The sequence below is a fragment of the Salvelinus alpinus genome, chromosome 11 (assembly GCF_045679555.1).
Source record: "Salvelinus alpinus chromosome 11, SLU_Salpinus.1, whole genome shotgun sequence".
NCBI lineage: Eukaryota > Metazoa > Chordata > Actinopteri > Salmoniformes > Salmonidae > Salvelinus > Salvelinus alpinus.
In genome coordinates, this window is record NC_092096.1 from 56,646,588 (window position 1) to 56,770,753 (window position 124,166).

Sequence of the window (124,166 nt, forward strand, 5' to 3'; positions counted from 1 at the left end):
GAAAGGGTAACATTTAATGTCTGCAGTATTAAAGGTCCCCAAGAACACAGTGGCCTCAGGTGACCAGCACTCTGACAGAGCTCCAGAGTTCCTCTGTGGAGATGGGAGAACCTTCCAGAAGGACAACCATCTGTGTAGCACTCAACCAATCAAGCCTTTAAAAGGCACATGACAGCCCGCTTGGAGTTTGCCAAAAGGCACCTAAAGACTCTCAGACCATGAGAAACAAGATTCTCTGGTCTGATGAAACCAAGATTGAACTCTTTGCCCTGAGTGCCAAGCTTTACATCTGGAGGAAACCTTGCACCATGACCAGCACCGTGAAGCTTGGTGGTGGCAGCATCATACTGTGGGGATGTTTTTCAGCGGCAGGGACTGGAAGACGAGTCAGGATCGAGGGAAAAATGAACGGCGCAAAGTATAGACAGATCCTTGATGAAAACCTGCTCCAGAGCGCTCAGGACCTCAGACTGGGGCAAAGGTTCACCTTCCAACAGGACAATGACCCTAAGCACACAGCCAAGACAATACAGGAGCGGCTTCAGGACAAGTCTCCGAATGTCCTTGAGTGGCCCAGCCAGAGCCCGGACTTGAACCTGATCGAACATCTCTGGAAAGACCTGAAAATAGCTGTGGAGCAACACTCCCCATCCTGAAAGATCTTGAGAGGATCTGCAGAGAATGGGAGACACTCAACAAATACAGGTCTGCCAAGCTTGTAGGGTCATACCCAAGAAGACTCGAGGCTGTAATCGCTGCCAAAGGTGCTTCAACAAAGTACTGAGTAAAGGGTCTGATTACTTATGTAAATGTGATATTTCAGTTTAATTAAAAAAATTCTAAAAACCTGTTTTTGCTTTGTCATTATGGTGTATTGTGTGTAGATTGTTGAGGGAAAATAACGATTTAATACATTTTAGAATAAGGCTGTAATGTAACAAGGGGAATGAGTACTTTCTGAATGCACTGTATATAGCATAACCATGCAGTAAATAATACGCACGTACAAATGACGTGGTGTAGCCTATAAATGGCATATTTATTAGAATAATAATTCAATTCATTAGGACACTGTCTTTCCTCCCTTCCTCACTTGACTCTGCCATGCAGCTGCTGCTCCTGTCATTGTCACGGTCACCAGATTCAGTGTCGGGGACGTTGTTGTTAGTCTCAATCTTCTCGTGCTGCTCAACTTTACTAAATAAATGTGTTAAGGCCAAGTCTTTTTATCCTTTTCTTCCCTTTCCCTCTGCTTTTCAGCCCCAGATTAATACCTACATTCCATTTTAGCCAGAGTTCTGATTTTTTGCTAGCCAGCCAGCTAGATCTGAAGCTAATCCCCACCAATTTTGTTCAATGAAATGAAAAACGTTCTTGAGGGCCCCTCTCATTGGCTGCCATATCTACTATGAATTAAACCAAGCTTGTATTAGGGGACAGAAATTCGTACCTGCAGTTACAAGGCAAATAGCTTAACCATGCTAGTAAATAATATGCACAGACCAATGACCTGGTGAAGCCTACACATGGGATATTATCATGTAGTAGTATTGTCCATGTGTGTTAAAATCAATTGCTCTCTGCTTTTGTTTCTCTATTGAAGATCCTCCCAATGCAGAGATCTCGGGGTTTAATCAGAACTGGTATGCTGGTCTGGAGGGAGCTGCCCTCAGCTGTGTCAGTGGAGGAAACCCCAAACCACAGAGTTTCACCTGGACCAGGTAACACATGCCCTCCCTGCCTGTTGGCCTCTGTCTGACAGACTCAACTGACTCACGCTCTGTCTGTCTGGCATAATCTGTTTTTGTTTGATTTACTGGTAATTCTATTAGTCAGTTTTAATGGTGTTACTAAGCCAAACGGGGGGAGGTCAGGAGTTGTTTCTAGTTTTGCTATGAGTTCCACTTGCCAGGTTATCATTGTCAATAATAATTTGGTTGAGTTACATGGTTAAACAAAGGTTAGATACATGGTAATAGCGTTTTGGTTCAGGGACAGTTTAAATGGAACATCGGTATCAGATCTATTGTCATACACGGTGATGATTGCTGTGCTGAAGCAATCCAATAAAGGCGGAGCTGACTGAAGTTCTTGTGGTTTCTCTCCTGACTAATTTTTCTGGTAACCTTTGGAAGACATACCCGCATGGTGGATTAAACCATTATTGGGGTGTGGTAGAGGGTGGAGGTGGAACAAACCATCTACTGGAAACTACTAAAGAAAAATGTCTCATTAATAAAAAGGTGACAGTTAGGCCTACGTCTGCTAGTGCGGAAGATGTATAGTACCAGTCGAAATTTTGGACACACCTCCTCATTCAAGGGTTTTTCTTTATTTGTATTATTTTCTACATTGTAGAATAATAGTCAAGGCATCAAAACGCAGTCCAAACTTTTGACTGGTACTGTATGTGTGTTTTACTGGATCATGGCCCACTGGGCACACACTGGTTGAATCAACGTTGTTTCCACGTCATTTCAATGAAACTAGTGGGGTGAGACATGTGTCACCAAGTCTTAAGCTGTTAGTCACATGAACACACCTGCAAGGCGTGTTTGTGTGTTAGTAACACACACACAGCGCACACACACACTTACACACACACACAGACAGCACGCTCACACACCCACACTGATTCCCTCTCTCACCCTTATATACTTAAGACTTAGATCTCTTGTTACACTCCATCGCTCCTTACTTACGTGCACTCCTCCTTAGAACACACACAATGCCCGCACGCTCCTGATTTAATGATGAGTAAGAACGTTAAAGACGGACAAAGATCATACCCCCAAAACACGCTAACCTCTCACCATTACCAATAACAGGGGAGGCCAGCATTTTTGTGTGTAACTACATTGTCCAGCAGACCAATGAAAACTAAGGCACGTACAGAGCTAGCGGGAAATGCTTTACAGTTCTCTGCCCCTTCCGATTGGAACACGCTTCAAAAGGTCCTGGAAATACAGGAGCTCGTAACTTTTAAATGAGTTTAAAGCTAGGTTAAACACTATGATGGACAATGAAGTGGGGGGCTGTCAATGTTTTCACCCCTAGTTGCACCACACTTTCCCAAACCATGTGTAAAATGTTTTTTAACTGTAGTGCTTTGTGTTTTATGTTGTAAATGTGTCTGCAACTTTGTGTGCTGCTATTTTGTCCAGATCTCCCCCCAACCCCTCTTTTTACGCTGCTGCCACTCTCTGTTTATCATGTATGCATAGTCACTTTAACTATACATTCATGTACATACTACCTCAATTGGGCCGACCAACTAGTGCTCCCGCACATTGGCTAACCGGGCTATCTGCATTGTGTCCCACCCACCACCCACCAACCCCTCTTTTACGCTACTCTCTGTTCATCATATATGCATAGTCACTTTAACCATTTCCACATGTACATACTACCTCAATCAGCCTGACTAACCGGTGTCTGTATGTAGCCTCGCTACTTCTATAGCCTCGCTACTGTATATAGCCTGTTTTTTTTACTGTTGTTTTATTTCTTTACTTACCCATTGTTCACCTAATACCTTTTTTGCACTATTGGTTAGAGCCTGTAAGTAAGCATTTCACTGTAAGGTCTGCACCTGTTGTATTCAGCGCACGTGACAAATAAACTTTGATTTGATTTAATCTCAATGAGACTAACCTGATAAATTAAAGGTAAAATAATTTAAATTGGGCACAACATGATCCGAAACACAACCAAAACAAACTGAAAATGCATCCAACAAGACACAAGCTTGATATATTCATTGCGTGCTAGGAATATGGGACCAAATAATACGACTTTTGGCTACTTTAATAGACTATAAGTGAATTTGTCCAAAGTACTCAGTCCACCTTCAAATGGGGGGACTAGATACATAAAGTGCTTTCATTTCTTAACGGTAAAACAGATATGTATGAAAATACTCTCAAATAAAAAGTGACATTCTGTACTGTCACCTCCTATGAAACATTTGATATCAAATCCAAAATCCTGGAGTATAGAGCCAAATTAAACGTTTTAGCTTCACTGTCCAAATAAATATGTAGGGTAGTATACTTTCACTCCCCCTTAAAACGCACACGACGCCCACCCGCACGCACACATGCAGCGGGTAAACCAGTTTGCCTCTTTGTACTCCTCAATGCAAAGCAGCAGGAGAAGTAACAACCGTGCTGTCATATTGTCGTGTTGCAGCTTGTGCGGAATGCAAACAGAGGACGCAGTTTCACACGAGGGAGGAAGGGGGGCGGGTGAGAGAGGTGAGAGAGGGAAGAGAAAGGAATGAGTGTGGGTCGAAAGACAAGGAATGGGGGAAGTGGGAGGTATCGAGCCAAAGTGGGCATGGGACGGGGGAGGAAGGATAGACTGTGGATTTGTTTAGAACATTATCAGGCAGTGTGATCTGTGTCTATGTAAAATGTTTACGGTTCCTGTTTCTGTTTTCTCCTGCACATTGGGGCTCATAAATGGTCTGTTCAAAAGGCCCAAAAACAGGACTCAAAAGTATATAGTAGCCTATTGTTCAGATATAAGACATTTGAAATGGGAGTTCTGGGCCCGTATTCACACTGCCTCAGAGTAGGAGTGCTGATCTAGGATCAGGTCCCCCCTCTTATTTATGATTTAAAAACCCAAACTGATCCTAGATCAGAACTCCTACTCTGTGATGCTTTGTGAATACGGGTCCTGGTTTGTTGTGGCCTGCTTCATGTCATTGTGGTGCTCATTTGACCTTTACGGTTAGTGTTGTTTGGTGATCAGTAGTCAATTGTATTTTGGGATGTGTTGCTGTGATGTTCGGGTTAGTGTTGTTGTTTTGAATGTGGTGTTTTTTACAACACTGTTGGGTGTGTTGAAAGGGTGCGTTCAGGTTCAGTGAGTGGTGTTGGGCGTTAATAGAGTCATGAAATTCAGCCTATTATTGTAGGATATACTGTATTCTTCTGTTAAACCCTATGTTAAGTGCTATAGTATTTCTGTTATGCGCAGGAAGGGTGGAGACTTACCAGAGGGCGTGACGGCAGGGAATGGATCCCTGCTGTTCAATAGGCCCCTCGGCCTGACAGACGCTGGTATCTACCAATGTGTGGCCTATAACGTTGTGGGGACCGGGAAAGCAGAGGTGGAGATCACTGTGACAGGTAGGTTGTGTTGTCACTCTGAGTCATATAAAACAAATCTTTTTTTTTTTTTCTTACAGTAGTCCAGTCGGGTGTTGTATGTTTTTTTGTTGTTGCTGTAGTCCTCCATGTTTCTTTCCTAAAAGAATAACTCTATTATATTAATGGTGCCAGTTAAGCATTTGGATTACATGTTCACTCCTGTATTCAATATGATGTGTATGTTGATTATGTTTGTGAATATGACATCACTTCCTGTTGTCCCTTTCCCACAGAGTTCCTTCAGAAGCCGGTGTTTTTCAACAGTCTCCTGATGATCATAATTGGAGGGGTGGCTGGAGGACTGCTACTCATCATGGTCATCATAGTAATCTCAGTGACCCGTCACCACAAACGCAAAAACAAGAAACTGGAGAGAGAATTGACTGTGAAGAAGTATGTTTTCAAACCTCACAGTAACTCCCTTGAAATTGTTCTAGAATCTAAATGACAAATGTTACGCTGAAAACAGTAAATGCTTTTTGAATTAAGAATATTTTAACAACGCTTTTCTCTCTCTTTCTCTCATTCTCTCTCTCTCTCAGGGAGGAGATCAGTACTCTCTCCAGGCAGGCCTCTTTCAGGAGAGTCAACTCAGTCAGTACGGATGCTAGAGGACAGGTATATAATATTACCATGTCTTACAATCTGTGGTCTCTTCTCAACAGTCTCGGCATGCAGTCATTTTGTAAATAAATACTTGCAATTCCATGAGCATTATCTATTTGCCTCGAGCTAATATGGTCATCTCCCTCTCTCTGTTTCCCTCCCTCTCTCTCTGTTTCCCTCCCTCTCTCATCCCTTGTTCTTTCAGATGGAGGAGAATATCCCTCTCAGAGTGGAGGGGACACTGCGGACCAGTCTGTCCTCTCTAGGGGTCAGTCTTAATTTCACTCTTTCTCTGCATGTGGGGAGCCTTTAGATTTAACCTTCATATTCATGGCTGCTAAGTTCTGAGTGGCATGCGCATCTTATTTTAGTGTTTAATTAACATTTATGTAGTTAAATTAAATGTAGGAGCTTATTTTCTTGAAATAACATTTATATTTGAAAAGAAAAGTAGTGCATCTCACATACCCTATATGAATTATACTTCATACTAATTAAATGTTACGTTATTAAGACTTCATGCTTTCTTCTGTTCTGGAACTCCTGCTTCAGAAGCCATTTTAAATCCGACTTTTCAGTGCAAAATGTGTGATGTGTTTAAAGCTCTCTTTTTCTCTCTCCATCTCTCTTTCCTTCACACCCAGGAGCTAGGGCGCATCAGGGACAGTCGCTCTACTCTGGTAGGGGGAGGTGGACTAGACTACCTGGGTCGACCTGTTCTGAACAACTCTTCACGACGAGGGAGGGAGAACAGAGCCATGGACAGAGAGGAGGAGAACAGACTTAGGGTGGAGTCATACGTACGGAATAGCACTATGTCTTTGGTAAGTGTGTGTGAGGCATGAGGAATCAAGAATTGCATACTCACTTTCTTGTAAATTGCTATGAAAATTAGAACCTTTTAAACGCATAGGTTTAGTATAGGTTGCTAGGTCGACCCAGATACTCAAATTAGCCCTAGTTATTTATTTCCTCTCTCTAACCACATGGTTACCCCTTGTCTCTGTTTGACTCACAGGGAACCCGTCTCCATCTGCCAATCCAACCCTCTCCCTTTCCAATGGAACATTCCACCATGCTGCTGAGGTCCCTGAACGGCAGCGTCATCATCCCAACAGAGGGGGGTTTACATGCACGGAACTCCCCTCTCAGCTACCCTCCTGTCACAGACGACGAAGAGGAGGAGGGTGAAAGTGTGGAGGGAGAGCGGGGGACAAGCTCCAGGATGAGTCGGTTAGATCAGGGGAGGTCAGAGGACCAGGACAACAGTTCTCAGATCTCAGACGTGGAACGTGGACACAACCATCACTTCCAGCAGAACAACGGAACGCTGAGACCCAAACCCCGGCCCAACGGCATCCCATCCCCACACGCCTCCCTCATCCATAAGGCCCAGATTGTATAGACGGGTCCGAGCAAGGGCAGGTGACGCACTATACGACAAGGATTGGTCGTGACTTTGGGATAGGTGCTCGCCGGTGTGGTGGCATACCCCGGTGGCAGTCAGTTTACCTCCTTTTCACTTCTAGAACATCCCTTGCCTTCGCCTCGAGCTCTCAGACATTTTTGATCAACAGGTAAAGGTTCTTATTGGTGAACAGATAACGCTTCTGATTGGTGTAGAGATACAAATAAGTAACACATACGTTTCACAGGAGAGGAGCTGGACAAATTAAAAGCTTATGAATGTCAGGTTGGACATAGACCGAAATAGTCATAATATTTTACTGTATATAATATCACAGCAATAACGATCACTCCAGGAAGCGTCAAGAGGACTTTTACATGATTTTGTACCCTAAAAAGACTTATTTTGTATTTTTTTATTTTTTTTACTAAGACTTGATGACAGGACACTGTAACCGAGAAACGAGATTTGAATATCATCAAATGCAGTGACTCCTATCTGAACTCAGCGAAGAGGCATTCAGCAGAAGCACCAATAGCGCTTGCCCGTTCGAAAGAATCCATATGTGTTGGTGAACTTTCACCCTCCTTTCCTCTGGATGAGGGGATACAACACATACTGTTCTGTTCACCCTAAAATGGAGTCCATCTTTCTAACTTTAAGTGTGGCAGGGATTTATCTAGATATACTCCTCCTTGCCATGAACTTGGGTGTGCACAAACAACAACACTTTGAACTTGCTATAGTCTTTGATGCCAAAAGCCAAAGAGACTGCATTTTAGCTGTGGAAAAAGTACCCAATTGTCATACTTGAGTAAAGTAAAGATTACTCTAGTGAAATTCACCCAGTAAAATACTATTTGAGTAAAAGTACTTGGTTTTAAATATACTTAAGTACATTTTAGCAATTCCATTTATTTTTGATACTTAAGTATCAAAAGTAAAAGTATTACTAATTTCAAATTTCTTATATTAAGCAAACCTGACACGATTTGCTTGTTTTTTTAAAATGTACGGATAGACAGGGGCACACTCCAACACTCAGACATAATTTACAAACAAATATTTTTTTTTAGTTAGTTTGCCAGATCAAAGGCAGTAGGGATAACCAGGGATGTTCCCTTGATAAGTGTGTGAATTGGACCATTTTCCTGTCTTGCAAAGTGTTCAAAATGTGACGAGTACTTTTGGGTGTCAGGGAAATTGTATGGAGTAAAAAGTACATTATTGTCTTAGGGAATGTAGTGAAGTAAAAGTAGTCAAATATAAATAGTAAACTACAGATACCCCAAAACGACTTAAGTAGTACTTTAAAGTATTTTTACTTAAGTAGTTTACACCACTGCATTTTAGACAAGAGGTTAAAACAGCTTTGATATGTATGAAATGTTTTACACAACAGTGTCTATGTGAAAGTCTACTAAAACTGAGGACGTAAAAGTATTGTTCTATTTTCTTACACCAGACATTTAGACAATATAACTGTTATATGCCTATGTTTGTATACATACAGTTAAAAGAGCCTTTGCTTTGTAGGCCAATATGAAGTATTATTATGTCTGATTCTACTGTGTTATAATTCATTGAGTGCATCTGAAATGGCACCCTATCCCCTACATAGTTAATTACTTTTGACCAGAGCCCCTGGTCAAAATAAGTGCACCATATAGGGCATAGGATGCCATTTCAGCCGCAGACATGCTGTAGACCTACATGTCTATAAGTGGGTTTCTTTCACGCCGTATTCCAGTAAATGGCTTATTGTAGTTCCCTGGTTTGTACGTAATTGTACTCGATGTATGGGGTTCATGTGTGGAACTTTGTTGTTTTAATGCATATGTACTTCTTTAGGAGAGTAGCAATATTTTTCTGTTTTCTATATACATTTTTCCATTGTATAACACACTAACACTAGGATCTTTGAGTGAATGTAATACCTACATAGAATGTAAGAGGTTGGAAGTATATACCCCTCCCCCTGGTGTGCACTAGTGGATAGTGCAAGAGAGGAAGAAAGGTCAGGGATCTTGCTGAAGGGTCTGCAGACTGAGTTATTCCTGGCGAGGTCACGTGGTCATGTGAAAACCCCTGGACCTAACCACGTGCTACATTAGCCACAACTGGGGCCTGTTCAGAAGGATGTTGATATAGAACGTTCAGATTCAGAAATGTATCATGTCGAATAGACATGATTGGTAGAATAAGGAATCGTGTCAGCTCTATTCATTCTATTTCTATCTGCAACAACTGTTTCACGTCACTAAATCCACCCCTGCATATCTTCTAAACATGGAGATGTGTTAATTCAGGGTATGTCTGCTCAATATATTATTGTGAAATTTCTTGAGGGTTTGAGTCGTGACTGGGTGATAGGCCCTATTATTATTGGTTTGGAGTGACTATCATTAAAAGCCTTATATCTGACATTTATCAAAATAATTTCTAAACTTGTGTGGTACACTGCCCTACCAAGCAAAAAGACAGTAACTGCTCATTTGGTCGAAAATTAGTTGTAATTTTTGCTACATTAAATACATGCTTAATCATGTGGACAAGTATCCTGCCTCTATTGTAATGTGTTTTGGAGAAAATGGGGGTCATGTTAGCAGTAACTGCTTAAAGTTACTGTGAAACCAAGCCAAATAAAAGCAATTTTTTCTGCTTGGTAGGGCATTAGTTACTGTTCTCTATCATATAGAAACGTTTAATGGTTGTATGTCGATTAAAAAGTAAACATGCATGATTGTATGACAAGAACATAACTTTATTCACAATTCCAAAATAACAATGAATGTCAAAGCATTGTCAGAATGAAAGTTACAAGTTGTGCCTCTAACCTGCGTCCTCCCAGGGGCTTCGTTCAGGAAGGGTTATTAGATTCCCTTCAATATTAAAAAGAGAGAAAACTATTTAAGTCAAACAAACCAATGCCGCAGCCTCCTCTCAACAACCCTGAACCATACAGCTTCTGAAATGTATGATATCCTTATATTTTTGCCACATTTCCCACAGACGTGGAGTTCGGTGGAGGAGTGACATTTTGCTACATGGGGTTTTAAGGTAGGACGCGAGAGGAAAGGTTTTACCGCAGTAATCACAGGCGAACGACTTTTCTCCGGTGTGCAAGGCACAGCTGAGAAAGTGAATTATGCACATTATTACAAAACCAGGATATTGTCATTGTGAAACAAAACATGGACTTTTAACGATTCGTGTTTATAGAAACCCTTGCCACATAGGTATAAGGGGGTTCTTCGGTGTGTGCGCGTTCACATTTGAAGCCTTTCCCACAGTAGCTGCACGCTAACGGCTTGCTGGTCAGGTGCGAGGCTTGATGCATCTTAAGGAACCTTGAATGAAGGTCATTGGGCATTTGCCGCAAGCATACGGCTTGGATTCCGTGTTACATCTTATGGTCGCTAAGCGTATACTTGGTTTTGAAACACATTTGTAATAAATATCATTTATTATAACACAAGCATATTTGCTATTACATTGTTATAACTAACTTCTTTCCAAACAGGGTTTCTCACAAACTCATAAGCAGATACGGAGACCCACACACACCCAGAGACAGATGGCTGACACAGGCCTTTTCATAAAGACTGATAAGAAAAGGGGTGCCTGGTACTGCATATCACAGAAACTGAGACACACACATACCCAAGGACAGAGGGCTGACGTAAACCTTTCATAAACACAGATAAGACAGGAACATCTACGCACACACAAAAACTCCTCTTCAGTCTGAACATTTTACAGAGACACACAGAAATGTCAAAATAGGAACATCTACGCACACACCTAATCTCCTGTTTTAGCTGAACATTTCTGAAGACAAAGAACTCTACTCAGAGCCAATGGGACAGTGATACTAGCCTGAAGGAGACCTCGCCCAACTCATCAGAACCAACCAGAGGACCAGAACTTCCAGACTCAACCTACTTTCTGTACTGTATAAAATGTATATGCACTCTGTTATCTGGGCTTCTTTCGGATAGTTCCATTTGAGCTTGATGAAAGGGTCCGTGCACGCTATTTCAGATATCTTTACCTCTGAATAAATTGCTTTTATTTAAACCTCATCCACCCTGTCCAGAGTCTCTACTTCGTCTCAGTTCTCCAGTAAACTTGTGATATCAACACATCCGACACTGAAATGCTCTCTCTTCTGAATTAACACTTGCGTGAATCTCTTATGATTTTATCTTTGAACGTGGTCTCCTTGCCATTTGTAGCCTTGTCAGCCTCACCACGGAGTTGGCGCGTCAACCTGAAAACATATATAATTTGTAAATTGATCTCCAACATACAGTCACAGAGCAGCACCCCTGGAACAGGTTAGAGAGTTAATTGCCTTGCTCAACGGTAGTAACTGTCAGTCCTGTGATTCAAGGATCATAATAGTAAAGGCTTATGCCCACTGATAACGTTATCCTCTGGACTGTATAATTCATGCAAACCTCAAATATAACAAAGCTCAAAATGCTGTGCCAACTCTGGTGAATACGGTCATTCCTCCTCTTCCACTGTCTTTTCAGGTATTTCCTTACTACTACCTAGACTACCTAGAAACAGGTACACACATTTTTCATTCCACAACAACCTGTTTTTAAAGCCGTTTAACCATCAATAGCAAACGAATTAGCACGTTACCAGTTTGTATTTGTAGAAGTAAAGCTAGCCACTTTTCCCTCCAAATTGTATTCTGTCTTTCCTGCATCAGTGTCTGTGCTGTGTTGTGTTGTGTGGAAAAGACTGAGACCGCCATACATTTGTCAATTTCATCCTCCAACATTATTAATTCATCCATATTAGGGGCAAATTCTTTATGGAAAGGATAGGGCTTCCACATCTTGTATTTGGTAGTTATTGACCAGCAGCTAATGTTAGTACTTCCTGGTCACGCAATTTAATTTTGTTTTAAATAAAAGTCCACGTAATAGTAGAAAACTGTCAGAAAACCTGTATTTATTTATGATTATTGAAAAATAAACGAACAATTATTCATATTTTTGGTTGATATTTAAGTGATATTTAAGTGATATTATTACATTTGGGTTTAAAAAAAAATTATGGTCAAATGAAACATTTCTGTATACAGCACATACCAATATACTGTACAGGGAAAACAATCGATTGTGTGTCTATAAAACCATGGTCCAGACTATTCACCGGAGTCCCTAGACTACAAAATAGATAATAGATGAGTTTGAACAAAAAGCTAGGTCATGGCAGTTGAAAGCCAGCATCTGGGACCTTGAGGCCTGGATTTTAATCCTTTGTTTCACAGCTGACAATCACATAATTTTTGCCCAATCAGGTGACGGCTCTCCATTGACACACTTTACTGATGTCTTCTTATTTTTGACATCACGTCCACTTTTCAGTATTTTCTTTTTCCCTCTTTTTCCCCTGTCGTTGGGATCTAATTTCTTCGGCCTGCAGACTCCCTTTACTTAGGCGCAATGTTCTCGGGGACTCGGGTAACCTCATATCGCTGATGTCAATCCTGTGCAACCGCAGTATGGGTTGACAGTGCAGACAGGAAGCTGTTAAGCGGCTGGCTTTCAGCCCACTGCGGGTGTAAGGGCAGAGAACAGTCTCTTCTTTCCTTCTCTGCTTTATTGACTCTCTGTCGACTGTCTTGCGTTGAACGGTCATCTCGGTGGCTTCCTCTATAGTCTCGATCTTGACCTCCACAGAAGCCGAACCCGCTGGTTGCTTTAAAGGCCAGACCTTTGAGTGCCAACTCATCCCTGTTCTTTTTTTTTCGAGGGAGTTGGACTCGATCACAGGTGGCATTTCTGACTCGTCATCCGATGTGACAGGGATTTGATATCCCTGCATGGTGGTACCTGACTGTCTCTCTGAGCTAGCTTGGCAGGAGGCACTTTCTTCCACCACCAAAGAAGGAAAAGACAATGAAGAGAGGATGTAGTTGCCAGCAGCGGCCCTTTGAGCTAGATAAAGAGAGTGCATCATAAGTAATCAGGATAAACTATCGAGATCAATCAAATATTTTCCCCCCAGCTTTAATACCTGTAAATCTTGACCCCCATTATGAAAGGCATAATTCCATTTCAATATATTTTCACAATTTTGTTGAAGCCTGAACTAGCTCACCTAATTCGCAAAGTCAAGGACTTGATGATTAGTTGACAAGTTGCTCTGGAATAGATCAAATACATGGAAAAGCTGGGGGTCCCCGAGGAGAGGTTAGAAAACCCCTAAATTAGTGTATCCCACCACCTACCATTGATGTCAAAATGGTGTCCATTGTTATGGTGACGCAGTAGTGCCTGTAATGGCTCAGGGTGAGTTACAGACTCACACACTCCTCTAAGAGACCATGTGAGAGGCTGAGCCACGACACAGTATAAGAACACGAAGAAAGTCACAGTGGTGGGGTTTCAATGTTCTGCCTGGAAAGAGAGGCACAGTGTGCCGAGTCCTAACTTGAGATCTGCAAGCATAGTAGGCTACCACAAAATGATGTAAAGTACCTGTTCAAGGTTTGAAGTGGGAATAAGCTTATCCAGGTTAGACACGAACTCGTGCACAAGAATCTGCAGTGAAGAGTCATACCTGGGGCCGAACTCCTCTGGAAAAACTATCTGAGAGACAAAACAAGCAGGTGCTTCTGAAGAAAGTTATTGGATTTTTTATTTACACTTCAAAGAAATGGGTTCCTTTGTATTGAATGGCTCACTGGCACCAGGTGGGATTCGGGAGCAGTGAACTCAATCGTTTCTGTTTTTAACCCCAGCATATTTTGACACTAACCTGGAAGAAAATATCCATGTCCTCTGGTTCCTCTAGCAGGTTTTGAATTAGCTTCATGAAGCTTGCCTCTGATGCCTCCACCTTTTGGATCTGAAAACTACAGCAAAGCACTGCCTCTGAATAAAACTACTCTGTATAGTATTTAACAGACTTGATCTTATACATCGTTGATCCGTCTATAAAGCAATAAAAAAATAGCAACTGATAGTAAACTGTAAGAATGTGTGGCCATGTGGGAATAAAACCCACAACTCTGGAGCAGGTTACACGCTAGCCTTTGATCATGACTCTCAGTTCCATTATATTACACATAAGTCATTGGACGAAAGCGTCTTCTGTAGGGGTGAGTTCTGTTAAGATCTGCGACTCTCAGTCTGAACATGCATCGCTTGCAGTACGGTTTGAAAGATAAGGCCCATATGTTTCGAAAGCCATATCGCAAGCAATGATTATTGACGTTTCTAAACGTTAAAACACAGCGTCAGGATTGTAGTTCACGGGGCAGTCGTGGGCAAAGAAGGTGGCTGAGAACTGTAGGGAGAAGGCAGAATTTTGCCAATCGCTTGAGAGCTAGTTACAAGAATGACGCTTCAACCACCGCAGTCATCGGAAAAGTGGTTCCTTCGCTGAATAGCCCTCACCTCCTCCTCCTGACTGGAGTTAAAGCTACTTAACCTGGCCAGGTTATGGCTGAATGGTATCAGGGTCATCAGAGCCACACAACTCCAGAACCATGTAAGAATGCTGTTCATTGACTACAGCTCAGCATTCAACACCATAGTACCCTCCAAGCTCAACATCAAGCTAGAGGCCTGTGCAATTGGGTCCTGGACTTTCTGACGGGCCACCCCAGGTGGTGAAAGTAGGAAACAACATCTCCACCTCGCTGACCCTCAACACTGGGGCCCCACAAGGGTGCGTGCTCAGCCCCCTCCTGTACTCCCTGTTCACCCATGCCATGCATGCCTCCAACTTAATCATCAAGTTTGCAGATGACACAACAGTAGTGGGCTTGATTAACAACAACGACGAGACAGCCTACAGGGAGGTGGTGAGGGCACTCGGAGTGTTGCGTCAGGAAAACAACCTCTCACTCAATGTCAACAAAACAAAGGAGATGATTGTGGACTTCAGGAAACAGCAGAGGGAGCACCCCCCTGTCCACATTGAAGGGACAGCAGTGGAGAAAGTGTAAAGTTTTAAGTTCCTCGGCGTACACATCAACGAAAAACTGAAATGGTCCACCCACACAGACATCTCACAAGTCCTCAACTGGCAGCTTCATTAAATAGTACCCGCAAAACACCAGTCTCAACGTCAACAGTGAAGAGGCGACTCCGGGATAATGGCCTTCTAGGCAGCGTTCCTCTGTCCAGTGTCTGTGTTCTTTTGGTCATCTTAATCTTTTGTTTTTATTGGCCAGTCAGTTTTCTTTGCAGCTCTGCCTAGAAGGCCAGCATCCCGGAGTCGCCTCTTCACTGTTGAAGTTGAGACTGGTGTTTTGCGGGTACTATTTAATGAAGCTGCCAGTTGAGTACTTGTGAGGTGTCTGTTTCTCAAACTAGACACTAATGTACTTGTCCTCTTGCTCAGTTGTGCACTGGGGCCCCCCCCTCTTTCTATTCTGGTTAGGGACAGTTTGCACTGCTCTGTGAAGGGCACATACAGTCAATCAAAATATTTACCCTGCTCCTCCAAAAGCATTTGCACTTTGTGCCTTCATAAACCTTAGCTAGCTAACGTTAGTTAGTTAGCTCAAAAATAGTGGACCACTTATTTTTGTTCCAGGAACACTTAAGTCATGGAATTTCAAAAATGTTCACAGTAAAAGTCCCTCACGTAATAGTAGAAGTGTCAATAACCTGTCTTAATTCATGATATGATAAATAATTGTCTAAACATGAACAATGATTCATATATTTTCATATGATGGTTACATTTGCATTAAAACCTGGGTTTTAAAACATGTTCTGTATACAGCACAAACAAATATTGCGCTGTACAGGAAAAACGATTGATTTTCTTGAGTGGAAAATACTCAGTAGGGTCTCTATTAACCAAATATAGTTTGTTTGGGATGGGGACTGTCTCGTACAGTCTGTTGCTGGCTTTTAACGCCACGATATCATGAAGCTATTGACAAATCGAAGATCACTATGGCTTCCAGCCCATCCTGGATTGGCTGTTGATACCTAGCACTACCTAGCCTGCTTGCTAGCACCCACATGAGTGGCAATCCGAATTATCGTGTTGTGGAAATCCCATCTGAGGTCACATGGTCATGTGAAAACTCCTGGCCCTTACCATGAGCTACAGTAGCCACAACTGGGGCCTGTTCAGAAGGATGATGTTACAGAATGTTCAGATTCAGAAATGTATCATGTAGATTAGTTGTCAGAATAAAGAATCGTGTCAGCTCTATTCATTCTATTTCTATCTGAAACTTTCAGAATGTTTCACATCACTAAATCCATTCCTGCATGACTTTCAAACATGGAGATGTGTTAATTCAGAGGGAGTCTGTCTGAGCAATGCATGATTGTGAAATAAACTTCTTGACGGGTTTGAGTAGCGGTTGAGTAGTGACTGGGTAATGGGCCCTATTATTCTTGGTATGGAGTGACTATCATTATAGCCTTATATTTTACATGGTCAAAGTATGATTTTATCAAAATCATTTCCAAACGTATGTTGATTCTGTTCTATCATATAGCCACGTTTAACAGTTGTATTCTGATTAAAAAGTAAAAAGTAAACATGCATGGTTTTAGTGTAACAAGAACATATTACAACTTTATTCACAATTCCAAAATAACAATGAACGTCAAAGCATTGTCAGAATGAAAGCTACAGATTGTGCCTCTAACCTGCGTCCTCCCAGGGGAAGGGTTATTAGATTCCCTCCAATATTAGAAAGAGAAATTGTTTTAAGTCAAACAAACCAATGCCGCAGCCTCCTCTCAACAACCCTGAACCATATGGCTTCTGAAATGTATGATATCCTTATATTTTTTGCCACATTTCCCACAGACATGGAGTTCAGTCACAGAGTGAAATTTTGCTACATGGGTTTTAAGGTAGGACGCCAGAGCAAAGGTTTTACCGCAGTAATCACAGGCGAACGGCTTCTCTCCGGTGTGCAAGGCTACATGGACTTTTAACGATTCGTGTTTATAGAAACCCTTGCCACATTCGTCACAGGTATAAGGGGGTTCTTCGGTGTGTGTGCGTTCGTGTCTCTTGCGCTCACGTTCACCTTTGAAGCCTTTCCCACAGTAGCTGCACGCTAACGGCTTGCTGGTCAGGTGCGAGGCTTGATGCATCTTAAGGTACCTTGACCGAATGAAGGTCATTGGGCATTTGCCGCAAGCATACGGCTTGGAGTCCGTGTGAGTCTTCTTATGGTCACTAAGCGTATACTTGGTTTTGAAACACATCCGACACTGAGAGCACTGGAATGCTCTCTCTTCTGAATGAACACTTGCGTGAATTTTCAAATTTTCTTTTTTTCCGAAGCACTTCCCACATGTTGGACATTGGAACGGCTTCTCTCCCCTATGGACTGATGCTTGGTGCTGTTTGAGTTCGGAAGGAGACTTGAAACCTTTTCCACACAATTCACAACGGTGAGCTCCTCCTCCGCTGTGAGTTAGCTGGTGATTCTTGAGGTATTTCAACTTTACGAAGGTTTTTGGACATTTGTCACAAGCATATGAGTTTGAATTTGAATTGTGCAACATTGTATGTTCCTTGAGGCCATTTTTACTTTTAAAACACTTCTGACACACGAGGCATCGGAACGGTTTCTCTGTTGAATGAACGCTTGCATGTTTGTCCAAATAACTCTTTGTTGCAAAGCACTTTCCACATGATGGGCATTCAAGCGGCTTCTCTCTCCTGTGGACCACTAATTGGTGATTTCTGAGCTTCCAAGCAGTCGGGAAACATTTCCCACATAATTCACAACAGTAAGGTCTCTCTCCTGTGTGAGTCCGTTGATGCTGTTTAAAATTACATAATTTCTTAAAAACCTTACCGCAGTCCGGACAGAGGTATTCTTTCCTGGTGTTGGTAGTCTTATTTAGTTTCCTGTTTGGCCTTGGCTTTCTGTTGTGTAGAGATTCGTCACTCGAGGTTTGTCCGGCATTAGCATTCTCCTCCTCCCATTGGTCATCATCTGCGTTCTCCTTACTTCCGTCTGATTGTGCCACCATGGGTGCTTCTGTTCTCTTCTTTTCCCTCCTGGGTATAGTGGATAGCACAGAATTCCCACTGAGACTTTGTGCATCTGTACTTAGGGCCTGAATGTCTGTAGGCCTGCTTTCTGCCTCTCTGTCTGTAGGCCTACTTGCTGCTTGTTTGGCTGTATTTGGCCCCTGTCTGTTAGAATTAGTGAGTGAGGAAGGTAATTTTGCCAGAGATATAAAGCATTGTTTAATCTCTATGGTTTTAACTCTGATCGTGGTCTCCTTGCAATTTGTAGTCTTGTCAGCCTCATCAATGGGAGTTGGCACGTCAACCTGGGAGAAAAAAAAATGGATTGGATCTCCAACATACACACACACACAGTCAGCAAGTGCCTTGCTCAATGGTACAATGGCAGTACATGTCTGTCCAGGTATTCAAGGATAATAACAGTAAAGGGCTCATGACCACTGATAACGTCAGCCCCCTGGACTGCATAATTCATGCAAATGATGGGGGTCACCTTGGGGTCATGATAGGGGCTGCACCAAATGATTGATGTATTAGAATAATTGATTATGCTGATGTTGTATTAATAGAAGGAAAAGGGCTATAAGACCATATAGGGGTCTTATAGGGTCCTGGACCACAGATTAGCAATATATGCATTATAAGATTATTTTCTAGTCTCTGCCTCTTATAAGAAACGTTATGAGCAGATGTGTGAGCCATTGCGGTCAAAACAGGGTGTCTGTGAGAAAGCGCCTCAAGGCTAAAAGAGATACATAGACACAGACCCCTGCAGGGGAGTAAATAGATAAGAGACAAGTCAGACATACCACTGTAAGCCACAAAGGAGTGGAAAATTACTGCTGAGCCCTTAGAAAACACTGGACTATTGTTTTCTCCTGCAAGTTTGTATGACTGTATATGCAGGGTCTTGGTCTCATGAGTAGAAGGTGTTGACGTAGGCAGTTACATCCCTAGGGGTTGACTGCAAGCATATTAAAGCAACTTTGACCTGTTTTATTTTGCAGAATTTACTCTGAAACATACGTGCTGTGTTTCCGTTGTCAACTTCTGTCTGCAATTGCATTAATAAAGGTTTGATTGATTTACTTAAAGAAGATATTGTCTGATTGCTGATTTCACCAATAAGCCAAAGATTGACAAGGAACAAGGAACCTACCCCAACACAAACATGTTAAATATAACATACCTCCAAATCCTCTGCAAACTCCGGTGAATATGGTAATCCCGTCCATTCCTCCTCTTCCACTGTCTGTGGGGTTCTTCCCACTGTCTTTTCAGGTATCTCCTTACCGTCAGTCATCTCCAATAGCTTAATTTTCAGAGATTTAACCTCACTTTGACTCTGGCATATCTTTGAACACAGAGCTGCAGTACCTTTGGAGATCAAGTGGTTGATTTTGATAATAGTCTTTGTCACGTACTGTTTCATCACACATTTCAACTGGACCTAGAACAAGAGAACATATATAGATATATTTTTCATTCCACAACAACCTGTTTTCAAGCTGTTTAACTATGGATAGAAAACTAATTAGCTCATACGTTAAAGGGATAATCCACCCCCAGAAATGAAACTCCTGTCAATTTGAGGATAGTAGTATATTTTCTATGAGTGAGTAAAATAACAATTTCCCCCATTAATTTTACTTCTAAGTGGTCCGTTCTCACCACTGGAGATAAAAGATAACAATCACATTTTATAACTCTTAAATAATAACCTGCACTCCACATCGCCAAACCAGCCAATAGATGGTAAGGGTATATACCTGTCTAGAACACACCCATCTATTTATATCGTCATGACAAAGTACTGTATATATATTTTTCTTAGGGTGTGTTCCTAAATTCAATCTGGAGTGCGCTCCGGGCGTTCGTAACTTTACTCGCCCTAGCAGAGCTGGTTAGGCTATTTTCATGTTATCCAGATAATTGGTGACTGTAACTGTACAGCTAGCAACAATTTAATTACGCTTTTCTGCCGAGGTTTACTAACACCGGCCATATTCAAGCGGTGTCGATCGTTCGTAAATTCATCAGTTATTCTGCACTCTGTCACACTCAGATGAGTGCTCTGAAATCAGAGTAGAAAGCCAGAGCGAACGGACCATTTGATGTGTTCTATCTAAACAGTGTACCACATTAGTAACTACCATCATGCAATGCGCCCTTTGTGTCTGTGGGAAAAGGGCCGTTGGTGCCATAGTAACGTCTGTACTGTAAGTATTTTGCACTGTCTGCCTCAGAGATGAACTGCAAATTGAACATGGTCTGATTGTAGACGCCTAAATTGACAGTGCAGTGTGTTTAGACGATTTTACCGCTAGCTAGCTACTTCACATGCTGGTAATTGTGTTTGGCTACCCAACTAGCCAGCCAGCCCAGAGAGAGCATTGCATTGTGGGTTTTGCAGTCGACTTGGCTGCAACAGATTTCCACAACGATTTGCACGTTGTTACCAACCTCGTTATAACGAAATTAAACATTTGTGAACAACAAATATTGTATTAGTGTCATTTAACACTGCAAATCATAGGAAGTAGTGATTTTGGATGGATTATGAAACATTTTATTTGTAAAGTTAGCCACTTACTTTTACCTCCAACTTGGACTCCCCTGTCTTTCCTGCATCGACAATGCCTGTGCTGTGTTGTGTAGAAAAGACTGAGACTGACATACATTTGTCAATTTCATCCTCAAACGACATCATTAATTCATCCATAATAGATACCAACTCATTATGGAAAGGATCTGGCTGCCACATCTTGTATTTGTTAGTTAATTATCAACAGCGATTGTTACATTTTTAACAAAGTACAACAACATACATAGACCGTATGACGATACACCTTCTTCTTCGGTGGGGTTTAACGGCGGTTAGCATCCAATAATGGTGCATTACCCCCACCAACTGGACTGAAGTATAAATCCATTGTCCACTGAGTGCACAAAACATTAGGAACACCTGCTCTCCCATGACAGACTGACCAGGTGAATCCAGAAAGAAAGTTATGACCCCCTTATTGATGTCACTTGTTAAATCCACTTGAATCAGTGTAGATGAAGGGGAGAAGACAGGTTAAATAAGGATTTTTAAGCCTTGAGACATGGATCGGGTATGTGTGCTATTCAGAGGGTGAATGGGCAAGACAAAATATTTAAGTGTCTTTGAACACGGTATGGTAGTATGTGCCAGGCGCACCGGTTTGAGTCTATCAAGAACTGCAAAGCTGCTGGGTTTTTCACAAACAGTTTCCCATGTGCATCAAGAATGGTCCACCACCCAAAACTCATCCAGCCAACTTGACACAACTGTGGGAAGCATTGGAGTCAACATGAGTCAGCATCGCTGTGAAACACTTTTGACACCTTGTAGAGTCCATGCCCACTGACGAATTGAGGCTGTTCTGAGGGCAAAAGGGGGTACAACTCAATATTAGGAAGGGGCTCTTAATGTTTTGTACACTCAGTGTACTTTGTGATACGAAAAGAGAAAAATTTCCCGGCCAACTAACCGGTAGTCACTAGTTACCACAGCCACAAAGTCATAAACCCTGCCTATTTCTACAATTATCTTCTTAAAATGTGATTTGAAACCTAACCTTAATCGCACTGCTAACATTATTAAGACCAAAAGGCTAATGTTTCTTTATACATTTTTACGATATAGCCAATTTTGACTTTGTGGCTCTGGTAACTAGTGGGAACACAACCTACCCAATCACTCTTTAAAAACCCACCACCCCATTCCACTATTTTGACCCCATCTTATCCTACACCAGGACAACGGCCTGGCAGGACAGGAAACTACCATTCAACACACCCTGTAACTCTTCTGCAGTAAATTCTCATATTACTAAGTACTTCTCTGCAGCTGCCACCACAACACCTATTTTCTGTGACTTACATTCCATTCCGGTGGTACAGGTGATAACCATGGCAATGAACACTAAAAATCTAACCTTACTGAAGCACATTTAATTTGTAGGCCTATCACTCTGTACTGGAAAAAGTATACTACTCACTGTGAGCCTGTTAGGGTCCCTCACCCTTGAACCATCTTCATCTACTTTCTTCACTGGCTCAGCATAGAACACCTTCTGTACAACTCTGACCCTAGCAACCTCAACCTGCCTCTCTCGCACCAGACACTTCTGATCCTCAGCAACAAGATAGTGGTTGTCATGGCGCCGTACGGTAGCCTAGGCAGAGAGCTCTATAACTATTCGACCTATTTTTTCCATAATTTTTAAGTGTTTTTTTGTAGCTTTTGTTTAAGGTATTTTTTTGGGGGGGGGGGGGGTTGGTTGCTCTAGGGTTTGATCACTATATCCTGTGGACTCAGTTGCAGGATCATGATGAAAAGTCTATATTTTGGCTTGATAGCTAGGATGTTTGGAGTCTAATAATGTGGCTTTCTGTTTCATCTGTTTGGAAGTATTACACCAAGGACTGCACGCTGTGTAGCAGAGGAAGTACAAGGACTGTTCAGGGAACGCTCCAATGGAGTGACTGACCATTCAGGGAAGCATGTGTGGTGGGCTGTTGAAGAGCTCCGGGCCTGTTTTTTATACTGTCTTTGTTTCTCCTTGTCTGTCTCATCGATGACCTCTCCCACTGAACCTACACTGCCTTTCCAACCCAAATTGTCCTCAACTTCATCCCAAGCCGACTGAGACTTTCAATCTTCATCATTTACATTTTGGGTTTGTTGTTTTACTTTTTATGCACTTTGAGACAGGTAAAAAAAAATGTATTCATTATTATTAGATCTGTAAATCCAAGTATGCCTAGTACGCTAGGTCTACTGTTTAGGCCAGGCATACTATGTTATGTTTGTTCATCTTTTGAGCCATTTATTTATTAAGAGGACCACAATGGTGTCATTCTCGATGATTTTAAATGCATTATCCACATGTGTGTTTGTATAGTGTTTTACATGATCATATACAGTGGGGAGAACAAGTATTTGATACACTGCCGATTTTGCAGGTTTTCCTACTTACAAAGCATGTAGAGGTCTGTAATTTTTTTATCATAGGTACACTTCAACTGTGAGAGACGGAATCTAAAACAAAAATCCAGAAAATCACATTGTATGATTTTTAAGTAATTAATTAGCATTTTTTTCCCCCCATAGTGATCACTGAACGGACCTGAGGTAACTAATTTCCGGGTTTTAAGGACTACAATATTGACATATAGTAAGGAACTACAAGCTGGCGAGCTCTATTGCTGTGCATTATATAGAAAGGCGCATTACTGCTACCTGCTGTATTGGATGTCAAAACTCCGTCCCTCCATTAGCCTCATGCGCCCTCTAGTGTTCCGTCTTGTAGTGTGCATGATCTCTGAAAATGCCATCGAAATAGCGAAGGAAATAGTTTTTCGGTGTAAAAATGTTTTCTTCATAGCACAATTTTGGTGCAATTATTGCCATAACATAATTTAATATCTTAATGCACAGCAATTAATAAGGTCCCATTCGGTGAGCAAGGCATCTACTCCTCATAACAACTTGGATTTGCAATATCCAGCTGACTCGCGCTCTGCAAAAATGTATTTATCTATATTTTAATGTCTATGTATTATTAGTGAATAGTATAATTGAAGCATAATGCATGCTTTATATAGTGTGCTGCTAAATGAACCATGTAGTTATATGAGCTTTTAATGCTTGGTTTCAAAGAGTTGAGGAATATGGCAGATGTATGCATATAAAACACTGCTCATTCTTGTAAATCTGTGATAAATGTTCTATTGATTGATTCTGCTTGGACAGAAAGCGGACCACACTGCCATAAAGCAATTTTGCTTACTTGACCTTCTGCCGTTAATCTTAAAAAATGTGGGCGCGTATTTCGATTTGGATTTAAAGCCAGAGCTTTCATATTGTCGCAAACCCATGTGTCGCGAAGCACGCCGCCCCAGTGAAGATGGCGGCTGAGCTGCACCCGCGTAGCGGAAAACTGATCGGACTGTCGAATTCGAACAGAACCGCTCAGCGGAACCAACCAGTCCAAGAATTTAACCACGGGTTGGTTCTAAGCAGAGAGCCACTGAGGGACCGGGATGTATTCACCGTCCGTATTGACAAGAAGGTAAACAGAGCTGTCACTTTCAGCTCGGTGGGGGAGAGAGATGGGAATGCGAGGAGAGAGTGCATCCCGTGCCAGTGGGACGGAGTCTCTCTGTTGTCCGCAGTGGTGCTCGTGCCTTATTCAGTCCTCTTTGGGCGTGCGCAGTTTGACAATCAAGCAGTACAGTGTTGATAGGTTTACTAGCGATCGTTTTAGCCATATCCTGTCCAAAATGTACTGCAACACATTTGCATTGGCACATTGACAACAACAATTGTTCAACACAATTAGCTAGCCAGCCCAGCTAGCTCTGTGTGGTCCAGTCCATATACAATGTATACTTTTTTTTTTACGAAGGCAAAGTCAACTAGCGACCTCCTCGCTACCAATTACAAGGCTAACTTTACAGTAACGTTAGCTAAGCTATAGCTAATGTTAACCATACTAGCGAGCTTTTCGTGTGTGGATCGAACCAGTAAGTGCCTCGCTCTGTCAAAACACGGTAACGTTAGCTTTCAACGGCTAACTAACTAGCTATTGCTAGCCAAATGAATGACCTATTATTACCACGACCAACATTTAGCTTGATAGATTCACTACTGTATAGCAACGTTAGCTCGTTTAGTTAGCCATGAGTTTGCTTGTTTGAAATGTAAGGTAGCGAGCTACTGTAGCTAGGTAACGTTAGCTATATCTCTAAGTTAGTTAACTAGCAACAGTCACTTGGTAGACCGCACACAGGCAGCAGCATTTTTCAGTTGTTGACGTCTAGCTAGTCACAGAGGTCGACCTACAGCTAGACGACAGAAGCCAACTGGTTGAGTCAAGTTAACCTGTCTGTCAGGTAGGCCATATGTCAATAATGTGGTCTTGACCAAAGATATAGAACCCCATATGGTCTGGTCTTGATAAGCAAAATAAAGGCAAAGCAGATATCAGTTGTGTCCTAATTGGTGTATGGTCAACTCAAGACCAACGTTGACCCTGTGTCAGTGGTTAGGGGGAAACCTCACCCTACTCTGAATAGGCTGTAGTTTATCTGGATTATTGGACCTCTTTGTGATACACATTGGCTGTGTTTACACAGGCAGCCTAATTCTGATCTTTTTTCTCAAATTTATGTTTTGACCAATCAGATTAGATCTTTTGCCAATAATTTGGCAAAAACTCAATTGTGCTGCCTGTGTAAACATAGCCATTGGGCTTGTTCAAAGTTGACTGACTGACTGATCTACAAATCACCTTGCATCATAAATAACTACTTATTATTATTTGTAGATCAATCAGTCACCATTTACCCACAATGTATAATGATTTGATGCTCTCCAACGCGGCCAATGTTTTGAACCCTAATTTATCTTTTGAACTGCATGTAGTCCTAGGCTAACCGTTAGTTACTGTTTCTGTTAAAAGGTCTGCCTGCCTATGCAACATTTAGACTTCTTATCTCTATGCCGACCGCAGCACCTCGTTTGCCTGTTATCTAATTATAACGCAGATAGCCATGATTATCGGTCTGCCGGCCCGTTGGTGACCCTCACACCTGTGGGTTTTTGGCAGAGGGCACTAGTACTGTCTCCTCCAATGCCATTTTAGCCCAACTGGGGTAGCACACAGCTCAGTGAACATGTATAGAGGGTGTATTGTTCAACCACTTGTAATGCCACTCTAGAAATCACTAGCTTGTCACATGAATAACAAACTCACACAACAAGCTTTCACATGAAGAGCATAGCTAACTAGATGGATAACATTAACAACAGATAGGCCTATATCCCTCCCGGCAGTGAGTGACCCAATATGTTTTCTCACTGGCGATAGTTTCATGGCCAGTATCACCCTCATGTATCAAAGCTATAATGGACCACTATCCGTAATTGCATGACAGAAATCAATATCTGTGCTGTACAGTCAGTGCAACAAACTTGGCATTGTTGCTACAGTAAGGCTATTTATAGACATTGATATAGGTTGTGTCTTGTCCTGCAATCGGACAACAGGCAAATGCACCAAAACCAAGCTGCTAGATTGATATACGACAGCTTGTTCGGTGTGGAATATGATGGTGTTTGTTGGTAATAGTGACAGTAGCATATTAAGCGGGATGGTCGTTTGGTAAGCACTAGTGTAGTATGTGCCTGCCTCTCCCCCTGGCTGCTAGTCTTTGTAGTGTGTGTGTGTGTGTGTCAGAGAGAGATAAGGAGGTGCAGCAGCTTGTATTCACAGATGTGTTTGTGTATGCATTCGTTTGCAGATTTGTGTGTATGTGTGCTGGGGAGAGAGAGCGAGAGATGGATGCAGCTTTTTAGTGTGTGAGAGAGGGTCTACATCAGATTTAGAATGGGCTTGCAAGGATGAATACCGCAATAACAGATGTGATTTTCAGTATCACCAAATGTGTAGGCCAAAGTCACCACATTTTGTGACACTGAAAATTACAACATCTGGCGTTACGGCATTCAGCTGAGACGTGTGCGCCTAAGTTGAAAAAAATACATTTAGGAGCAGCGGTGCTCCTAAATTAAGATTCCAGGTCCCATAGCAAAATATTTAGGCACATATGTGAGTACAATGTTTGCACTGTAGAGCCCTGCTCTAAATTGAATTCCTCTGCCTCAATTTACAGTATATTATTTACTCTTGGTCCATCTTTAACCCAGCTCAACCTCTTGTACTCTCTGACCTGCCTTCTCCTGTCCTCGCTATCTGTAGGCCTACTATGATACATTTACTAACTTGTTTTCATTTGATGGACTTTACTCTGCTTTTTGGTCTTCAAGTCAAATGTGAGTTTGTTGTTCACAGAATTGTTCACTCAATTAGTATTTGGTAGCATTGCCTTTAAATTGTTTAACTTGGGTCAAACGTTTCGGGTAGCCTTCCACAAGCTTCCCACAATAAGTTGGGTGAATTTTGGCCCATTCCTCCTGACAGAGCTGGTGCATAATTTTCTGGAATTTTCCAAGCTGTTTAAAGGCACAGTCAACTTAGTGTATGTAAACAACTTCAGACCCACTGGAATTGTGATACAGTGTAATAATCTGTAAACAATTATTGGAAAAGTTTTAATGACTCCAACCTAAGTGTATGTAAACTTCCGACTTCAACTGTACATGCATACATACATACATACATACAGTTGAAGTCGGAAGTTTACATACACTTAGGTTGGAGTCATTAACTCGTTTTTCAACCACTCCACAAATTTCTTGTTAACAAACTATAGTTTTGGCAAGTCGGTTAATACATCTACTTTATGCATGACACAAGTAATTTACAGACAGATTATTTCAGTTATAATTCACTATCACAATTCCAGTAAGTCAGAAGTTTACATACACTAAGTTGACTGTGCCTTTAAACAGCTTAGAAAATTCCAGAAAATGATGTCATGGCTTTAGAAGCTGATAGGCTAATTGACATCATTTGAGTCAATTGGAGGTGTACCTGTGGATGTATTTCAAGGCCTACCTTCAAACTCAGTGCCTCTTTGCTTGACATCATGGGAAAATCAAAAGAAATCAGACAAGACCTCAGAAAAACAATTGTAGACCTCCATAAGTCTGGTTCATCCTTGGGCGCAATTTCGAAATGCCTGAAGGTACCACATTCATCTGTAAAAACAATAGTACGCAAGTATAAACACCATGGGACCACGCAGCCGTCATACCGCTCAGGAGGGAGACTCCTGTCTCCTAGAGATGAACGTACTTTGGTGCGAAAAGTGCAAATCAATCCCAGAACAGCAGCAAAAGACCTTGTTAAGATGCTGGAGGAAACAGGTACAATAGTATCTATATCCACAGTAAAACGAGTCCTATATCGACAACCTGAAAGGCCGCTCAGCAAGGAAGAAGCCATTGCTCCAAAACCGCCATAAAAAAGCCATACTACGGTTTGCAGCTGCACATGGGGACAAAGATTGGACTTTTCGGAGAAATGCCTTCTGGTCTGATGAAACAAAAATAAAACTGTTTGGCCATAATGACCATCGTTATGTTTGGAGTAAAAAGGGGGAGGCTTGCAAGCCGAAGAACACCATCCCAACCGTGAAGCACGGGGGTGGCAGCATCATGTTGTGGGGGTGCTTTGCTGCAGGAGGTACTGGTGCACTTCACAAAACAGATGGCATCATGACAAGGAAAAGTATGTGGATATATTGAAGCAACATCTCAAGACATCAGTCAGGAAGTTAAAGCTTGGTTGCAAATGGGTCTTCCAAATGGACAATGACACCCAAGCATACTTCCAAAGTTGTGGGAAAATGGCTTAAGGACAGTAAAGTCAAGGTATTGGAGTGGCCATCACAAAGCCCTGACCTCAATTCAGGTGACTGCCTCATGTTCCAGGTGACTGCCTCATGAAGCTGGTTGAGAGAATGCCAAGAGTGTGCAAAGCTGTCATCAAGGCAAAAGGTGGCTACTTTGAAGAATCTCAAATATAAAATATATTTTGATTTGTTAAACAGCTTTGGTCACTACATAATTACATATGTGTTATTTCATAGTTTTGATGTCTTGACTATTATTCTACAATGTAGACAATAATAAAAAATAAAGAGAAACCCTTGAATGACTAGGTGTGTCAACTTTTGTATGGTACTGTATATATGCTAACAACAAAGGAATAAAGAAATAAGAATAGCAATATTTTATTTGGAATAACATTGGAAGGCTATACTTAAGCAATATGGCCCAAGGAGGTGTGGTATATGGCTAATATACCACGGTTAAGGGCAGTTCTTATGCACGGAGTTCCTGAAAACAGCCCTTAGCTGGGGTATATTTGCCATATCACAAACCCCCGAGGTGCCTTATTGCTATTATAAACTGTTTACCAACGTTAATAGAGCGTTAAAAATAACTTTTGTCATACCCGTTGTATACGGTCTGATATACTACGACTGTCAGCCAATCATCATTCAGGGCTTGTACCACCCAGTTTATAAAATGTATTGTACATTACTGACTAGATCTAAAAAGGGACATAAAATAAATAGATGAACTAGAAGCCTAAATAAATGTCACTTTCTTCTGCAGGTGAACTCATGGAGCGGCTCCGTAGAGATTGGGGTGACTGCTCTGGACCCGGCTTGTCTCGATTTCCCCAGCAGCGCTACGGGTCTGAAGGGAGGCTCCTGGATTGTCTCTGGCTGCTCAGTCCTACGCGACGGCCGCTCCGTCCTCGAGGAGTACGGCCGTGACCTGGACCAGCTGGCCGAGGGTGACCGCGTGGGCATACAGGTAAGTAGGCTAGTGGTTAAGAGAAGCGGGCACTGAATTGGTAACAGGAGGGGTACTGGTCACTGAGCCTTGCCGTTGTGTCCTTGAGGAAGGCACTCAATCTCTACAATTGCTCTCCATCCAGGGGGGCTGCTCTATGGCTGACCCTGTGCCTCTCAACTCTGTGTGTGTATTTGGGGAGGTTGAGATGTCTTTCTCTAAAAATTGAATATTGCTATTCTTATTTCTGTTCTCCTATTCAGCGGAGCGCCCGCGGCGAGCTCCACCTGTGGGTGAACGGGCATGACTGTGGTGCAGCTGCCAGCGGTCTCCCGACGCGCCTCTGGGCGGTGGTGGACCTCTACGGCAAGTGTACGCAAGTGACGGTGGTGAGCTGCGAGCCGCCCTCCTCGATGGAGAGAGATACGGAGAGGGAGACGGTGGAGGGGCATGAGGAGGTGGTGGTGTGCGGGGTCAGTGAGGGAGACACCGAGGATCTGACGTCAGTGGTGAATCTGGCAGCAGTGACAAATGGGACGACAGAGGAAGGTAGGAGTTGTTTTTGTTTGCAATGTTTATGTATTAAAAGATAGGGTTCGTTGTGTCATTGTGTGAAAGGTTGTAGAAGTGTAAATAAGGGAAAGACGGACTCCTGTCTCTCTCACTCTTGTTTCGTCTCTTTCCTCCTTTATCTCAGTGCCGGAGCTCCCTCCTACTCACAACCGACCTGACAAGTTCCCCAACAACATAGAGCCTGAAACGGGTACGGAAATAAAACTCCCCAAGGCTCTACCTGAATATCTATTACATTTGGTCAATGATGCAACATTATTGACTGTCTCTCTCCGGTCTCTCTCTCTCCATTTCTCTCTTTCCTGTCTTTTTCTTTCTTTCTCTAACTCTGTAGCTCTGACGGAGCACCAGCTCTTTGACGTGTTCAACAATGCCATCGTGTCCCTCTACCGCTCAGAGGACGAGGGCGGAGGAGGACGAGACCTGGGGGGAGGAACGGGGACAGACTCTGGGACAGGGGTTAGAGGGGACAGGGGGAGCAGCAGCGGAGGGGGAGCTGTCAACAGTAACAGTAGTAATAGTGACAGCGGGGCCGGAACCGGCAATACCGGAAGCACCAATAACAGCCCCGCGGGAGGGGCGGGACTTGGGGCGGTGACGAGCGGGATGATGACCAATGACGCGCTGCTGTTCCATGAGAAGTGCGGTACGCTGATCAAGCTGAGCAACAACAACAAGACGGCGGAGAGGCGGAGGCCGCTGGACGAGTTCAACAACGGCGTGGTCATGACCAACCGGCCGCTCCGACACAACGAGATGTTTGAGGTGCGGCCAATGACTGGCTCCAATACTGAGATGTGAATGCTTAGAATGACAAAGGGCGGGGTTTAGAGCAAAGAATAAAGAATACATGTGCTGTCATATTAATGATGAAACAGATGTATAGCTGACACCCGCTGTCATAACTGTTTACGACATGTTTATGACATCTGTTTCGGACGGCGGGGTGAAGTGTCACCATTTTGCTATTACATCACAATTTAAGGCTACTCCTCTTCATATGATAAAGCTGGAGGCTTCAGATTAGCCAATTAATATTCATGATGCTACTGCCACAGGCTGTGAATAGATAACTACATTTTCATTTGAATCTGCTGGATTGCAGCTTGATATGAATAATATATTGTAAATTGGAAAATTGGTGAATGTTTCTATATTCTGGAGGATACAGGGTGAGAGAATTCACTAGACGCCAAAAGGACCGAAGCTGGGAGGGACTGCCTGAACTTGTCCAATAACAAACGCTTACTTACGTTTTCTGTTGTCGCAAAACGTTTTGAGTGAATACTCCCCTGGTTTCTGTTGCCACAGATCCGTATAGATAAGCTGGTGGACAAGTGGTCGGGGTCGATTGAGATCGGCGTGACAACACACAACCCCAACAACTTGGACTACCCTGCCACAATGACAAATCTGCGCTCAGGTATGTAACACACACACAAAACGGCAAAATGCATTATTCTGTGTGCAGTTTTTTGTGGAATAGATCATGTTACAGTACGTATTATGTTCATGCCGCTTGTGTGTGTGTGTGTTTCTTGCCTTCCCAGGTACAATCATGATGAGTGGCTGTGGTATCCTGACTAACGGCAAGGGGACCCGTCGGGAGTACTGTGAATTCAGCCTAGACGAACTGCAGGTCAGTACAACACACACACACACACACACACACGCTAACAGACACACACAGCCTAATGCCATATGTGTCACTGTCTTCCAGGAAGGGGATCACATAGGCCTGATGCACAAGGCCAGCGGAGCTCTTCACTTCTACATCAATGGCATCGACCAAGGTGAGAGTGACACGCCAGGAGCATCCGTCAATGTAAAGAGGGATTGAATGGCTGTAGCGTGGCGTTGGAGGGATAGTCACTTAGAGCTCGTCCATTGGTATAGTAGTAACCTTGCGGCGACCTAAGGACAGACAAACCATGAAGCGAAAATGCATGAAATATTTTATTTCATAAAAATACACATTGTTGAAATTGTTATTATGTTTTACATACTCATTGTTATTTGATGTATTGCTTAATTGTCATGCAGTGGTGATTTTTGACCCGTACAATGTAAAAAATTATGGTAGTTTCAAGAAATGCATACAATTGCAAGTCATTATCATATTTCATCCAAACATCCAATTCTTCCATGACCTCAATTTGACCTCTGACCCTGCCCCCTAGGCGTGGCGGCGGCCCAGACACCTCCCATGGTCTACGGTGTGGTTGACCTCTACGGCATGGCGGTCAAGGTGACCATCGTCCACAATCACAACCACAGCGACCGGCTGCGTCGCAACAACGCCATAATGCGGGCGCTGTCCCCCGACGTGGGCCGCCCCCGGCCCGCCCTCTCCCTCACCTCGGACCCTGACGCCACCGACCGCCTCCTCTTCCACACCAACTGTGGGCAAAAGGCGGCCATCATCAGTGAAGGCAGGACTGCTCTTCGCCCTCAGTACGTAACCATGGCTTTGATCCAAACAATATTATTATCAACTGTCTGTATGATTCAAATGGTCAGTTTACGGCCCTTTTTGTATTTGTAGAAAAGGACCAGTCGACTCCGTAGACAGTTGAGGTTAAGGATATAATTTTCAACATCAGAAATACAGATATTTGGTTTCTCTAGAAATAATTATTGATGATGATGCACTCCTATTACACTCACAGGTCAAAAATAGGAGCTACTCTTATGTGATGATTTCTGACCCTGCCTCCTAGGCGTGGCAACATCGTTACAGTCCATTACCAACTCAATGACGACATTGCGCTTGCTCTTTGGGGTCTTTTTGACTCTTGCTGATGTTAAAGGGCCCTTATAAATAATGTCATGTATGTATGTGACATGCCTTATACAATATATTGCTAAATAGATAAATGTATAAATTGATTTGATTGTGTGAATTTTTCCTCGGGCAGTGCGACGGACGACTTCAACCACGGCGTGGTCCTGAGTGGCCGCCCGCTGCGCTCCAACGAGGTGTTCCAGGTGCGCATCGACAAGATGGTGGACAAGTGGGCGGGCTCCATTGAGATTGGCGTGACCACGCACAACCCCGCCTACCTGCAGCTGCCCTCCACCATGACCAACCTGCGCTCAGGTAATACCAACCAATCAGGTAATACCATCCTCTTACCCCTAGACACACCAGATAATACCAATCTCTTACCCCAGATAATACCAACCTCTTACCCCAGATAATACCATCCTCTTACCCCTAGACACCCTAGATAATACCAACCTCTTACCCCAGATAATACCAACCTCTTACCCCAGATAATACCATCCTCTTACCCCTAGATAATACCGACCTCTTACCCCTAGACACCCCAGATAATACCAACCTCTTACCCCAGATAATACCAATCTCTTACCCCAGATAATACCAATCTCTTACCCCAGATAATACCAATCTCTTACCCCTAGACACCCTAGATAATACCAACCTCTTACCCCAGATAATACCATCCTCTTACCCCTAGACACCCTAGATCACATATGTCAGAGTCAAGGCCCGCGGGCCACATCCGGCCCGCGAGAAGGTTTTTTACGGCCCCTGGGATGATCTTGATTTATTATTAGAACCGGCCCGCAGACCGCAGCAAGCCGGCAGCCCGCAGATCTTTTACACGCACCAATACTACATTTCCCACAATGCAACGGTGACGCACCGAGCAGTAGGCTGCTTCATTTCAATATTTATTGGCACAGCAGTCGTCAGCATCACAGTAAAATTAACTTTCAGATACCCATCAAAAATGGCAAAACGGAAGGTGGACACTGAGAACCGGGGGTTTCAAACAAGGTGGGAGTCGGAGTATATGTTCACGGAGGTAGCTGGAAAACCTGTGTGTCTTCTGTGTGGAGAAAGTGTGGCGGTACTGAAAGAGTATAATCTGAGACGACATTATGAAACGAAACACGCGGACAAAAACAAGAATATGGACATGGAACAAAGGCTACAAAAGGCAGAGGAATTAAAACGAGGCCTCAAATCTCGACAGGCTCTGTTCAAAAAAGCCAAATCACAAGGCCAGGCTGCTGTCAAGGCCAGTTTTATTTTGGCAGAAGAGATCGCTAAATCAGCCCGGCCATTTACGGAGGGGGATTTCATCAAAAACTGCATGATTAAAGTTTGTGACGAAGTTTGCCCAGAAAAAAGGCAACTCTTTTTAAATGTGAGTCTGAGCAGAAACACCATTGCCGAGAGAGTAGACCAGTTGTCCATCAATCTAAAAGAGCAGCTTGTGAAAAAGGGAAAAGATTTCATTGCATATTCCTTGGCTGTGGATGAGAGCACCGACATTTCTGACATTGCCCAGTTGTCAATTTTCATCCGCGGAGTGGACTCCAGCCTAAGCGTGACAGAGGAGTTTTTGGCTTTACGTCCTATGCATGGCACAACTACGGGGCATGATTTGTATGAAGAGGTGTCAAGATGTGTAAATGAGATGGAGCTGCCTTGGGAAAAACTCGTGGGTTTGACAACCGACGGAGCACCTGCGATGTGTGGACACAGGAGCGGACTGGTGGCGAAGATACGGGAAAAGATGCAAGAGGAAAACGCGACAGGTGAGCTGACAGCTTATCATTGTATCATACACCAGGAAGCGTTGTGCGGTAAAGCCTTGAAAATGGAGCATGTAATGAGCATCATCACGCGCACAGTTAACTTTATCAGAGCCAAAGGTTTGAATCACCGCCAGTTCAAGGCATTTCTGACGGAGTTAGAAACGGAGCATGGTGATTTGCCTTATCACACAGAGGTGCGATGGCTAAGCCAGGGAAAGGTGCTTCAAAGATGTTTCGAGCTTCGTGAGGAGATTTGTCTGTTCTTGGACAGCAAAGGGAAAGACACAACACAACTCCGAGACGAAATGTTTCTGTGTGAAATGGCTTTTCTGTGTGACATTACGAGTCATCTGAATGCAATGAACTTGCAGCTGCAGGGTCGGGATCATGTCATCTCTGATATGTACAGTACAGTGAAGGCATTTAAAACCAAACTGACTCTGTGGGAGACGCAGATGCGGAAAGAAAATTTGAGCCACTTTCCCAGCTGCCAGACCATGAAAGAGAAGCTCTCTACCAGTGCGTTCCCGAGCGCACAGTTGGCTGATAAAATAGGTATGCTTGCCGCTGACTTTCGACGCCGATTTGCTGACTTTGAAGCACAAAAAAGCAGGTTGGAACTGCTCGGTAACCCATTTGCTGTTGACGTGGAAAGCTCACCACCAAACCTCCAAATGGAGTTGATTGACCTCCAATGCAATGATGCACTGAGGGCAAAATATGCGGCAGTGGGTGCTGCGGAGTTCGCCCGTTTCCTCCCCGACACAATGCCCCAGCTGCGCATCCAGGCTGCTCAAACGTTGTCTATGTTTGGCAGCACATACCTGTGTGAACAACTGTTTTCTTTGATGAACCTGAACAAAACATCACACAGAAGTCGACTTACTGCTGAACACCTCCACTCAATTCTGAGGATTTCCTCAGCTCAGAGCCTTACCCCGAACATTGATGAACTTGTGGAAAAGATGGGACACCACCAAGTATCACCCTCAACCTCAAACAAGTGAACATTACTGTGCAATCACATATTTAGAGTTTTTACTCAGTTCAAGTTTAAAAGTTAAAGTTTAATATTTGTTTTCACTGCATGTTACTTCTCCTTAAACAAAGTGTTGTTTTTGATTAATAGATTTTTGCACTTTATTTTATTGTATTTCAATCCAATTATATTTTAAAAATATTTCAGTTGAGTGGATGATAGAAAATTGCTATTATTGTTTTTTTCTTTGAAGTAAATTTAGCCCACTTTTGCTAAAATAGAAAATATAGGCTACTGATGGTGCCTTGAATACCGGTTTCTTTCATTTAATGTTCATGTTATGGGGATTTTTATATAAAGGAAATTTGTCTTTTGTGTCTGTTGAAAATTAAAGATTACTGACAGAGCCATAAGAAAATATTGCTTTATTTATCTGATCATATTGGAATATATTTGTTAGGTTTTCAGTAGGTTCAATTAGGTTCACTAGACTATATGCGTCATTTAAAAATTTTTCAATGAACATTCGAACAGTCCGGCCCTCGGCTTGTAGCTAAATTTTTTATTTGGCCCTCCGTCCATTTGACTTTGACACCCCTGCCCTAGATAATACCAACCTCTTACCCCAGATAATACCAACCTCTTACCCCAGATAATACCATCCTCTTACCCCTAGACACCCTAGATAATACCAACCTCTTACCCCAGATAATGCCATCCCCTTACCCCTAGACACCCCAGATAATACCAACCTCTTACCCCAGATAATACCGACCTCTTACCCCTAGACACCCTAGATAATACCAACCTCTTACCCCAGATAATACCATCATCTTACCCCTAGACACCCCAGATAATACCAACCTCTTACCCCAGATAATACAAACCTCTTACCCCAGATAATACCATCCTCTTACCCCTAGACACCCCAGATAATACCAACCTCTTACCCCAGATAATACCAACCTCTTACCCCAGATAATACCATCCTCTTACCCCTAGACACCCTAGATAATACCGACCTCTTACCCCTAGACACCCTAGTTAATACCAACATCTTACCTTAGGTAATACTGACCTCTTACCCCAGATAATACCATCCATCCTCTTACCCCTAGACACCCCAGATAATACCAACCTCTTACCCCTAGACACCCTAGATAATACCAACCTCTTACCCCAGATAATACCAACCTCTTACCCCAGATAATACCGACCTCTTACCCCAGATAATACCATCCTCTTACCCCTAGACACCCCAGATAATACCAACCTCTTACCCCAGATAATACCGACCTCTTACCCCTAGACACCCCAGATAATACCAGCCTCTTACCCCAGATAATACCAACCTCTTACCCATAGACACCCTAGATAATACCAACATCTTACCTTAGGTAATACTGACCTCTTACCCCTAGACACCCTAGTTAATACCCACCTCTTAGCCCAGGTAATACCCACCTCTTAGCCCAGGTAATACCGACCTCTTACCCCTAGATACTCCAGATAATACCAACCTCTTACCCCAGGTAAATCTGACCTCTTACCCCTAGACACCCTGGGTAATACTCTTTTTTTTGGCTAGGTTGAGTTTCCACCTCATTACCCTTCCAATCCTCTGAGCAGTGTCTATGGATAGGGGCTTTATTAATCTACTTTTTCATACTCCAATGTACAGTATGTTTGGAAAGAGGTATAGATTGACTGATGATGTTTCTCAGGGACGTGGATGATGACCGGGAATGGGGTGATGCACAACGGAACCACCATACTGGACGAGTATGGACACAACCTGGACCGACTCAAAGTGAGTGGGAAATATACTTTACAGTCAGCCTTATATTATCAAACCCCCCCCCCCCTTCTCTCTTTTTTTACCACTGATGCTCTCACTCTTTCCCTCACTATCAACATAGGACACTATCATTTTATTAATTACTGCCTCTTGTGTTTCGTAGTTGTCAATTTAACACTCCGTGCTCGCTCTCTCCTCCCCCCCAGGCGGGGGACACGGTGGGCGTGGTGCGTAAGGAGGACGGGAGCCTACACTTCTTTGTGAACGGGGTGGCGCAGGGCCCGGCGGCGTGGAATATCCCGCCCAGCGTCTACGCCGTGGTGGACCTCTATGGCCAGGCCGCACAGGCCACCATCATGGACGACATGGGTGAGCGGGATGAGGGGGGGGTAGAGAGATGGGAGGGAGGAAGGTAGGGAGGTTCACAAGAACATTCTAAAGGCTGCTAGTGTGTCAACAAACTTTTTGTCTCCACAACCATTCATGACTAAATCCATCTCTCTCTCCCCCTCTCTAGCGGACCTCCCCCCTCTCCCAGAGGACAGCTCGGAGGGCCCCACCGTCATGTCGCCCGGCAGCCCATGCTCGGTTGCCGGGGGCAACAGTGCCAACGACCTGCGCTTCCACCAGCTGCACGGCACCAACGCCGTGATCACCAACGGGGGGCGCACTGCCCTCAGACAAAACTGTCGCTCCGAGTTCAACGACGCCATCGTCATCTCCAACAGGTCAGTGTGACACACACACACACAATCGTCATTTCTAACAGGTCAGAAAGTACACACACACACATCACTTGTGTGTGTCAAGACTGTGTGTTGTCCATTGCCAGGTGCCTTCGAGACGGAGAGCTCTTTGAGATAGTCATTCAGAAGATGGTAGACCGTTGGTCGGGGTCAATAGAAGCAGGTAAGATAATGGCAGGTAAGGAGTTTCTATTTTACCCCTCTCAAACTTCACACAGCCCTATCCACACCCACAGCAGAGGGGTGATATGTTTGTCTGTGTGTGTTCTGTCCAGGTGTGACTTCCATCAGGCCAGAAGAGCTGGAGTTTCCTAACACCATGACTGATATAGACTACGACACCTGGATGCTTAGGTAAGGGTTTATGTTTGTTTGTGTTCAAATCCAGGTGTCCTGCTGCGCACCTGTTTTAGCCTACTGAGCTAAAGCCTATTAGCTCAGGTAGCTAATGAAACGTTTTCAGGTCTCTTTGGACATGCGTGGTTCACCTAGCTGTCTTTGTTCATGCCTGAAGAAACAGTAATTCAAACGTTTTATCTCTCCCCTCGCACTCCAGTGGCACGGCCATCATGCAGGACGGCAACACCATGCGTAACAACTACGGCTGTGACCTTGACTCCCTGACCACGGGCAGTAGGATCGGCATGATGCGCTCGGCCACCGGCGACCTCCATTACTACATCAATGGGGTGGACCAGGGTGTGGCCTGCACCGGACTGCCGCCAGATAAAGGTGAATGGAACCAGTTGTCATGTGCATCTTATCACAACCCCATATACAGTGCCTTCGGAAAGTATTCAGACCCCTTGACTTTTTCCACATTTTGTTACGGCCTTATTCTAAAATTGATTAAATCGTTTTTCCCCCCTCAATCTACACACAATGCCCCATAATGACCAAGCAAAAACGGGTTTAGACATTTTTGCTAATTTGTTACAAATAAAAAAACTGATCGGATTTACATATGTATTCAAACCTTTTACTCAGTACTTTGTTGAAGCACCTTTGGCAGTGATTACAGCCTTGAGTCTTCTTGGGTATGACGCTACAAGCTTGGCACAACTGTATTTGGTGAGTTTCTCCCATTCTTCTCTGTAGATCCTCTCAAGCTCTGTCAGGTTGGATGGGGAGCGTCTCAGCACAGCTATTTTCAGGTGTCTCCAAAGATGTTTGATCGGGTTTAAGTCCGGGCTCTGGCTGGGCTACTCAGGGACATTCAGAGACTTGTCCCGAAGCCACTCCTGCATTGTCTTGGCTGTGTGCTTAGGGTCGTTGTCCTGTTGGAAGCTGAACCTTCGCCCCAGTCTGAGGTCCTGAGCAGGTTTTCATCAATGATCTCTCTGTACTGTGCTCCGTTCGTCTTTGCCTCAATCCTGACTAATCTCCCAGTCTCTGCCGCTGAACAACATCCCGACACCTCCCTGACCAAGGCCCTTCTCTCTGATTTTAATCAGTTTGGCTGGGCGGCCAGTTCTAGGAAGAGTCTTGGTGGTTCCAAACTTCTTCTGTGTAAGAATGATGGAGGCCACTGTGTTCTTGGGGACTTTCAATGCTGCAGACATTTTTTGGTACCCTTCCCCAGATCTGTGCCTTGACACAATCCTGTCTCAGAGCTCTACGGACAATTCCTCCGACCTCATGGCTTGGTTTTTGCTCTGACATGCACCGTCAACTGTGGGACCTTTATATAGACAGGTCCAATCAATTTAATTTACCACAGGTGGACTACAATCAAGTTGTAGAAACATCTCAAGGATGATCAATGGAAACAGGATCCAGCTGAGTTCAATTTCGAGTCTCATGGCAAAGGGTCTGAATACTTATGTAAATAAGGTATTTCTATTTTTTTATTTGCAAAAATGTCTAAACCTGCTTTTGCTTTGTCATTATGGGTATTGTGTGTCGATTGCTGAGTTATGTATTTTTTTTAAATCCATTTTAGAATAAGGCTGTAACGTAACAAAATGTGGAAAAGGTCAAGGGGTCTCAATACTTTTCCCGAAGGCACTGTATGTGCTAGGGGTCTCATGAATTTATTAAAATGGAATTGATAGTGTCCCGAAGCCACTCCTGCGCTGTCTTGGCTGTTTACTAAGGGTATTTTTAGTTAGCTGCCACAAGCGTCTCTGAATAAATACACTTAGCAGTTCTGAATAAATACACTTAGCAGTGATATTTTAGCATAAAAGAGCTGCTATTTAGTTATTTTACTTTTTATTTATCGATATTTGTCTCATTAAGATTAATTGTCTTTGTCAACTTTCCAAAACACTCTCCTTCCCTCCCTCCATTAGAGGTGTATGCGGTGATAGACCTGTACGGTCAGTGTGTCCAGGTGTCCATCACCAGTTCCTCTGGCCCTCTGGACAACAGTCTGTGTACCAGCAACATAACGGAGAAGAGCTTCCCCATACACTCACCAGGTACGCACCACGGACGTGTGTTTTTTCTCAGGTTCCGGATTTAAATAAATTGTTAAATAACAGACCGCAAATGAACTGGCTCACATCTCCTTTTCCCCTGTGCGTGTGTCTCTTTCTGTACGTACGTACGCACGCGCGTGTGTGTGTGTGTGTGTGTGTGTGTGTGTAGTGGCAGGCGTGGCACACCGGCTCCACAGTAAACATGGTAAGAACGTGGTTCTGCTGGGAGAGGGCTGCCAGGCCGTCCGGGTAGGAGGATACGCTCATGGCATCGTCTTCAGCGCCAAGGAACTCAAAACAGACGAATTGTTTGAGGTGAGCCAGGGCAGGGGGAATACCATGGAGAGGTATTCAAGGTCTGAAAGTAGAGTTGCTGGGGTGGAGTTTAGCATCGCTTTTTTTTGTGAAGCTCTTATACAGTGCCTTCGGAAAGTATTCAGACCCCTTGACTTTTTCCACATTTTGTTACGTTACCATATTCTAAAATGTATTCATTAAATGTTTTCCTCATCAATCTACACAATACCCCATAATGACAAAGGGAAAACAAGTTTCTTTAGACATTTTTGCAAATTTATTTAAAAAACAAGAACCGATACCTTTGTAGCGGTATTTATTAGAGAGGGGTAAAGAAAGATTTTGTTCGGGCGCCAGGCAGGTATTAACCATGCCGAAAGGAAAAGAGTAGAATAGAGAGAGTACCACTACCAGACCCACACACATCAGCAGAAGAGACTGCCTAGAGTGCTGCCTGTTTACCAGATAGCCAGCGGAGAGAAAAGAGAATACACACCCTATAAAACCCACATCACAGCACAGGGGTAACCCCACCAAGAATACCTCATACAATAATAATAATAATAATAATAATGGCAGAGCAATTTAACAGCAACTTCATACAAGAAAGAACCCAGTCATCAACAGAGGATTTGCAATAATCTGTATTATCTTCCAGTGGAGGAGTGCAGAGGGTATGAATGTGGGGGATGTTCATAGACACAACAAAGGCCTTAAAAATGTCCACAATCTTCTCGGCCACATGTCCTCAGTACACCCAACCTCAATACAGTTCAAATAACAATACACACTTGAAAGCAACCTCCCTTTTAACTAAAATGTCCACCCAAATACTTCTGGCAGGGCAATAATAGTCCAGCTCCCATGAACTTCAATGGGATGTACATTAGGAAAATAGAGAGTCTGTTGCAGGGTAAAGCACTGGAATGGAGGGAAGAGAAAGAGAGAAAGGGAATGCAGGGTAAAGCACTGGAATGGAGGGAAGAGAAAGAGAGAAAGGGAACAAGAGAGATCTTAGCTGGGGTCTTCAGGCGTGCCGGTGTACTGTCAGATGGTTTGTTGGTTTGTAGGTTAAAGCTTCGCAACAATGTTGCTACTAATCCTTGCGATCCATAACCGGCGCGGTCCCAAACGAAAACGATCACGCCGTAGAGCGATCACACCGATGATTGAGTTAAATACTTTATAACTACATACGCTGAAAACAAAACTTCTGCAGCATAGCACACACAATCAAACTGTCGCGCCACCCAAGAGCTCCTCCCCAAAGAGCTGAACGAGCTATCTTTATTTCCTCATTCCTTACTGCTCATGCGCTCTTAAAGTGGCAGAGCACGGTGAAGGCCCCGTGCAGGATTTCGCCACACCTTTGCCATGAGACTTGAAATTGAGCTCAGGTGCGTTCTGTTTCCGTTGATCATCCTCGATGTTTCTACAACTTGATTGGAGTCCACCCGTGGTAAATTCAATTGATTGGACATGATTTGGATAGGCACACACCTGTCTATGATGTCCCATAGTTGACAGTGCATGTTAGAGCAAAAACCAAGCCATGAGGTCGAAGGAATTGTCCATAGAGCTCCGAGACAGGATTGTGTCGAGGCACTGATCTGGGGAAGGTGTACCAAAAAATGTCTGCAGCATTGAAGTTCCCCAAGAACACAGTGGCCTCCATTCTTACATGGAAGAAGTTTGGAACAAACTGAGAAATCGGGGGAGAAGGGCCTTGGTCAGGGAGGTGACCAAGAACAGAGCTCCAGAGTTCCTCTGTGGAGATGGGAGCATCTTCCAGAAGGACAACGATCTCTACAACACTCCACCAATCAGGCCAGATGGAAGCCACTCCTCAGTAAAAGTCACATGACAGCCCGCTTGGAGTTTGCCAAAAGGCACCTAAAGGACTCATGAGAAACAAGATTCTCTAATCTGATGAAACCAAGGTTGAAGTCTTTGGCCTGAATGCCAAGCGTCATGTCTTGACACCTGGCACCATCTTTACGGTGAAACATTGTGGTGGCAGCATCATGCTGTGGGAATGTTTTTCAGTGGCAGGGACTGGGAGACTAGTCAGGGTCAAGGGAAAGATGAATGGAGCAAAGTACAAAGAGATCCTTGATGAAAACCTGCTTCAGAGCACTCAGGACCTCCGGTGGGGCGAAAGGTTCGCCTTCCAACAGGACAACGACCCTAAGCAAACAGCCAAGACAGCGCAGGGGGGGCTTTGGGAAAGTCTCTGAATGTCATTGATTAGCCCAGCCAGAGCCCGGACTTGAACCCGATCGAACATCTCTGGAGAGAACTGAAAATAGCTGTGCAGTGACAGTCCCCATCCAACCTGACAGAGCTAGAGAGGATCTGTAGAGAAGAATGGGAGAAACTCCCCAAATACAGGTGTGCCAATCTTGTAGCGTCATAACCAAGAAGACTTGAGACTGTTATCGCTGTCTAAGGTGCTTCAACAAAGTATCAAATAAAGGATCTGAATACTTATGTAAATGTAATATTTCATATCTATTTTTAATACATTTGCTAAAATTTCTAAAAACCTGTTTTTACTTTGTCATTATGGGGTATTCTGTGTAGAATGATGAGAAGAAAAAACAATTTCATCAATTTTAGAAAACGACTGTAACAAAATGTGGAAAAAGTCAAGGGGTCTGAATACTTTCCGAATAGGTAGGTAATTGTAATTGAGGACTTGTAAATTTATATTTTTTCCATCCAGAAAGACAAGTGAATTCTTAATCACGCCATTTTCGCCATCACTAGTACTCATCCTCTCTCTTCTCCCCCCCCCAACCCCCCCAGGTGAAGATAGACGAGATAGATAACCAGTGGTCTGGTTCCCTCCACATGGGTCTGACTAGCCTGGCCCCCCCAGAGCTGCCCTCCTGCCCCATGTCGGGCCTGTCCCCCTCCCTCACACAGCTCCGCGCCAAGGTCACCTGGCTGCTGGCAGGGTCAGAGGTCAGACGCAATGGGGTCCTCCAAAGACAGAACTACGGGGCATCCCTGGACAGATTGACGGTGAGAGAAGGGAAGGAGAGGGGAGGGAGTGGAGAGGGAACAACGTGGCAGAGAGAACTTAGATGTAAAGATGGTGACTAGAGTGTTGTGAAAAACTATCCAAAAAGTAGGCAGAGACTTGGAGTATAATAATGAACCTATAATCAAGCAGCTTCAGGAGAGATCCATCTCTGAGCATAGTCAGAAAGAACTCCCCTACAGCTACTTGATTTAAAGGTTCATTATTATACTCCAATAGTCTCTAGAAAAATGTGTGCATTTGGAACGGATAGAAGGATCGAGATGAGTACAGAAATGGGCAAGTGTGTACTGGTAATAGGATGGATACTGAGATGAATTCTCTTTGTCTAGGTTGGGAACCGCGTGGGCGTGAAGAGATGCAGTGATGACACAATGCACGTCCTCATCGACGGAGAGGACATGGGAACAGCTGCTACCGCTGTGGCCAAGGTACATACACACACACACACACACACACACACACACGTGTGAGCATGTTCAATTAACATGCACACAAACACTTCATGAACGTACAAACTGTTCTCTCATCCACACACACACAACCACCCCACTAACCCACAACTCTCCCCTCCCTGTAGAACGTCTATGCGGTGCTGGACCTGTATGGTCGTGTGACGGCTGTGTCCATCGTCAGTTCCTCAGTGCTGGAGGATGCAGAAAGCATCAAGGCCCCCTCCCTCTCCTCAGACAGCTGCAGCGATGGCGAGGAGGACAGCACGCCGGTGAGACACACAGAGGGAAGCAGTGGGATAGGAGACTGAGGGAAGCAGTGGGATAGGAGACTGAGGGAAGCAGTGGGATAGGAGACTGAGGGAAGCAGTGGGATAGGAGACTGAGGGAAGCAGTGGGATAGGAGACTGAGGGAAGCAGTGGGATAGGAGACTGGGGGAAGCAGTGGGATAGGAGACTGGGGGAAGCAGTGGGATAGGAGACTGAGGGAAGCAGTGGGATAGGAGACTGAGGGAAGCAGTGGGGTAGGAGACTGAGGGAAGCAGTGGGGTAGGAGACTGAGGGAAGCAGTGGGGTAGGAGACTGAGGGAAGCAGTGGGGTAGGAGACTGAGGGAAGCAGTGGGGTAGGAGACTGAGGGAAGCAGTGGGATAGGAGACTGAGGGAAGCAGTGGGATAGGAGACTGAGGGAAGCAGTGGGATAGGAGACTGAGGGAAGCAGTGGGATAGGAGACTGAGGGAAGCAGTGGGATAGGAGACTGAGGGAAGCAGTGGGATAGGAGACTGAGGGAAGCAGTGGGATAGGAGACTGAGGGAAGCAGTGGGATAGGAGACTGAGGGAAGCAGTGGGATAGGAGACTGAGGGAAGCAGTGGGATAGGAGACTGAGGGAAGCAGTGGGATAGGAGACTGAGGGAAGCAGTGGGATAGGAGACTGAGGGAAGCAGTGGGATAGGAGACTGAGGGAAGCAGTGGGATAGGAGACTGAGGGAAGCAGTGGGATAGGAGACTGAGGGAAGCAGTGGGATAGGAGACTGAGGGAAGCAGTGGGATAGGAGACTGAGGGAAGCAGTGGGATAGGAGACTGAGGGAAGCAGTGGGATAGGAGACTGAGGGAAGCAGTGGGATAGGAGACTGAGGGAAGCAGTGGGATAGGAGACTGAGGGAAGCAGTGGGATAGGAGACTGAGGGAAGCAGTGGGATAGGAGACTGAGGGAAGCAGTGGGATAGGAGACTGAGGGAAGCAGTGGGATAGGAGACTGAGGGAAGCAGTGGGATAGGAGACTGAGGGAAGCAGTGGGATAGGAGACTGAGGGAAGCAGTGGGATAGGAGACTGAGGGAAGCAGTGGGATAGGAGACTGAGGGAAGCAGTGGGATAGGAGACTGAGGGAAGCAGTGGGATAGGAGACTGAGGGAAGCAGTGGGATAGGAGACTGAGGGAAGCAGTGGGATAGGAGACTGAGGGAAGCAGTGGGATAGGAGACTGAGGGAAGCAGTGGGATAGGAGACTGAGGGAAGCAGTGGGATAGGAGACTGAGGGAAGCAGTGGGATAGGAGACTGAGGGAAGCAGTGGGATAGGAGACTGAGGGAAGCAGTGGGATAGGAGACTGAGGGAAGCAGTGGGATAGGAGACTGAGGGAAGCAGTGGGATAGGAGACTGAGGGAAGCAGTGGGATAGGAGACTGAGGGAAGCAGTGGGATAGGAGACTGAGGGAAGCAGTGGGATAGGAGACTGAGGGAAGCAGTGGGATAGGAGACTGAGGGAAGCAGTGGGATAGGAGACTGAGGGAAGCAGTGGGATAGGAGACTGAGGGAAGCAGTGGGATAGGAGACTGAGGGAAGCAGTGGGATAGGAGACTGAGGGAAGCAGTGGGATAGGAGACTGAGGGAAGCAGTGGGATAGGAGACTGAGGGAAGCAGTGGGATAGGAGACTGAGGGAAGCAGTGGGATAGGAGACTGAGGGAAGCAGTGGGATAGGAGACTGAGGGAAGCAGTGGGATAGGAGACTGAGGGAAGCAGTGGGATAGGAGACTGAGGGAAGCAGTGGGATAGGAGACTGAGGGAAGCAGTGGGATAGGAGACTGAGGGAAGCAGTGGGATAGGAGACTGAGGGAAGCAGTGGGATAGGAGACTGAGGGAAGCAGTGGGATAGGAGACTGAGGGAAGCAGTGGGATAGGAGACTGAGGGAAGCAGTGGGATAGGAGACTGAGGGAAGCAGTGGGATAGGAGACTGAGGGAAGCAGTGGGATAGGAGACTGAGGGAAGCAGTGGGATAGGAGACTGAGGGAAGCAGTGGGATAGGAGACTGAGGGAAGCAGTGGGATAGGAGACTGAGGGAAGCAGTGGGATAGGAGACTGAGGGAAGCAGTGGGATAGGAGACTGAGGGAAGCAGTGGGATAGGAGACTGAGGGAAGCAGTGGGATAGGAGACTGAGGGAAGCAGTGGGATAGGAGACTGAGGGAAGCAGTGGGATAGGAGACTGAGGGAAGCAGTGGGATAGGAGACTGAGGGAAGCAGTGGGATAGGAGACTGAGGGAAGCAGTGGGATAGGAGACTGAGGGAAGCAGTGGGATAGGAGACTGAGGGAAGCAGTGGGATAGGAGACTGAGGGAAGCAGTGGGATAGGAGACTGAGGGAAGCAGTGGGATAGGAGACTGAGGGAAGCAGTGGGATAGGAGACTGAGGGAAGCAGTGGGATAGGAGACTGAGGGAAGCAGTGGGATAGGAGACTGAGGGAAGCAGTGGGATAGGAGACTGAGGGAAGCAGTGGGATAGGAGACTGAGGGAAGCAGTGGGATAGGAGACTGAGGGAAGCAGTGGGATAGGAGACTGAGGGAAGCAGTGGGATAGGAGACTGAGGGAAGCAGTGGGATAGGAGACTGAGGGAAGCAGTGGGATAGGAGACTGAGGGAAGCAGTGGGATAGGAGACTGAGGGAAGCAGTGGGATAGGAGACTGAGGGAAGCAGTGGGATAGGAGACTGAGGGAAGCAGTGGGATAGGAGACTGAGGGAAGCAGTGGGATAGGAGACTGAGGGAAGCAGTGGGATAGGAGACTGAGGGAAGCAGTGGGATAGGAGACTGAGGGAAGCAGTGGGATAGGAGACTGAGGGAAGCAGTGGGATAGGAGACTGAGGGAAGCAGTGGGATAGGAGACTGAGGGAAGCAGTGGGATAGGAGACTGAGGGAAGCAGTGGGATAGGAGACTGAGGGAAGCAGTGGGATAGGAGACTGAGGGAAGCAGTGGGATAGGAGACTGAGGGAAGCAGTGGGATAGGAGACTGAGGGAAGCAGTGGGATAGGAGACTGAGGGAAGCAGTGGGATAGGAGACTGAGGGAAGCAGTGGGATAGGAGACTGAGGGAAGCAGTGGGATAGGAGACTGAGGGAAGCAGTGGGATAGGAGACTGAGGGAAGCAGTGGGATAGGAGACTGAGGGAAGCAGTGGGATAGGAGACTGAGGGAAGCAGTGGGATAGGAGACTGAGGGAAGCAGTGGGATAGGAGACTGAGGGAAGCAGTGGGATAGGAGACTGAGGGAAGCAGTGGGATAGGAGACTGAGGGAAGCAGTGGGATAGGAGACTGAGGGAAGCAGTGGGATAGGAGACTGAGGGAAGCAGTGGGATAGGAGACTGAGGGAAGCAGTGGGATAGGAGACCGAGGGAAGCAGTGGGATAGGAGACCGAGGGAAGCAGTGGGATAGGAGACTGAGGGATGGGAAGGCGGGACAGATGGACAGCATCAGAGTGAAACAAGCTTGACAGCTATATAAAGTTAGACTAATGTGTCTTCTAAAGTAAGAAAATGGCATATTTATTTTGTAGCTTTTTTCATGCAAATATCTCAAAGTACAGTAGGAAGCCAGCATTTGCTCCACAGGTGGTTTAAGATTAGCACGAATTTAGCAACTGAAACAATAGCTTGTTGATTTATCTCTCGCCCCCCCCCCCAATCTATCCATCAGGTTGGAAGCACTAAGCTGGCCCTGGTGCCCAACACTGTCATGGCCTTCCTGGAGAACCATGGGAAGAACATCCAGCTTTCCAATCAGAACCTGACAGCCGCCCGTGTCTCCAGCTACAACCAGGGCCTTCTGGTCACAGCACAACCCCTGCCCAGACAACAACTGTTCCAGGTAGCTACACTGTTGTGTGTGTGTGTGTCTGGATGTTTTGATTGGGGCAGCGTCGTTGTTTAGGGACACATTATATAATATAGTGCTTTCTGTCGCTATTGTTTGTGACTGACAGTCCGAATGTCTCTGTTGCCATAGTTTCAGATCGACCGCCTGAACCCGTCGTGGACGTCGTCCTTGTCGCTAGGGGTGATAGGTCACTCCCCCGACCGCCTCAACTTTCCCTCCACGGCGTGCTGTCTGAAACGCTCTGCCTGGCTGCTGCAGAGAGACTCTGTCTTCCACAACTCACTGAAGGTACCGGAGTCGCTGTCTCTCACTCAGCTCCCTTCACAACTCACTTTCTACTTTTGAGAACGTTTTGTCATTTCAAATGAACAACCTGTTTGATTTATCCTCTTTCTCTTTCCCTTCCCTCCATCACTCCCCCCTTTTCCTCCATCCCAGATCTGTGAGAACTATGGTCCTAACCTGGACACATGTCCAGAGGGTACAGTATTGGGTCTACTAGTGGATGGGAACAGCTGTCTGCACCTCCATGTGAACGGGATGGACCAGGGGGTAGCAGCCCAGGACATCCCCACCCCCTGCTACCCCCTCATAGACCTCTACGGGCAGTGTGAACAGGTACGTCTGTCACCCTCCCACCCAAAACCGTCAGAATTCTGAATCTGATGAGGAAGTTAAATTCTACCTGCTTAGTCTAGCCACTGATATAACCCCCGGTAATGCAGTTAACACCATTTTTTATGATGATTAACAGTCCCAGTGGAAAACCAAACCGCCACCCAGGCATCTCTCTGCGTTTTTTTTTATACTTCTATACAAACACAGGGTGCGTCCCAAATGGTTCCCTATATGGTGCACTACCTTTGACCCGAGCCCTATAGCCCCTGGTCAAAAGTAGTGCACTATAAAGGGAGTAGGGTGCCGTTTTAGACTAGTCCTACTCAGATCCACTTTTAGATCAGTAGCTAGAAACTCTAATCTGCCAGGATGTTGCTCTATGTTCTCTAATCCTGAAATACTTCCACCTGGCCGAAGTCATAATCCCAATCTCATTTAGACACTCCGTCCCTCAGTCGGTCTGTAACTCTAATCCCAGCCCTCCCGCCAGGCTGGGTTTAATAATCTGTCGCCCGGCCTGGCCCTGTACAACGTAATCTGTTGTCACACTTCCTGAGGGCCGACCGGAGTCAAGTCAGTGACACCCTCTGATGTCGTTGGCAGGTTACAATAGTGACTGACAACGTGCCAACCGTGGGAGGGGAGAGCGGCGAGGCGCGTTGCCAAGGCGACATGGAGAAGGCGGACATGGTTGACGGTGAGAGGACGATGATGTCAACTCATTGCAAGCCTTTTACAGTTGATGTTCAAAATGTCTTTCATATTGAAAGTTCTGCGTTCTGTAGATGCAAAGTTTACCAAGTTATTGTCCTTGTTGGCATCACATGTTCTTTGACATTAAAACGTTTTGACTTCTAAGTAATATCAAGCTCTGTATACATCTCTTATTGGCCTCAACCGGTGCTACCCTTTGACCTTTGCTATCTGACCTCCAGGGATCAAAGAGAGTGTGTGCTGGACGCCCCCTCCAGAGGTCAACCCCAACAAGACCTGTGAATACCAGGCCCTGTGCTCGCGCTTCAAGGACCTGCTCACGCTGCCAGGTGAGTACTCCACACACTTTTTTTTTTTTTTTTTAAAGCTATACTTTCTTTTTGCCTGAGGAGCCTCCGGTGGCAGAGCATTCCATGATGACGTGGCTTGATACATAACTGAACGACGCATTAAATCTGTTTTTTGTTTTGGGTACAGTGAAGAACCCATAGTGGCCTGTCTGGTGGAGTATGTCTGTTTTGAAGTGTATGCAAATAGATTAGACAAGTGGTTAGCCATTTTCAACACACAAATGTTCATTTAAAAAGACTGGAAGAGAAGTAGTCAATTTCTCCTCAACCCTCAACCATTAAAGACTATGATGCATGTGGTTGTTAGTTCTGTGTGCGCAGTTAAGGGCAAGGCATGCTGCTTGGTTGTGAGCCAGCTACAGCTTTGCTAGGTCTTTCTTTGCTGCGCCTGACCATATTAGCGGACAGTAATCAACATGAGACAAGACCAGAGGCTTAACAACTTGTACAGTAGATCTATGTGCCAAAAACGCAGAACATATTTTTATAACACACTACATTACCAAAAGAACATCTATGTGGGCACCTGCTTGTCGAACATCTAATTCCGAAATCATGGGCATTAGTATGGAGTTGCTCCTCCCTTTGCTGCTCCACTCTTCTGGGAAGGCGTTCCACTCGATGTTGGAACATTGCTGTGGGGACTTGCTTCCATTCAGCCACAAGAGCATTAGTGAGGTCGGGCACTGATGTTGGGCGATTAGGCCTGGCTCGCAGTCGGCGTTCCAATTCAGGTCAGGGCTCTGTGCAGGCCAGTCAAGTTCTTCCACGCCGATCTCAACAAACCATTTCTGTATGGACCTCGCTTTGTGCACAGGGGCATTGTTATTCTAAAACAGGGAAGGGCCTTCCCCAAATCCTGTTGCCACAAAGTTGGAAGCACGGAATCGTCTAGAATGTCATTGAATGCTGTAGCATTAAGATTTCCCTGCACTGGGGGAAAAAAGGGGCCTATCCCAAACCATGAAAGCAACCCCAGACCATTATTCCTCCTCCACCGAACTTTACAGTTGGCACTATGCATTGGAGCAGGCAGCGTTCTCCTGGCATCCACCAAACCCGGATAGTACGATGGCCTATCAGATTGTGAAGCGTGGTTCATCACTCGAGAGAACACGTTTCCACTGCTCCAGACTCCAATGGCGCAAGCTTTACACCACTGCAGCCGACATTTGGCATTGCGCATGGTGATCTTGGACTTGTGTGGCTGCTCGGCCATGGAAACCCATTTCATGAAGCTCCCATGAGCAGTTCTTCTGCTGACGTTGCTTACAGAGGCAGTTTGGAACTCTGTTGCAACCGAGGACAGACGTTCTGTTCTGTGAGCTTGTGTGGCCTACCACTTTGCGGCTGAGCCGTTGTTGCTCCTAGACGTTTCAACTTCAGAGTAACAGCCCTTACAGTTGACCAGGGCAGAAATTTGACAAACTGACTTGTTGGAAAGGTGGCATCCTATGACGGTGCCATGCTGAAAGTCACTGAGCTCTTCAGCAAGGCCATTCTACTGCCAATGTTTGTCTATGGAGATTTCATGGCTGTATGCTTGCTTTTATACACCTGTCAGCAACTGGTGTGGCTGACGTAGCCGAATCCACTAATTTGAAGGGGTGTCCACATACTTTTGTGTGTGTATATATAAAAACAATCCCTAAAAATATAATTTAACTAGGCAAGTCAGTTAAGAACAAATTCTTATTTACAATGCAGGCCTACCCTGGCCAAACCCTGACGACGCTGGACCAATTGTGCGCCGCCTTATGGGACTCCCAATCACGGCCGACTGTGATACAGCCTGGAATCGAACCAGGGACTGTTGTGACTCCTCTTGCACTGAGATGCAGTGCCTTAGACCGCTGCGTACCTCTCCCCATCTTCACAACAACTTTGTCAATATGACTTGACCATAATAACTGACCATCTAATGATGCTTGAATTTTAGAAGAGCTTAAAATATGGGTAGTGTTTCTTGTATCCTTACCCTAGTGTGACGTTTTGATAACCATGTAAATCTCTGTCGGACAAGGTGACTTTTTATCAATATATTTGGCGCTTTTCGAAAATGCTGATTAGCATCAAAGTAGACAATACATACATGACTACAAATCCCTGCAAGCTCCTGCACGACATCTCTAGCTGACACCTTTGCTAACAGGTATTGTTTCAATTTAAAACTTGCACAAGACAGTTCACAGAATTGACAATTTTAAAAACATTTAGCCAATGTATTAATTACTAAATTTAGCTAACATTAGATAGTTAATCCAGCGATTCGAACTTTTGATTTGGCGGTCTCGTCCAGATCATGGCATTTTGTAGTTCTTTATGATGGCCACATTAGCAGCTAATTAGCATTTAATATTTGGGTGATAAATACATGCAAATATATATTGTTAAGTCACCTTGTCCTAGAGAGATTTACACTTATCGAAACGTCACGCCAGGGTAAGCCTACACTAAACACGGCCCTTATTTTAAGTGTTTCTAAAATCCCCTATGGAGAAAAATTCATGATGTAAAAACGATTGGAACCATTTCCTTGTTTGACTGAGTCTTATGACTCATGCTGTGGCACTCTATACCTGATGGCTTATCATTCTTGGCACAAACTTGACCAAATTCAAAACAGCAATCCTCTTAAATTATTAGATCTTCAATACACAAATATGATGGTTCAATGTTGTCATTTCCCTTCTGTTTGTCCACTTTAGCATAACTAGAGCGCACTCTGGGTTCTATTGGATACGTAACTCTCCAATCGTGTGATGGCAGGTGATGTAAAGCCATAAGTTTGTTTTTTTCAGTAACAAATTATGATCTATAACTTCAAAGGCTGCACGAAAATCTAACAATACAGCTCCAACTATCTTATTATCCATTTAATCATTGGATAATTCTATTTCTGATAATAACAAAGAAGGAATGAATGGTTTTTGAGCAGATTGTGTTCAGCAGATGCCTCATCTGGTTTAGCTCGGCTGCAGCCGGGGGTGCTCTGTTCTTCGTGCCTCTTCTGCGTACTGTTGCTGGTCTGTTGGTCTCAATGGTGGAGGGGGGTGCTTTCCTGTTGGTGTGGGGGGTTATGCTATCCAGTTGAGTATCCTTGGCTCAGTCATAACTCCATCTTTGTTGTTCTCTCTCTCTCTCTGCCTATCCATCTCTCTCAGATGGTTACTTCAACGAGGATGCCAAGTATAACCTGTGTTACTGTGAGTCTTGCCACAAGCTGCGGGGGGACGAGGCCTACTACAAGAGAGGGGAGCCCCCCCGGGACTACGCCCTGCCCTTCGGCTGGTGCCGCTTCGCACTGAGGTCAGAGGTCGCAAACAGCCAATCAAGTGGACTGCGGAAACTGTCTTCAACCAATTACTTTAGATCAGTCCCAGTGCTATTCATGTCCACTGAATGAGTTTAATCTAGTTCAATTAACAAATGGATTAATAGATCTTACCTATTCTCACCTTTGGCGAAAGATAAGGGGAGAGAATGTGAATAAAAATAGTATACAGTTTAAACTTTGAGAACTGGCTTTGAGTATCAATGTCCTCGGACACGAGATACAGGTGGAGATGGGAGAAGGGTTATCTAACAATTTTGTGTGTGATTGTGTGCGTGTACTACCTCCCCTATAGGATCAAGCCCCACTGCGAGGTGTCTAGTGCGTTTAAGAAGTGGCACATAGCCTACCACGGCACCAGTGTAGGGGCTCTGAGACGCACCCTGGACCATGCTCAGCTGCTCTCTGGTACGACGCAGCATTTGTTTCCTCCGCCACTTTTTTTTGGACCCCTAAAAATAGAGTGAATTGACCACAGGTCACCTTTATTTTGATGTGCATATCACCTCAAGGTGTTTCTCTCCCAAAGCACTAATCAGATGTCTAGCCTTTTGAAACGTATGGTTGATTTCCAGAACCATTTCCGTCACAAACATTTTCCCTAATGATTAAAGAATCATGACGGTGTTGTAAATTAACAAACCCATGTTGTCTTGGTGTTTCAGGGACTTCGTCCATCTTCTCTGTGTCTCCGGCAAAGATGGAGGGTCCTAACGGCTACAGTGAGCCAGAGGAGAACAGCAACAGCCTCCCCGACAGGGAACGAGACAGGGACAGAGACAGGGACAGGGACAAGGAGGTTCCCCGGGTACAGCTGTCCCCCACCATGCGCTACTCCGGCCTGGAGATGTTCGCCCCTAAAGTGCAGTACGTGTCAAATCTCTATCGTTGTCCCTCTCATGCCCTTGCTTTTTATCTGCCTATTGCACTTATTCAAATTGAAGTATACACTGTGGCCAGTTTATTAGGTACACCACCCCGTTCACACATGGTTCGCTCCTACAGACCGTGAGTCACGTGGCCGTAGCTTGCTATATAAAGCAGGCAGACGGGCATTGAGGCATTCCGTTACTGTTTGATTGAACGTTAGAATGGGCAAAACGAGTAACCGAAGCGTCTTTTGAGTGTGGTATGATCATCAGTGCCAGGCGCACCGGTTCCAGTATTTCAGAAACAGCCGGCCTCCTGGGACTTTCACTCACGACAATCTAATGATTCCCGAGAATGGTGCGAAAACAGCTCGTTGATGAGAGGTCGAAGGAGAATGGCAAGAATTGTGCAAGCGAACAGGCGGGCCACAACGGCACAGTACGACGTTGGTGTGTGCAGAACGGCATCTCGGAACGCACATCTCGTCGCTCCTTATCACAGATGGGATATTGCAGCAGACGACCACACCGGGTTCCACTCATATCAGCTAAAATCAAGAAGTAATGGCTCCAGTGGGCGTGATCACAAACACGGGACAATTGCGGAGTGGAAAAACAGCGCCTGGTCCGACGAATCCTGGTTCCCGTTGCGTCACGGTGATGGCAGAGTCAGGAGTCCATGGCCCTATCCTGCCTGGTGTCAACGGTGCCAGCTGGTGATGTAATAGTGTGGGTTAGGTCCCTTGATACCAATTGAGCAATGTTTCCATGTCCCGAATAATTCAGGCCGTTCTGGAGGCAAAGGGGGTCTGACCCGGGACCAGATGGGTGTACCTAATAAACTGGCCACTAAGTATACTGTATACCATGAAATTGTTATGCTGTCTTGCCTTGCTTTTGTTCTTTCATTCTTATTCCCATAACTCCTGCTCTCCTCTCCCTCCAGATTCCGGGACCCTCGTTCTCACTGTTGTCACCAGGCCCAGGTGGGTTTCCAGGTGTGCGTGCGGCCGGGCTCTTACAAGGTTGGGCCCCAGAACCTTGGGGCCAGCGAGCCCCTTGACCCCCGCTTTAGCAACACAGAAATCGAGTGGATCACCAAGGAGCAGGGGGGCACCCTCCTCTACGGCCTACTCATACGGGTGGAGTGAGGGAGGGATGAACAGCGGGATGGATAGAGTGGAGATAAGGGAGCTTCTCTATCCCAGCGGTGCCTCCAAAACCTCTACTCCATCAACCAAATTCCAGACTTTGAGACTTTTTAGAATTTGGGTAATTTCCCTCCTGTTCCTGAGGGGGGGAATTGTTGACATTGACAGTTCAGCATTATTTTAGTTTATTTTGGACAAAGTACATTTTTGTTTGTTTTGGAATAATTTTAACAGGGTGGGGCTTTGGTGGATTCAGAGAAGAACAACAAGACTGACACTGCCTGCACTTTATGTTTTGAACACTGTGGGCAATTTAAAAAAGAAAAGAAAAGAAACAAGTAAAAAAACAATCTACTTCTCATTCATAATACAACACTAGTTTTTGGTCACCGCAGTTTTTCTTTTAGCACTGTTGTCCTCTCTAGCTCTTGTTTTTATCACCTTTTATCCCAGCCTGATCACTCTCCTCACTCTCTTTTTGGTTCTCAAGTACGGGGGGGGTGGTTCTCCTCAGTTCTCAAGGCTGAGTGCACAACCGGAACCGGTCACGTTCCAAGACTTGGACCGTTCTTTAAACCTCCTCGCAATGGCGACCGCCACCCCCCCCCCCCCCATCGCCTGCTGCGCAGAACGGTCACTGACTATTGGACTTTATAAACTAAAGACTTAACCGCGTGTCAATGGAGGAGGAGAGTGCAAAATCAAACGATGAGGAGAAAGACTGGAAATAACCCTGAACAGGAGAAGGACCTGAGAGCACCTTTTTTAGAGGGAGGAACACACAAAAAAACTGGAAGAAAATGTTTACAGGTGTAACACTGTCTGTCTACATGTATGCGTAAGACTCGTCCTCTCCATCTCCCTCCACTCTACTCACTACTGTCCTAGATTAAAAATGTTGTCTTCGTCAGTGGAAAGCGCTTTCCTAAGACGAGGGTACTTTCTCGTTCCCATGTTGCAGAGGTATAGATATATACACTGTTTCTTGTGGGGGGGAAAAAAGGGGTCTATTCAAATCTGTTTCACCGACAAAGCTATCGGCATCTTGAAAAGTGTGAAGTGGCTTCCTCTCCTTAGTCCTCATCTCCTTTCCTTCACCTGCACTGATGTGAAGGAAAAGAGCAGATAGAAATGTCATGAATAGAGCTGACATGATTCTGTACCAGATAGGCGTGTTTGTTCTTCATAACGTAGTACTATCTGAACTTTACACAATGTTGTGGCCTGCTGAACGTGCCTGTTTTCACACGTCGTCGTTTACACTAGAGTTGCGTTCAAGTCTTTAAAGATTGTAACGTATCTGTCCCATTATGGCGTCGGTGACCGTACGGGCAGTGCCAGTGAGGCCATCTCCATTTTAAAGTAGTACATTTTCTTCTACTTCTGAGTTGGTAAACAAACTGAAAGGGTGCACACTGCCACCTAGAGTGTGTTGTTTGAACAGGTATAAAGCCAAGGTTGGCTATTTACAGCCACCTGCAGTCATGGAATGTTTGCTTACGAGTATAATCCATTGGCTGATCCCTGGATGGAATTTTATGATGCTTCCTTAACCCATAGGAAGGCCCACCCAGTTGACTACTTCGAAATTGTGAAGTCCCTAATGCCACTGCCCATGCTCAAACTTGCTTCTGGACACTGGAGTCCTCTATAGAACTCTATGGTCATAGTTTTAACAGGGAGAAATGTTCAGAGCCAATAAGATCATAGGGGTGTGCCCTCACATTGGTGTGTCCGTGCAAATACTATTGGGAAATGCAGTATTTAACGAAATGCAGGCCCTGATGCTGGTGTTTACATTGTGAATGTAATTCATTAGGGTTTTTGTAATTTAGTTTTGTGGTCCGTTTACGTTGAAACTAACACCCTTCATTTGACATATTACATTAAAAAAAGATTAACACTGGTTAATTCATTCCTGATCCTAATATTCCCCTAATATTTGATTACATGTGGACGACTAAAGCATATCTTCTTTTAGCCATGTATTTTGCCAATCTGATATATACTTACGTATGACATTTACATTCATACATAGCCGCGCCATCTTGCCAAGTCATTATTTTGACAAAGAGAGGAGAAAAACAGGTTGAGTCAAGACTTAAGGTTCAGTTGACTTTCCTCACACACAACTGTGTATAACCTAATTTATTGCAACAAAAAAAGTGGGCTTTGAAGAAGAAAAGAAACTAACTTGCAACGTCCAATCAAAATGTGAAAAATGATATGGGGTTATTTAAAGGCCCAGTGCTGCTTTTTATGATAATACATATTTTTTTTCTTCTGTATGTTGCATTTGTACAGGCTGTTACATAACATGAAATCATATCTTCCTGATTTGTAAAAATAAATAAACGGACAGAGTATGCACATGACTCTGGACTGGCGTTGTGTGTTTCTTTCTTTTTAAAGTGATCAGCAGTAGAAACAAAGCATTTTCCCCGCCCGTTTTTGGTCAAAAGCTGTGGAATTTGGCTGGAGGAATGTAAACATATTCATAGACAGAGCTATGGATGCAAGGACTGACCATCCATGATATAGTTTTAACTGTGTTTTGAGGCTATATAGTGTTTGTTCAAACGTTGAGAAAAACAAGCTTACATCTAAGATTCTGACGACAATAATTTAAGTCAAAATGGATGTAGCCCCTTAATCCAAGAAGAGAAAAGCCTTAAGTACAACATACTTAATTTACACCAATCAAAAAGACACGATAGAGGCTGTTTTAGATTTTACATTTTATTCAGAGTAGGAAAAAGAATCCAGTCACTGACGTACTGCAGTGTTGCATATTTACTCAATCACACTTTTTCTAAATTATTCCTAAGAATTATATCTTAAGGCCAATAAGTTCAGCTCCCCCCCCCCCCCCCAAAAAAAAAAACGCAGGCAGACTCCGGCTCCATTGCCTTGCCGACGGGTTGTGACACACCTACCCACATCAGTAATGTCAATATAAAATGTCTGACCTCAGCGATCCAATGACAAAGTGTGGTGAAAGTTCAAAGGTTAAACACAAAAGGAGTGTTTAACAAATAAAAAGTAGTGCAACAGAAATGAGTTGCTTTCCCACAAAGCTTCAACTGGTGACACATTTACAGTACATAGACTGTGTACAAAACATTAGGAACGCCTCTTCCCATGACAGACTGACCAGGTGAAGGCTATGATCCCTTACTGATGTCACTTGTTAAATCTACTTCAAATCAGTGTAGATGAAGTTGAGGAGACAAGCCAAAAAATTATTTTTAAGCTTTGAGATATACATTGTGTGTGTGCCATTCAGAGGGTGAATGGCCAAGACAAAAGATTTAAGTGCCTTTGAACGGGGTATGGTAGTAGGTGCCAGGCGCACCAGTTTGAGTGTGTCAAGAACTGCAACACTGCTGGGTTTTTCACGCTCAACAGTTTCCTGTGTGTATCAAGAATGGCCCACCACCCAAAGAACATCCAGACAACTGTGGGAAGCATTGGAGTCAACATGGGCCAGCATCCCTGTGGAACGCTTTCGACACCTTGTAGAGTCCATGTCCCGACAAATTGAGGATGTTCTGAGGGCAAACGTGGGTGCAACTCAATATTAGGAAAGTGTTCCTAATGGTTTTGTACACCTCCGTGTACACGTAAAAACAACCATCTATTCTTCCAGTTGTGTTGAATTGTCTGTCGTTTGTTAACTAGTCCATCCTCGGAGGGAACTCAAACAAATCTACAGGCTGTTCTGCACCAGTCCTCCTGTCCTTTACATCAGCATACAGGAGACTACCACAGAAATACAATAACTAGAACGGTAATTCCACATTTAAGCCAACATGGTCTGAGGGGCTTTTTCCCCCCCATCCTAGTCAATCTATTTGTATGGCGACAACAGGCGCATGGAAGTTAAAACAGATTCACTTCTGGAACTACAAGTTCGGATTCCAAGTAGGTACAATGGGCGAGTTTGTTATGCATGGATATCTGATCCTAGGTCAGTTTCTAAACTACAGTAGAGCAAAAGGGGCCTCAATGGAACGAAAGTCATTCTGATCAATAACACCACTCCAACTCGGTCGCGGAATGAGGGAAGGGCCAGTGTGTGGTAAAATAAATAGATAAGTAAAAACAGTTTGTGCTACAAATGATATAAATAAGTGCAAAGTTTTGATTCAGCAGAGCTTTGGAGTCCTATTTTCCCAGCAATACACAACACAGGAGGTTGGTGGCACCTTAATTGGGGAGGACGTGCTCGTGGTAATGGCTGGAACGTTTGATGCCATTCCATTTGTGCCGTTCCAGCCATTATTATGAGTCGTCGTCCTCCCCTCAGCAGCCTCCACTGACACACAAGTTGAGCTACTATTTGCGAGTGCACAAGTATTTGGGGGAGTTGAAATATAATATTCTTTACAAATGAATGGAGTCTGAAACTACACAACGTGACTGAACGGAGGGGTCGGGCGTAGAAAGGGAAAGAAGAGCGACGGAGCTGGAATGAAGAAAAATACAAAGAAAGTAACGGATAGAGGGAGTAAAAGATTGGTCAAGCTTCCTTCGAATGTACACCTTACGCACACACATACAGTCTTTCAAATGAAGAGAGGGGAAAAAATAGAAACAACTTCAGAAATTGTCCACAACAACACACTAGTACATAACCAACTGGTCCCCCTCCCTCCCCCATACACACATTCCACTTCTGCTATGTGCTTTATGAAAACGCCAGATCACAGAAATGTCAATAAATAAAACGGGTTATAAATAAACAAAAACATAAATAACAAGAATTATAAACTGGGTGGTTCGAGCCCTGAATGCTGATTGGCTGACAGCCGTGGTATATCAGACCGTATACCATTGTTATGACGAAACATCTATTTTTACTGCTCTCTTTACATTGGTAACCAGTTTATAACAGCAATAAGGCACCTCAGGAGTTTGTGGTATATGGCCAATATACCACGGCTAAGGTATGTATCCAGGCGCTCCACGTTGCGTCGTGCGTAAGAGCAGCACTTAGCCGCGGTATACTGGCCATATACCACACCCCCTTGTGCCTTATTGCTTAAATAAACAACCTTTGGTACACAGACCTCGCTGGACTCACACGGTTAAGACTCAAAAGATAACTCACCATGAAAAAAACAATGGAAGCTATTTTAGCTCAGGTAGAATAAATTACAGATGAAACTATACACATCCTCCTCTTGTAAGAGTGAAGACCACAAAACACCAAAACATCACAGCCCAACATCACCCCCGCTTCCCCTCTGAAGAGTTTCAGTAATAACGTACTTGGAAGGGTCAGCTAGTAACAAACTCCGGTAAAAACCCCCACAGTAAAACATCGTAGGAGTACATCGTTAAAAACTCCCCTCACACAGTAGAACATTAAAATCCCCTTTTATCATCAAAACCACAAAAAAATTAAGCAGTGTTTGCTTTACAACTCATGGTTTGCGAGTTCTGCCACCCTGCGAACCTAAAATCCTCCACATCCCTCTTGTCTTGTAAAGAGGGCTGTTGGTTGGCTGGTGCTCTCCAGTTTCACTGCTTGCTGGGTTAAGTTGGTTCAAAGGACCGTTACAAGATGCCTGGAGTGTCGGTTTGGGGTTTTGGCAGTTGGGGTCCACTGACTAAAACAAGTCCTTTAAAATGCAACGACAACTCCAGCGATGTTGAAGTGACGTGGAGAGGCAAGACAAAGCAAGAAAACAAGAGAGGGAAAGTCTTTCCTCCAATGGAGAGAAGGGGATAGAGGAGAGATGGAGAAGAGATGGGGAGAGGGAGATGGGGACGTGCTCTTTTTTTCCTCTGGCCTTCCTGGGTTGCTGGTTGAGGGTAACAGCTGCGAGAGAGCAAAAAACGGAAAAGGGGGAGGAGGCGGAGGGGCGAAGGCGAGTAGCGATTTGTCCAGTGTTTGTTCTCTCCCTCTCCTCTCTCTTGTTTTCCCAGATGTCTCAAAACTTCTTGGGGCCCCAGGCGGAGGTCTGTTTTGGGGCCAGGCCTGCGCCGAAGGTGGGGAAGTCCTCAGCATTGCTCATATCAGGAGCCTGAGACACACAACAACGCACAACGTCAGAACAACCTCACGATGACGAAGATATAGGCCTACATGATAGTGACTATTGATGATGAGGAGGATACTGATAAAGATCACACATTATGACGAGAATCAGGACACGCACCGTGTCGTTCCAGGGGGCGTCCCGCACCACAAAGCCCTTGGCCGCCCCCCCGCTGATGTCGCCGCCCCCACCTCCTCCCCCCCCTCCATAGCGGGACGGGGGCTTCATGTAGGCTGCCATCGTCTCGGTCTCTGTCACACTCAACATCTAGCATGGAATGTTGGAGAGACAGTAGTAAAATAAAAAGGGGAGAAAGTAAGATAGTAGCAGAAAAGAGAGAGAGAAAGACAAAGTTTCTCACGTTTACTCCATATACTGATAATTGTCTCCGTCCATCACTCACATGTTCCTCCTCCAGATTGAGGAGGTGGTCGACGGCGTTGTCCACACTCTCTGGTAGTCCAGTCACCGTCACCCTGCCTGGGTCCTCTGAACCCGGCTGGGGAAACCGGATGTCCACCTAAACACACACACACACACACACACACACACACACACACACACACACACACACACACACACACACACACACACACACACACACACACACACACACACACACACACACACACACACACACACACACACACACACGACAGAGGAGAGAAACCATGCAACGTCAGAGTGTGGCACAAACACGGCTTCATTTGCATCCACAACATACTGTAGTTGTTAACATTTCAAACTAAAGGGCTTAACAAACTGACTCCCGGAGGTACTGCGACAGAAAAAGAAAAAGTCTCCCTCTAAAAACAAAACAGACTGGTGCTGCGATGTCGTGCGTCCCTGTGACATCTTCATTTGCCCTGGGGTTCAATCACCCCACCCCTCACGCCCGTACCTTGAACTCTTCCATGGTCTTGCGGATGGCCTTGCCGCGGGCCCCGATGATGCGTGCGTGTGTGCGGGGGTCCAGGTGCACGTCGTGGCTGACCATCTCCTGCAGCGTTGACACCAGCAGCTCGATGGCTGACCGCGCCTCTTCCGTGTTACGCTCATACCCAGAGATCACTATCACATCCTGGGAGAGAGAGAGAGAGAACAGAGAGAGAACAGAGAGAGATCACCACCACATCCTGGGAGAGGAGGGGGGAAAAGAGAATAAGAGAGTGGATGTGTAAATGAGAAAGACAGCACGGGAGATGGAGAGGAGAATTAGGTGCAGGAGGGAGGTACGGAGTTTAGAAACAAGAGGGGAGAGGATGAGATGGGGAGGGATCAGAACACAAGAAAGAACAGAGTGGAGAAGAGGACATGGCGAGAAGAGAGAGAACTGTAAACACACAAAAATGACAAAGGAAAGATGAGGGAGTGGTGGAAAAGAGAGAGAGAGAGAGAGAGAGAGAGAGAGAGAGAGAGAGAGAGAGAGCAACAGAAAAGAGCAAGACACACACACACTCTCCTGACCTGCTGTTCGTCCCCTTTATCTGGGAACTGAACGTTGACGTCGTGGTCTTTGCGGATCTGAGAGATGACCGCTCCCTTCCGGCCAATGATCTTGGGGTGGAACTTAGGATCTACTGAGATGGAGACCTTGAAGCTCCTCAAGGCCTGGAGGGACAGGGAGATAAACTAGTCAGTACTGTGTGTGTGTGCGTGTGTGTGTCTCCCTATTTAGTGTGTGTTCCTACCCTGTCCTCCTGTTCAGCCTGTAGTTCTTTGACTCTCTCCAGCAGGCCTGACTTGGCCCGCTCTACGTTGGCCACCTGACCTGTCACCTTGATCACATCCGACTGCTGCTCCGGCTGGGGTACCCAGATGTTCACCTACACACACACACACACACACACAGGGAGTTACAGTACAGAGTAAAATTTAGTCCGATTTTCCCACGGTTTCTTTGAGAAGGCACAGTAGAAAAACTATCAGTTTGACGGCAATCTGATCAAGACCAATTTAACATGAGGTAACGTACTAAAATATAAATTATTTGCAGAATTGAATATCAGGGACGACAGTAGTTTGCGTGACAAAAGGGCTATGATGAGCAAATGCAGTGTGCAGTACATCAAGATTGAACGTCAGAGCTGCAGTTCTACACGTCCACCAGAGGAGGGCGATGGAGCTCCATACCTCATACTGCTCCATCATCTTCCTGATGCCACTGCCCTTCTGACCAATGATGTAACGGTGTAGCTCAAAGGACACCTCAACATCCTCCGTGACCGGGACCAGAGCCTGGAGGGAGGGTGAAAGGTGAGAGAGAGAGAGAGAGAGAGAGAGAGAGAGTGTGAGGAAAAAAATAAGCACACAACACTCTCCCAACAGAGTGAAAAGTTAACATCTTAACAGTTTATACCAGTAGGGCGATCTTTGCCAGCTCACACTTCTCCGTCCGCCCCGAGATGGTGATGACGTCACACTTGCGAAGGACAAACTCCGCCTCCGGGCTGGCGTCACCGTTCTCCTGAGGGGGCTCCTGACCTGCAGCGTCACCATGGCAACAAGAACACGGCTTATTTGGGAGTTTCTGGTGAAACTCCGATGTTTAATTTCAAGCTGACGTGTTTTGAACCAAACAACAAAACGTGGGTCATGTTTGTTTTAGGTAGAAATGAAGGTGCCGGATAGGTGTAAGTTAACCCATTACAGTCTAAGCCTTGTCCAAGCCAGGGGAGAGGGGGGTTCTACTAAACTTTTTTAAGGTCATACCGAGGATCATTTAGCTATCTGATTTGGAATTTTAAGGCCCTTTGAAGTATCAAAATCAATACATATTTGATTACATTTTTTGTTGTTGACCTTACTGCTATTAGCCCATGCAAATACATTGAATAACAGAGTCACTACATGGAACAACAGACACCCCCATACAATTCTAAAGGAAGTATGTTCTGAAGGTTCCTACCTATATCTTAGAGATACAAAAAAGATCAGGAAACATTTGTTTTTGTTTTTTACACGTATTTAACCCCTCATTTTTGGCACTAAACAGTCTCCATATACACAGTACTTCCATTCATTTTCAGACCGCCTTGGCTGACCTGCTGTGTTGTTGGCGTTGTCGTCTCTCTCTGGGAACTTGACCTGCACCTCGTAATCTCTGGTGATCTGCTGGATCCTGCAGCCTTTAGGCCCCATCACAGCCCTGTGGTACCGCTGGGGGACCGCCACCTCAACACTCACCTGGGCCTCCTGGAGGGAGCGAGGGAGACGGTCATCACAACAGACTACACAATGGTCCACTTCCTGCCCGACTAGATGCGCAGGAGTTGCATTACATCAACCAAGGGATGCGTGCCACGTCACCAACTGTGCAGTCAGGCATCAGACTGCTATATCATTTGAAATGTGTTAATGAGTGTCTTTAGTTGTAGTTAAAGCTGTGATTGCTTATTGATGTCACTTGTTAAATCCACTTCGATCAGTGTAGATGAAGGGGAGGAGACAGGTTAAGCCTTGAGACATGGATTGTGAATGGGCAAGACAAAAGTGCCTTTGAACGGGGTATGGTAGTAGTTGCCAGGCGTACCAGTTTGTGTCAAGAACTGCAACGCTGCTGGGTTTTCGCTCAACAGTTTCCCGTGTGTATCACGAATGGTCCACCGTCAAAAGGACATCCAGCCAACTTGACACAACTGTGGGAAGCATTGGAGTCAACATGAGCCAGCATCCCTGTGGAACGCTTTCGACACCTGGTAGAGTCCATGCCCCGATGAATTGGGGATGTTTTGAGGGCAAAAGGGGGTGCAACTCAATATTAGGGAGGTGTCCTTAATGTTTTGTACACTCAGTATATTTACAGTGCATTCGGAAAGTATTCAGGCCCCTTGAATTTTTCCCCATTTTGTTTCGTTACAGCCTTATTCTAAAATTGATTAAATTCATGTTTTCAACCTACACAATACCCCATAATGACAAAGCAAAAACAGGTTTTCTATATAAGGCACACAGTTGACAGTGCATGTCAGAGCAAAATCCAAACCATGAGGTTGAAGGAATTGTCCGTAGAGCTCAAATACAGGATTGTGTTGAGGCACAGATCTGGGGATGGGTACCAAAAAATGTGTGCAGCATTGAAGATCAAGAAACACAGTGGCCTCCATCATTTTTAAATGGAAGAAGTTTGGAACCACCAAGACCAGAGAAACAAGATTCTCTGGTCTAATGAAACCAAGATTGAACTCTTCAGCCTGAATGCCAAGCGTCACATCTGTAGGAAACCTGGCACCATCTCTACGGTGAAGAGTGGTGTTGGCAGCATCATGCAAGTCAGGATCGAGGGAAAGATGAACGGAGCAAATGTCGTCTCTCTCTGGGAACTTGACCTGCACCTCGTAATCTCTGGTGATCTGTGTTTGGCTATTGTGGTTAGCTAATAGAAATACATATTGTGTTTTCGCTGTAAAACATTTTAAAAATCGGAAATGATGGCTGGATTCACAAGATGTTTATCTTTCATTTGCTGTATTGGACTTGTGATTTCATGAAAATTATATTATATGATATCCCTGTCCCGTTAGGCTAGGCTATGCTAGTCAGCTTTTTTGATGAGGAGGATCCCGGATCTGGGATGGGTATCACTGAAAGGTTAATGTTTTAAATGTATGTAAATTCTAGCCTTTTTGTCTGTAATGTCTATGTTAATGTTTTAAATGTATGTAAATTGTAGTCTTTTTGTCTGTAATGTCTATGTTAATGTTTTAAATATATGTAAATTGTAGTCCTTTTGTCTGTAATGTCTTTTTCGTTATGCGTTGGACCCCAGGAAGACTATCTGCCGCCACTGTAACATCGGGGAGGAACGTGACCATTATGGTGACAGAGGCAGACAAAGTCTCTAATGCTATCTATCAGACAGTGGGCAACAACACCCCTGTTTGCTACTGTATAGACTTGTCCTTACTGCATAGAGTCGTCGTCATTACTGCATAGAGTTGTCGTCATTACTGCATAGAGTTGTCGTCATTACTGCATAGAGTTGTCGTCATTACTGCATAGAGTTGTCGTCATTACTGCATAGAGTTGTCGTCATTACTGTATAGAGTTGTCGTCATTACTGCATAGAGTCGTCGTCATTACTGCATAGAGTTGTCGTCATTACTGTATAGAGTCGTCGTCATTACTGCATAGAGTCGTCGTCATTACTGCATAGAGTTGTCGTCATTACTGCATAGAGTTGTCGTCATTACTGCATAGAGTTGTCGTCATTACTGTATAGAGTTGTCGTCATTACTGCATAGAGTTGTCGTCATTACTGCATAGAGTTGTCGTCATTACTGCATAGAGTTGTCGTCATTACTGTATAGAGTTGTCGTCATTACTGCATAGAGTTGTCGTCATTACTGTATAGAGTTGTCGTCATTACTGCATAGAGTTGTCGTCATTACTGCATAGAGTTGTCGTCATTACTGCATAGAGTTGTCGTCATTACTGCATAGAGTTGTCGTCATTACTGCATAGAGTTGTCGTCATTACTGTATAGAGTTGTCGTCATTACTGCATAGAGTTGTCGTCATTATCATTACTGCATAGAGTTGTCGTCATTACTGCATAGAGTTGTCGTCATTACTGCATAGAGGTGTCGTCGTTACTGCATAGAGTTGTCATTACTGCATAGAGTTGTCGTCGTTACTGCATAGAGTTGTCGTCGTTACTGCATAGAGTTGTCATTACTGCATAGAGTTGTCGTCATTACTGCATAGAGTTGTCGTCATTACTGCATAGAGTTGTCGTCATTACTGCATAGAGTTGTCGTCATTACTGCATAGAGTTGTCGTCGTTACTGCATAGAGTTGTCGTCGTTACTGCATAGAGTTGTCGTCGTTACTGCATAGAGTTGTCGTCATTACTGCATAGAGTTGTCGTCATTACTGCATAGAGTTGTCGTCATTACTGCATAGAGTTGTCGTCATTACTGCATAGAGTTGTCGTCATTACTGCATAGAGTTGTCGTCATTACTGTATAGAGTTGTCGTCATTACTGCATAGAGTTGTCGTCATTACTGCATAGAGTTGTCGTCATTACTGCATAGAGTTGTCGTCATTACTGCATAGAGTTGTCGTCATTACTGCATAGAGTTGTCGTCATTACTGTATAGAGTTGTCGTCATTACTGTATAGAGTTGTCGTCATTACTGCATAGAGTTGTCGTCATTACTGCATAGAGTTGTCGTCATTACTGCATAGAGTTGTCGTCATTACTGCATAGAGTTGTCGTCGTTACTGCATAGAGTTGTCATTACTGCATAGAGTTGTCGTCATTACTGTATAGAGTTGTCGTCGTTACTGTATAGAGTTGTCGTCGTTACTGTATAGAGTTGTCGTCGTTACTGCATAGAGTTGTCATTACTGCATAGAGTTGTCGTCATTACTGCATAGAGTTGTCGTCGTTACTGTATAGAGTTGTCGTCGTTACTGCATAGAGTTGTCATTACTGCATAGAGTTGTCATTACTGCATAGAGTTGTCGTCATTACTGCATAGAGTTGTCGTCGTTACTGTATAGAGTTGTCGTCGTTACTGCATAGAGTTGTCATTACTGTATAGAGTTGTCGTCGTTACTGTATAGAGTTGTCGTCGTTACTGCATAGAGTTGTCGTCATTACTGCATAGAGTTGTCGTCATTACTGCATAGAGTTGTCGTCGTTACTGCATAGAGTTGTCGTCATTACTGCATAGAGTTGTCGTCATTACTGTATAGAGTTGTCGTCGTTACTGTATAGAGTTGTCGTCGTTACTGCATAGAGTTGTCGTCGTTACTGTATAGAGTTGTCGTCATTACTGCATAGAGTTGTCGTCATTACTGCATAGAGTTGTCGTCGTTACTGCATAGAGTTGTCGTCGTTACTGCATAGAGTTGTCGTCATTACTGCATAGAGTTGTCGTCATTACTGCATAGAGTTGTCATTACTGCATAGAGTTGTCGTCGTTACTGCATAGAGTTGTCGTCGTTACTGTATAGAGTTGTCGTCGTTACTGTATAGAGTTGTCGTCATTACTGCATAGAGTTGTCATTACTGCATAGAGTTGTCATTACTGCATAGAGTTGTCGTCGTTACTGCATAGAGTTGTCGTCGTTACTGTATAGAGTTGTCGTCATTACTGCATAGAGTTGTCATTACTGCATAGAGTTGTCGTCGTTACTGCATAGAGTTGTCGTCATTACTGTATAGAGTTGTCGTCATTACTGTATAGAGTTGTCGTCGTTACTGCATAGAGTTGTCGTCGTTACTGTATAGAGTTGTCGTCATTACTGCATAGAGTTGTCGTCATTACTGCATAGAGTTGTCGTCGTTACTGCATAGAGTTGTCGTCGTTACTGCATAGAGTTGTCGTCGTTACTGCATAGAGTTGTCGTCATTACTGCATAGAGTTGTCATTACTGCATAGAGTTGTCGTCGTTACTGCATAGAGTTGTCGTCGTTACTGCATAGAGTTGTCGTCATTACTGTATAGAGTTGTCGTCGTTACTGTATAGAGTTGTCGTCGTTACTGCATAGAGTTGTCGTCGTTACTGTATAGAGTTGTCGTCATTACTGCATAGAGTTGTCATTACTGCATAGAGTTGTCGTCGTTACTGCATAGAGTTGTCGTCATTACTGTATAGAGTTGTCGTCGTTACTGTATAGAGTTGTCGTCGTTACTGCATAGAGTTGTCGTCATTACTGTATAGAGTTGTCGTCATTACTGCATAGAGTTGTCGTCATTACTGTATAGAGTTGTCGTCATTACTGTATAGAGTTGTTGTCATTACTGCATAGAGTTGTCGTCGTTACTGCATAGAGTTGTCATTACTGCATAGAGTTGTCGTCGTTACTGCATAGAGTTGTCGTCGTTACTGTATAGAGTTGTTGTCATTACTGCATAGAGTTGTCATTACTGTATAGAGTTGTCGTCATTACTGTATAGAGTTGTCGTCATTACTGTATAGAGTTGTTGTCATTACTGCATAGAGTTGTCATTACTGTATAGAGTTGTCGTCGTTACTGTATAGAGTTGTTGTCATTACTGCATAGAGTTGTCATTACTGTACAGAGTTGTCGTCATTACTGCATAGAGTTGTCGTCATTACTGTATAGAGTTGTTGTCATTACTGCATAGAGTTGTCATTACTGTATAGAGTTGTCGTCATTACTGTATAGAGTTGTTGTCATTACTGCATAGAGTTGTCATTACTGCATAGAGTTGTCGTCATTACTGTATAGAGTTGTTGTCATTACTGCATAGAGTTGTCATTACTGTATAGAGTTGTCGTCATTACTGTATAGAGTTGTTGTCATTACTGCATAGAGTTGTCATTACTGCATAGAGTTGTCGTCATTACTGCATAGAGTTGTCGTCATTACTGTATAGAGTTGTCGTCATTACTGCATAGAGTTGTCGTCATTACTGCATAGAGTTGTCGTCATTACTGCATAGAGTTGTCGTCATTACTGCATAGAGTTGTCGTCATTACTGCATAGAGTTGTCGTCATTACTGTATAGAGTTGTCGTCATTACTGCATAGAGTTGTCGTCATTATCATTACTGCATAGAGTTGTCGTCATTACTGCATAGAGTTGTCGTCGTTACTGCATAGAGTTGTCGTCGTTACTGTATAGAGTTGTCATTACTGTATAGAGTTGTCGTCATTACTGTATAGAGTTGTTGTCATTACTGCATAGAGTTGTCATTACTGTATAGAGTTGTTGTCATTACTGCATAGAGTTGTCATTACTGTATAGAGTTGTCGTCATTACTGCATAGAGTTGTCGTCATTACTGCATAGAGTTGTCGTCGTTACTGCATAGAGTTGTCATTACTGTATAGAGTTGTCGTCATTACTGTATAGAGTTGTTGTCATTACTGCATAGAGTTGTCATTACTGTATAGAGTTGTCGTCATTACTGTATAGAGTTGTTGTCATTACTGCATAGAGTTGTCATTACTGCATAGAGTTGTCGTCATTACTGTATAGAGTTGTTGTCATTACTGCATAGAGTTGTCATTACTGTATAGAGTTGTCGTCATTACTGTATAGAGTTGTTGTCATTACTGCATAGAGTTGTCATTACTGCATAGAGTTGTCGTCATTACTGCATAGAGTTGTCGTCATTACTGTATAGAGTTGTCGTCATTACTGCATAGAGTTGTCGTCATTACTGCATAGAGTTGTCGTCATTACTGCATAGAGTTGTCGTCATTACTGCATAGAGTTGTCGTCATTACTGCATAGAGTTGTCGTCATTACTGCATAGAGTTGTCGTCGTTACTGCATAGAGTTGTCGTCGTTACTGCATAGAGTTGTCGTCATTACTGCACAGAGTTGTCGTCATTACTGCATATAGTTGTCGTCATTACTGTATAGAGTTGTCGTCATTACTGTATAGAGTTGTCGTCATTACTGTATAGAGTTGTCGTCATTACTGTATAGAGTTGTCGTCGTTACTGCATAGAGTTGTCGTCGTTACTGTATAGAGTTGTCGTCATTACTGTATAGAGTTGTCGTCATTACTGTATAGAGTTGTCGTCATTACTGTACAGAGTTGTCGTCATTACTGTACAGAGTTGTCGTCATTACTGCATATAGTTGTCGTCATTACTGTATAGAGTTGTCGTCATTACTGTATAGAGTTGTCGTCATTACTGTATAGAGTTGTCGTCGTTACTGCATAGAGTTGTCGTCGTTACTGTATAGAGTTGTCGTCATTACTGTATAGAGTTGTCGTCATTACTGTATAGAGTTGTCGTCGTTACTGCATAGAGTTGTCGTCGTTACTGCATAGAGTTGTCGTCATTACTGTATAGAGTTGTCGTCATTACTGTACAGAGTTGTCGTCATTACTGTACAGAGTTGTCGTCATTACTGCATATAGTTGTCGTCATTACTGTATAGAGTTGTCGTCATTACTGTATAGAGTTGTCGTCATTACTGTATAGAGTTGTCGTCGTTACTGCATAGAGTTGTCGTCGTTACTGTATAGAGTTGTCGTCATTACTGTATAGAGTTGTCGTCATTACTGTATAGAGTTGTCGTCATTACTGTACAGAGTTGTCGTCATTACTGTACAGAGTTGTCGTCATTACTGTACAGAGTTGTCGTCATTACTGTACAGAGTTGTCGTCATTACTGCATATAGTTGTCGTCATTACTGTATAGAGTTGTCGTCATTACTGTATAGAGTTGTCGTCATTACTGTATAGAGTTGTCGTCATTACTGCATAGAGTTGTCGTCGTTACTGTATAGAGTTGTCGTCATTACTGTATAGAGTTGTCGTCATTACTGTATAGAGTTGTCGTCATTACTGTACAGAGTTGTCGTCATTACTGTACAGAGTTGTCGTCATTACTGCATATAGTTGTCGTCATTACTGTATAGAGTTGTCGTCATTACTGTATAGAGTTGTCGTCATTACTGTATAGAGTTGTCGTCATTACTGTACAGAGTTGTCGTCATTACTGTACAGAGTTGTCGTCATTACTGTACAGAGTTGTCGTCATTACTGTACAGAGTTGTCGTCATTACTGCATAGAGTTGTCGTCATTACTGCATAGAGTTGTCGTCATTACTGCATAGAGTTGTCGTCATTACTGCATAGAGTTGTCATTACAAACAATTTTACATATCACGCATTGGCTTGAGTTTAAAGTCAGTATAAGACTACACACTTCAGAACACATAAACAGAATGGAACACACAACCCCAGACCCCCACACACACTCCCAACACACACCAACCTACCAGATCCTCTATGATCTCCTGGATTCTTCGTTTGGCTGCCTCCACACAGTCCTTGGCCCCCTTCAGTGTGATGCGGTCGCTGTGAGTCCCGGTGCGGGGGAAGCTGACCGCCACGCCGCCGTATTCCTCCGCCAGCTCCCTCAACACCTGGCCTCGCCGGCAGACAAAATGCCGGTGGTGCCGCGTCTCCACAACCATGCTGTCCTCCACCACGTCGTCCTGAGAGAGAGGGGGGAGAAGGGACAGGGGGGAGAAGGGACAGGGGGGAGGAGGGGGAGAAGGGACAGGGAGGAGGAGGGACAGGGGGGAGGAGGGGGGGGGGGGGGAGTAGGAAGATGGGGGATCAGTAAAACAGAGGCGTAGGGAAAAAAATGTGACCCCACTGAGCTTCGTAAATTAAAGACCAACAAAAAACAGAAACAGTTTCAAATCTTGAACATGTTAAGTTACTAGACTAGCTCCTCTGTTTAAAGCTTTTGCTTCTCTTTCTACCTACTGAGCATGAATCTGTTCCAACAGAAATCATCCGGACTAGTACCAGGTTTTTGACGAGTGTCTCCAGTTCTTTCTGGGCCAGTCTGACAGCCTCCTCCCTGCCTACGATGGTGATGAGCTCCTGCTCCGGTTCGTCGGGAGACGGGAAGATGATGCGAGCGCCCGTCCTGTCCCGCACACGACGGATGTTGACCCCGCCCTTTCCAATCAGGAACTTGTGGTACTCCGGCTTGGCCTGCAGCTCCGCCGTGAAGTTGTTCACTTGCTGTAAAACGAGGAGAAAGAGGAGAGAAAGAGAGTAGAGACAAAAAGGAGAGGTGTAAGAGACTGGTGCTATTCAATCAAACCCCAAAATGTGAAAGCAATTCTTCCACATTCTGCCTAATTCATTAAGGCAGGGGGGGGGTGACAGACCTCCCTGCCATTTCTCCTTTACCACCTCCTCCCTCACCTTCTCTTCAGCCAGCTGTAGTAGCTGTCTCTTGGCCCTCTCCACCTCCCCGGCGGGCCCTCTGATGGTCACCCTGTCTGACCCGGAGCCCTCGGAGGGGAAGTGGATGTGCACCCCGCCACAGTCCTCCATGACGGCCCGCACCAGGCAGCCCTTAGAGCCTATCAGAGAGTTGTGGAGCTTGGCCGGGATGGTCACCTCTGACTCCTTGATGTTGGCCTGGAGAGAGAGAGAAAGGAAGGAAGGGAGGGAGGGGGAATGGTTGAATCATCAAGAGAGAGAGAGAGAGAGAGAGAGAGAGAGAGAGAGAGAGAGAGAGAGAGAGAGAGAGAGAGAGAGAAAAAGAGAGAAAAAGAGAGAGAGAGAAAAAGAGAGAGAAAAAGAGAGAGAGAAAAAGAGAGAGAGAGAGAGAGAAGAAGAGAGAGACAGAAAGAGACAGAAAAAGAGAGAAAAAGAGAGAGACACTTGAGAGAGAGAGAGACACTTGAGAGAGAGACTTGAGAGAGAGACTTGAGAGAGAGACTTGAGAGAGAGAGACTTGAGAGAGAGACTTGAGAGAGAGAGACTTGAGAGAGAGACTTGAGAGAGAGAGAGACACTTGAGAGAGAGACTTGAGAGAGACACTTGAGAGAGACACTTGAGAGAGACACTTGAGAGAGACACTTGAGAGAGAGAGACATAGAGAGATGCACACACAGTGTTCTCTCACCAGTTCTCTCTGGATGGCTAGGATCCTGTCTCTGGCTGCTTCACAGTGGTTCTTCCTCCCAGTGATCACTATCATCTCACTGTTACTGTTCTCTGTGGGCAGGTCAATCTTAGTGGTGGTCTCCTCACGGATCTGTGGGACACACGCACATACACACGTCATAAGAATGGCATTCTTGTAACCAATAACCTACATTTAAAATGTATGTGTGGACACTTTAAAGTTAGACCAATATTTTGTGCTACTCTTCACACATTTCATCTCTCACCTTTTTGATGTTGGCGCCTCCTTTGCCGATGATGTTTTTGTGGAACTGTTTGAAGATGGGGATGGAGAGGGAGAAGCTGTTCTCCATCTGAGAGGAAAAACAAAAAGGAGCGGTGAGTAACCAGGAAGTGGTCCATTGTAAACAGGAAGTAATGCATGAATCAGTGAGGTCGTACCAGGTCTGCGATGAGTTTTGCCAGAAACTTGGCACACTTCTCCACCTCGTTCTTGGGCCCTCTCAACTGCACAATGTCACTCTTTTGAGCCGGGTCGGGGAAATTGATCATGACCTGAAAGACAGCGTCCAAAATAAGTCAGATTTCACACTAGAATGGGAAGTTATACTCCTAAAATCATTAAAGGGACAAAAAAAAAAGTTGAACCTTGTTACCTCTGGGAACTTATCCCGGACCTCTTTGATCTTCTCCCCTTTCTGGCCGATGATGGCGCGGTGGAACTTCTGCTCCACAATCAACTCTTTGGTACGCTCGTTCTCCTGCCCAGGGGGGAAAAGAACAGTTGTCACCATTGAATATGGACTCCGTCCAAGTTGCCGGGTCATTATCCCAAATGAATGGGAGAGGTTGGCACCCCCTCCGTCCTCACCATCCTCTGTGCCATCTCCATCAGCTCCCTGCGTGCCAGCTGCACCCCCTTGGGGTCACCCTCGATCCGGACCAGGCCGCTTCGATCCGGCTCCTGGGGGATCCACACCGACACCTTGTACTGCTCTTTAATCCGGTTAACTGAAAAACACAGCATGGGATTTACGTGGCTATATATTAGAAAGAGTGTGTGTGTGTGTGTGCGTACTCACTGTTGGCTCCGTTCTTGCCGATGAGGTGTCTGTGAAAGCGCTGGTCTATGTTGACGTCAGTGTAGTCCATCCTCACCAGCTTAACACGAGGAAACAGGGTTTACATGTTAGAGTAGACGGCCTGGTTCCTTGCAAGATGTCCTCATATCTAGGGAGTTTCTGTACGTTGGTGGGTTAGGACTGGGCTGCTGTTAATGCATGTGGAGAAGGTGTCATTTGAACAAAACGTATTGAGCGATACATTGATATTGATCAGTTGTGTGTGTGTGTGTGAGAGTGAGACGGCGACATGCAGCTCCGCGGTGGGAACTAGGTGCCGTCACGCAGCTCCGCGGTGGGGGCCGAACTCACCAGGTCTCTGATGATGTCTTGTATCTGAACCTGGGCCTGCTCCACCTCCTCCGTGGGGCCCTCCAGGCATATCCGCTCCTCGCCGTCTGTGAACTCAATGTGAACCTAAACACACAGGGGTTAAAGGTCGGGGGTCAAGCCACTTAAAGGGGTCATCTGGTTCTGGCTCCCTCCACATGTCAGCTCAGTGAACTAAGTGTGTCTCAATGTAGCTAGGGAGGTAAAGAGCTTGAATCCCTGGAGTGCAGCAGGTATATCAGGCTTTTTAAGAGTAATCCATAAGTAGTGCGCTATACAGGGATTGATTGGCGCTACTGACAGACATGAGTCTGAGCCAAGCACTTCTCAGGCGGGTGGGTGTTGTTGTTAACCACCTAAACATATAAAGTCATGTTTCTGTCTGCAACCAAATATTCTGCCATATCCCTCGCTCCATCTCTCCCCTATCCCGCCTCTCGCTCCATCTCTCCCCTATCCCGCCTCTCGCTCCATCTCTCCCCTATCCCGCCTCTCGCTCCATCTCTCCCCTATCCCGCCTCTCTCTCCATCTCTCCCCTATCCCGCCTCTCGCTCCATCTCTCCCCTATCCCGCCTCTCTCTCCAATTCTCTCTCCATCCCGTCTCTCACTCTCTCATGTCTCTCTCTCACGTCTCTCTCTCACACACCTTGGGTAGCTGCTGTGTGATGCGTCCGATGTTCTGTCCCTTCTTTCCGATGATGAAGCGATGGAGCCAGGCCGGGGCTGTCACCTCCACCACCGTCACACTCTTGGCCTGCAGACAGAGAGGCAATCAGGATCAGACACACACGCTGTACATCTCTCTCACACATGATTAACAAACTACTTGACTTGTTGATTAAAAACAGACAACAAATCAGCAAACGAGACAATCGCTCCTCTCCTCTCCCACTTCCTCCTCCTCCAATCACCTTGGCGTAGACCTGTGTGAGTGCAGGGCCCAGCTTGTCCGGCTCGCCCCTCAGGATGATGGTCTCCGAGCAGGAGTCCAGCGGGGGCATCTCCACAGAAACCCCGGTGGTCTCCATGATCTCATGCAAGCTGTTGCCTTTAGGCCCCACAATGTACTTGTGCTGCGACTTCTTCACCTCCACTGAGATGGTGGTGGTCTTTCTCTTCTGGAGGACGTAGGGAAGGTGAGGAAGGGGGAGGAAGAGGAAGGGAGCGGAACGGGGAGGGGTGACAGAGGGGAAAGGAAAGAGATTGAGAGAGAGAGTCGAAGTGTGCATGAGAGAGAGTGTGTAGAGAGAGAGTGTAGAGAAAGTGGAGAGAGTGTAGAGTAGAAAGAGAGTGTAGAGTGGAGAGAGAGAGTGGAGAGAGTGTAGAGTAGAGTCTCAGATACAGTACAGTATTATGCAGTAAAGTACCATTAGCATTCCCATCCTATTGTCTTTCCCTTCCACTAGAATCCATACCCATTATCTCTGCCTGCTCTGTATCACCAACCCACCACAGTTCCACTGGAACACAATGTCTCCTTCTCTTCGTCCTCTCTATGGTTCTCTGCACGGTCCTCCATCCATCCTTTACACACTCACTTTCCCTCACCATGAACCTCTATTGTCTAACACGTCTGTTTCTGTGAAATCGTGTCTAAGACGCACAAATCCATACAGACCAGCATCAACCACAACGCCCCCAGGCTGTGCACACAGGCACACACAGAGGGAGAAAAATCTGTTCGTTTTGATGTTCTGTGATTGACTGCTGTTTTGTAGGTTCTTACAGTGTTTAGCTAGCATGCCGGTGTAATTTATTGTATAGTGGTTCCTAAGCAACCCGCTCCCTCTCAAACCCAACCTTAACATCAAACACTGACAAAAGGTAAGTCAATGTCATTCAGTGATACATTTGCTTGGATATTATGTGAAGATGTCGGGTTCGGGTCAGCTCTCGCTCTCACACACACACACACCTTCTCGTCGTAGATGGCCCGTATGCGGCTGATGGCGAGGGCGACAGCCTCCTTCTCCCCGGTGATGACGATCTCGTCCTTGTGCAGGCTGGGTGGGGGGATGCTCACGCGGGCCCCCGTCTCTTGACACAGTTCCTGGACCAGACGGTTGTAGGCCCCAGCGATGAACGGGTGGAACACCTTCTCCAGGGAGAGACGCTCCACTGCTCGCTTGTCCTGGAGGAGAGGAGATGGAGAAAAATATAAAACGATCAAGTATTGTATGACACACACACACACACACATATCTACACCATACGTAATCATATCAACATGGGTATTTTTGTCTGGGTTTCATGCCATATATCATTAGCAGGGCTGTGGCGATACCAGCAATGCAATTTTATTCCATGGCAAAAAATGAAAACATGACACGGACCATTCTCTTTTTGTCCTTTAAAAACCGGCTGTATGTAAAATATTGTGTGCTAATATGTAAATAAACGTGACTCTGGATGACAACATAATGATGTTTGTTTCCAACATTAGGGCTGGTTTCATAAAAAAGTTAAAGCCGCTTCGTGTTCTGTTTCCTTTCCACGATACTAACAAGTATTGCGATACTGGCATCGTCCCGGCCCTAATAATTAGTATGTAAAAAGAGAATTAACATATAGCTCAAAGCTGAAGCGTCTCTGTCATCATCATCATCATTTTTCCCTTTGACCCCTGGCCCCCTTTGACCCCTGGCCCCCTCTGACCTGTTCAGCTGATATCAGCAGTATCTCGTGACGAGCCTTCTCGATGCCCTCCTTGGTGCCTGTGATTCTGATGTTGAGGCTGGGGTCGTCGGGTCGAGGGATGGCGATCTTCGTGGCGGTTTTCAGCTCCAGCTCCTGGAGTTTCTCACCGTTCTTACCGATCACAAACCGGTGGTGCTCTTTGGGGATGGCCACCGTGGCCGAAGCCTGGGAACAAGGGAGGGGAGGATGGGTGGAGGGAGGGAGGGAGGGAGGAGGGATGGAGGGAGAGAGAAACACGAATGTATATCGCAATAACAATAAATATGATCGGTATGACATTAGATATATCGCCCAACCCTAAGCTGATCATGGAGAGCCTTTATAACGTTATGCACCTGGGAATGGAGATTGGGTTTAAAAACTCAAATTGAAAAACTAAAATCTGAACCTGTGTCTGCAGCCGAGACACGATCTCCTTACGGGCCTTCATGACAGAGTCCAGTTTCCCAGTGACCATGATGGAGAGGCCCTGGTCCTTGGCCAGCGACAGCTCGATGTGAGCCCCCGTCCGCTGCATGATGTCCAGGCACACCTTGGCCTCCTCGCCCCCGTCACCAAACTGGCTGTTGTCCTTGTAGCGCCGCTCCTCCAGGGGCACGTTGAACACCTGGGAGAAGGAGGAGGAGGAGGAGGAGGGGGGGGGGGAGAAGGTGGTGTGATGCTGAGGCCACAACAGACTGTGTTGTATGTGTGCTTCGACATATGTGCCCGTTACCTGGGTGATGACAGAGGCTTTGATGGGTCTGATCTTGGAGCCCCACGCCCCGGCAGGCTCTCCAGACTTGTCCCCCGGAGCTCCCTTATTCTCCGGGAGCGGAGGGAAGGCCTCCAGGTAGGTGGGGATATAGGCCTCATCCTCGGGTACGCCGCCTTGAAGGAGGGGAGGGATGGACGGACGGAGAGAGCAACAGAGACATGGAAATAGAGGGGTAGAAACAAAGGCAGAAAGAGAGATTAATACAACCTCAAAGGCAGAAAAAGCCAAACCGACACTCAAAACACAATCCAAAATCCACACAGACTAAGCTATAGCCTAAAAGTGTTTTTCTTGTCCAGAGGTTACATTAAAATACATCAGTCCTCTAAGGTGTCCTAACGCAGAAGGCGTAAAAGAAAGTTCCCACATTCTGTTTTAAGCGGAAAAGGAAGCTTGGTTGAAGAATGCTGTATCCCTGTAAACAGGATGCATTCGGTTGTAGGCAACTCCAATAAGGGTGAGTAAATAAGAGTCTATTCACTGGTCCCAGACCAGTATAATACCTGTCATCTCCTGGTCTTTGATCCCGCTGCGGTGCTCGGCAAAGCTCTCCGGGGTCAACACAGCCACAGAGCTCATGGTTCAAGAGTGATTCCACTGGAAGAGAAGGTGAAGAAGACACAGAAAGAGGGTAGTATTAAACGCTGAGCCATACGTTTGTGGTCCCAAACTGCTTTCTCAAGTGTGACGGCCCACCATAAATACCGACTGGAGCCAATTATTTGATCATTAATAGCCTGATAAGAGTTCTCTCTAGACCAACCCCTCTCCTCATATACTGCACTCTCTTTATAATTTAGGCCTACTGTTCCTTCTCCAGTATTATATCCTCAGTGGGTTTCTAGTCCCAGAAGAGAGAGCGACTAACACTAGGGCAGTGGTTAAGCACCTGAGATTCAGCACCAATTAAAACCACACGCACCTTGATGGAAAATGCATCGACTAAAACACATCTGTAGGCTAAACCTTGAGTTACAACAGATTTACGGTTTCGATCTCGTGAAGGAAAAACAGAGATAACGTATAATGGAAGACATGCGTTTAAACTTTGTGCCAATAGCTAGCCACCTTTCCTGGCCAGAGAGACCCGCACTCACCTGCAAAAGGTCAGTTACCAGAGAGTCCGTCCTGTTGGTGGCTACCGTAATCGCTTCAGTGGGAGTCTGTGGGTTTGGTCCTGGAGGGAAAGACAGTGACATACAGAGGATAGAACAATCAAATGCACAGTGTGGGGGCTGGTCAAAACAATACTAACAAACACAGAGGGGAAAACACTGACAAGCAAAGATTGATCAAATACACCTTTCATCTTCCTCTCTGGCTTACTCCCTTCTCCTTCCCCATCCCCCGTCTCTCTCCCTCTCCCTCTCTCTCTCTCTCAGACACACACACCAAAACAACAAGCTCCCTCACCCCCCAACCCCAGTGACTTTGTTAGCCCTCAAGAGTAGGAACCAGGCCCCTGCTGTGGTGGTTCATGTCCAGGGGCCAGCAGGAGCAGCAGTAAATAGATGGTACTATGGTTAGACTCCCGCTCTCTTCTCCCCCTGTTCTGGTTCCTTCCCTGGACACCTGTGTGTATGTGTGTGTGTGTGTGTGTGTGTGTGTGCCCTGAAGACCTGACAGCCTAATTGGCCCCTCTGCCTGGGAGCAGAAAGGAGCACCAACTACCTTCCGCTGGGATGATACTCACAGTGCACACACACACACACACACACACACACACACACACACACACACACACACACACACACACACACACACACACACACACACACACCTCTGAGCTTTAAGCTTAAATCTGATCAACAGAATTGTTGACATGCAAACAGAGTTAACAAACAGGATTGGGGTCATGATAAACCAAACCAACAACACAAAACACATTGTTCACTACGTGTAACACACAGACACACACACCAAGTGGGTAGTGAACTAGTACAGTGCTGAATAATGCGCATACATAACTAAGCATTTATTGTTTCATCCATGATAGCTAGCCAATTTTGTGCTAGGTAGCTTGCTACAGTATGTTACCTTACTAGCTACATAATGAGCATAAGCTAGCTACTGTAACTAACGTTAGGCATTCAGCGAACTAACAGTCAGGCTGACTGGCTAACTTTGACTGATAATCGGCTAACAAGCCTGCTATAATCTATATGGATTAGCTAGCTAACATTAGCTCACTAGCTAGCCAGACAGATAACGGTAACAGTATTTTGCATCGCTAGCTGTACTGTTACTTTAGCTGGCTAGCTAACTCTAGCTGGTGTTGTTACACATTTTATAGCTACTGTACTGTACATTGTTGTGATCATGTTCTCCACAATACTTGCAATCTCTTACATTGAAATGACATATTGTATAACAACACACATATTCTAACGTGTAAGTAATCGTACCTTGTAAGACGAAATTTAAATGCTCTTCAATTTGACGGGTGATGTAAACACACGCTCCCTCACACATTCAACCACTGATTGGTCTGGAAGCGTTTCCCTAGCGGCGGAGGGGTTTCCACGTACGGTTAGTGCTATACGGAATCATTGGGACGTCCTTACCCTAACCCTAACCCTAACCTTGCCCTAACCCTTATCGTTACCCTTGCCCTAAACCTTGTCCTAACATTATAAGCTGGGTGGTTCGAGCCCAGAATGCTGATTGGCTGACAGACGTGGTATATTAGACCGTATACCACGGGTATGACAACTTTTATTTGTACTGCTCTAATTGCGTTGGTAACCAGTTCATAACAGCAATAAGGCACCTCAGGGGTTTGTGGTATATGGCCAATATACCACGGCTAAGGTCTGTATCTAGGCGCTCTGTATTGCATCGTGCATAAGAACAGCTTTTAGCCGTGGTATATTGGCCATATACCACACCTCCTCGGGCTTTATTGCTTAAATAACCCCTTGAACCGTAACACTAACGTAACCGCTTTAAATGTCAACTTCAAAGGAGTGACGTCAGAGTTGGGACGTCCCAAGAATGCCGTTTAGACATTTCTTTTCACGCACACAACGTCAACACCACTCCCTCACCACTGAAAAGCCGCAGTATCTTCTCGCGGCAGGAGTAGCTACGCTAGTTAAATAGAGCCTTCTCTGCCTAACTACGTATTTCATTCTATGCCATGGAAAAAATGCATTACATACGTACTAGGCTACGTATTGCATTTTCTCTCTCCATTCATAAATTATCCACTGCATATACAATGTATGTGATCAAATTATTTATGATTAGGAAAATGCACAAATCCCACAGCACTTTATGAAGAGATGCTTTGCCTCCACATTCTGAAAATTAGGCAATTTTTCAGATTGCTATGTAAGTGACCGGATCTACTTCTCATTCATGGTAAACAGTCTTTTATTTTAAACACAAACGGAATAAATGAATAGCACTGTAATATTTGGAAAACATGGTTTCAATGTTTAAAGTGTGACAATAACAAATATAATGAATGGCTATTCAATAAAAAAAAATCATAGAATAACCAAGACTGGACTATAACCCAGTAGATTATTATGAGTATGATATACAGTAAAAAATACAGTGTAAACGTTTCCACAGACTCCAGAGTATTGAATTGTTCCAAAAGAAGAGCGTAGTAAACAAAACAAAAAATGAATCGTGGCTAAAGGCAATGTCGAGGGGCGGGACAAGAGACAGACACTCTCACCAGGAACTCCCTCTTGAGCACCTGTCAATTTGTGCACCTGCATGGAAGGAAATGAATAAGCATTACACAGCAAATCATCTGCGTCTATGCAATTCTGAATTATGGCAATAAGAGACCTATAGTCATACAAAAAGAAAGAGAAGACCAATATTATAAAAAAGTAGGACTATTTAAAAGGAGTTAGGCTATTTAGTAAGTCCTGAAAATGTTGTGGAAGCACTTCTATTATAATATCTCTTCACCAGTGTGTCAGTGTGTTGTTTTGAAAGGGTGTTTACTCTATTGAAAGAGCGAGTTGTGTTCAGTTTGTGTTGTGTGAGATGAGAGGGAGACAGAGGAAAGAGAGGGTGGAGAAATCTCGGGGGGGGCACAACCCCACACCGGCAGGCCCACGCACGCGAACGCAAGCAGGAAACAAAGAACTGGCAATGATGAAATCGCTCCCCGAACCGCATACTAGGATCTACAGCGAAACAATAAAGAATACTCAGAGAACACTATAGTTCGTTGTGTTATTATTATCGTGTATGTTTAGACTACATTGTATTTTATGGATTTCCCATTTTTGTGGAATTATTGAAGTTGATGCATAATCTGACTAGTGTAGCCGCGACTGATTAAATATACTTGTTTTTTTAATCGGAGGACGATTTATAATCGTTGACAGTGGTTTTGACAAGGCAATAATTTTACATGAACTGGATTGTCGTTGGATGATTGTTTACGGACGTGGATGCGAATCTACTGGTGAGTAACATGCACTTGATTCACTGTCTGGCTGCCTACGATTTTGACAGTAGTTTGACAAAATCAATTAACATATCAAATGTTGTAGTTACATTTGTGTCACTTTAATTCAGATTGCAAGATTTTATTGCATACATGGTCCAACACAGTATATATATGTTTTTCTTTTACAGTTTTTTATTAATTAACAATTTTCATAAACTTAAAGGTTTGAAACATGAATATGAATATTTTTGGGGTGTAAAAATGTAACTACGAGGCAGTGTTTGTGTGTGTGTGTGTGTTTCCTTTCAAAACACACCTTTTTCCGCTCTTCCCGACAAACAGACATAGAGAGACGATATTGTTTATAATGGCTATTGTCAGTTCTTCCCTAGACGCTGTGTCCAGTGCTCTAGATTTCTCTTCCTAAAGCCCCCGTCCTGTGACACTTAAGAGCAGATGGCCATATACATACACACACACACACACACACACACACACACACACACACACACACACACACACACACACACACACACACACACACACACACACACACACACACACAGCATGCCTGTGGTTAATGGATGGAGGTCCACTAAAGCACTTAGGATCGTCAGCTGGACTGCCAAACTGGAAGGATAACACAATGAAAATCAATCTTAAAAAACTGAGTGGGTCGGTGCACACTGGGGCTCTCCAGGATTGATTGAGAGATACAATGGCTGAACGTTTTGACAGAGTGAAAGACTGGCCTAGTGACCTAGACATGATAGCATGTAGCCTGTCTGCCTGCCTGCCTGAAACACAGGAGAATGCTGCTATTGACTGAAACAGGTCAGAAAGCAAGGGTGGACAATAGTTATCCATACTGATGGTTGGTCATAGACCGGCAGAGGGGTGTACACTTAAGGAGACATAATGCATACTGTATTGTCTATCACTTCTTTGTGTATGTTCACTACCAACAAGCAGTCACCCCTATTTACATTGTTAATCAAAACCTGAGGCTAAAACTGGAACCAGAATTTACCCACACTGACACATCAAGTTGAAAGTCGTTAACAAGTCTAAGTTGGTGTTATGTGCTGAAGGAGTCTCGGGGGTTTTTGAGTCAAGTGTGAAAGTGTGCCATGGGCAATCGTTCATGCAGAAATATGGATACAGGTGTGCCATTGGAATCTGTACAGATGTATGATCTCATTTCTACAGTTACAGAGAGCGATGCAATAACCTCCCTATAGCAAAGCCTTGCTGTATAGGGGGATGAGTATTGGTATGGTGACTAACCTAATCTCTCTTTTGGTTTAATACCGCAAGAGCTGTGGCTATCTACCTGCTGTTTTAGTGTCTATTTTTGAATGACCTCGCAATGAAATGAATAGTTTGTTCATGACATCAACTTTTTCCCCCTTTTTATAGAAAGAAGGGAACTAGAGAAGGAGGTATACGTCCCTCAGCTGTTTTGTATGAATGGAGTGAATGTAACGAATGAAGGGTATTGAATGTCATGTACCGAGCCCGTACAGAGTATCAGATGGGATGCCTGATCATCTGTTCAGAATGTCTGCGGTGCACACACCCTTTGCAAGCATTCACATTGTGCTTATGACTTAAATTCTTACAGGGTTACATTTGATCATGTCTCGCCGAGATAAAGGGGTTCTTACTGTAACTTACCACGTGCGGTAAAGACCGCTTCAGAGTGTATTGACGCATGGACCTGTATTGTCTTCACAGTGTGTTATCTTTTTATTGGCCAAAGCGCATGACTCCAATTCACATACCGTTCCAACAGATACACAGATTATACAATCTCTATTGCACTCCACACCCGCCCTTTCCCACTTGTTCAAAAGGAACACCCATGTGAGAATGCTTTTCATCGGCGACAGCTCAGCGTTCAACGCCACAGTGCCCTCCAAGCTCATCACTTAGGTAAGGACCCTGGGACTGAACACCTCCCTCTGCAGATCTTGTACTTCCTGATGGGACGCCCCCAGGGGGTGAACGTAGTCAACGACACCTCTGCCGTGCTGACCCTCAACACGGGTGGCTTCGTTCCCACTTCGTTCCCAGTACTGCGTGGCCGGGCACAACTCCAACATCATCAAGTTTGCCAACGACACAACGGTGGTAGGCCTGATCACAACGACAATGAAACAGCCTATAGGCAAGAGACCTGGCAGTGTGGCGCCAGGACAACAACCTCTCCCTGTCAGCAAGACAAATGAGCTTATTGTGGACTACAGGAAATTTTGGGCCGAGCACACCCCCATTCACATCGACAGGGCTGTAGTGGAGCGGGTCGAGAGCTTCAAGTTCCTCGGTGTCCACATCATTAAGGATCTATCATGGTCCAAACACACCAACACAGTCATGAAGAGGGCACGACAATGCCTCTTTCCCTCAGGAGGCTGAAAATATTTGGTATGGGCCCTCAGATCCTCAAAAGGTTCTACAGCTTCACCATTGAGAACATCTTGACTGGCTGCATCACCGCTTGATGTGTCAACTGCTTGGCATCCGACCACAAGGCGCTACAGAGGGTAGTGCATACGGCCCAGGACATCACTGGGGCTGAGCTCCCTGCCATCCAGGACCTCTATACTAGGCGGTATCAAAGACTCCAGCCACCTAAGTCATAGACTGTTCTCTCTGCTACCGCACAGCAAGCGGTACCGATGCACCAAGTCTGGAACCAACAAAACCCTGAACAGTTTCTACTCCCAAGTCATAAGACTACGAAATAGTTAACCAAATTGCTACCTGGACTATTTATATATCTGCATCGACCCTTTTTGCACTAACTTTTTTGACTTTTTTGACTTTTTTGATCACATATGCTGTTGCTATTATTTACTATCTGTCACTTTATTCCTAGTTATATCTACATATATAGCTCAATTGCCTTGTACCCCTGCACATCGACTCGGTACTGGTACCCCGTGTATATAGCCAAGTTATCGTTACTCATTGTGTATCTATTATTACGTGTTTTACTTTTCTATTATTTCTCTATTTTCTTTCTCTCTGTATTGTTGAGAAGGGCCCGTAGGTAAGTCAATATTTCACTGTTAGTCTACACCTGTTGTTTACAAAGCATGTGATGAATACATTTTGATTTGACCACATGATCCATTCCAAAACGGTACAGTAATTTCCCTGTTTCCAATCTTTTCCTTATCTCCCTCCCCATTCCCCTCCAAATATAATTCTCTCTCTGCCTCTCTCTCTGTCTCTCGGTCTCTGTCTCTCTCGCTCTCCGTTACTTTGCTGTTGTTCTTTGAACAAGCTTGAAATGTCTGAATGGACTCTGGCATAAAGCATTAAGGAGATTTGCTCTGTTATTGTTGAGCTTCCTGTTGTGAAACTCATTACGTAACCTGCTTTCCTAGTTGGAAACCGTATAATTATTATTCTAGGTGGCATGCTTGCAATATGTGTTTAACTGTAACTCATATTTGCATGCGGTTATGGAACCCTGACCTGTCCACCGGACGTGCTACCTGTCCCAGACCTGCTGTCTTCAACTCTTAATGATCGGCTATGAAAAGCCAACTGACATTTATTCCTGATTATTATTTGACCATGCTGGTCATTTATGAACATTTTGAACATCTTGGCCATGTTCTGTTATAATCTCCACCCGGCACAGCCAGAAGAGGACTGGCCACCCCTCATAGCCTGGTTCCTCTCTAGGTTTCTTCCTAGGTTTTGGCCTTTCTAGGGAGTTTTTCCTAGCCACCGTGCTTCTACACCTGCATTGCTTGCTGTTTGGGGTTTTAGGCTGGGTTTCTGTACAGCACTTCGAGATATTAGCTGATGTACGAAGGGCTATATAAAATATACTTGATTTTGATTTGATTTGCTGTTTATGCTGTAGACAAATTATCAGTGCACTGTACTGTATGTATAGGAGGTACTGTTACCTATCCATTTTTTACGTTCAAAATGATGCCATGCCTGGGGGACATGGCACTCCCTGAATTGACTGGATTCATGGTTCCTCATCTGTGGTTAGCTGTATGTCTTCGAAGGTGTGTCTCCTCCTTCCAGTCCAAAGTTCCAGTCCTCTCTCTCACCAGGACAAAGTTACCATTCCTGTCTTAGGGATCTTTAATGCAGCGACACAGCTCAGAGAACTCTATTCAATTATTTTGGATTTGATTGCTAATGGATGCGCTGTGTTTTATGATGTGTATGAAGTTTTATTACTGTCATATTAAATACTTATAATGGTTGTATTACCGCATATTAGACCTGAGAACATAAAACAGTGTAATGACACTAGTAGTGTGAAACTAGTCTCTGTCAGACTGTCCTCATTCAGACTTGCTGTATTCAGTCTCTCTCCCCCTCTCTCTCTCTTTGTCCTCTCCAGGTGAAAATGACACACCCAAACTGACCTTTGACCTGAAAGCCTGACCTCCTGACAGGTCAGGGCTCAGATTGGAATACTCCCGGAAATACAGACCACCGTTCAATATGTCCCTCCCGGAACCTTCCATACGCCCCACGTCCCCCTTACCCCCCAGACTGGAGGCCAAACCCCGGCCCCCCATCTCTAGGAAACCCCCTCCCTCCAACGGATCCCCCTCCACCCCCTCCCAACTCGGGGAGAGGGGCAGCACAGGCAGCAATTCCAGAGGTAAAGTCAAGAGCATAGTGAGCAAGTTCAGCCACCCAGAGACTACACCTACCACCAGAGGATATGCTACACCAACTGCCAATGGCACCACCATCAATCCTCCTCTCCGGACCCGAGGGCCCAGGAGGGCCCCCACAGTCAAGCCCAAACCGTCCCGGGCCTCCATCCAGCAGTCTGCGAGTCCAGACCAGGCCCCTCCACTGCCCATGAAGAGGAGCCGGATCCTGCGGCAGCAGAGCGACCAGCCCAAGAGGGACACCCCTGGAGGAGAGGAGGGGACTGGCATACCAGTCAGTCGATCAGGTAGAGTTTGTTTTTAATGCAATCAGTCAGTGGCCGTGTCTGAAATATCTGTACTTGCGTTCTAAATAGTAGGCATTTTAGGTATGCAAAAAATATGTTTTATAGTATAGGACATTTTTTAAATGTAGTATACTTTAAATGCCAGGATGTCATACTCATTTCTGCTTTTTATCTAGTAGAATTCACTGCACAATATTGAGGAAGAGAGTCGTCATGACAACAGCTGATAATCAGCTGAGAGGAGCTCTGTACCAAAATGAAGGAATGGAGGGAATCAACACAACTGTGTATTAGATGACACATTCTCAGTAGGATGAGACTAGCATGCTGATATTTGTAGCTTATCGTATTCGTTTTTACTAAACCGTACATTCTAAATAGTATGTAGTACGATTAGTACACAGTATGTCGTTTTAGTAAGTAGTAGGCAAGACAGATTTTGGACCCAGCCAGTCAGTATATCGATTGATCAATTCATGAATCAGTATTAATATCCTCTCGAAAAACTATGTTATGATAGGGACTGATCATTTGTTATGATTAGCAATGTAGCCTACCTATCTACAAGGCAAGCAATGCAGACAGAGCAACAAAATGAACTGTTTTTTTACAGGTTAGCTTTCCCACGGATGCCCGTTAATCAAGTGTTGCCAACAGTAACACATGACCTAATCATCAGGAAGCATTAACGGTAATCCCAGCCCAACCCAACAACCTAGCCCTAGGGTGGCAAGTTAAGAAAACAATCTGTTCAGTATTTGAGTGTTACAAACATTGACATGTTTCATGTACCTCTACACGTTTCTTTGCCAGTTTGATACCATATGCAGCAAAAGTCACCTATATGCATGCCACATGCGAGTGCAGTATGTGTGGTATGTTTCTTTGAGAGAGCGGAATCTGTGCTCAGGTGTGTTGCCTCATTCCTGAGGCCTAGAGGGTGACACGTTTTCCCTTTACCTAGAGACCAAACGACTACCCAAACAGCCGGAAACCGGTTCTGTCAGTGCACCTGTATAGGTAAACCGGTTTCCCTTGAATAGTGTTTTATCTCAATTTCTTTTATTTTTATATTTATTTAACCTTTATTGAACTAGGAAAGTCAGTTAAGAACAAATTCTTATTTACAATGACGGCCTACCAAGAGGCCTCCTGCGGGGTCAGGGGCTGGGATTAAAATTTAAAAAAATATATAGAACAAAACACACATCACGACAAGAGAGACACCACAACACTACATAAAGAGAGACCTAAGACGACAACATAGCATGGCAGAAACACATGAAAACACAGCATGGTAGCTACACAACATGGCAGCAGCACAACATGGTAGCAGCACAAAACATGGTACAAACATGAATGGTCACAGACAACAGCACAAAGGGCCATAAGGTAGAGACAATAATGCATCACGCGAAGCAGCCACAACTGTCAGTAAGCGTGTCCATTATTGAGTCTTTGAATGAAGAGATGGAGATAAAACGGTCCAGTTTGAGTGTTTTTTGCAGCTCGTTGCAGTCGCTAGCTGCAGCAAACTAAAAAGAGGCGCGACCCAGGGATTTATGTGTGCTTTGGGGACATTTAACAGAAAGTGATTGGCAGGATGAGGGCTGCAGTAGGTATCTCAGATAGGGGGGAGTGAGGCCTAAGAAGGTTTTATAAATAAGCATCATCCAGTGGGTCTTCAAATCAAATTGTATTTGTCACATACACGTGTTTAGCAGATGTTATTGCGGGTATAGCGAAATGCTTGTGTTTCTTGCTCCAACAGTGCAGTAATATCTAACAATTTCACAACAATACACACAAATCTAAAGTAAAGGAATGAAGAATATATAAATATTGGGTGAGCAATGTCAGAGCGACATAGACTTAGTTACAGTTGAATAGGATAGAATACAGTATATACATTTCAGTCTCTCTGTCCCAGCTTTGATGCACCTGTACTGACATCACTTTCTGGATGATAGCGGAGTGAACAGGCAGTGGCTCGGGTGGTTGTTGTCCTCAATTATCTTTTTGGCCTTCCTGTGACATTGGGTTCTGTAGGTGTCCTGGAGGGCAGGTAGTTTGCCCCCGGCGATGCGTTGGGCAGACTGCACCACCCTCTGGAGAGCCCTGCGGTTGTGGGTGGTGCAGTTGCCGTACCAGGCGGTGATACAGCATGACAGGATGCTCTCAATTTTGCATCTGTAAAAGTTGGAGGGTTTTAGGTGCCAAGCCAAATTTCTTCAGTCTCCTGAGGTTGAAGAGGTGCTGTTGCTCCTTCTTCACCACACTGTCTGTGTGGGTGGACCATTTCAGTTTGTCAGTGGTGTACGTCGAGGAACTTGAAGCTTTCTACCTTCTCCACTGCGGTCCCGTCGATGTGGATAGGGTGGTGCTCCCTCTGCTGTTTCCTGAAGTCCATGATCAACTCCTTTGTATTGTTGACGTTGGGTGAGAGGTCAGATAAGGTAGAGGTGATATGATCCTTGACTAGTCTCTCAAAGCACTTCATGATGACAGAAGTGAGTGCTACGGGGTGATAGTCATTTAGTTCAGTTACCTTTGCTTTCTTGGGTCCAGAAACAATGGTGGACATCTTGAAGTATGTGTGGACAGTAGACTGGGATATGGAGGGATTGAATATGTCCGTAAACACTCCAGCCATCTGGTCTGCTCTGAGTATGCAGCTAGGGATGCCGAAGCCTAAGAGCTAGAAGCACGGCAGTCCTCTCTGTCTGCGCCATTTTCAAAATTGCGACGGGTGTAGTGTACAGAGATGACCAGTTTTATACAGTAGTATAGAGTGCAGTGTTGTGTCCTATAAGGAGCATTGGTGGCAAATCTGATGGCCAAATGGTTAAGAACATATAGCCGCTCGAGAGCACCATGATCTATAAATTACGTCTCCGTAGTCTAGCATGGGTAGGATAGTCATCTGAATCAGGGTTAGTTCGGCAGCTGGGGTGAAAGAGGAGTGATTACGGTAGTTGTAACCAAGTCTAGATATAACCTTAGCCGATATGTGCTGAGAGAAGGATGGTGTACCATCTAGCCATACTCCCAAGTACTTGTATGAGGTGACTACCTTAAGCTCTAAACCCTCAGCGGTAGTAATCAAACTCTCAGAGGTAGTAATCACACATTCTTCTTACCAAACCACATGACCTTTGTTTTGGAGGTGTTCAGAACAAAGTTAAAGGCAGAGAAAGCTTGTTGGACACTAAGAAAGCTTTGTTGTAGAGCGTTTAACAATAAATCCGGGGAGGGGCCAGCTGAGTATAAGACTGTATCATCTGCATATAAATGGATGATAGGGGCCTCCCGAGTAGCGCAGTGGTCTAGCTGTGCCGCTAGAGATCCTGGTTCGAGTCCAGGCTCTGTTATAGCCGGCCGCAACTGGGAGACCCATTGGGTGGCTCACAATTGGCCCACCATCGTCCAGGTTAAGGGAGGGTTTGGCCGGCACGTATGTCGTTGTCCCATCGCGCTCTAGTGACTCCTGTGGCGAGCCGGGGACATGCATACTGACACGGTCGCCAGGTGTACGGTGTTTCTTCCGACACATTGGTGTGGATGGCTTCCGGGTTAAGCGGGCCTTGTGTCAAGAAGCAGTGCGGCTTGGTTGGGTCGTATTTTGGAGGACGCATGGCTCTCGACCTTCGCCTCTCCCAAGTCCGTATGGGAGTTGCAGCAATGAGACAAGATTGTAACTACCGATTGGATATCATGAAATTGGGGAGGGAAAAGGGGTAAAAAGTAAAAAACAAACCAAAAAACAACAACAAATATATATGGATAAGAGAGCTTTCTACTGCTTGAGCTATGTTGTTGATGTAAATTGAGAAGAGTGTGGGACCTACGATCAAGCCTTGGGGTACTCCCTTGGTGACAGGCAGTGGCTGAGATAGCAGATGTTCTGACTTTATACACTGCACTCTTCGAGGGAGGTAGTTAGTAAACCAGGCCAAAGACCCCTCAGAGACATCAATAATACTTGCCTGAACGAGAGCCAGTCAGCCTGAGTATGCTTGTGCCGAGTGATTTGCCAAATGGAATTCTTGAGGTGGAGTAACTCTGCCAGATCACGATTGATGAGCATTTTATGGCATGCTCATCAGACAGCTTCTACCTCATCAATGAGACTAACCTGCTTAAGTAAAGGAAAAAATAAAGAAACATATCCCACGCAGGCGTCTGTTCGTCCGTCCATGTGCTTGTGCGTGCATGTATGTGTGTGAGTGAATGGCAAAGAGAAGAAGAGGCTGAGTAGAAATCTAGAAGAGTGCTAGAGAAAGAAAGAGGGGGAGAGCTGACTGAGAGAAAGCGAAAGGGTTCCTGTCCAAAACTGCAAGAAAAACAAGGAACAGGAACTAGTAGCATTTCTGACTGCAGAAAAGAACAAAGCAATATCAAAATAGATAAACACAAATAAATATTTTTGCCTGTTTCCTGTTAGTACTAAACACTCATCAGGCTAAACAACTTAAGAATACTTCCCCAAGTTTGTGACAAAGCAAAAAACAAATCATGAAAGTAGGAGCAACTATTGAAAGTATTATAAAAATAGGAAGGTTGCATGTTAATTTGGCTAAAACAGTGACGTGTCTCACACACACACACACACACACACACACACACACACACACACACACACACACACACACACACACACACACACACACACACACACACACACACACACACACACACACACACACACATTTGACTGATGTGCATTCCATTTCCATAAATATTTTATGGCATGCTCATCAGACAGCTTTTACCTCGTCAAATCTTTACTGTCAAGGCACTGCACTTGTGCTGACTGGACAGTCCAGTTTGTGTTTAATGCCTAAGGCTTAATGTTTACCTTTCCTAAGAAAACTGAGGTCAATCAGGACACAGAAAGACACACACACAGTGAAAGTAATATGTCCTGTTATCACAGGACCAGACTAGACAGGAGGCAACCACAATGATCAGTGAACTCCATAGAGGGTTTAAGTCTGCCAAGGTTCAAGGGTCAATACAGGCCTCGAATGGAGTAAGTAATCCCAAAGTCTTGGAGTTCTTGGTAACATAAAAGCCAAACAAAACAAAACAAAAAAACGTGTATTTCTGATGCTTTATTCATTTCCTGTTACTGCAAACATATAAGCAGAAATAGGGCAGTGGATGTAAAAAGGGATGGGTTATGTTAGTGATATGTTATGGCCTCCCAAACCATCTAACTCTGTGTCTCTCCCTCTTCCCCAGCACCTGACGGAAAAGAGGTAGAGCTTCAGCTGATTGGAGGAGTGGAAGTTGAGCCGGAGCACGGTTCAGGCACGCCCCTTAGCCCGTGCTGCGACCAGGACTGCAGTTGTGTGTGCCACCTCCACCGGCCCGGCATGAAGCTGATATGGGTTCCCATCAACAAGGAAGAAGAGGAGGAGGAGGAGGAGGAGGAGGAGGAGATTGTTCTGGAAGAGGAAACAGAGGAGGAGGAGCGAGGAATGGAGGGGGAGAGCGAGGCAGGGGATGAGGAGGAGGAGGGGGTGAGCGGTTTGTTGAGTGAGGAACGGGCGGGGCAGAGATTTAAGAAGGCAAAGTTTAACCAGGTTCTGGATGTGATGATAGCTAAAGGGAACCGGAGAAGGTCAGACCCAGGATCCCAGGTCATTCTAGCCTCCTTGGCCCTAAAACGCTCCCAGTCACCCCCCATCCCCCCTAAAAGAACCCAATCTCCCCCAAGCCATTTGAATGCCTCCATAGAGGAGGAGGACTCTATATATGAAGCTACTCTACTAATGGTGGAGCCAACACCCAGAAAGATCTGTAAAGAACTGGACATTAAGAAACCGGTCCGTTGGTCAAAACTGTCCTCTAGCAACTCCGAGGAAAACACTTCGATCCAGTCCGATTCAGACCCATCCCAAACCCAGACTACCGAGGACGCCCCTCCGGCCATCCCACCTCGGGTACCCCTTGCCCAGGACAAGTCCAAAACACCTGGCCACAACCTAACGCCCGTTCACAGGGGGGGTATCGCCTTCCCTCAGCCCACCGCGGAGGAGTGGCGCTCCCTGCACCCCTCATCCCTCAACCATTCCTCTAGCCCCATAGTACCCCACCGGGTGGCCCCTCCACCCCCCACCAGCCCCCTGCTGCCCCACAGAGTCCCCCCACCTCAGCCCCCCAAAACGGGCAGGGACGACAGGAGACTCAGTAACATCTCCGGCCATTCCATCAACCAAGCTATAAAAGGTTGGTATAAAAGTAAACATGCAATAAACCTGTTTTCTAGCATCTTTTCTAGTGAGAGGTCAGATACAGTGGGGAGAACAAGTATTTGATACACTGCCGATTTTGCAGGTTTTCCTACTTACAAAGCATGTAGAGGTCTGTAATTTTTATCATAGGTACACTTCAACTGTGAGAGACAGAATCTAAAACAAAAATCCAGAAAATCACATTGTATGATTTTTAAGTAATTAATTTGCATTTTATTGCATGACATAAGTATTTGATCACCTACCAACCAGTAAGAATTCCGGCTCTCACAGACCTGTTAGTTTTTCTTTAAGAAGCCCTCCTGTTCTCCACTCATTACCTGTATTAACTGCACCTGTTTGAACTCGTTACCTGTATAAAAGACACCTGTCCACACACTCAATCAAACAGACTCCAACCTCTCCACAATGGCCAAGACCAGAGAGCTGTGTAAGGACATCAGGGATAAAATTGTAGACCTACACAAGGCTGGGATGGGCTACAGGACAATAGGCAAGCAGCTTGGTGAGAAGGCAACAACTGTTGGCGCAATTATTAGAAAATGGAAGAAGTTCAAGATGACGGTCAATCACCCTCGGTCTGGGGCTCCATGCAAGATCTCACCTCGTGGGGCATCAATGATCATGAGGAAGGTGAGGGATCAGCCCAGAACTACACGGCAGGACCTGGTCAATGACCTGAAGAGAGCTGGGACCACAGTCTCAAAGAAAACCATTAGTAACACACTACGCCGTCATGGATTAAAATCCTGCAGCGCACGCAAGGTCCCCCTGCTCAAGCCAGCGCATGTCCAGGCCCGTCTGAAGTTTGCCAATGACGATCTGGATGATCCAGAGGAGGAATGGGAGAAGGTCATGTGGTCTGATGAGACAAAAATTGAGCTTTTTGGTCTAAACTCCACTCGCCGTGTTTGGAGGAAGAAGAAGGATGAGTACAACCCCAAGAACACCATCCCAACCGTGAAGCATGGAGGTGGAAACATCATTCTTTGGGGATGCTTTTCTGCAAAGGGGACAGGACGACTCTACCGTATTGAGTGGAGGATGGATGGGGCCATGTATCGCGAGATCTTGGCCAACAACCTCCTACCCTCAGTAAGAGCATTGAAGATGGGTCGTGGCTGGATCTTCCAGCATGACAACGACCCGAAACACACAGCCAGGGCAACTAAGGAGTGGCTCCGTAAGAAGCATCTCAAGGTCCTGGAGTGGCCTAGCCAGTCTCCAGACCTGAACCCAATAGAAAATCTTTGGAGGGAGCTGAAAGTCCGTATTGCCCAGCGACAGCCCCGAAACCTGAAAGATCTGGAGAAGGTCTGTATGGAGGAGTGGGCCAAAATCCCTGCTGCAGTGTGTGCAAACCTGGTCAAGAACTACAGGAAACGTATGATCTCTGTAATTGCAAACAAAGGTTTCTGTACCAAATATTAAGTTCTGCTTTTCTGATGTATCAAATACTTATGTCATGCAATAAAATGCAAATTAATTACTTAAAAATCATACAATGTGATTTTCTGGATTTTTGTTTTAGATTCCGACTCTCACAGTAGAAGTGTACCTATGATAAAAATGACAGACCTCTACGTGCTTTGTAAGTAGGAAAACCTGCAAAATCGGCAGTGTATCAAATACTTGTTCTCCCCACTGTATATACAATATAAAAGGAAGGGTATATTGTTCATTCTGTTGTGTTTCCCTCTAGAACAAGAGGAGGATGGACGCACTAAAGGAGAGAATGAGGACACAGAGGAAGACTGGTAAGCTCTTATCTCTCTTCTGTTGACGTCCATCTTTCCTCTTCTACTCTCATCTCATATGTCTTTGTTTTGGCCCTGTTTAAAATCTTACTTCCTCCCTTCCTGTAAGTTACCACAGATCAGTGTGGGTTGGATCAATGAAGGTGATAGGGTATCACTTATCCAATCACATATCAGTGATTACCTCATGGAAGGAAGGAAGGAAAGGAAGGAAGGATGCATTTAGCCAAGTTGTATCTATGATCATATATTCTCCATTCATGCATTTTTAGATGTTCTATTGATATCTGTAAATCAACCAATTAAATCAAGCCACAGCCGGCCATGATTACAGACACCTGTGTGTCTTTTCAAACTATATAAACGAGTGACCCGCAGTATTTGTCATTATACGCTGATGAGAAACACTGTTATTAAATTATTGCATCTGAGCTCCTAGAGTGTGCGGCTCTCCTTTTCTTTTTCACGTGTTCTACTCCGATACCCAGCACCTCACCTAAAAAGGTGTGCGTTTCTTTCGCCTCCAAAGGGTTAGAACCGGGCCTATGTTTCACTAATTAACACTTTCCCAGCTTAGTCAGTTATCTAACACCCTGCCCTTCTTTCCTGTCCCAGTACGCCTGTAGCCCCACCCAGGAGAGGATCCTATATTGACTGGGAGTCCAGACTGCAGGACGGTAAGGTTACCAGGAGAGGATCCTATATTGACTGGGAGTCCAGACTCTAGGACGGCAAGGTTACCAGGTGAGGATCCTATATTGACTGGGAGTCCAGACTGCAGGACGGTAAGGTTACCAGGAGAGGATCCTATATTGACTGGGAGTCCAGACTGCAGGACGGTAAGGTTACCAGGAGAGGATCCTATATTGACTGGGAGTCCAGACTGTAGGACGGTAAGGTTACCAGGAGAGGATCCTATATTGACTGGGAGTCCAGACTCTAGGACGGTAAGGTTACCAGGAGAGGATCCTATATTAACTGGGAGTCCAGACTGCAGGACGGTAAGGTTACCAGGAGAGGATCCTATATTGACTGGGAGTCCAGACTGCAGGACGGTAAGGTTACCAGGAGAGGATCCTATATTGACTGGAAGTCCAGACTGTAGGACGGTAAGGTTACCAGGAGAGGATCCTATATTGACTGGGAGTCCGGACTGTAGGACGGTAAGGTTACCATGAGAGGATCCTATATTAACTGGGAGTCCAGACTGCAGGACGGTAAGGTTACCAGGAGAGGATCCTATATTGACTGGGAGTCCAGACTGCAGGATGGTAAGGTTACCTGACACAAGCAAGCATAACACACCCAAAATATCAGACACTGCTGAATCAGGTGACAAATGACATGCAAATGTAGGTGTAAAAGAAACAGAAAATGTTTGGTATGTCATCATTATTTGAGGGTCACCCATAGAGTAATACCCCACATATAAATACCTAATCTATTTGTATTAAGAGATTGTTTGCCCTTTGACCCCTCTGTGACCCCCTTAGAGCCTCTGTACCAGACGTACCGCGCCACTGTCATCACCAAGGAGATCCGGCGCCAGACGGTGTGCCGCAACATCAGCAAGACTAGCGCCGACTACCACATGGACTGGACCGCCCGCCGTGGTGGCGTGGGCATGGGGTCGGGTGGTGTGGGGGCGGTGGGCAGTGGTACTATTCCATTGCCCACCCCGGGCCAGAGCACCCTGTGGCAGGACATACCAGGAGTACGGGACAGTGGGGTGCTGGAGACCCTCAGCCCTGAACAGTGCAAGTACCAGGAGGTGAGGAAGAGGGGGAAAGAGGAGAAGGGGGTAGGGAGAGGCAATTCAGCAATAAAAGAGAAAGGAAGAGTTGAATGGACGTTGTCATGTATTAAGATGGAATCCCCCAGTGAGTGAAGAGCAAGTGTTCAGGTTTTCGAAGATTCTGTTTTTTTTATAGAATCGTCAGTAGGAAATACTCAAATCGGATGGTGATATTCAATTACGGTTTGAATGTATGAGTACAATGTATGAATTCACCGTACCATTCTCTCTCTTCCCTCAGAGTATGTTTGAGGTGTTGACATCTGAAGCGTCGTACCTGCGTTCCCTGAGAGTTCTCACAGAACACTTCCTGGAATCCCGGGATCTGGACGAAGCGCTGATCATCCGGGACAGGAAGACCCTCTTCTCCAATGTCCTGCGAGTCCGGGAGGTCAGCGAGAGGTAAGAGGGAGAGAGAGGAGTAAAGGGATTCTCAGCTAACAGTTGGGAGTCAGAGGAAGGAAGGAAATAAGGAATAGCATCTGACGCAGATTGATAGATTTATACCGTTAGATCGGGACAATTTATACCGTTAGATCATGACAAATCAAATAAAAGTTTATTGGTTTATCATACACAGTTTAGCAGATGTTATAGCCGGTGCCACACAAAGCTCCTAACAGTGCAGTAGAGTGTCAAAACAAGTACACAAATAATCAGAAACAAGAAATCAATCATGTCAGAATGAATCCAATGATCTAGTTGATCCCATTAGATCAGGACAATTGATCATGTTAGATCAGAACAATCCTGGTTGTAGGAAAGCTATAATGTGTGCAGAGTGGAGACCCAGCACGACAGTGACCGCCACAGGCCACTGCTTTATCCTTGACGTGACATGAAACAAGGAGGCTGTGTTTTGCCCCACGATTACACCCGTAGAGAGTGTAACCCCCCCTTTTTGGTCTTTTGCGTAGTAGCAAAGTGGCTCCTATGCAGTCCATGCACAATGTTCATACTGAATACAAGCAGTCTGGTGTTCAGTATGAACCATCACCCTGGGCGTTGCCACCCCTGGGTGTTGCTTTTGTAGAAATCCATTACTATGTAGTTTAGTTGATGTCAAAGAGAAGGAGGGGGGGAATCAAATGTTTGTGTGTTCCATTTTGTTGTATGATCTTGCATTAAACATTTTTATCTATGGAGACATTTTGTGAATATATTACTCAACCCCCTTTATTCTGACTTTCACTACGTCAATTTTATTGATTGAAAACTACATTTGGCAATTGCAGCCATTCACTAACAGGTGGTCCTTATCTTTAGAATACATTTTTACATCCATTTGGCAAATATACATTTTAGAAGACCAGCCGACAAATAAATGGTTGCTATGCCTACAACACGTGCGTATTCTGGTGACATGATGATCGATGCTTGGCTGCCATTTGACAAATACAAATAATCTCGCTCTTTTATCCATAATAATCTCATCATCTAGGCTATACCAGCACTGCATCTGCAAGCTTTTGGCTAAGACACACGTGCCAATACCAGAGTGGGCACATTGGCTATATAATGCAATATTTTTGTGACAAAACCATCATTAGAGTTGAATATGCAATGAAGGCCCAATTAACTTGTTTTTTTTTTATCCGGTACATGGGAATTTAACCACAAAAGTTATTTTTATGTGCAGTAAGTCATCACGCAACAAGTGAATTTGATGGAAACGCATTTCTGGTGGCATATAGTTTTTATGCGGATTTTAGAATATTCACATGAAAATCTGTCGCCAATTGGATGGAAACCGTGCTCGAGTTATTTCCTGATAGTTGCTGGTTAAAAATGCAATCTACACGAGACCTTCTAATTGGCAAGTTTGCATGGGCATGAGTTTCGGCTTTCCATAGTGATATCACCATATGGTAAATTGGTTAATAGACCAATAACAAAATAGTTACAAACCTCTCTGCCAATAACAGCTAGTTTTTAGTTTTCCCCTCCCCACTAAGATAACTCCCTAGCAAAATTATTTGTTGAAAAATAGTTTTTGGCTAAAAAGCAAATTTTGCAAATTTTAATGGAAATCGTATACAGTAAGGTACATAGTTGTTACCCAGAAATTATGTAATATTGATATGAAAAGAAACGGCTGCATTGGACCTTTAAAAAAAAAAACTAATCAATAGAATAAACCATAACCTTTGCCCTTTCGAACCCCCCCCCCCCCATTAGGTTTCTGAAGGACCTGGGGGACCGTATGGACGAAGGTCTGGTGTTCTCCGACATCTGTGACATCATCCACTACCACGCACAGCACAACTTCCCGGCCTACATCGACTACGTCCGCAACCAGATCTACCAGGAGAAGACCTACACATTCCTTATGTAAGTATGGGTCTATTACTAGATCTCAGAGGTAGGGTTGCAAAATCATGGTCATTTCCTCCAAATTCACAGATTTTCCAGAAATCCAGATCGGAGAATTCCCGGATTTCCTGATTTTGGGAATGTTGACGGAGGCATCTTGGTCTGATCATTTACCCAGCAAACTAGAAAAAGATGAGACACTGAATAATGTGTGTCCCCACAGGAAAACCAATGTGGCGTTTGCCACGGTCATCACCCGTCTGCAGGAGTCTCCTCAGTGCCAGCGGCTGCCATTCATGTCCTTCCTGCTGCTGCCCTTCCAACGAATCACACGCATTAAGATGCTCATCGAGGTGAGCGGTATCATGGGAACTGTTTTTGTGGCCCACTGTGAAGTGGACTACAAAGTGTTTTCTATCACAATGAAAAGCATGAAACCATATGACTATTAGATTTTTTGCCTTGAATCCAGATCATCATTTGTTTGTATTGTGTAACATGGCTTATTGTTGCTTTCATTCATCAGAACATCTTGAAAAGAACAAAGGAGGGGACTACAGAGGAACACACCGCCTCCAAGGCCCTGGACTCTGTTTCCAAGGTAACCCACCTCTCCTGTTTCCATCCAGCCGTCTGCCTGCCCACAGACATTCCGATTGTTCCATTCTAAAGCACTGTTCCACACCGTTCTGGAATATGGAATAATGGCGCCAGTCCCCTGGTCTATTGTGTGGGATAGAGGATATCCTATTGTGAGAGGACAGAGAGAGTGACTCAGTGTGTCACTGCAGACAATGACAATCTGACAAAGTGCAGAAGAGACAGATAAGAGATGAGGACTCCCAGCTAGCATATTTGGTTCCTTGGAAGTTGTGTGAACGTACATTTTTGGTTTCCCATTGGTTCTGGGAACAAAGTCATACATTTCCTGACTGGTAAAACAGAATGTTTTTTTAAACGTTTTAAACGTTTTGAAATCAAAGCACAGATAGGACACATGGAAATTAATTTGCTTAGGAATTAATCATGCTAACACGTTTATTTTTTGCTTTACTCTGGCACGGCGTCAGTGAGATTCAAACCTATGATCTTCTGTCCACTATCCATGGAATTGGTACACTGTGCCACCAGGATGGAGGAAGCATGCCTTTTTTTTATTCATACAAAGCTGTTCATTTAAGTCTATTCAATCAAAGGGAACAAGCACTCATTAACACAGTTAACAAGATCAAGGATAGAGAGAGTTTTGTTGATGCTGAGAACGGAATGTATATGTTTTTAAATAACATTCCTAGAATGTTCTTTGAACGATGCTAATATTTTCTTATAGTTTTTATGGAAAGTTTTCTTAATGTTCTGAGAACACGACGTTAAATAGAACCATGAGGAAAACGTTATGCTGAAGAACTGAAATTCCCACAGAAAAACTTTGTTTCTTAACGTTCTCGGAACGTTCTGAGGACATGACTTTATTTAGAACCATGAGACTTGTGGAAAACGTTATGCTGAAGTACTGAAATTCCCACCTATGAAACATATGGTTCTCAGAACGTTATGTGCTAGCTGGGTATCCTGCACCATTCCCAGAACATGGTGTGAATGTTGTATGCAAAATAACCATGCTCTTACCAAGCTCTAAGAAACATATGGTTCAAGGGGACATTACAGTATGTGTTACCTGGGCTGCCGGTCGCTGCTGTGCTAGCTAGTGTTATTCAAGAAGGGAGGGATCCTCTTGAAAAAGAGAAGAACTTTATACACTTGTGATAGCGAGGAATGGGGATTTTCATGAAATTGGAGAAGGGCTATGAGGATTATTTCTCTTGTCTGTCTGAGAGGAAAAGTGAAGGGGCAGCCAAGGTGTCTCTGATCTACTGTTTTCATTCAGTCTCTTGTTCTTTGTCTCATACAATTTCTCTTTTTCTTTCGCTCCTCCTCTCTCTCTCTCTCTCTCTCTCAGATCATAGAGGAGTGCAACACCCAAGTGGGGAAGATGAAACAGGTGGAGGAGCTGATCCACCTCTCCAAGACGCTGGAGTTTGACAAGCTCAAGGTAATCAATTAATCAGTCAGTCAGTCAGTCATTCAGTTATTACACCACCCAAATACAATATGAGCCTATCCCTTTCTGCTTGATTCTTATACATTTCTCCTCCCCTCTCTCTCTCTCTCTTCCTCCCCCTATGTTTCTCTCCCTCTAACCTTCCCCGCCTCTCTATCAGGCCATCCCCATCATCTCCCAAACCCGTTTCCTGGAGAAGCGTGGGGAGGTACAGGAGATGGCTAAAGGGGGCACCCTCTTCAACCTGCGTCCCAAGTTCACCCCTGTCTACCTCTTCCTCTTCAACGACCTGCTCATCATCGCCACCAAGAAGGGGTGAGCCCCCCTTATGGTGTTCATAAGGCTTTATGAAGCCTTCACAAAACCTTCATAAGGCCTTTATTAATGCTTCACAAGTAATATATAACACGTCATACTAGAATATAGAGGGTGGCTCTACATTCACATGTTCTACACTCATACAGTCTATGACTCATCTTACTGTCCCAGCCCTTCAATGTGATTGGTTCCTCCTCTTCTCTCCATTAGTTCGGAGCGTTTCGTGGTGATGGACCACGCCCACCGTTCCCTGGTCCAGGTTCAGCCAATAAGAGAGGACCAGGCCCTGAGCCCTAGCTATGAACACTGTTTCTGTCTGACTCTACTGGAGAACCACCAGGGACGCATGATGGAGAGGCTAATGAAGGCCCCCTCACAGTGAGTAGAACACTGTGTGATATGTAGCACATGGGGATGTGTGATATGGAGCACATGGGGATGTGTGATATGGAGCACATGGGGATGTGTGATATGGAGCACATGGGGATGTGTGATATGGAGCACATGGGGATGTGTGAAACTTACTCCTCAGCCTGAAGTATCCCCACCTGCACCACCGAATAGTTCACTTTTCGGTGACGCCTACTGCTAAAACGCTTCGGGAGGGTGGCCACGTGAGCTAACAAAGCAGAGGTCCTGGGTTCGAGCCTCTGTGTTAGCCGAATCAGGAGGAAGTGGTACTCGCTAGGCGAGCAGCGTGACATCCTTTACAAATACACAAGTCTATTCACACTCTATGGTCTGTTTCACAAGTCCATTCTCTCTTTCTCCTTCTCGCGTTTCTTTCCACCTGACCTGCACAGGTCTGACCTGCACAGATGGATAGCAGCGTTCCCTAACCCTGGTAACCATGATGGAGATCAGGAGGAAGTAATCTATGATGACTGGGGTGAGTGACTGGGTTAGCAAGCCGCAGTTAGGAAGCCATTAGTGACTGAGCTAGTTGCCAAATTCAACCATCCACACACCCATTTAGTCTCCGTTTGCCTTATTGTAAGTACATTGACACACTTTGTGGTTTGTATTTGTGTGGTTTCCTGATATTTACTTTTGTGTCCTCAGACTGTCCTCAGGTGCAGTGTGTGGAGCAGTACATTGCTCAGCAGGCTGATGAGCTCACCCTGGAACCCACTGAGATCATCAACGTGGTGCGCAAGACCAACGAGGGTAAGACCTGCCAGGACACTAATGACCTGTCATGTGGTTAGTTAGGAAACTGGGTAGCACTTTATTTTACAAATCCAGAAATTATCCTGTCTTTACTAATAACACAGTAATAACCAATCCAATTAACCCACTTCTTTTCCCCAACTCTGTTATCCCGAAAACTCTAATTCAACCCTTTAACCTCTATACTGTAGCAGTTTGATTTGGGAATGTTATTTTGCATGATTTATATGTAAACATCCTATCTCCCCCCTGCATGTACCCATCCCTCTTCTTCGCCTTCATTCTCCACCTCCTTTCCCTCCATCTCTCCAGGTTTGTACGAGGGGATCCGTCTCTCCGACGGACAGAAGGGTTGGTTCCCCGTGGAGAACGTTTTAGAGATCACCAACGAGCATGTGCGGCGACGGAACCTTCGAGAGCGCTACCGGGTCATTCAGGCCGCCAGCATCGTCACCAACAAGGTCAAGACCCTTCCATAATGTTGACGGAACGTCAAGGGAACATTCCAGAATAGTAAAGACCATGCCTTAAGGTCACCTTAATGGTGACAGAACATCACAGAACATTTAACTGGATAGGGGAGAGTGAACCAGTGCCTGCCCTGCATGCTCCCCTGAATAACTCTTAGCTGTAGATATGAGATTTCTATGGAGCTCTATCTTACTGTGGGTTTTGACTAGAGGTGGCTTGACATTTGCATAAAGTAGAGCAGAGCTCGTTTTTTTTCTTTCTACCTGTCCACTAGCAGGGTTCTCGCCGTTCACCTTCCCACAGTTCCCCACACATTTCTCTGCGTGCCCTTGTTGAAAATGAATGGGGCAGAACTTGCGGAATTCATTGTTTGTGAAAACCCTACGTTAGCATGTTTTCATTTTGTACAAATTACTAATTTGTTGGAAGTTATGAGGAATGTTTTTTTAGGGAACTTTAAAAGAACCAGGAAATGAAAAATATGGAAGGAGAAGGATGATGTACTAATTTATTACAGGCAAACAAAAATGGACTCCTCTCTTTAATGTTGAGTATGTGTGAGAGTGTATAGTATGAGTGAGAGTGTATGTTTGTGTGTGTGAACCTGCACCCAACCCCACACACTGCCATAGGAAAGTTACCCTGCATCAATGTCAGCCAGGTATACCATACCAGTTTGCACGTATCATGTATCAGGGGGTATATCAAGTATAGATCAAACTCTGAAGTGCCTTCCAATGGATTTTACTAGAAGCACAAGTCCTACAGCTGTTGTATCGTCGTCACTACAGGGTTGAATACATTTAACTGCCATTTTTGGACACAAAAAAAGTCATAGCTAAGTCGCAAACATAATGTCAAGACCACAAAACCTGGTTGTTTGTGATGTACAGTAGTAATATTGGTAACATGGAGCTCTAGTGAAGCCATACTATTATGATATCAACAGGTCTCTATTACTTCTGTATACAACGGGTGGGTCTAATACTGAATGCTGATTGGTTAAAACCACATTCCATACCGTTTGTTTGAGTGAGTGGGTTTACGCTGGTTCAAGATCGTAGTGTTCTTATTAAAACGCTATCATGTTTTTAAATGGGAGTGTTTTTTTTCAACAGATCAAATAAGATTGACTTTAGTCTGAAATATGAATAGAATATTTATTAACTATTTGGCAAGTAACAAAATACAAAAAGGCACATAGGAAAATGCAGTGGTTAATTAAACTGTGGTGCACACTTAACTTGTAAAAAGGTCTTCAATTACAGTTTTGTTTTCTCGAATTGAACCTGAGATTAACTGTCATATGTTGTGCACATTTGTGGGCGATTAACTGAAATGATGACAACATGGGGTTGTGAGGTCACCCAGTATTAACAGGGCATCCACAGCCGTCCCCTCAGACTCTGTGACAGTCCCATTTCTCAGAGCCACCGCATCCCAAATACTGGTCATTGGAGGCAAAGCTTCTGGGGATAGGCAGCTTTCACCGTCTTCTAATGGCAGTGTATCACCATCACACTCTTCAGGTGAGAAGTACTGGAGATGTAGATTCTCAGGGCTTCTGTTAGAGGGCCTGTCCAGGGTCTGAGTCTGGTTCCAGGGCCCTTCATCATCCACCAGACTGACCGACTCCTCATCCATAGTGAGCAATGCGTTCGCTGCCTCCAGCTCCACATCAGACCTCAGTCTGGGCTGGTTCTGATGTTGGGGCTCCAAGATGGCCAACACAAAGAGCTGGTCCCCTCTATGAAAGAGCCCCATCTCTTCAGCTGGAGATGGTTTGGTGGTGGGAATGGACTGACACACTGATGGCTGCCTAAGGGTTGAGGTGTGATCAACTGGCAATGTCCCTTCAGGACAAGCCACCTGTTAGTTGGATTGTATATTATTAGGAATTTCTTTTGTATCTTTACAGACTCACAAAAAGTTGCCCATAAACACAGATCTAGGATCAGATTACTACCCCAGTCCTTCAGGAGGAAACCTAACACTGACCTTAGATCAGCTACTAGAGGTACATTTCATTCTACTTCCTTATTTACCTGAGTGGAGATGACGGCAGTGGTGACCTCTAGATGGGCAGGCTTTTGGTGATGGAGCTTCAGTAGGTTGGTTATAGCCTGATCCTCTTCCAGGCTTAGCTGGATCACAGCCTGACTCCATCCCCTCTCTCTGGGCCTAGGGGTGATGGGCAGATGGGGAGGGTCCCTCCTCCAGGTGTGGCCACCCAGGTCTCTGGTAGGGTGGGCTTGTGATCTGAAGGGGTCAGGTCTGACGGGGGGTGCGGGGCAAGAGGACATGATGGGGCGAGGGGTGTTGAGTTGGAAGCACTCAAAAACCTGCCGTGGAGGGTAAGAAGGGAGGAGTATGGTTCATGTGCAGTTACTGCTTTTGTGTGCAAAATACACAAGTGGTCTGTTGTATATCCAGTGCATTATGTAAATAGTGGAGTCCTATGTAGCGCCAGGGTTGTGGGTTCGATTCCCACTGGGGACCAGTACAAAAAAAGTCTAAATGTATGCACTCACTACTGTAAGTCTGGATAAGAGCGTATGCTAAATTACTAAAATGTAAAATGAGAAACTGCTTCATTTCAAGTTTCATTTGGGATAAGTTCTGCTCATGACTACCTTCAACGACTGTAAGCGTTTCTACACCACCAGCAGAAGTGAAAACAGAGGATCTTCCTACGGTTCTAACCCCATCTCACTTCCACACCAAAACAAACTAAATGACCTCTCTACACTGTGTTCTACCGTCCCAATTTCTTTCCACCCCCACTCGCCCTGTCTGACTAGAGGGAGGCAATCTAATTACACTCCCCCAGTCTGTCTGATCCCCCTTTAATCCCTGAACAACCCCCCAACAAGATCCCAGATCCCATTTCTGTTGGCATCTAGCACATTACAGTTATCCAAGTCCATAGACAGCCCACTCCCACCCCATCATGACCCCTAATATTCTCCACTAATCTCTAGTAAGCTGGATAACCCCACTGAAAGGGGGCATTTAATAGGTTGTGCTTTATGATTTTAATCAATACACGGGGAATGGTTTTGGGGGTGTACTCTCTCTTTCTGTTGGCATCTAGCACATTACAGTTATCTACAATTAAGGCATTGCAAAAGGGCAGATGTCTGCATAATTGATGAGCTGGATTATGACCAAAGATGCTCTCACCTGCAACTCGGTCACAATGTTCGGTACCCGTTGTCCCCGGCGCATGGTGGGGTCCGTGTAGAAGAACTCCGAGGGAGTCATAACTGGAACTGATGGGGGAAAATTGTCCAATAAACAAATATAGGCCTTGATTCATTTAGGAGGCTGGTCTTAAAAATCGGGATTCAGGAGTCAAAAGTGTTGATGAACGTTAAACAAATGATGAGAGTTTAAAAAACATACAGCCCTACTATTTCCAAGTCAACCCCAAAAGTAAATGTGTAATTTGAACCCTGGCTAATATGTACCAAATCCCTAAAGGTCAAAAGTTAGCAGAGGGTCCAAGAGCTACATAGGCACCTGAGAGGGGTGGTGGTGCACCTGTCCTGTCCTCACCTGGCTGTTGGTGGGGTCTCCAGGGGTACTGGGCCGAGCCCATGGCTGCCATGTACAGGGGCAGGAAGGAGGGATGGTGAAGGGTCCTGTTGGAGAATGGAGGAAGGACCACCTGCCTTGGGCTCTGTTGTTGGAGGAAAGACAACACAGATATTGGCATAAGACAAAGGTATTGGCTGCTGATTATCTAATTTCAAGCATAATTGTCAAACCGCAAACACACCAGTCTAGACGATGGTCATGTTTTTGTGTCGTCTCCATTTACTCAGGTCATGCTTATTATTGTAGGCTACTACCTCGCAATTAAATTGTAGTGTGTTGTTCCAAATCTACTAAATTGTTACTTCTGTATCAGTAGGCTATAATTCTGGAAAACTCACATTGAACTTTGCAGAACTTCCATGTCTGTCGCTCATATCGCTGCAACAACTTTTCTATTTCACTACAACAAATATAATCTGAAAGGACCAGCAACGATCAATGCACAAAGAACATAAGCTAATAAAACTGTTTTGGAAGCTTCAACTATTTCTAATGAATTAGCAACACGTTCTTAAGGTACGAAAACATGTTTGCTAAAGTTTTGTTGTTGATTGAACCACAGGAGTCATAGACAATTGATGCGCATTGACATTTGGTAAATGAGCATGGCGCTACCTGCTGGCCATATCAGGGAGTAATTATTAGTCTCTGATTGAATAATATATTGTAATGAAACAGCAGGGAGCAGGTCTCGAACCCTCGACCTTCTAAGCCCGAGGTCCGGCGCGCTATCGACTGTGCCGCAAAAGCATGTTCGTGCGCCATAGTCGATTTCAGCGATTATAAACCCAGGGTCGTTACACTATGTATAGGCTACATCTAAATCCATTAAACCTACTTTCAATGGCGTATACGACTATCGAGATGCATTGTAGATCAGTGAAATTGCATATTAGCAACCGTTTTAAATCCGTGGTCAATTATGTTCTTAGGATAGGCGAGTATTAAAAAAACATAAAACAATCATGCTGTCTGACTTTCCATCATGGGAAGAACACTGTGAAGACGTTGATCAAGGATCTCCAGCTTTATTAAATAAATGGCAACTGGATTTTACTTCAGGGAAGCTCATTCATTTAAATAGTTTTATAAAATATTGCTAACTTCTATAATAGTGATTCAATTTGTCTTAAATTCTATTGCAGGGCAGTGATTGGTTACCAATTGATTCATTCTCAACCCCTCTAGAGTTTCCTTTATACTGCTTGCAGTGTTCGTGGGTTTACAGTGGGTAAGACTTCTTCTAGCCTATGATACGTTTTATAATAACGTTTTTAAAACAATGGAAACCTGATTGGTATTACCTTTAATTCGTCTTTCAGGAACTGTTCAGGTTGAATGTCGGGATAGATGTCTTGTGGTGTCTGCGTTCTTGGCATTTCCTGATATTGAACCTCGATTCGAAGCTATTGGTAAGTTAATGATGCATTTATTGACATGGTTTTGTTTCAATACATTTTAAGTGTAAACCTTTGACCTAAAATTTATTAAAATCAGACTTGACCGTACGCATTGAAACATTGAATCCTTTCCCCCCATCTAGATGCTGATGGTGTTCATCCCATCACTAAGCAGTATGGGTCAATGTGGCTACATGTTCAGTATCCTCCCTCTACCTGGCCATGTTGAGCTCAGAGCCTCCTACTTCTCCTGTCACCACTGTAGAACCTCAACATCTGATAACATTGATGTTGAATCTCTTTTCATAAAAATGACCCGTTTATTTTTTGGTGGTAAAATAGTGCTAATTGGATGCATCTATCGGCCACCCGATTCCGACATTGGTAGTTTCATTGATATCCTTGCATCAACCTTGGATTTGATTAATAATGAAGATAAAAATGTGTTTTCTATTGGGTGATTACAACATACATTTATTTAAAAGTGAGAACCATTCACTGACATCAGACTTTTTGAATAATTTATACTCTAGCGATCTGTATCCCCTCATCTATAAACCCACACGAGTGACCAGTTAGTTCACCTGCCGCCCTTATTGATAATATTTTGAATAATGTGGTTAATACAAGTATATTTTACATTGACATTTGATTACTTTCCAATTTTCTACTTCTTTGGCAGCTGGAAATGAACAGATGGGAATATTTAGTAGCATTAAATGTAGAATATTTAACTAAAGTAATTGTGAGCGCTTTAAGATGTTGATTATAATTATTTTTTCCATGAAATATCATCAATCAGGCCGATGTGGAGTCTGCTTACCAGACTTTAACCTTGGTTTACAACCGGTCTCAAATAATCCAGTTTAAAAAATGAATAAAAATTGTATAAAACAATTCTCACAAATCCCTCTCCCCTAAATTCTGCAAATTTACTCACCTACTTTGTATATCCCCCCAAATATATTTTACTAACAAATTCCAAGAATCCTTAAGTAATAAGTCAACTTGGAAAATCGTTTATCAACTGTTGATTTCTAAAAAGGCATCTACAACTAACCCATCTCAATGTATTGTTGGAAATAAGAATTATAGTGATCCTAATGTTATTTCATGTGAATTTAATAACTTTTTTGTGAATGTGGGTTCTTCTATGTCAATGAAAACGGATGGAAATCCCTTGGATTACATTAAGGGACATTTCCCTTCTCTGCTTCAGTTTGATCCCCCTGAAGTAATGTAGGTGATGGTGGTAGTAGTCATTTAAAGTTATCAGCAGCAGGTCATGATGAGATTGGTGCCTCAGAATTTTGATTTGGTGAAATCGGTGTCTTCCTCGATCACTGAGCTGCTAACACATATCTTCACCAAATCTATGCAAACTGGTATTGTTCCTAAAGATGAGAAAAATGGCCAGTTATCCCCCTCTATAAATCTGGGGATCCAAGATCTTTTACAAATTATCACCCAATATCTATACTACTATGTTTTTCAAAAAATCGTAGAAAAATTGGTGTATAAGAGAATGTTGAAACATTTAAATCAACATTTTATTCTATATGAGCACCAATATGGTTTTCATAAAAACTTCACCACAGATATGGCTCTTTTGCAATTTGTGGATAAAATATTTACAACCCTTAACAATGAATATGCTCTTGGCATCTTTTTACATCTATCCAAAGCGTTTGACACGGTTGATCATGAAATATTACTTTCTAAATCGCATTATTACTGTTTTCATGATTTATACATATAATTGGTTATATAGTTATATTTATGATAGAGAACAATTGTATAATTGTTATTCATAATCTATATCAATGACCTTGCTGCTGTGTCTCCTACCGTACTTCCCATTCCCGACGATAACAATTTGATTTTATCACATAAGAATTTTGATTCACTAATTAATGAAGCCAACTCAGGCATGGCCAAATTTTCTGAATTGTTCCAGATAAACAAATGATCTTTATTGGGCTCACTAGTAAGAATAAGAAATATTGTAAAAAAAAATAAAAAAAAACTAAATTATAAAAAGGCCAGAATCGCAATTGGTGGGAATGGAATGGAACAAGTCTCATACACTAGATTCCTCTGAATTCTAATTGATGAAAAGTTATCCTGGAAAGATCACATTCAATTTGTCTGCAAAGTAATAGTCTGTTGGTATCATCATAAAGATTAGTGGTTTGGTTCATCAGGCTTGCTTCCTAACTCTTTACTATAGCTTAATTTACTCATATCTCATTTACTCTAATATTGTCTGGGCCAGTACATATGCCTCCTACCTACACAAATTACTCATCATACAAAATACATTTACAAAACTAACCACCTCATTTAATTACCTGGCTCCATCTGCACTTTTGTTTAAGAAACTCAATATCTTGTCTATTTACGACATTAATGTATGCGAATTATGCATTTTCATCTACAAATACTCAAACCTTCCAGACAGTTTACCTAAACTCTTCAATGGATTCTTCCAGGTTAATTCTGAAATTCCTCTATACAACACACTGCGATAACCTTCACCCTTCCCACTGCCGCACCCCACATAGTCAATTCTCTACCATACTCTGAAATTCTAATCTTCATATTTCCAAAACCTCACAATCTGTCAATAACTTCAACTGAAGACTGGTGGTCAGCCTGATTAACCAAACTACTCAGTAATCTCCTCCATATAGCCTAATTCACACATGCACATCCACACATTTTAAATAAAACATATACTGTTTTTTTGTGATTGGTTCATCTGTACAGTTATATTTAGTGGGTTATGTTTAAACCAACAAAAAAAGTTGTACTTACACTACCATTCAAAGGTTAGGGGTCACTTAGAAATGCCCTTGAGAGAAAAGCACATTTGTCCATTAAAATAGCATAAAATTGATCAATACAGTGTAGACATTGTTAATGACTATTGTAGCTGGAAATGACAGATTTTATGGAATATCTACATAGGTGAACAGAGGCCCATTATCAGCAAACCATCCCTCCTGTATTCCAATGGCACGTTGTTAGCTAATACAAGTTTAGCATTTTAAAAGGCTAATTTATCATTAGAAAACTTTTGCAATTATATTAGCTCAGCAGAAAACTGTTGTCCTGATTAAAGAAGCAATACAACTGGCCTTTAGACTAGTTGAGTATCTAGAGCATCAGCATTTGTGGCTTCAATTACCATCTCAAAATGGCCAGAAACAAAGAACTTTCTTCTGAAACTCATCGGTCTATTCTTGTTCTGAGAAATTAAGGCTATTCCTTGCGAGAAATTGCCAAGAGACTGAAGATCTCATACAATGCTGTGTACAATTCCCTTCACAGAACAGCGCAAACTGGCTCTAACCAGAATAGAAACAGGAGTGGGAGACCGGGGCCTCCCACTCAGTTGTGCACCGGGGCCTCCCACTCCTGTTCAGCAGACATACTCATGACAAGTCAACTTACATTCTAGCAAAACCCTTTGCATTCACAGAAGACGTTGTTTCTATAGCATGTCATTGTTCGCTATAGCAAATGTGCTCAGCTATGCAGGCCGTGTGCCATGTCAAGTGAAGTACTAAACAAATGTCTACGGAGGCTTTGTGAGTTATAGAATGATTAAGGGGGATTTTGTAGTTGAGCCATTCATTTTTGGAATATAATTTAATACCTCGAGCTTGCTTGACTCAATATCTCGTAACACTAGCCTCAACATGGTTAATTATTTTGATCTCATGGTCACGCCTTGCTACCAAATAGCAGTCTATGAAGGCAATTGCTTAAATTAGTCAAGCCCCATCCTGCAGCATATAACCAAAAGTGGCAGGGGGGCCTCGGTTAGAACTGCTGATCACCCCTTAAAGGCCAACATGCATCTTAAGTGACTGAGATGAAAGCATCACACACAAAGCATTTACCTAGCCAATTTAGTGTTCCCAAATAAAGTCCTCAATTGTGATATAATCCCCAAACTGGAAGCAGCCACACCAATCAGAACAAGGTACAGATTGTAAGAACATATTTATTAAGAACCAGACTTATTTATATTCACAAACACCGCAATCACTCCTGATTCAGTCAGTTGTTTCATTAGTTCCTGTGGAGAGAATAAAATCAAGTTATAACTCTTCAAGAAATATGACGTGTAGAACAGATTTCTCCATCTCATACCATTGTATGGAGAGTGACTGGGGTCTGGGCCTAAGTGGTTCCTGTAGGTTGGTTCATTTGCCAGCTGAAGACTTTGACATATTTAGCCCTAGGGTGGATGCCAGGCATGTCCCTCCCAGGACTCAGGCCTGTGTTGGATGTAGTTGTGGAGGTCAACGGTCTTCTGGTGGTGGCGAGGGTAGTGGGTGGATAGGTGGGCTGAAATACTATGATTGGACAGAGAGTCAGGTGTAAAAAGCTGTAGCAGTTTTACCACCCTCTTTAGCTGCACAACAACCGAACACTTACTTTTTACAGGAACTCTAGTCAAGATGGTGCCAACTCCTGGAGAGTCTGCCTCAAACTGCCAATATGCAAACAGCTTGTATAGGTCACTCAGTGGATAGACACACCGAACGATCATCCTAAAAAAAAAAGAACTGAACATTAAAGCCACAAGTGCCTGTAGTGAGAGAGTTGACTGACGTGAATATTTATTTCAACCAATGAGGCAGTAGATTATTAGTGAAGTCACGTACACAGAGGCAGTATCCCTGGTTTTGAATGGTGCTTTCACAGCTTGGCTCTTGTGCTCAATGTTGATCTCATTTTCGTAGGTAACGTGCTGATGGTCAACCTAGACGACAAGAGGATGTCACAAGCCTGAACATAATTCAATGACAATCAATAAACTGTTGCAAGCCATGTCTAAAAACTAAATGGTTGTTCCCTTGTCAGGCCTCATGAGAAAGACATGTCAGTCAGTCTGAATATGAATTTAAATATTCAGCCTGTATGCTGACGGTTTGAGATGGAGGCTTGCTAATCTCGAGGACCTATTCTGCGCCTGAACCAATGACGGGATGCATTGATAACAGCAGTAGTTCCAGTGTTTTTTTTTGCAGATTATTTGGACGCATCAGGATTGGGCAATGGTGGTGCATGAACAATTGGGATGGTAGACATGTGAAATTAGGGGGACTTTAGCTGAGACATCACACTAGAAGAAGTGGCAATTTCTAAGACAAATGTAACCAGAACTAAGTTATGCAGCTGAACAAATTAAGCAAGATTATTTCTGGGTTAACAGATTAGATGAAAAACTTTTATTTGAAGTAGTCACTGGTAGGGCCAGTCACTTGATCATTTTAAGGGTTGGACAGTTATACCTGGACCCTGGTACCACAGGTGTGGAGTCCAAAGCTAAAGAGAGCCCTGGTGTCATCTGTCTCTTGAGGCCTGCAGGTGGAGTCCAGGAGAAAGGTTCTGTTGGGTTCAGCTCCAGGAATAGCCAGAGTCACATCAGTAACCACTGTCACCACCCCTTTAGTGGAACACACTAGAGAAAGTTGTTAGAGCTGGGCTAGAACAAAGTGAATGAAGGACACTATAAACAGTCAGGCAATACATTAAGCTGCAGGCAAAGATGAGGCACTAGTAGTTACCTATGACCTCAGTAGTCTGAAAGAGACAATCTTTGGCCAAGGAACTCTTGACATCCAAGGTCTTGGGAAGTCGCGAGTGAATTTCAAAAGTGCCACGGAACTGCTTCAAATTGATGTCCTGGAATAAAAAGAGCAGGTACATTTTAAATAATTATAACTCCTACTTTAGCCAACGACAAGTCAGTTTAAGCACTTGACCAATGAGCATCTCACCTTATAAGTGTAGCCAACAGTGAAGAGGGGCACTTCCAGGGTCAGACTCTTGCTGTCATTCTGCATGATGTAGCCCCGCTTGGCTGCCAGATTTGTTGTTAGAAGGTATGGGCCAACACCCACCTCCCACAGGTAGTCAAATGGCTTATGGTCCATCCGGAAACTGATGCTTTCCTCATTGCAGACGCCTTTGAAGACCGGGGGAACTGACAAAGAAAAGATCGGCCCAATAGTTTAGTCAATAGTGCCAAGATGACATCAGGGGTAAACAGTGGTAGATAGCTGGGCTGCGTCCACGTTAGGCAGTGGTCAGAACCAGAAGGCTAGGAAGACCATCGTGAGAAATATCACTTCCAGCCCAGGTCTCTTAATAAAGTTCAAGTCAACTTACAGACATCATTGAACTGAGCCACGACTGAGGCCAGGTAGTAGTAGTGCTCCTCCTGAGGCAGGATGACCAACGTGTAGTTGATGTCCAACGAGAACTGAAGAAGCCCCTCTACAGAGTACTATGGATATGAACACTCATTGAGAAACAAAATCTTACATCCACACACTAGGGGTGAATCTCAGGTCCCAAAAACACATTGGAGAAAGTTTAGGGGAGGAACCTTGGAGCTCCTCCAATGAGAAGTCACGAGGAAATACTGAGAAAACCACAGTCGTTCATTAAAGAGTAAACATAAATATTTCTTTACCAGCTTGTGAACAACGGCACCCTCAAATGGCACCCTGAGAATGTAGGCATGTAGGTTACTATTGGGCTGGGGGACCATGGTTATGACGAGGCCACTTTTATTCGCCTCTAGTATGGTGAAGTTGTGACCATTGAGCTTCACAGCCACCAGGTCAACATCGTAGGAGAGGTTCCCCAGGTAAACAGTAAACACACGATCCTCAAGGACTGTTTCTGTGGTGGGGAAGGACAACAGGGTCATTAGCAATCATGACCATGGCACTGAAGAGCCACTTCGGATTGGCTAGTAGAACTCCTTACGGTTAATGATGGAGGTGTGCTGGATCAGAAGGGGTGTGTTCATGGGCCTGTGGAGGCGGAGTCTGGTCTCCACACCGCAGTCATCAAGAAAGGTTTGTTCATAGTAGAGACGGAACACATAGAACTCATGGTACATGTTGTCCATCACAAAGCTCTGGAAGAGTTGAAACAGTTATGAAGCATCTGCCATTAGGTTATAGGGTACAAAGTAGAATATTCAAGGTGTACAGAGGACATGAGCGACTGAAGCCATTTGCAGCTTCTCTGCTTCAGAATACAAGGTAAACGTCTGCATGTGAAAGGGCAGATGCGGGCCTAGTATGCTACTGACTTTTCTGTATCCTCCGGCAGCGTTGAAGGGGATGCTGATCTGGACAGTGGTGTCACTGATGTCCATGCTGTAGCCTCGCTCTGATGTGATGGGCTTATCCAGGAGCTGACCATCCACCCCCATTGAGATCTTGATGCTCTCCAACCCAGAGAGGCCAGAGACCAGCGGGGACAGCAGAGTGGGGGTCTGCCAGACCAGCCCCACCCCATCATACATTCCTTCATCTGGAAAGATTACAAGTGTTAAGACCCAGTGAGCAATTCTGCCTCTGCAACTGATTGATCGAAACATCTCACTGATCTGAAATAACTTCATAGGTGAAAGTAGTATTTGCTTAACTGAGCCATCACTATTGCTTAAGACAATCCAGTCCCTTCAGGTCAGAACCTTGATTATGTGGAGCCTGATATTTCACTGGAACTTACTAGTGCTGCACGCAACAATCCAGTCCACCATCATAACCACCCATCTCTGCCTGGAGAACAGAATGGGATGGACCACCTCCACCACTGAACCATTCACCTGGAATTGAAGAAAGGATGAAGTGTACTTGCCAACAGTACAAAAGGGGGCATTTCAGTAGTCTAAATTAGCAGCTTCCTTACCATCAAACATTACGCAATGTAAGACCCTCTCAGAATACAGCCACCAGTTTAGGTAGTTAAATGTCAAATTAAGCAAGCCTGACGACACAACCAAGATAAAGGAAGCCATTGAACAGGACATTTAAATCCTCACCATGGAGACAGACCCCATGACAGACCGTGGTGTGTAGGGCGAGCGGAACACCAGCCTCCCCTGGGTGAGGTGGAACACGTAGCCCAGCTCCCGAGCCTCTGAGAAGGACATGGGAATCAGCTGTTGCCCCTCCTGCTGGAACATCACCTGCCAGGTAGACGTGGCAGAGCTGTGGGCCTGATGGAGAACAAGAGACAGGGCATGCATGGTGGTATTGGGGACAAACTGGTGGAGCTCATCTAATTGAGAATTTGCCAAATAGACTTTAGCTTACTGTAGCAAGGGCAGCAGTCCAGGCATCCGTTGTTGTACCAGATAGACAGGACACGTCACTCCTCATTGACACCTACAGTGTAACATAGCACTCTCCTATAAAAATACACATGCCCACCTCCACGAGCCCTGGATACACATTCTAGATCCATGCATCAGTACCTCCATATAGTTCTCCTCACAGCTGACTTCTCTGGGGGACCAGGGTAAAGAGAGGGAGCAGGTTGCATTCACAGTGTAGGTGTTTCCCACTCCACTTGCAGCAGTTGTGATCAAGTTAAAGCTAAAAGTGAACACCTCATCATCCTAAGATACAAAGAGCAAGACCTTCAACTGAGATATTTGGTAGCAATTTAACTAGAAAATATAATTTAAAAACCCTCCCATGGGCACAGATATCAATTCAATGTCTACTCCTGGTCACTGTAATTTCATTGAAATGGAAATGTTGATTTAACCAGTGGGCCCATGGGTTGTGGCTTCGAAAAGACCACAATGCACAGAAGATATATGAACCTGGTTGTTTGTGTGGCAGGAGAAGTAGGAGGCTCTGAGTTCAGCATGGCCAGGCAGAGGGAGGATACTGAACATGTAGCCACACTCTGACCCATACTGCTTAGTGATGGGGTGAACGCCATCAGCATCTAGATGGGGGTAAAGGACTGAGTCAACACAAATGATTTGAATATGCTCATGTCCAATACAGAATAAAAATATATTTCTTCCTAATTGGTCCGACAGGCACAGTGAGAGACTGAAATATACTGCAAGGAGAGACTTCCTGTCAGCACCAGCTACCAAACACTGGCCAAGTTCATGAACTGACCAAACCTGATTTCAGGCCCATTTTGCATCAGAATTAAGGTTAAAAGCCTACTTACCAACCGCTTCAAAGCGAGGTTCATTCCCAGCGAATGAGAGTTGGGTTGTTACCAACAGGTATCGAGCCCGACACACAGTCTCAATAGCCCCTATATAGACCCAAAAGGTGAGAATCTGAAGGGTGGAAGCTAAATGATTCTGACCCACAAAACCAGTGTTCTATAGCTTGTATAAAAGGCTAATCTGACCCAATTTAAGTGTCTTACCTCTTGGAAGGTCAGAACATCTTACACTAGGCCATACAGACAGGAGTACAAATACTCTAAGAAAAACATAAGCACAGGTCAACAAAGTGTGCTAGTGTCAAAACACTTACTCAAACATTTATGCCCGCCACCAAACTTACCCCAACCAACACCCAAAAGCCATTGCCACTGAGCAGTAGAAATGTATAACCAGGAACAGCTAGTAAACTACACCTGCTAGACAACACAACATCAACTACCACGTACTGACAGTATCCTAGACAAAACAGCAGTTGATGAGTAGAATGTTCTCTCTCTGGCACTTTTGTATGGTGGTGGTGCTGTGATTGAGGTAATTAATTAGCTAATTGGGTCGCATGGTTGGCCAGCTTGCCAGAGCCTAGGGGCGCAGCTAAATAGTCTGAAGTGGATTCCTCTCCTCATCTCCTCTCCTTCCCCCTTTCTTAGGATGTGTTTTCCATCTCCACTGAACAACAATATAAACGGATCATGTAAAGTGTTGGTTCCATGTTTCATGAGCAGAAATAAAAGATCCCAGACGTTTTCCATACGCATGAAAAGCTTATTTCTATCAAACTTTGTGCACATATTTGTTTACATCCCTGTTAGTGAGCATTTCTCCTTTGCCAAGATAATCCATCCACTTGACAGCTGTGGCATATCAAGAAGCTGATTAAACAGCATGATCATTACACAGGTGCACCTTGTGCTGGGGACAATAAAAGGCCACTCTAAAATTTGTCACACAACACAATGCCACAGATATCTCAAGTTTTGAAGGAGAGTGCAATTGGCATGCTGACTGCAAGAATGTCCACCAGAGCTGTTGCCAGAGAATTGAATGTTCATTTCTCTACCATAAGCCGCATCCATCCGGCCTCACAACCACAGACCATGTGTTAGGCGTCGTGTGGGTGAGTGGTTTGCTGATGTTAACGTTGTGAACCGAGAGCCCATAGTGGCGGTGGGGTTATGGCATGGGCGGCATAAGCTACGGACAACGAACACAATTGCATTTTATCTATGGTAATTTGACCCCACTTCAGGATGCTGGCCTTCTAGGCAGAGTTTCAAAGGAAAAGCCATATCTCAGACTGGCCAATAAAAAGAAAAGATTAAGATTGGCAAAAGAACACAGACACTGGACAGAAGAACTCTGCCTAGCAGGCCAGCATCCCGGAGTCGCCTCTTGACTGTTGATGTTGAGACTGGTGTTTTGCGGGTACTATTTAATGAAGCTGCCAGTTGAGGACTTGTGAGGCGTCTGTTTCTCAAACTAGACACTCTAATGTACTGTACTTGTCCTCTTGCTCAGTTGTGCACCGGGGCCTCTCACTCCTGTTTCTATTCTGGTTAGAGCCAGTTTGCGCTGTTCTGTGAAGGGAGTAGTGCACAGCGTTGCACCAGATCTTCAGTTTCTTGGCAATTTCTCACATGGAATAGCCTTCATTTCTCAGAACAAGAATAGACTGACGAGTTTCAGAAGAAAGTTCTTTGTTTCTGGCCATTTTGAGCCTGTAATCAAACCCACAAATGCTGATGCTCCAGATACTCAACTAGTCCAAAGAAGAGCAGTTTTATTGCTTCTTTAATCAGCACAACAGTTTTCAGCTGAGCTAACATAATTGCAAAAGGGTTTTCAAATGATCAATTAGCCTTTTAAAATGATAAACTTGGATTAGCTCACACAACGTGCCATTGGAACACAGGAGTGATGGTTGCTGATAATGGGCCTCTGTACGCCTATGTAGCTATTCCATTAAAAATCAGCCGTTTCCAGACACAGTAGTCATTTACAACGTCTACACTGTATTTCTGATCAATTTGATGTTATTTTAATGGACAATTTTTTTGCTTTTCTTTAAAAAACAAGGACATTTCTATGTGACCCCAAATTTTTGAACGGTAGTGTATATATTGTGTATAGTTTTTTTGTGGCGTGGCTTCCAACCATACCATTTAAAAATATATATATTTTTATCTTCATTGTTATTTATTTTCTTTGGTGCAAGTTGCTCACTGCTTTTCTACCCTCTTAGGAGGACAAGGTGTTCACCTTTAACTTCAACTTGTTCATGACTAACGACAGTGGAGACAAGCTACACCATATCTAAAACCTGGTCTCCTCTGCCCTAGTCTCCAGAGAAGTTAGCTGTGAGCACATCACAGAGGTACTGATCTATGTCAGGTATCTATGGTTCTATACTGAACCAAAATATAAACGCAACATGCAACAATTTCAAAGATTTTAATGAGATACAGTTCATATTATTTAAAAATATATATATTTTACCTTTATTTAACTAGACAAGTCAGTTAAGAAAAATTCTTATTTTCAATGACGGCCTAGGAACAGTGCGGCAGAACGACAGATTTGTACCTTGTCAGCTCGGGGATTTGAACTTGCAACCTTTCAGTTACTAGTCCAACACTCTAACCACTAGGCTACCCTGCCACCCCATATAAGGAAAGCAGTCCATTGAAATAAATTCATTAGGCCCTAATCTATGGATTTCACATGAATGGGAATGCAGATATGCATCTGTTGTTCACAGATACCTTAAAAAAATAAAAAAATAAGTAGGAGAGTGAATCAGTAAACCCATCAGTATCTGGTGTGACCACCATATGCCTCATGCGGTGCGACACATCTCATAGAGTTGATCTGGCTGTTGATTGTGGCCTGTGGAATGTTGTCCCACTCCTCTACAATGGCTGTGCGAAGTTGCTGGATATTGGAGGGAACTGAAACACGCTGTTGTACACGTCGATCCAGAGCATCCCAAACATGCTCAATGGGTGACATGTCTGGTGAGTATGCAGGTCAAGGAAGAAATGGGACATTTTCAGCTTCCATGAATTGTCTACAGATCCTTGCGACATTGGGCCGTGCATTACCATGCTGAAACATGGGGTGATGGCGGCTGATGAATGGCACGACAATGGGCCTCAGGAGCTCGTCACAGTATCTCTGCGCATTCAAATTACCATTGATATAATACAATTGTGTTCATTGTCCGTAGCTTATGCCTGCCCATACCATAACCCCACGGCCACTCTGTTCACAACGTTGACATCAGCAAACCGCTCACCCACAAGATGTCTACCATCTGCCCCGTTCATTTGAAACCTGGATTAATCCGTGTAAAGCACACATCTCCAGCATGCCAGTGGCCATTGAAGGTGAGCATTTGCCCACTGAAGTTGGTTACAACATCAAACTGCAGCCAGGTCAAGACCCTGGCGAGGACTACAAGCATACAGATGATCTTCCCTGAGATTATATCTGACAGTTTGTGCAGAAATTCTTCAGTTGTCTAAACCCACAGTTTCATCAGCTGTCCGGGTAGCTGGTCTCAGACGATCCCGCAGGTGAAGCCGGAGGGCATGGGGTGGCGTGGTTACACGTGGTCTGCGGTTGTGAGGCCGGTTGGACAAACTGCCAAATTACATTGAACGCAGCTTATGGTAGAGAAATGAATATGTAATTGTCTGGCAACAGCTCTGGTGGACGTTCCTGCAATCATGCAAATGGCACACTCCCTCAACTTGAGACATCTGTGGCATTGTGTTGTGACAAAACGACACCATTTAGTGTGGCCTTTTATCCCCAGCGGTTTAATCAGCTTCTTGACATGCCACACCTGTCAGGTGGATGGATTACCTCTGCAAAGTTGAAATGCTCACTAACAGGTATGTAAATAATTTGTGCACATAACATTAAATAAGCTTTGTGTGTATGGAAAATTTAACAGCTCTTTTATATATGCTCATGAAACATGGGACCAACACTTTACATGTTATTTATATTTTTGTTCAGTTTCAGTCTCTATACCCACAATGTATTTGTCTGAAAAAGTGGGTAAACTGCCTACCCTCTCAGCAGAGGCAATTTTACACAAACACATGCAAAACAGGTAGCCTACATTAAATATAATACGAGTTCAATCAAAACGTCGACACCCTAGTTCATGAGCTGTCCATAAGTCAATAGTTGAATGCTTGGCGTCTTCACCGATCATGCGACAAAACAATACCTTTCATTATCGTTTTGTAATTAAGCATTTGAATTAGAAAATTGAACTTCCGATTCCTGGATCTCTGAAAATGCCGGTCACATTTCTCGCTTTGAGAATAGTTCATGTGCACACAAATCCAAAAATAGGCCTATGCCATTGCACAAATGCTTCTAACCAAAAGCCAACTATAGGCCTACCATTGTTGGATGATTGGATGCACATCATCTAGCTGTAGGCTAGTTGTCTGGAGCAATTTGGCCAGTCAAACTCAATTCTGATTATCAAAGCAACTATGCTGACAAGTAGCCTGTTAATGACACTTCCATCAATGAACAAGCTTGAACACCACCAACTTCAAAGATTTTAAATTGGCTGATGCACTTCTACCAGGATATGACTTGTGCCACCTGTTGTAGTGCAATCTAGACCTATGTCACGTTCTGATGGGACCAGTTACAATTTAGCATTTCAATTACATGCAACTTGCAAGATCAGAATTGCAAGGTCAGAATTGGGGTACCTAGTAACAGCCTTAAAGCATCCAGGTAAAACAGTGTATGAGCCTTAAATTCTAGGCATAACCAATTCAGACACTCATATTCTAGCAACACCCTTTGAATTCACAGAAGACGTTGAAACGGCATGGTAATAAAAGCAGCAATAGCCTGTCATTGCTCTGTCTACAGAAGCTTTGTAAATTATAGAATGATTAAGGGGTAATCTGTAGTTATGCCATTCATTTGGACAATTTTTTTAATATAACTTAATGCCTCGAGTTTCCTTTACTCCATTTCTAGTAACACTAGCCTCAACATGGTTCATTATTTTGATCTCATGGTCACGCCTTGCTGCCAAAATGCAGTTTATGAATCCGAATGCTTAAATATTCAGGCCCCATCCTGCAGCAGTTGACCAAAAGTGGCAGGGTGACCACGGTTAGAACTGCTTGTGCTGCCCTCCTGTTAGAAGGTAACAGATTATTTTATTACAATGGTTAAAATGGATTTTCATTGTGTTCCATGGTGTTATTTGCCCCCTAGTGGAGCTTTCTGGTACTTACTGTACGCAAACAGGAAGTAGAGAATTCGTTCTGCACGCTTAGAAGCAGCTAAAAACAACGCTACGGTGCAGGTCTTTCAGTCTAGTTATTTCTTGTCACGCTTCAGCCTTGGAAAATATTTGTTTGTAAGTTCGATTCAAGCATTTAGCTAATGTTGATAATCTTGTTATTGATAGTTTCTTACATATCAATGTTGGTTGGTTGCATTTACTCACACAAATTGCAATGCCTTTCATGTATGATGTTAGCTGTATTACTTTGCTCGTGCGTCATGCAAAACGAATTGTAAAATATACAATACTGTATTTGTTACTGTTTCTAGTGTAATATGCTTTGTTATTCTACATAGATGGTTGTACATTATTAGAGTAATGAAAGGAGTTAGTCAATTACCATATGAGAAAGCAATTAGCTATATGGTTTGGCATCATGCCAGATGCATGGTACCGTAGCACGTGCTTTGTATTCA

At 44.4% G+C, this 124,166-nt stretch overlaps 6 protein-coding genes and 1 pseudogene across 8 annotated transcripts in view; 3 read left to right on the forward strand and 4 right to left on the reverse strand.

Moving 5' to 3' along the window:
* Window positions 1-9,913, forward strand: part of LOC139534502 (nectin-4-like) — a 17,872-nt gene extending 7,959 nt beyond the window's left edge. The window contains exons 6-12 of the mRNA XM_071333684.1: window positions 1,604-1,721; window positions 4,987-5,138; window positions 5,393-5,552; window positions 5,702-5,777; window positions 5,971-6,033; window positions 6,410-6,589; window positions 6,784-9,913. Of these exons, the coding sequence (XP_071189785.1) occupies window positions 1,604-1,721; window positions 4,987-5,138; window positions 5,393-5,552; window positions 5,702-5,777; window positions 5,971-6,033; window positions 6,410-6,589; window positions 6,784-7,170 (1,136 nt within the window). The 3' untranslated portion in view covers window positions 7,171-9,913. The remainder of the gene's footprint in view (window positions 1-1,603; window positions 1,722-4,986; window positions 5,139-5,392; window positions 5,553-5,701; window positions 5,778-5,970; window positions 6,034-6,409; window positions 6,590-6,783) is intronic.
* Window positions 9,914-16,721: 6,808 nt separating this feature from the next.
* LOC139533344 (oocyte zinc finger protein XlCOF6-like) lies at window positions 16,722-18,678 on the reverse strand (annotated as a pseudogene).
* A 5,393-nt stretch (window positions 18,679-24,071) lies between these two features.
* Window positions 24,072-57,917, forward strand: LOC139534509 (neuralized-like protein 4). 3 transcript variants are annotated; one of them, XM_071333695.1, is made up of 30 exons: window positions 24,073-24,275; window positions 29,294-29,497; window positions 29,740-30,025; window positions 30,174-30,239; window positions 30,384-30,814; window positions 31,361-31,472; window positions 31,600-31,688; window positions 31,770-31,842; window positions 32,230-32,503; window positions 32,968-33,167; window positions 37,325-37,410; window positions 37,605-37,767; window positions 37,916-38,126; window positions 38,231-38,322; window positions 38,420-38,498; window positions 38,701-38,876; window positions 40,439-40,567; window positions 40,737-40,882; window positions 43,673-43,891; window positions 44,243-44,341; window positions 44,491-44,634; window positions 48,327-48,497; window positions 48,636-48,794; window positions 48,945-49,124; window positions 49,728-49,821; window positions 50,060-50,167; window positions 53,353-53,497; window positions 53,818-53,930; window positions 54,188-54,389; window positions 55,338-57,917. In XM_071333695.1, the coding sequence occupies exons 1-30, from the start codon at window positions 24,111-24,113 to the stop codon at window positions 55,540-55,542; spliced, it is 4,821 nt and encodes a 1,606-aa protein (XP_071189796.1). In that variant the 5' UTR covers window positions 24,073-24,110; the 3' UTR covers window positions 55,543-57,917. The 3 variants fall into 3 exon arrangements, with proteins under 3 accessions (XP_071189798.1, XP_071189796.1, XP_071189797.1); XM_071333696.1 differs by having other exon boundaries at window positions 32,968-33,149; window positions 38,231-38,307; XM_071333697.1 differs by lacking the exons at window positions 53,353-53,497; window positions 53,818-53,930; window positions 54,188-54,389; window positions 55,338-57,917 and adding an exon at window positions 52,897-53,342 and having other exon boundaries at window positions 24,072-24,275.
* Window positions 57,918-58,265: 348 nt separating this feature from the next.
* hdlbpb (high density lipoprotein binding protein b) lies at window positions 58,266-81,478 on the reverse strand. Its single transcript, XM_071333698.1, has 28 exons — window positions 81,282-81,478; window positions 79,974-80,053; window positions 79,380-79,473; window positions 78,835-78,989; window positions 78,508-78,726; window positions 78,078-78,284; window positions 77,338-77,553; window positions 76,334-76,540; window positions 76,069-76,176; window positions 75,403-75,507; window positions 75,052-75,130; window positions 74,841-74,980; window positions 74,626-74,730; window positions 74,411-74,524; window positions 74,236-74,322; window positions 73,968-74,099; window positions 73,259-73,477; window positions 72,851-73,072; window positions 72,313-72,531; window positions 64,634-64,784; window positions 63,949-64,073; window positions 63,723-63,827; window positions 63,281-63,415; window positions 63,057-63,200; window positions 62,491-62,670; window positions 61,993-62,109; window positions 61,710-61,856; window positions 58,266-61,574 (listed from the first exon to the last, which is right to left on the reverse strand). The coding sequence occupies exons 3-28, from the start codon at window positions 79,453-79,455 to the stop codon at window positions 61,482-61,484; spliced, it is 3,807 nt and encodes a 1,268-aa protein (XP_071189799.1). The 5' UTR covers window positions 79,456-79,473; window positions 79,974-80,053; window positions 81,282-81,478; the 3' UTR covers window positions 58,266-61,481.
* Window positions 81,479-82,609: 1,131 nt separating this feature from the next.
* On the forward strand, window positions 82,610-105,489 carry arhgef15b (Rho guanine nucleotide exchange factor 15b). The gene is made up of 16 exons (XM_071333699.1): window positions 82,610-83,311; window positions 87,678-88,247; window positions 93,492-94,481; window positions 96,210-96,264; window positions 96,880-96,941; window positions 97,758-98,035; window positions 98,301-98,461; window positions 100,238-100,390; window positions 100,596-100,725; window positions 100,899-100,973; window positions 102,333-102,425; window positions 102,595-102,749; window positions 102,963-103,130; window positions 103,556-103,641; window positions 103,815-103,919; window positions 104,235-105,489. Exons 2-16 carry the CDS (start codon window positions 87,782-87,784, stop codon window positions 104,399-104,401), a joined length of 3,144 nt encoding a protein of 1,047 aa, XP_071189800.1. The 5' UTR covers window positions 82,610-83,311; window positions 87,678-87,781; the 3' UTR covers window positions 104,402-105,489.
* Window positions 105,490-105,539: 50 nt separating this feature from the next.
* Window positions 105,540-108,606, reverse strand: LOC139534513 (uncharacterized). Its single transcript, XM_071333700.1, has 5 exons — window positions 108,332-108,606; window positions 107,952-108,075; window positions 107,577-107,665; window positions 106,439-106,735; window positions 105,540-106,262 (listed from the first exon to the last, which is right to left on the reverse strand). The coding sequence occupies exons 1-5, from the start codon at window positions 108,365-108,367 to the stop codon at window positions 105,723-105,725; spliced, it is 1,086 nt and encodes a 361-aa protein (XP_071189801.1). The 5' UTR covers window positions 108,368-108,606; the 3' UTR covers window positions 105,540-105,722.
* Window positions 108,607-113,385: 4,779 nt separating this feature from the next.
* LOC139534514 (uncharacterized) lies at window positions 113,386-118,910 on the reverse strand. The gene is made up of 19 exons (XM_071333701.1): window positions 118,759-118,910; window positions 118,619-118,674; window positions 118,412-118,501; window positions 118,047-118,174; window positions 117,693-117,836; window positions 117,532-117,603; window positions 117,258-117,434; window positions 116,945-117,041; window positions 116,520-116,743; window positions 116,189-116,342; window positions 115,890-116,101; window positions 115,583-115,700; window positions 115,192-115,397; window positions 114,979-115,096; window positions 114,703-114,872; window positions 114,073-114,170; window positions 113,843-113,958; window positions 113,555-113,760; window positions 113,386-113,480 (listed from the first exon to the last, which is right to left on the reverse strand). Exons 1-18 carry the CDS (start codon window positions 118,779-118,781, stop codon window positions 113,585-113,587), a joined length of 2,379 nt encoding a protein of 792 aa, XP_071189802.1. The 5' UTR covers window positions 118,782-118,910; the 3' UTR covers window positions 113,386-113,480; window positions 113,555-113,584.
* Between the last annotated feature and the right edge of the window lie 5,256 nt (window positions 118,911-124,166).

Bases quoted from the DNA above. Each gene is read 5' to 3' on its own strand.
- LOC139534514 (XM_071333701.1), bottom strand. From the start codon at position 118,781: ATGGCTTTTGGGTGTTGGTTGGG. The intron at 115,398-115,582 runs GTAAGTTGACTT...TTTCTTTGTCAG, and splicing joins GGCTCAGTTCAATGATGTCT to TTCCCCCGGTCTTCAAAGGC. The intron at 115,097-115,191 runs GTGAGATGCTCA...TTTTTATTCCAG, and splicing joins CTGTTGGCTACACTTATAAG to GACATCAATTTGAAGCAGTT.
- LOC139534509 (XM_071333695.1), top strand. From the start codon at position 24,111: ATGGCGGCTGAGCTGCACCCGCGTAGCGGAAAACTGATCGGACTGTCG. The intron at 40,568-40,736 runs GTACGCACCACG...GTGTGTGTGTAG, and splicing joins CTTCCCCATACACTCACCAG to TGGCAGGCGTGGCACACCGG. The intron at 44,342-44,490 runs GTACATACACAC...CCCTCCCTGTAG, and splicing joins CTGCTACCGCTGTGGCCAAG to AACGTCTATGCGGTGCTGGA.
- hdlbpb (XM_071333698.1), bottom strand. From the start codon at position 79,455: ATGAGCTCTGTGGCTGTGTTGACCCCGGAGAGCTTTGCCGAGCACCGC. The intron at 78,285-78,507 runs GTTCAGATTTTA...CCTTGTTCCCAG, and splicing joins TGTCTCGGCTGCAGACACAG to GCTTCGGCCACGGTGGCCAT. The intron at 63,201-63,280 runs GTAGGAACACAC...CTGTCCCTCCAG, and splicing joins AGGCTGAACAGGAGGACAGG to GCCTTGAGGAGCTTCAAGGT.
- arhgef15b (XM_071333699.1), top strand. From the start codon at position 87,782: ATGTCCCTCCCGGAACCTTCCATACGCCCCACGTCCCCCTTACCCCCC. The intron at 96,265-96,879 runs GTAAGCTCTTAT...TTCCTGTCCCAG, and splicing joins GAGGACACAGAGGAAGACTG to TACGCCTGTAGCCCCACCCA. The intron at 98,036-98,300 runs GTGAGGAAGAGG...CTCTTCCCTCAG, and splicing joins AACAGTGCAAGTACCAGGAG to AGTATGTTTGAGGTGTTGAC.
- LOC139534513 (XM_071333700.1), bottom strand. From the start codon at position 108,367: ATGAGCGACAGACATGGAAGTTCTGCAAAGTTCAAT. The intron at 107,666-107,951 runs GTGAGGACAGGA...TTCCCCCATCAG, and splicing joins GAGACCCCACCAACAGCCAG to TTCCAGTTATGACTCCCTCG. The intron at 106,263-106,438 runs GTAAATAAGGAA...TCCAACTAACAG, and splicing joins CTGCCGTCATCTCCACTCAG to GTGGCTTGTCCTGAAGGGAC.